Here is a 117,690-nt window from a genome sequence, read left to right as displayed (position 1 = left end):
CCTACATATTCAACGTGTATAGTCCGCCCCGAGAAAAACAAGACCCATTTAACCCTCTGCTGCTTGTCTGCATGACGGTAGACTCCTGTAACCAACCACTACAGACCCACCCAGCCTCCCAGGCCGCCACTCTTGTTTCAAAATCAATTGCGTCCCGGCTACATGCCTCCCCCCCCTCCCCCCCACACACACACGACACGCTCGACCCACCTTTTGGTGGAAAATCCTCGCGCTTGCAAACGTCTGACCCAGAGCACCTACATATTCAACGTGTATAGTCCGCCCCGAGAAAAACAAGACCCATTTAACCCTCTGCTCCTTGTCTGCATGACGGTAGACTCCCTGTAACCAACCACTACAGACCCACCCAGCCACCCAGGCCGCCACTCTTGTTTCAAAATCAATTGCGTCCCGGCTACATGCCTCCCCCCCCCCTCCCCCCCACACACACACGACACGCTCGACCACCTTTTGGTGGAAATCCTCGCGCTTGCAAACGTCTGACCCAGAGCACCTACATATTCAACGTGTATAGTCCGCCCCGAGAAAAACAAGACCCATTTAACCCTCTGCTGCTTGTCTGCATGACGGTAGACTCCTGTAACCAACCACTACAGACCCACCCAGCCACCCAGGGCCGCCACTCTTGTTTCAAAATCAATTGCGTCCCGGCTACATGCCTCCCCCCCCTCCCCCCCACACACACACGACACGCTCGACCACCTTTTGGTGGAAATCCTCGCGCTTGCAAACGTCTGACCCAGAGCACCTACATATTCAACGTGTATAGTCCGCCCCGAGAAAAACAAGACCCATTTAACCCTCTGCTGCTTGTCTGCATGACGGTAGACTCCTGTAACCAACCACTACAGACCCACCCAGCCACCCAGGCCGCCACTCTTGTTTCAAAATCAATTGCGTCCCGGCTACATGCCTCCCCCCCCCCCACACACACACACGACACGCTCGACCACCTTTTGGTGGAAATCCTCGCGCTTGCAAACGTCTGACCCAGAGCACCTACATATTCAACGTGTATAGTCCGCCCCGAGAAAAACAAGACCCATTTAACCCTCTGCTGCTTGTCTGCATGACGGTAGACTCCTGTAACCAACCACTACAGACCCACCCAGCCTCCCAGGCCGCCACTCTTGTTTCAAAATCGATTGCGTCCCGGCTAGATGCCTCCCCCCCCCCACACACACGACACGCTCGACCACCTTTTGGTGGAAATCCTCGCGCTTGCAACGTCTGACCCAGAGCACCTACATATTCAACGTGTATAGTCCGCCCCGAGAAAAACAAGACCCATTTAACCCTCTGCTGCTTGTCTGCATGACGGTAGACTCCTGTAACCAACCACTACAGACCCCACCCAGCCTCTCCAGGCCGCCACTCTTGTTTCAAAATCGATTGCGTCCCGGCTACATGCCGACCCCCCCCCCCCCCACACACACGACACGCTCGACCACCTTTTGGTGGAAATCCTCGCGCTTGCAAACGTCTGACCCAGAGCACCTACATACTCAACGTGTATAGTCCGCCCCGAGAAAAACAAGACCCATTTAACCCTCTGCTGCTTGTCTGCATGACGGTAGACTCCTGTAACCAACCACTACAGACCCACCCAGCCACCCAGGCCGCCACTCTTGTTTCAAAATCGATTGCGTCCCGGCTACATGCCTCCCCCCCCCCCACACACACGACACGCTCGACCACCTTTTGGTGGAAATCCTCGCGCTTGCAAACGTCTGACCCAGAGCACCTACATACTCAACGTGTATAGTCCGCCCCGAGAAAAACAAGACCCATTTAACCCTCTGCTGCTTGTCTGCATGACGGTAGACTCCTGTAACCAACCACTACAGACCCACCCAGCCTCCCAGGCCGCCACTCTTGTTTCAAAATCGATTGCGTCCCGGCTACATGCCGACCCCCCCCCCCACACACACGACACGCTCGACCACCTTTTGGTGGAAATCCTCGCGCTTGCAAACGTCTGACCCAGAGCACCTACATATTCAACGTGTATAGTCCGCCCCGAGAAAAACAAGACCCATTTAACCCTCTGCTGCTTGTCTGCATGACGGTAGACTCCTGTAACCAACCACTACAGACCCACCCAGCCACCCAGGCCGCCACTCTTGTTTCAAAATCGATTGCGTCCCGGCTACATGCCTCCCCCCCCCCCACACACACGACACGCTCGACCACCTTTTGGTGGAAATCCTCGCGCTTGCAAACGTCTGACCCAGAGCACCTACATACTCAACGTGTATAGTCCGCCCCGAGAAAAATAAGACCCATTTAACCCCTCTGCTGCTTGTCTGCATGACGGTAGACCTCCTGTAACCAACCACTACAGACCCACCCAGCCACCCAGGCCGCCACTCTTGTTTCAAAATCAATTGCGTCCCGGCTACATGCCTCCCCCCCCCCCCACCACACACACACACACGACACGCTCGACCACCTTTTGGTGGAAATCCTCGCGCTTGCAAACGTCTGACCCAGAGCACCTACATATTCAACGTGTATAGTCCGCCCCGAGAAAAACAAGACCCATTTAACCCTCTGCTGCTTGTCTGCATGACGGTAGACTCCTGTAACCAACCACTACAGACCCACCCAGCCTCCCAGGCCGCCCACTCTTGTTTCAAAATCGATTGCGTCCCGGCTACATGCCGACCCCCTCCCCCCCCCCCCCACACACACACACACGACACGCTCGACCACCTTTTGGTGGAAATCCTCGCGCTTGCAAACGTCTGACCCAGAGCACCTACATATTCAACGTGTATAGTCCGCCCCGAGAAAAACAAGACCCATTTAACCCTCTGCTGCTTGGTCTGCATGACGGTAGACTCCTGTAACCAACCACTACAGACCCACCCAGCCACCCAGGCCGCCACTCTTGTTTCAAAATCGATTGCGTCCCGGCTACATTGCCTCCCCCCCCCACACACAACGACACGCTCGACCACCTTTTGGTGGAAATCCTCGCGCTTGCAAACGTCTGACCCCAGAGCACCTACTGACTCAACGTGTATAGTCCGCCCCGAGAAAAACAAGACCCATTTAACCCTCTGCTGCTTGTCTGCATGACGGTAGACTCCTGTAACCAACCACTACAGACCCACCCAGCCTCCCAGGCCGCCACTCTTGTTTCAAAATCGATTGCGTCCCGGCTACATGCCGACCCCCCCCCCCACACACACACGACACGCTCGACCACCTTTTGGTGGAAATCCTCGCGCTTGCAAACGTCTGACCCAGAGCACCTACATATTCAACGTGTATAGTCCGCCCCGAGAAAAACAAGACCCATTTAACCCTCTGCTGCTTGTCTGCATGACGGTAGACTCCTGTAACCAACCACTACAGACCCACCCAGCCTCCCAGGCCGCCACTCTTGTTTCAAAATCGATTGCGTCCCGGCTACATGCCGACCCCCTCCCCCCCCACACACACGACACGCTCGACCACCTTTTGGTGGAAATCCTCGCGCTTGCAAACGTCTGACCCAGAGCACCTACATATTCAACGTGTATAGTCCGCCCCGAGAAAAACAAGACCCATTTAACCCTCTGCTGCTTGTCTGCATGACGGTAGACTCCTGTAACCAACCACTACAGACCCACCCAGCCTCCCAGGCCGCCACTCTTGTTTCAAAATCGATTGCGTCCCGGCTACATGCCGACCCCCCCCCCCCCCACACACACACGACACGCTCGACCACCTTTTGGTGGAAATCCTCGCGCTTGCAAACGTCTGACCCAGAGCACCTACATATTCAACGTGTATAGTCCGCCCCGAGAAAAACAAGACCCATTTAACCCTCTGCTGCTTGTCTGCATGACGGTAGACTCCTGTAACCAACCACTACAGACCCACCCAGCCACCCAGGCCGCCACTCTTGTTTCAAAATCAATTGCGTCCCGGCTACATGCCTCCCCCCCCCCCCCACACACACGACACGCCTCGACCACCTTTTGGTGGAAATCCTCGCGCTTGCAAACGTCTGACCCAGAGCACCTACATATTCAACGTGTATAGTCCGCCCCGAGAAAAACAAGACCCATTTAACCCTCTGCTGCTTGTCTGCATGACGGTAGACTCCTGTAAACCAACCACTACAGACCCACCCAGCCACCCAGGCCGCCACTCTTGTTTCAAAATCAATTGCGTCCCGGCTACATGCCTCCCCCCTCCCCCCCCCCCCACACACACGACACGCTCGACCACCTTTTGGTGGAAATCCTCGCGCTTGCAAACGTCTGACCCCAGAGCACCTACATATTCAACGTGTATAGTCCGCCCCGAGAAAAACAAGACCCATTTAACCCTCTGCTGCTTGTCTGCATGACGGTAGACTCCTGTAACCAACCACTACAGACCCCACCCAGCCACCCAGGCCGCCACTCTTGTTTCAAAATCAATTGCGTCCCGGCTACATGCCTCCCCCCTCCCCCCCCCCCCACACACACGACACGCTCGACCACCTTTTGGTGGAAATCCTCGCGCTTGCAAACGTCTGACCCAGAGCACCTACATATTCAACGTGTATAGTCCGCCCCGAGAAAAACAAGACCCATTTAACCCTCTGCTGCTTGTCTGCATGACGGTAGACTCCTGTAACCAACCACTACAGACCCACCCAGCCTCCCAGGCCGCCACTCTTGTTTCAAAATCGATTGCGTCCGGCTACATGCCGACCCCCCCCCCCCCCACACACACACACGACACGCTCGACCACCTTTTGGTGGAAATCCTCGCGCTTGCAAACGTCTGACCCAGAGCACCTACATATTCAACGTGTATAGTCCGCCCCGAGAAAAACAAGACCCATTTAACCCTCTGCTGCTTGTCTGCATGACGGTAGACTCCTGTAACCAACCACTACAGACCCACCCAGCCTCCCAGGCCGCCACTCTTGTTTCAAAATCGATTGCGTCCCGGCTACATGCCGACCCCCCCCCCCCCACACACACGACACCGCTCGACCACCTTTTGGTGGAAATCCTCGCGCTTGCAAACGTCTGACCCAGAGCACCTACATATTCAACGTGTATAGTCCGCCCCGAGAAAAACAAGACCCATTTAACCCTCTGCTGCTTGTCTGCATGACGGTAGACTCCTGTAACCAACCACTACAGACCCACCCAGCCACCCAGGCCGCCACTCTTGTTTCAAAATCAATTGCGTCCCGGCTACATGCCTCCCCCCCCCCCACACACACGACACGCTCGACCACCTTTTGTTGGAAATCCTCGCGCTTGCAAACGTCTGACCCAGAGCACCTACATATTCAACGTGTATAGTCCGCCCCGAGAAAAACAAGACCCATTTAACCCTCTGCTGCTTGTCTGCATGACGGTAGACTCCTGTAACCAACCACTACAGACCCACCCAGCCTCCCAGGCCGCTACTCTTGTTTCAAAATCGATTGCGTCCCGGCTACATGCCGACCCCCCCCCCCCCCCCCCACACACACACACGACACGCTCGACCACCTTTTGGTGGAAATCCTCGCGCTTGCAAACGTCTGACCCAGAGCACCTACATATTCAACGTGTATAGTCCGCCCCGAGAAAAACAAGACCCATTTAACCCTCTGCTGCTTGTCTGCATGACGGTAGACTCCTGTAACCAACCACTACAGACCCACCCAGCCACCCAGGCCGCCACTCTTGTTTCAAAATCAATTGCGTCCCCGGCTACATGCCTCCCCCCCCTCCCCCCCACACACACACGACACGCTCGACCACCTTTTGGTGGAAATCCTCGCGCTTGCAAACGTCTGACCCAGAGCACCTACATATTCAACGTGTATAGTCCGCCCCGAGAAAAACAAGACCCATTTAACCCTCTGCTGCTTGTCTGCATGACCGGTAGCCTCCTGTAACCAACCACTAGTACTTGGCGGCATGAACACACCCTACTCTACATGGGCATACCACTCTAACACACCTAAATTCCTATTCTTTTTCACAGCACTTGATGCTCTCTAACTCAATCTCCTCACAGTCATTGCTGCACTAACCAGAATTGGCAATTGTGTATCAAGGGACACCTTCCCCGACCTCAGCTTAGCTAAAAACATCAAGCGCCCGCTCTAGAAAAACCTTGGGAAACCGTCAGCAACAACCATATCATCCTCTCTATTATTATTCCGTTCCGACCCTCCAGGTGCGTAAGCCACTTGGCGAAATTCGGATGACCAATGGGGACTCTTTCCGAGCCACACTCTCCTCGGCCCATACCATAACAGACATCTTCGAATGGACACAACCACTATGTTTCTAACGCTCTGCTTTTCACCAGTGTACTACAGCAGTCCGAAGACCACTCGGCTGTGGACACCCACCTTCTCCACTTTTGGGAACCCCGCGTCGGTCTCATTAAACGCTAGTGCCGCCAAACTTAAAACCGTAAACTCAAGCTTCGTATTGCCAACATTACAACCCAGGTCCACAACTACGCTTCCCGGCTTTCCGCTAAAAAGTCGCTCTACTGCGACACCTTGAGAGGCACTCTAAGCGTCTCTAAAACGTTTCAATACGTCACCGCTTTCTTATCGAACCACACCGCCACGATCGGCATCGGCTCCACAGGTGCACCCCCTTTTCACCACAACCAGTAAAGACACCCCCAGGGCGCAGTAATCTCCCCTCCCCTTTTCAACATCGCCGTGGCCACGCTGGCCCACAAACTTTCCGCAGTTCGTGACATCAGTTACACACTTCACGCTGATGGCATTACCATCTGGTCCATTCATAGTAGTTCACTAGCCGACAAAGAGGCCGCTCTCCAATCTGCCGTACATACAGTCGAAGACTGTCACCTCAAGTGGCATGCAATGCGTCCCTGAGAAATCGGAAGCCATCCGCATCCATGGCAGCAAGTGCACATCACAGGAACGCACTGCTGACCTCTAAATCCATAGCCGCCCAATCACCGAACGCCCATGCATAAGCGTCCTTGACCTATGGCTCCAACAAGATGGGCGCTCTACTCATACCACTACTACCCTTCGATCTACCTCCCTCAACATCGCCAGCATGATACGACTGATTAAGGGTTATCGAAAGGGCATGCGTGATGAGGACACGCTCCGCCTGTTCACAGCCCTTGCTATAAGCCGCATACAATACGGCCTGCACTGCTTACTCACGCAAACCTAAACAAGATGTAAGTTCTCCTACGCACCCCCTACAAAACTGCCCTCGGTCTGCATATCTACGACTCTACAACACGCCTCTTTGCCCTTGGCATCCACGACCCTTTCGAAGAAATAACGGAAGCTGTCCTCACCTCTCAACGTCCTCGCCTCCTCACTGCTACCGCAGGTAGAGCCATTCTCCACCATATTGGCGGCCCCCAAGCTTCACGCATCCTGACCCTTGCAAGCATCCTCCCATCTCCACCTTGACCACCTCCCATGTCAAATGCTCCACGAAATCCAGGCTGCCCGACGTCAGGCCCGGGTTTGCTATCTCCGCAGACTTTACTGCAAAGATACTACGGTGGTATATATCTGGATGCTGCCTCCTACCCTCTTCTCTCCAAATACGCTTTCGCGGCGGTCGATAATTCCTTCTCCCCCCACCTTGCTGCATTCTTTGAGGGCCCTGATCCAGCTGCGCAGAGGTTATTACCATCGCACTCACCATCTAAGCACAGGGAAATTAAATGCTCAGCTCCCACAGTATCACCGACTCACAAGCTGTGTGTCGGGCCTTCACCAACGCCCGAGTGTGTCGGGCCTTCACCACCCACACTTCCCCTTCGCATTTTTGGCGCCATCCGCCACCAAGATCACGGCATCACCTAGAGCAACGTCATGGCTGACACCATAGCCCGCGATTACATCCCAGAAATGCACCCCTTTTCGACCTACGCGCCTTGAGACATTGCGATTTAATCGACGCTTCAGCACACCTCCTCACAAACACGTTTCTTCACCGAAAGCCTGCACGCTACTCTGAATCCAGACTTTCACTTTCCTCAACCTCCACCATCTACCCTGCCTCCACCCAGCACTATGTATGAATTCATACCTACAGCGCGCGCTATCCCTACCTTAGTCCACATAGCATGGACATGCACCCATAAACCACACCATCTAAAGGCGCCCAATGCGGCCTTGGAGCAGTGGGAAGTGCGGCTGACCACCGCCACCCTGGAAGCCCAGGAGGCGCCCATCGCCATCTCCACTGAGTCGGCTAGAGCCACTGGGGTCCTGGACTGAAGATTCCACCTGCTTTGCTGCAACCACCCTCTTCCTCCCTCTCAATAAATGTTTATTTCTTCCTTTCCATCAGTTTTATTTTGCTTTTCGATAAACCACTGTCATTAATGATTAAAAATTGCAGGACGATTAAGCTCCGCCTTCAAGAGTGGAACGCGACATCGTGTTGGAGCGCTGCCAAGGAGTCCACGGAACGCCATCGCCTTGCCCTTTGGACAAGTAGCTCGGAGTCTCGGAGGCCTCTGAAAACAACACAGACGCTGCTCCACACTAGCACTCGTTAGACGGCTGCGGTTCCACCACGCCTGCTCAGAAACAAGCGACACTACTCCGATCACCTCCATGACTCCGATGCATAAAGGTCGCCTACCTTTCCAGTCTTCTTTGGTGCCACGACGGCGCGACGTTTGAACATGAATAAAGGCGCGTCTAGTTAGAACGTCTATGTTAATGGACGATCTGTCAAAGAGGTACAGACCATGAGAATACTGGGGTTGTATTTACAAACAAATGGAAAAAATACTGACACACTCACTAAGCTAAAACGCACGGTAGAAGCGACGGCGCGATTACTCCGCCGCATAGCTAACCGCAGACAAGGGGTGAGGGAAAGAGATTTATGCCGCCTAGTGCAGGCCTTTGCGCTGAGCAGGATACTCTATGCCACCCCTTACCTGAAATTTTCGAAAGCAGAAAAGGACAAATTGGATAGCATGATACGGCAGGCCTATAAGGCTGCGTTAGGACTCCCACTAAATGCCTCAACCGAAAGGCTTATGAGGTTAGGAATACATAACACCTACAATGAACTGAAAGAAGCCCATTTAATGGCTCAAACAGCGCGATTAGCCAATTCCAGAACTGGCAGGAGTATTCTTACCAGGCTCGGAATTAACTTTCAACCTACGAATAACGATGCTAAAGTAGACTTACCCCGCGCCTATAGGACGGCCCTACTAATTAAACCACTCCCCAAAAACATGCACCCCTTACACCATGAGGGTAGAAGACAAGCACGAGCCAAAGCCTTACATAAGAAATACAGAAAGTGCGCTGCAACACTTTATGTAGATGCGGCAGAATACAAAAATATCAATGCCTTTGCAGTTGTGGTTGTGAACGAGAATGGTGACCACATCGTCTCGGCGACAATCAAAACGAAATCCTCTGAAACGGCAGAAGAGGCGGCTATAGCCCTCGCCCTAGCACATACCCAAGGGAGCATCATCCTCAGCGATTCCAAAATGGGTATCAATAATTTCGCTAAAGGGCGAATTACAAACACCTCCCTTAGAATCCTTAACGCAACCAAATTCTCACCAAATTATTCCGAATTGATATGGGTCCCAGCCCATTCGGGAAATCCGGGGAACGAGGCAGCCCACAATAAAGCCCGAGGTTTCGTCGACCGGGCAGTGGATGAGTCTGGCTCCCTGAATTTCACGAAGGACTCAATGATCACATATCATGATCTCACCAATCATTTTAAACTAGAGAGGAGAATTTTCCCCCCTCCAGACAAAAGACTTACTAAAGAATAAGAGGTTACGTGGCGTCGTCTACAGACGAGATCGATACGCACCCCATCACTCCTCGCGCACATTTATCCAGATCTTTACAACCCAAACTGCAAACACTGTGGCCAACGTGCTACCTACGATCACATCCTGTGGGACTGCAAAATAGAGCCACCTCCGGGTGATCTAGTTACAGCTCCTTCTCTCGAGCGGTGGGAGACCGTGCTGGCTAGCTCTGACCCCAGAACGCAAGTTTTGGCGGTGGAGTGGGCTGACAAAGTCGTCGAGGGCTATGTACTCTCGACCACTTAACGCGACCTCTTGCCAAGCTCTTCCCGGCGAATAAAAAGTTTTACAATCAATTAGAATGCATAGGTTTCTTAGAAACGTATCTTCGAGATCTGTACTGACGTGTGCATGAGTACGCACGTGCATGAGGCGCATGTTCTGTGTCAGATGAGGCCATACATGGAGGCCATGAGGGCTACAGTTGGTACGAAGTTCTGAAAACATAAAAACTGCGCAAAAGACGGCAAACAGGAGAGAAGCGCACGGGGCGAGTGTGCTTCTTTTCTGTCTTCCGCCTTTAGTGCAGTTTTCACGTTCACAGCTTGTCACTTACGCTGCTCGAAGAAGACGAAGTTTTTCTTTAAACTTTTTTTTTACTTTTAAGCTCTTAGCGCTGGGTGAACTTATCTAGAGGCGTTAATGTAGCATTACCTGTATATGGTATGGTTCCTTTTTTTTGCTGCTAAAACACAGGTCACAGAAACGTTGATTTCTGACGTCAACAGATCGGCTCACGGCTAGGGTGCCTCGACACAGAACAATGCATCGAAGCACACTACGCACGGCTCGATCGGTGTTCCCGTCGCGTCGGCCTCTGGATGCCGCCTCAGCTCGCCGCTTTTCGCTGCGTGTCTCACACTGTGCGCTGGCGTCGTGCGAAATATTCATTCTTGGCGCTGTACCCAAGGAAAAGCAGCGGAGCCCAGTCGGGGTTTCTCGTCGAGCTACATGGGCGGTCACCATTTCTACGCAAACAATCAGGTTAATCAGTGACGCTTACCCTGTTTTACATTTATCCCATACTTGACAGTCTAAATTGTGAATTTACCTTTTATGAAGAGCGCACCACACACTCGGTTGTCCGTCTCTGTGTTGAGCGCGACTTCGTTCGCTCGCACAGAGAGGAAGTTGTGTGTTCGTCGGGTGTTTCCTACTGCGGCTACTGCTGCGCTTGGACCACCCAGATATCGCGCGCACTGCCATATACTATAAAACGATGTGGAATGCACACTGCGGGATCTGGTGGTTCATAAACATCGCGGCATATCCCAGGATTCCTTTCACTGACGTCAGTGTAAGCTATGTGTTATTATTCGTTAACCATGCAGCCTGCTATATTCTGATGTCGCCACCACTAACAATGGTAAACCGAAGGAATCACTGACTAGCGCCAACACGATGCAAGCATCGTAATCATTTAACAACTCTAGTCTGCAGTGACGCTCCACCTACATTCAGGGCTGCCACACACATTTCATCCTCGACTAAAAAGTTGTCCGTCATTAAAGTATTTTCCTGTTTCCAAAAAAAAAAGAAGTTAACTGTCCACATTCAAGACAGCCGCACAGAATTCCTCCACGACAAAAAAAATTGTCTCTCGTTAAAACTTTCTTTGTTACGTCCACAAGAAGCTAATCACAAGAAAAGTCACAAGCTGTGGAATTTTGATACCTGACTGGTTTAATAAAGTGAAACATTAAAAAGTTGATTTCATTTACTATTGTGAATGGCCAGCGGAGTAATACTGTACGCCGTTACCCCTTCTAGCCACCATAACTACAGTACAGCCACTGTACTATTACTGTACCATAAGGCTGTGAACAGTGTTAGCAACTGCTGTATTTTTTTAAAGGGGTTGGGACATCAAATTCTGAATCTATAGTAAGCTTGTTATGGGCTTCCTCTGTATGTAAGGTCACCCACAGCAATGTATTGGACGCAACAAGCGCTTAATATATATTTATATTGAGCTCCAAAGAGTCCCTAAGTGCTCTTTCTCACGATCGATGCCCATCGCTAGCGCTATGGGTGGTGACGTAGAGCCTGGGAGCGATATTAGTGAATAGCAGTGACATCACAACACAGTAACGTGACGTACTATGAACGGCGACATCGGCGAGGCGCTGCTTCGGCGACTCAGCGGTCGGTGTGCTGATCGGCATATGCGTCTGCCGTCGCTGACGCACCAGCGGGCACCTCATATCGGCGGCCGAGCGAAACCTTCCCGTCGATGAGACGATGACTGTCTGGTTTGGGCCTTCTCCGTAATACAAATAAGCGAAACGAGCGACTACATTTCATATGTTCACCCTTCGGCTCGCCTGCAATACGAATAAGCCTAGCGAGTCAGCCGGGTTCGTATGTGCAAAGTCGGCGATTGTGGAGAGCGAGTTCATAAGTTTTAGCGAATACAAATGGTCATCGAGAGTAGTTTTGACAACAGTGACCTGAAATCGGTGATTGTTTACGTCTTAGGGCGCAAATATATCAAGCGGGAAGCGCCGCTGCTAGGCGGTGTGACCCAGACTGTCGGTCAATGCTGCAGGCAGCGCCTGCTCTATTTTTAAAATATTTTAAGTATTTTAAAATAGAGGAGGTGCTGCTACAGGTGCCCGCGGCGGCCGCTACAGTCTTCGGCGCGTCGCTTGAGGGCGACAAATTAAGCCATTTTGTTTATCTCAAATGGGTGGTGAACATACCTATAGATAAACCAATTTATAAATTCAAGTACTGGACACATCGAAAAAAGGCAAAAAAGCAGTTACAACGAGTCAAAAACGCCGGTCCTACGCGTTGTCAACAACCTGGCTATGAAACATTCCCCAGGATGGCGCTCGCATTCTTCGGCGATTCTTGCAATGTTATCGCACTGCGCAAACAAGTAAACTCGCAACGGGTGCAAAAGAGATGAGCTTAGTTAACCTAAGTGGAACGCAGCTTGCAATTCTTGTCGAACTAACGCGCAGTTGGTTCCTGTATACAGATGCAGATATATATATATATATATATATATATATATATATATATATATATATATATATATATATATATATATATATATATATATAAACAAAAGTAGCGCCGAGGTGCAGTTGTCGTCATGGGCGTATTCCTGGAGGAGTTACGTACCCGTGCGGTTAATTCTGAACCCTGTACAATTGTCTGGAAGCATTCATTTAGCGAATACATGCACTGTTTGCTAAACTAGCAGCAGATATCCTAATCAGCATCCACGGGACCCTTAGAATGTCTCGCAGCGCGGCTGCGCGGGCGGCGCGAAGTGAAGACAGAGACGGGTATTGGTCGGTAGGAATAGTGAGGCATCGTGTCGCTGTAATGTGCCAGCAACGGGCCACCGACATAGATGTCCGTCGAGCATCGGCGTCGGCGTGGCAAAGCGAAATACAGCGCAAAAACCGCGTTGGTATACGCGGTATGGCGACTGAGATCGGCCGAAACGAGCCGCTTGGTTTCAGGACTCAGTTCCTTGCTCGCTTGGCTTTTCTCAGCACATTGCAGTACCGACCAAGTTTGTCGGCCTATGATTTCGAAAGGTGCTGCTATGTACAGCATGTGTACGAGAGCAGACGACGAAGTAATACGTGCGGCACAACTTTTGGGGACCTTGTGACCGGCAGGGTTGCTCTTCCCTGATCGTGACGTCGCAGCACACCCCGGTGCTCAGAAACCGAAACCGAGATCGCTCAGTATAAATAAAGCAACAATAAATTATTTACCGCACTTATATAATAATAATAATAATTGGTTTTGGGGGGAAAAGGAAATGGCGCAGTATCTGTCTCATATATCGTTGGACACCTGAACCGCGCCGTATGGGAAGGGATAAAGGAGGGAGTGAAAGAAGAAAGGAAGAAATAGGGGCCGTAGTGGAGGGCTCCGGATTAATTTCGACCACCTGGGGATCTTTAACGTGCACTGACATCGCACAGCACACGGGCGCCATAGCGTTTTTCCTCCATAAAAACGCAGCCGCCGCGGTCGGGTTCGAACCCGGGCACTTATATGAATTGCGCACTGTGTATCACGCGTCCTGGGGTAATACGCAACGTTTGAAATAGGGTCACTAAATAAAACTTAGTTTGAAACAAAGAACACGTCAACCAAAAATTTGGTGTGTCCACCCCTTTAAGTAGGTACCGTGAGGCCTGCACGCCTGCACAGCTGAGCTTCAGAACAACGCCCGTCAGCTGTCGAAGACATCCTGAAACTTTCAGCAGCTCTAAGCAGATTATGAGATTATTCTGGGGTCGCAAGTGCACGACATTGTCGGTACATTTCCAGTTTTGAACCAATAAGACAGCTCAATTTTGGAACATTTCTTCAGTGCATGGAGAAAAAATGGCTCAGGAACGAAACCATGAACTACAGTGCTACAGTTCGGTTCTTAAAGCAAATAACATAAGTAATTGTTTGAGGTTGTTGAAAACAAAAACAAATCACCATTCTCTTTGAATTTTGGTGTTTTCTGTCTTTTCGACTCAGTATCAGTTTCTTGAAACACGCGCGCGTCACCAGGCTTTAACCAGGCGCTGCCTTCCTGAAACAACAAAAATGACGTCAATGGTTGATGGAAAATGGCGCTAAGCATGTCGGCCGCTCTGAGGGGATTTTTTGCGAACAAGCAAGCTATTGGACGTAGTTTATGGTATGACCGTTTCTAAACCTTGAACATTCCAAAATTAAGTATGTCTGTAATCGACGCAGTGTAAACAGATCCATGACTGAGTGCTGCAGCGTGGTCTCCAGCGGAATATTTGCTTCATAGAGCAATTCTTAGAATCTCGATTTGCAGTATGATCTTCGATATTCGCTCTGTGCTAAACAACAGTGATGCGCAAGTAATTTTTGTAAATTTGTGCGAACCCTTACCTTCATATATGTGTTATGGGCAGCAATAACTCTGTACTTATCCTCCACCTCTGCTTGAGCTGTGCCCTTTAAAGTATCACATTCTCTTCTGTGGTGTTCCACACATTAGCGGAGCCAGCAGCTGCACCCGGTTACTCCAGGATTCCGCACGAGGATTGGCGACTCAGAAGCATGGCAATACTAGCACCTTTCCACCAGCACCGAAACGACCACCCTCTGGTTTCATCCTCTTCGCAGCGGACGCCAGAAAAGCCGTCCTGAAGGAAAATCCAGGTGTGGAAGGCGTTATGTGGTGCGCAAGTGTCTAACTTAAAGTGCGCAAATGTATAGGGTCGGTAAAAAGAAATAAGAACAAGGCCGAGTGCATATGGGACCTTCAAGGCACAGGTTCGTTATGCTATCCATTGTCTCTTTATAGTCGGTACTCGACATGCTGTGACCTCGACGACGTCAGTGCTTCATTCAAAGGCGACAACTAGGGATGTGCAGAAACGCAGGATTTAGCTGCACTGGTCATAATTTCTTTACGGATTCTTTAGATTATCATCTTGCGTGACGACTTAAGCTGTCCTAGTGAGGCATGAAGACGCTACTCGGAGCCTACCGTGATTGCATCCAGTCTAACGTATGAAAGCTTGTAGTACCAGCATTAGCATTTGTTATTTTCCTACTTTGCCCAAGCCTACTTGACAAGTAGGCTTGGGCAAATATGAAAGGCTTTAAATATATGTTCCTCAGTTCATAGGTATTTAATTATAAAATCTCATATTTTGCATCTTTGAATGTTTTCATTTGTAGTGGAATATTAATGCATAATGCGCTTATTACACTTGAAGTTTTCTTCCCTTAGTGGAGCTCGTTATGTTTCAATCACCGATGTGATGTGTGCACATGGCGTTACGGAATTCTAGCTTATATGCTTTTTGACGGTTGTGAAGAGTCATTTGCACTGTTGCATAATAATTTGAGCTCTCTGCATGCATGCAGTTGTGTGTAGTCTCTTCATTACAGTGTTTTGTGGGGGAAAAAAAAAAAGAACGGGACGGCCTTTCTCTTGATGACGAGTGTGTCCACATGTGCATGTCTTCACCTGCCATATTTTCTAGACTAGATGAGCTGTACCAGCAGCTGTACCTTTCAGTTTTTCCTTCTGTAATTTCAAGGAAACCTTGGTGTGTGTAAATTAACACATTTTAACATCCCTAAGCTGCACATGCAGGGCAAAGAGAGGCATTATAGTGAAGGGCTCTGCACTAATTTTGACCACCTTTGGCTTTTCAGTGTGTACTGGTGTCGCCCAGCACTTAGGCATCTTTGCATTTTGCTTCCATCAAATATCAGTCGCTGTGACTGGGATTCAGTCCCATGATCTTGGCCTCAGTAGGCAAATGCCAAAACTGCTGAGCTACTGTGGTAGGTTATTTGCTCTCAAAATAGGTAAACTTCTTGTACAAAAATTTATGAATATTTAAGGGGGCAGTTTAACATATTCGGAAAATTTATAGCTTGCCAACCAATATAGCAGGTGCATTCATTACGTGAGTGTGTTCATGATGGAAGTACATTTATTGAGAAAATATGTATTCTGTTTTTGGTTTGGTACTCGGGCCAGTTTTTGCTAAATAGTCATGTTCAATTCGATTAGAAAATTGCACAATTCACAATTCAATACCTCATATAACAGCTAAATACACGAGACAGATGCACTGCTGCATGCATTTGCAAGCACTGCATGGATTAAAATTTGATTACTGTATAGATGTGAAGCTTGATGTGTCATGCCACCAATGGGAGCATTCTCATTAAGTTACTAAATTTGTGAATTAGGAACAAGTTTGTAGTCGGTATACCTAATAAGCTAAGCAGTAGTGTAATGAGCTGATTTATTTTGGCAGTGGTCCTAACTAGTCTTACCTAGGTCTTTTAAGAATGAAGTTTTTTTTTTGCTGCTTTGAGTGAAAGGTTTATAGAGTGTTTACCTGCACAATGTGGCAGTTTATTTTTTGCATTCGCTCCATGTTGACAGGTTTCATATGAAGTTTAAAAATACTACCTCACGTGGCTGATAAAAAAAAAATGATCCCAAAACTGAAGTACAGTTCTTTTGCAACATACTGAATGGCATTACTTGTCCAGAAGCGTCCCACATTGCTCAGAATTGGGAACTTTAGACCATGATTTGAATTGAACGATTTGAATAGGCACAGTAAGGAAAGAGTAAATGACCAATTAAAAGAGCATGTCGCATCAGTTAATTCCATCAGTGATATGCACCTGTCAATGCACTGCAAAGCGTGTGGTTTTCACCCATAGCTAAGCAACACAGACGTTCTTGGGTGTGCCAGAGATAAGTTAGCCAGGAAAATTCTTGAGGCTTCACTAATTCACAAGTCGGGAAGCGACATGGGTGTGAGTGTTTCATCTGTCGCTCTTTTTGAGAGAACTTGCCCTCAATTCAAGGTGATTTCTATTGTACTGCTTGAGTTCTTCGATGGTCAGGTCCCTTTAGGGTCAATTGCTCATCACTGGAAATAGGTACATCCTTTTTTTTTTCTTTTCGTAGTTGATCTTGTTAACCCTGATATGCATCCTTTCTCCTGTTGTCGCAAGTCATATCACTGAGCTGTTTTTACAGAAGTGGCTGGGCATGCACAATTGTTTCCTTGAGAATGTTACTTTGAATAAACAAACTTTCAGATGTCAGTTAGTGTTTGTTTTATCCTTTCTTCTCGTCTCATTGTTCTGTGCTATGTGTGTGTTGACAGAAACTAGTATTAGTGCTGCACCCATCGTGGTGGCTCAATGGTTAGGGCGTTCGGCTACTGATTCAGAGTACCCGGGTTTGAACCCGACCACGGCGGCCGCGTTTCGATGCAGGTGAAACGCTGAGGCGCCCGTGTGCTGTGCGATGTCATTGCACGTTAAAGATCGCTAGGTGCTCAAAACTATTCTATAGCTTTCCACTATGGCACCTCTTTCTTCCTTTCTTCTCTTAGCCCCTCTTTTTTCCCTTCCCTTATGGCGTGGTTCAGGTGTCTGCAGATATGTGAGACAGATACTGCGCCATTTCCTTTCCCCAAAAACCAATTTTCAGTATTAGCACTGCAGGATGGCATATAGCAGGGTGACAGGGCAGTGCTACAGCATGGTCATCTTCACACTTTGTGTGATGTCCTGTAGTATTAACACCCTTTTCGGGGTCAAAATAAACAAGCGATCCCAACAAGAAGTTCTACTACAGACACCTTGACTGAGGTACTGCATCGAAACAAGCACCATCTTGGAACCCATTTTGTAGAAACCTCTGCAGTTAATTATTGGTGTTTGTCTTCCTCATTTGACAGCCATTTAACCCTCATTGCTCAAGGCAAGGCCTCATTTTTCAGGCAGGGTTAAATAGTACACCTATTTGAAGCAAGACTGCCCCTGCCGGCCATAAGTACCAAGTATACAGGGTGCATCCTAGCCCTAACCACTTTTGTTGGGTTTAGCTCAGAGCTATCAAGTCACTACTGCCTTCTCCCAGCTAACGCTGCTTATGTCTCGGAGAGCTCAACCATTCCTCCCAACTTCCTTCAGAGACTTCCATGGCCACATTTAGTGCTTATTAGTGACACCTTTGACTGAAAGGTTACCGTTCTTCCAAGGTCATGGCTGAGACCTCAGTTGCTTGAATAATGTATTTCTCTCTTTTTTTTCCTAAACCAGCTGTTCTTTCCAAATGGCAGCTGTGATGTGAAATGCTTTTGCATTATAATGTGATTGTTCAAAAGGACTAGAAAGCTGTATCATCAACAAATGAATTTATTTTCAGTGATTAAAACAAAGCCAGGGAGACCCGATACTTCATGAATAAGTATGTTTTTTCTTCCAAAGAAGGTTATCTGTACCATTAATGTTAACTGTGTGAACTAGTAAAGTAGCTTTTATGGTGTGTCTGCCATTTGTAGGACCCTCTTTTTGTTGCTTGTAAATGTAGTGTGGGCTCTTTGGGCATTTTTTACAACATGCTTGCTTTTTAGTTTTTCTGTTAGAGAGGAATAAAGACGAGACATAAAACTTAGAAAAAAGAGCCGTTATGTGCCCTGTGGATCAGAATTGGTGAATTAACTAACATAATTTTTTCAAATATTGAAGTTTGGCTGCCTTTGGTATTTAAACTGCAGGCTCAAATTTTGGTCATAGTTAAGTTCTTTTTCTGTGGCTCATAGAATGTTAAGTGTCAGGGTAATTCTAACGAAGTTGTGATATTTCAGATTTGTATCTTATTGAATAGTTGGTAGAAGTCTATTCCTAGTCATGAGATTCTTTTAACACATGCACATGCTCTGAAATATCTGTTGCTAAGTTGACATTAAACCCACCTTGTTATGCTACTGAATGGCAAAGCCCGATTTGAGGCCCATTTTAAGTTTGGTGATGTAGCAGTTGGCCGGATTTATTTATTGTAGCCCTCTTTCAAAAAAAAAAATAAATAAATCCGGCCAACTCTTTCGCCCCGCCGCGGTGGCTCAGTGGTTAGGGCGCTCGACTACTGATCCGGAGTTCCCGGGTTCAAACCCGACCGCGGCGGCTGCGTTTTTATGGAGGAAAAACGCTAAGGCGCCCGTGTGCTGTGCGATGTCAGTACACGTTAAAGATCCCCAGGTGGTCGAAATTATTCCGGAGCCCTCCACTACGGCACCTATTCTTCCTTTCTTCTTTCACTCCCTCCTTTATCCCTTCCCTTACGGCGCAGTTCAGGTGTCCAAAGATATATGAGACAGATACTGCGCCATTTCCTTTCCCCAAAAACCAATTATTATTATTATTATTATTATTATTAGCCCTCTTTCAGCTAATCAGCAAAAAATTTATGAGCAACCATGCTTCATGGTATTGCATCTCATGCTGACATTGACATTAAGGTGTCAACCTATCATGTGAGTTGCACTGGCACTAAGGTTGTGTGGAGCGTCTATGTGTGATTAGGTGAATTGGATCACGAAAGTGAAATTCACAAGCTTTACAAATCATATTCTTCCTTCGAAAAAACTAAGTATGTTCCTAATCCTGTGTTTATTTATTTATTTATTTATTTATTTATTTACCCACAGTGCCACAGTGGCATTATCTGCTCTGAGTTGTAAGACGAAAAGCGCAAAAAAAAACCACACAGATGCAAAGAAAGACGAAGGACAAGCGCTAACTTCCAACTGACGTTTATTGGAAACATCGAAAGATATATAGGCACATGAGAGGGGGGAAGACAGAAACTAACAATGACAGCAGCATACAAAAAGTCTTGTCACTCATTCTTGCTCAGATACATCATCTCCTTTTTTTGAAAGGCCGATTGATGGCGTGCTTACGCAACCACTGCCCGTCCTATCAATCTCTAGCGCCTCTAATATCTCCCTTGTGATCTGCGAAGGATACCGGTCGATAGTTACAGATTGTGGGAAGTCCGGAGCACAATGGCCGCCACCCTCATATTCATGGTCACAGCATTGAATTGCCAAAGTTTCCCGCATTTGTTTCACATTGTTGGCATGTTCTCGGAAACGCTCGTTCACTCATCTTCCACTCTGACCTACGTAAAAACAGCCGCATGTCAGTGGTATCTTATAAACGATGCCTTCAGTACAATCGACATACCTGTTGGCATGTCATATCCTGCAGCCTGAACCTTGTTCTCCCAATGGGTTCGTCAGCCTACAGAGCCTGCTTAGTTTTTGGGTGCTGAAAGCACCACATTGATGTTCATTCTCCAGGCAACCTTCTTGAGATTGTGGGACAAAGTGTGAATATACAGCAAGACAACAACGCTCTTTTTATCTGGTTTTTCTTTTGCAACTTTGCCACTGTCATCCTTTTGCTTCTTGAGGATGCCCTCCGCCACAGCACAAAGTAGAAGGGGGGGATAGCCGCTCACCCTTATGCGATCAATCTGCCTCCAGAAACTGTCTCCAACTAAGTGGATGCAGGACTTTTGTAGGGCATTGGACAGGCAGGTTTTCACAATGCCTCGTTTTGCAAGCTTCGTGTGCGCCGAAGCAAAAGGTAGCAGCGCTTTCTTACCTCGCGGCTCGTATACCCAGCACACATGCGAATCCGAACAAGCAAGCCTGAGGTCCAAGAACCTAAGGGACGACCCATCGGGAACCTCGTGGGTTAAAACAAGCGACTTTAGGCCAGCCTCAAAAATGGCTAACGTGCGTGCTACTTCCTCGTCAAAGCCAGGATCGTTCACATTTAAAAGTACTAAAAAGTCACCTACATACCGAAAGGTTCGTAAGACTTTTGAGTCTGTAAGGGAGTCGGCTAAGGCCCTGTCAAGTTGTGCTAAAAATATATCACTCAAAATAGGAGCGATGCTCGACCCTATGCAAATTCCTTCTTTTTGTATGAAGACGTCATCGCACCATGTTACAGCCGTGGACTGTAGATACATAGAAAGCATTTCCACGAACCCGCCTACACTCACACCAGCTGAGTTTTGAAATTTGATAGCCCCAAACTTAACAATGCACTCTTCGACAGACTGCAGTAGGCCTTCGTGCGGTAGAGATAAAACAGGTCTTTTATGTCAATAGAAAAAACTTTGCAGCACATCCCACACTGGCTATGTAAAAACTGAATGACACTTTCCGAATTCCTTATCAAAAAATGATTGTCAACATTTAGGAGGTTCAGCCCCACCTGCAAAAAGGAGGCAATCGCCTTTTGCCACGTCCCCCACTCCGTGACAGTAGCGCGCAAGGACCAGTCAACTTTGTGTGTTTTTACGGAGAAAAATAGTTTGAGGCTATTGGCCTTGCTTTTCTCAATTTGTTTTGCGAGTCTCGTTAGCTCAAACTTATTGCACAACCTTTTTGCTTGGGCTTTTATCTTTGAAAATCTCGTATTCCAAAACGGTTGAAAGACACCTCAATCGCGTGCTTAGCCTTTTCTTTTAACAAAACGGTAGGAATCACAGCGAATCCCCCGTGCTTGTCTGCTGCTAGAACACATAGATCCTATTCCTTCAAATAGCGCTCGACACGCTTCAAAGGCAAACTGACAGATGAAAAATTGCCCCGCATTAGAACACCCACGCCCTCCGAAATACATCAGTCACGTTTGTTGTCCGGCGCTAGCTTAGAAACTTGCCTCACCATGGAAAGGAGCTCTGGTCGAGACTTCTTAGGCTGCACAGCAAACTTTGGTCCCAGTGAAAGTGTCCGGCGTACGAACTCCGGAAGGTGCACGCCTTCAGCAGTGTGAACGTTGCTGGTTGTCGAAGTCCTCTCTTGTTGACTGGAACAAAGGTGGATGAGCATATTCCACCAGAGAAACTCAGATGTTTGGTCGACCAGGCAACTGCATTCCTGCCAACTTCTCATCTTCACCGAAGGTCGAGAATCTCCCCGCTGAACTTGTTGGAAAAGGCAGTCTCTGTAGAAGCGTACCTGCCGCTGCCAGTCCGACCTTCTCGACCTTTGGCCACTTGCTGCAGGAAGTAGTTATCTTAAATAAAATATGAAGGATGGTGTTTATTTGGGAAACCCTTCAATTCTTGTGGCTCGGGCATTGCAACTTATTTTTGTGTATGCACATTCTTTACCAGTATTTTAGTGCCAGGGCAGTTTAGCTCAGGGAAATTAAATTCATAGTTATAAAAAACGGCATTAGAGCTATGATGTAAATTAAGTTGTTAAAAAGCAATATTTTTACCTTTTGTTTTTAATTATTGCAGCCCTTACACCCACTGAAGTCATTAAAAAAGTTGCGGGAAAATGGAGAACAGTGGATGAAGTTACAAAAAGTGTGAGTATTTTTACACCACTGATTTTTGCATGGAGATGGCTCAGCTCAGTTTCTAACTATATTAATGTTTCAATTGTAGAAATATGCTGCCATGTCTCGGGAACGCTTTGAGCAATACGAGAAAGAAAAGGCTGCCTACACTTCTGTACTGACTGACCAGCAGAAAGAGGCCCTTGCAGAAGTCAGGCTCAACAAGAAGTTGAAAGTCAGCAAAAGGAGGTTGAATGATGTGAGTATGTAGATGTGGCTGTTGGGTACCACTGACAGGCTCATTTTGAAAAAAAAAAAAAAATGTAGTTTATAACTGCGGAATACAACTGAATCCTCTTGTTTTTAGCTTGCATATTCTCATGTGTGTGGCTTTTCTCAGGTCACACTTGTGTCCTGGTGCTCTGAGCGTGCTATGGTGCACAGCACAAGAAAAGGCACTGTTGCATGAAAGCTCCTTTGTTATGGCAGCATTGACCCATTCTTGTGACAAATATTAAGTTAAACTCAAAAAGTTGAGTGAACTTTAATGTCAGCAAGCCACCATGCAGCTGTTAAGGGCCACGAGTTGCATGTGCTGCACTTAATTTCAGCTTAAAAATGAACGACGCAGCTATCAAATAGGATTTTCACTGTGTTTAGCATTGTCCTGGGCAAGCAGTAGGTACATCTTGGGAGGTGATCACAATGTGACAAAATATTTTTGTTACAGTTAAACGATAAAAGTTAATTTTAAACCTCATAGTAGCAAATCTTGAAGCAGCCTGTAATACTGCAAAAATTTAATTAGGTGCATTACTTTATACTTTCGTTGCTTTATTTATTTATTTATTTCAATCTGTAATTCATTCTATTTCAATGTCAGCAGAGCTGGCTGCTTTTTATACCATCCATTTCATACTAGTTTACTTTTTGGTGTTTGTTCTGCCTTCAAGCAATGTTCATAGCGTCATTCTTAAAGTACCAAGTAGCTTGGTTCTGTCGTCATCATACAAGGTTAGTGACAGCAGCAGAGTTTGTCTGTGGTGTTTATACATGTTCTAGTTCACTAATGGGAACAAGAGAAAAGGGTTGATCATATTTGAAGACGCACATTATGCAATAAGGAAGCTTATACATGGTCGTGCCTGTGAAAACTGAAGTGCTTATTTTGCTCGCATTGTCACTCAGCTTTTATACGTCTCCAAGCAGCCCCAATTTTCATGGCATTATTTTGGTAAAGACTGGACCAGTGCATTGTCATTTCAGAAAGTTTTCCATCGGGGCTGGTTGGTTGGTATTCATCATGCAAATGACATGAAAGAAGAAAAGAAAACAAAGCAACATACATGTGCTTTTATTACTGTTAAAAAAATGCAGTGTTTATGTTTGCTGCAAAAATCACTGAACTCGGTGGAAGCTGGTGTTTCTGTACTTGTCTATGCTTCTGCAGGGAGCAGAGTTGTGCGACTGTTTCCCCTGCACCGCTCATAACGCCATTTGCAGATTGGCAATCACCTGATCACGCTAATGTTAAATATTCCAATTCGTTACGGCACATCCGACTTCCCAGATTCAGCACTGCTTCTTTGCATGCTCAGATCTCCCTGAGGCACCATGTGCAGGCATCTGGCATCATCTGCCCGTGCACTCTGGTACTGGCACTGTCACTGGCGACGAGTGGTACACGGTAGCAGTGGAGGTACACACTATGCTAAATGTCTCTATTTAGCATAGCACGTACTTGGTTACCGTTACCAGAGCACCGGGCACACAGCTGCACATGTGTGAGATTTAGTGGCGATGATGACAGTACCGAGATGCTCCGTAACAGCCGATGCCTTACGCCTTGGCTGGAGTGGAAATTCACAGGCTACTGCAAGCAGAACTGAATGCTTAATGAAATGCATGGCGATCCCTTTCATGCCATGATGCAGCAAAACACTGTGGAAATCACCGAAGATGTCTGGACAAGTTATGTCACGATCAAGTTTTTGATGTAGCGTTTTTCTTCGAAAGACTGCTGCACTCTTACATCAGTGGCTGCGAATTTGAGAAAGAAAAACGATTTTTCTGGTTCATTGTAACTTGCGGACTATGATAAAGCAAGTGAAATACCGAATACTACCGGCGATGCTGCAATCATGGCTCCTGCCACACGATCGGCTTTCCTGCAGAGCTTAGAACATAATAGCGGGCCTTCACACAGCTCTGCTTCCTGTGGCAGCATATACAGGAACACTAGTGGAAGCTTAAGTCACTGAAAAAAATTTTAGGGTACCGCATTCGTTTTCCCCAGCCGCCGGGCTTGGCTGCCACAGCCCACTGTTGCGAGAATAGGTAGAACGAGCCGTAAGAGGTAAATTACATATAGTGGCGCCATTTCAATGGCTCTGGGCTCTCCTCTAAGGCCTGCATAAGTGCACAAGGTGCTGCTTAAACGAGGTTCAAAAATTCTCGTTTCCTGTTTCTAGTTAGTGTTATTTCACGACATTGTCATTTTGAGCTGGGCTAACTACAGTTGGTTTTAAACTATCTCTTAAAATGGTGAAGTCGCGAGGGCATGGCATTACAAGAGTGATTGTTGCGCTGGAAACAAGAGGTAGCGACTCCCATATACCTTCCAAATCCGGTGGCTTGGAGAGGAGGAATGCGGTACTCTGGGAAAGCTTCCAGTGACTCTAGCGGAAGCTAAAGACAAAGCGCCTTTTGGTATTTATGGTATTAGCAATTCGTAATGTTCATGTCGTAATGTCACTACTGTGCCATTCTTTCAGTAAAGCTTTGTAGGGGGCTAGTTGGTCGTACATACTGAGACTAGGGAGCGCTACAATCAAGACAAGGGGACAACACCACATAAGAACACCACGAGGCACGAGCGCACTTCCCATTTTTTCCACTTCCACCATTTCGCTCCACAAGTGTGGATAAGTTGGCGGCACTCACAGACGCTCACTTAACAGTGGTTTGCTTGCAACTTTATGAAGAGTTTTCTGAAAAAGAAATCATGCCCTCTGCAATAAATGATTAATATATCACTCAAACCTGCTCCAATTTTACACAAAAACGCATGGAATTGGCAAGTGCTGCATAAAACAAGCGTGGTTTGTCAGAAAACAGAGAACTGGTACGCAACCACGCAGCCTCTGTTTCGACATTTGCTCACATAGTTTTCAGTGCATTTACCTTGTGCTGTACTTCCAAGCCTAGTGTTCTTGTTGCATCATTTTTGTCTGATGACATGCTTTGTGCTCGCCTTTCTACTGGTGTACGAGCCACTGCCCAGCTTTCACTGAAGTCATATAGTTACTCACCGAATTCATTTCGCAGTTTCTGCAGTTCTTTTTAAATACGGTTAGGCTTGTGCAAGAAATTTTGAGCAGCGAATATCTAGCACTGCAATTATCAGATAGTGACTTAGCGATATTTCCAAAAAGTGCTTGAAATAAAGGCGTTCGTAATAATTCACTGTCCCAAAACCAATAGATTGTCTTCATACACATGCCACTATTAACACCTATGACTCCTCGTAAAGTTAACATTGCCACGTAAGGCGAGAAGCAAGGTAGTTAGGTGCATAGGATATTCAGTGCTGTGACACCCCACATATACCGACTAGTGTGTGATGCATGTTGCTCATAATCGTCTCTTAATTTTTGCCTGTCAGAAACAATGCACTTGCACAGAGGAGTGAACTTAGCTGAGTGGCGAAGTGTCCTCTTCATTTTACTTGCCTCCGTATATCAAACTGACACGTTTTGGTCTATTTTGAAAAGACGCCTTGTATAATGTGTGCTAAGCCTGATGTGCTCAATGAATTGACCTTCTGTTCCGTCCTACCCTTCCTCATGCACTTTGTGCTTATACCAGGTGTCTTTATTTAATCAGTACAGATTTTTCTTTAAAAAGCTATGAAAGGCATGAAACTGCAGTCTGTGCACGCTGATTGTGCGCGCCATGCAGACAATGTGTCCATGATTATGTTCATGAACTTTTACTGCAAAACCTGTTTAATCTATGGTTTAGCCATATAGCTCTGCCATGGAATCTACAGCAACAGCCATAAGGTCTTAATTATTTAGTGAATTGGATTGGATTGAAGTTAGTTTGATATAGTTCAGTTCAATGGTCACCACCTGCCACAGTTTAACAGCATTGGATTGAAGTTAATTTAATATAGTTCAGTTCAATGGTCGCCACCTGCCAACTGTGGTGTGCCAGATGTGGCAGGTGGCAAAGTGGAGGGAGGTAATTACCCTGCACATTTAGGTGTGAGGAAAAGTGCAAGGGAAGAGGGGCAAAGAGAAGGTGGGAAGGGATGGGTGGCCAGATAAGATTTCACTGATGCGCATTAGCATGCCTATAGTCGGATGCAACTTAAAGGTGCACTAAAGAGGAATCTGAACTCGTCTTTTTACCGCGGGAACTCCATCTACACGTTCCGGGCATTCTTAGAAACTTTGAATTATTGTCCTGTGCGGCCATTCCCCTAATTAAATCGGATTAAACGTCCTGGCTCCCGCCTTTTTTTGAACTCAACGCGGTAGGTAGGCGGAGTCAACCAACGCATGGAGTGCCTTTCAGCCAGTCTAGTGGCGGCTTCGCTTTCACTTTTATTTTATTTTTAGGTTTCTGTGAATGAACAGCTTCAGTCACAGACAATATAGCCGCAAATCAGGCCCACGAAAATAAAAATACAAGTGGACTCTGATTTACGTATCACTCTGCCGATGGCAGAGCGGCAAGCCGCCACAGGACTGGCTAACACGTTGGGTGACTCCTCCTACCTACCGTGTTCAGTTAAAAAAAAAGGGCAGGAGCCGGGGCGTTTAATACGGTTTAATTAGGGCAATCGGCCGCACAGGACAATAATTCAAAGTTTCTAAGAATGCCCGGAACATGTAGATAGAGTTCCCGCGGTAAAAAGATGAGTTCAGATCCCTCTTTAGTGCACCTTTAAGTCTGCAGCGAAGCTCTGCCCACATTCAGGACCGCTGCAAAGAATTTCTCCACGACAAAAAAGTAGTCCATAGTTTTTCTTGTTATCTAACCAAGAAGCTAATTACAATAAAAAAATTATCAGCTCTAGAATTTTGATACCCGGCTTGTTTAATATAATCAAACATTAAAATCTTATTTCATTTACCGTTGAGATTGTCGGGCGGAGTAATACAGGACGCCGCGGCCCTTGGCCCAGTGTTAACAACTGCTGTTTTTTCAAGTTGTATCCTTTTATAGACTTTCTCTTGTGGGTAACAATGTAGATTTCACTTCCAAATGCAGGGCCAAAGTTTTAAGCCAAAGCTATAACAGCTTTCGGTGATTAATGCACTAAGCAGGTAAGCTTAGCTCTACAAATTCAACACCGAGTTTTTAAAACTTCCAAAATTGGCACTATGGTTCGAGATATTGATAGCGCATGCAGGATGACCTGATATTGAAAAACAATACGTGCGATGTGCCAGAAGTAGTATAGCCACACTTCATCCCGGTGGGAGGTGGGGTTAAAGGCGAAAAAATAAAGCAGCATTCGTTGGGCATCGGGCCGACTGGCACCGTTCCTCTCTGCACTGTTGGAGACAAATTATAAACCTAAGGATGGGGCAGGCGACACTTCAAGCACAGAGCCAATACGCCAAAGAAACTGCTGTGCTTCAGCAATGAATTATGGGGCTGATGCAGCATTCAGCGTGGCAGCACAGGGAGAGAAAATGTATTGGCACAGCTGTCTAGGTGAAGCGGCAATTGAGACTGGCAGCCATTACCACCTTCTCCGCTTTACCAAAACCAGGAATGCACTGGAAACCCCATGTAGCATGCATCTGCATTACTGCGCTTTGTCAAGTGGCCAAGTTGGGAGCGCCTAACCGGGAATGCTACAAGTCAGGTGTATATCTCTCATAATTTTATATGTGGGTGAGCTTTTTTTTTTTGTGACCTCCTGGCTTGGAGCTTTTGAGTCTCCTGGCTTGAAGTGGGGTTATGCCACTTCTGGCACATTTCGGCTGTCTGTTTTGGTGTTGGGGCGTTTTGAGTGTATAATTCCATGTTTTATATCTCAAACCACTGATGACTAGAAATTTTATGACCCGGGTATGCCTATGATATTGATTGCCCCTGATCTGCCATATAATATTGTGCCCTAAAGCCAGAAATAAAGATTAATTAGTTAATAAGAGTTAGTGAATAGTCTTTTAACTACCTACTACCATGGACATAATGTTCGCCCTGCTCTAAAATTCACCTGCAAAGGCTGCATTGTCGCATCTTTCACGGCTTTTTAAAGAAAAATCTGTACAGATTAAAACAAGAACACTCTGTAGATGTAGTACATTCGACGATTATTTATATTAAGTATTTTGTGGGTGATGGTTGTTCTCCTTTGTTCTTCTGAAACACCCCAGGACAGTGATTTTGCATGGCTGAACATCTTTTAGTGTTTTTCAAAGTACGTTTAACTGCATAACAAGTTTGTTTTTTGATGCTTATTTTTAGTATTTTCAAAGGTCCTTCCCAAAAGTTTGGGACAGGTGTTGTTGAGAAGCACCACGACTAGGAAAAGCTAATGTACAAGTAAAGTAATTTACTTTTGAGGGAACGAAAGATTGGTGAGCAAACATCTATTGTGAATTTAACTCTTCCCTTACTGTGGAAAGACAGGAAATTTCGGGGTGGTTTGTGTAAGAAATGTATTCACCCAATAATTTAAAGCATTTGCTTAATTGCAGCTTATAGTGTAGTTAATAGAGCTCCCTTTAAAATGAGATAAAGCCAAAAAACAGGACATTGCTTGGTTGCGAAGAAAAAAGGACATTTGGCACAATTTGAAAGACTTGCACAAAAATTCACAAATATATCAGATATGGTCACTCAGAAAATAGGACAATAAAAATGTAGGATATACAATTTTATGCATTACTATGTCAGAAACTAGTATTAAAAGTTACAGAACTCTTCATGCTAAGCAACTATCCAGTCAGTAAAAAAAAATAATAGCTCATGCAAGGCACTTTGGGCTTCTCCACAGTGCAGTGCCAAGGTCAACGCCGGGCTGTATTGGAAAAAACTCGATCTGCTACACTGTTGGTAGCACCGAACTGTTCAGACCGGGTACCTTCAGAGAGGCTCGGAAAGGAGCTAATCTCCTCTGCAGCTGTGAAAAAAAAGGCTACAGTCAGGCACCTGTTGACAGTATGGACTGGGCAGAGCCGTCATTTCTGTCCGAACTAAAGTCAGGCGAATAGACGTCATCTTTTCACACAGAACTGCGGCTTGCATCTACAGTCAAGTGGTGATGCTGCGGAACAGGGATAACACAGCTGTTGCTGAGCGGCGTCATTATGAGACAAGGACGCCATACTCGCCATGATTGCTCTACGTTAACAGGTTTCTAGGCAAGTTTAAAAATACTCAGTCATGAAACTCGTACAAAAAAAAAAACGAATTCGAAACTGAAGTACAGTTTTCCAACATACTGGATGGTGTTACTTGTGCAGAAGCTGCCCAGGTCATGCAGAATGGGCCATTTTGCACCATCATTCAAATTGGATTATTCGAATAGACAAATATTTAAGTTTGACAAGCACTTGTCATTTAAATTTTGTGACTCCTACTTCTGCTATTGCACATGAGCTGGTTGTTCGGGCAAGTACCTAATGGTTGCTTTGATCCACAACTGCCTCTTGTACATCATATTGTGTAGTGCATGATAAGAAGCATTTGAATTAAGCTGCTCGGTGCTACTGCACCATGGTAGTTATACAGTGTGATGTGTGAAAGGTTGCAAAACCTGTTATGCTTATGTGGCATTCTAAATGTGGCAAATTTGCTAGTGTCTCACAGCTCTTAAGGGAAGTACTACAATGAAATTTAGGCATTCATTATTTTAATTTGTGCATTTGAAGCTTACAACCTTGACTACTTTCATTTTGCATTTTTGCAAATGTTGCTAATTTTAAAAAAGAAAAATTCGATATCATGCACATTTAGGTGCAGCAAAAAAAGAAAAGGCTTGGATATTGGTGCAACTTCAAGGAAAAAAGGCTAATGTTTGGTAGGGCAAATCCAGTAAATGCCCACTGAGAAAAAGAGTCCTGAGGCACAGTGCCATATTAGCTATTGGGCCATACGGCAGGATTTGTGCCAAGTCAACGGATCAGATAGATACACCAACACAGCAGCGGTGGCCAAGTGGTTGAGCATCCGCCTCGCATGCGGGAGCTGCAGGGTTCGATCCTCAGTGCCGCCGGGTACCCGCCGGTTATACAGTGGGTACAAGCTTTCTCCTGGTCTGGTGCTCGGCTTATTTAGGGTGAAACGCTTGGGAGATGGGTCTTTGACCCTGCCTCGAGAAGTCGAAAAATATCTTGTGCCATGGCGCTCCTTGGCCATAGATGCCTTTGCGTCATAAAAATCCGCAATCATCATCATCAGATAGATAGATCTGCAGGCATTTTATTTTTTATTCTCACTGCAGAAACATATAATAGTTGGCCTAAATTTCATTATAATAGTATGTACTGTCACAAGCAGCAGTAGAAAAAAAATCCACAAGTTAAAGGACATGCAAATGTAAGTGAACATGGCACTTGTTAGTAATTGTAACATATGTTTTTATTGTATAAAAATAACCCTTCAAGTCTGTTGAATCAAATAATTAGCAACAAGAGGATGAATGTCTGAAGAAGTTAATATGAGTGATAAGCTTTTATAAGTGAGCAGTGTCTTGTGTTCTGCAGGTTTTTTTTTATTTTAGTCAGCGTTTTTGAACATGTTCTCTGTTAAAATCTTTATGGTGTCAAATTAGCGTTTAGCATTCATTTTGGTAAGTATTGTACAATAAAACTCCGTAAATATTGATATGTTATCTTTGTTCATGCCTGAAGCTAAAGCACATTTTTCTAGAAAAGCTTGATGTAAGCAGGGTATATTGTACCCTTATCCGAATTGCGTTGAGTAGTTACTTCTTTTACAGAATTTCTTTTTGTGCAAAGCTGCAAAATACTTTTCACCCCAGTTGGCTATCGACTGAATTTTTTATTTTTCCCTAGAAACTGAAAGAGCTGGACAGACCCAAAGGGGCCAGGTCAGCCTATGTGCTATTCTCCACCGAAATGAGGAAGAAGCTGCAAGACAAACCTGCTAAGGTGTGCTTTTATTCCTTCTACACTCAGTGCCACTGCTGGCTTCTAAGCAGTTTTCCTGCAGTGCACATATGGGACTGCAAACAAAAAAATCAATTTTTGTCTTGAGAAAAAAAGACAGCTAAACTTTATGAAGGTGTCCAACATTTTGGGTGGCACAGTCGTGGTGCTGCTCGTTACATTGGTGAAAATGCAAGAGCTTGCATAGTAGCTTGGTAGGAATTTGCTGTGTTCTGACAATTTAGCAGTGTTTGGTCATGCCTCTCGTCGAAAGTCTTAGTGCAAATGCTACTGCGTAAGTTGATGGTGCCAGTTTTTGTTTATGTGCAAAGTGTGTATCAGAAAGCGCAGTGAAGCTTTCAGTAATAGGCAGCAAATGTCAGTGGATGGCCTGGCTGCCCATTTTTAGATGGTGAGCCATAAAGTGCTAAACTTAGGAGCAATATGAAGTATTAAAATGTAAGGTAAACTACTCTTTACAAATTAGGTCAATGTTCCAGGTGGCATAGCTTCACTGGGTTGCATTCCACAGCTGTTGTCAACATACTAACAGCAACTGGTGTTGTAGTAAAATACCTTGATAAGATCTTGCAAGCAATGTTACTCAACTTGTAGCTGCGAAATATCACTTGCGGGGGAAAGGTGTAAGTAAAATTTAATTATTTCTGTTAGGTGGGCTGGAAAGGGTTGTTTTTGCATCATGCAGAGTGTTGGCCTTGTTATGTTCATTGAGAACTGTTTTGCATTGAAGACCTAAGTGATACGAAAATGGTGCAAAACTGCTCAATTTCTATGTGCATCTAGAGAGGCTTTTTCTGACAATTGGTCAATGATAAAATGTGAATTTCCTTTTTTTGTTGTTGTGCATTCCTCTAGAACTTAGTTGTACACCAAGCCGTAAATTGTAATTCTCAGTGCCAAGCTGTCTTAATAGATTGCTAGAAAGTGGTTCAGATTCTGCTTGAAACTAGTTCTTAGGACATGAAACCACCTCGTAAAATTTTAATTAATCACAGCTGGCACAAAGACCACAATTGAAGTTGGCTGTGGGTTAACCAGGCCACACACTTCCTTGAACATCTTGATTTTCATTTAGTGGAGGAATTTGAAGTAATTTTGGCTGTAGCTGTTTTGAGACATTCTATCATATTTCTTAGTCTGTAGTACAGGTGCATAATAACGTAATCTCACCCTCCACCCATATACTGTTCCTTCTCTTTGAAAACCTCGGAGATTAGTATCCCCTTCCTATACGGTCAGCGTGGCGAAACAGCATATTGATAAAAGTGCACAGTGTATTGTCATTGCCAAAGAAGCCAGTTTTTCTTATTTTCTGGCACATAGCCACTGCTGATTACCTGAAAGAAATTTCAGCAGACAGCTGGTAAAAAATAAAGAGCTAGGGGCCAATCGTTTCCACTTGTTCATTAAGGTTACTTTTTGCATCTGCTGACCCAGTTTATTCAGGCAATGCTGTTCTCTTTAGAGTCTGTTGCAAATGGCTGGTCTGTTTTGGGTGCCAGTTTAAGCTTCCTTCAACATCCTTGGAATCATTGCCGAACTCTGTGTTATAATACTTGCATACATGTATAATGCAGTGAGTGCTGCTCATCTGAAACCTGTGGTTGTAGATGCAGTGAATTCTGAAAACCACACTTTGCTGAGCCATCTGGCCAGCTTACCAAATGAGCTGGCCAATTGGGGTATTATAACAGTTGTGCTTTTGTAGTAGTCTATGTGATAGGCTTACTGCAAAGCATGGAAAAAGTCCTTCATGAAGTCTGTGGGAATAGTTCAGTTAATGCTCAGTCATTTACATAGTGTACAAGTTGCAAAATATACACTGCAAAAATATAAGCTATCATAGTTGGAAAACCAGTATTGAAATTTACCTAAGGTGCCTGTCTTACATGCCCTGTTGACACAAATAGTGTGCACTAAATGATAAAGACGATGCAGTATAATTAAATTAATGCAGTATTGTGTATCTTTTGAGATTTAAGTATGGCCTACAGAGCTCTTCAATAAACATTTTGCATTTTTGATAGTCATTAAGAGGCTGTGTTTGAAAGCCGCACATTCTTCAACCATCAATATATGGGCAGCCTAGGAGGCATCACCATTGAAGAATATATCTCAGAGCAGGTTACTTGGCTTGCAGTGGGGGTGCGCAAACATTTGAAATTTCAAATGTTTGCGAATGCTATTTGGTATTCTATTTGCACCACAGGTATTGTTTGAAGTATTCAAACCTCGTAAATGTTCAGAAACGACAAAGCTTCCTGTTTACCTGAGCTCTTGTCTAAATTACAGCACCTCCAAGTTACAGCACTTGTAACATCAGTTAACCTGTTCTTCCCTTATGAAATTGACTGCCAGTTCACAGCAAAAGCTTACATGTTGTAACGCTACACCTTGCATGAAGCCACTGTGTTGATTGCCATTGGGAGCACTTGTACAAGACAGGCAGCATAACACGTCATTGTGTTGATAGCAAATGGCCGCCAGTGCTTATCACTAGGAGTGTGCGAATAGTGCTTTTTCGAAACCAAATTGAATACGAATAGTGCACTTAAAAACCAAATCGAATACAAATCAAATATTTTAGTGAATATTAGCTATATATTATATTAGCTATATGTATGTTCGTGCAAGATGGATATTCATGCAATAAGCGCTGGCGGCACTGTTAGTTACGGAATTAAAGCTGTAGCTATCGAAAGGTGCAACACTGATTTTCACTAGTTGACATGCAACACAAAATCAGTACATTAATCCTGTGAGTGTCATGCTGTGCACATGGGAAATTTCCCTTTTGGTACTGATACGACAGTGTATCCTTACTCCAAATTTCATATGATGAGAGGGACAAGAGTCTGAGCTGTGGCCTCGGATATCGGGCATGAAGATTGCTAAACCTGGCTGAACTCTGTCATGCCACCAAATATTGAAGGCCATAGGTATGATCAATACGAACACCGCCACACAAATGGACTGGGTCGAGGCGCTGAACCGTCCTTCCTGCACACACTGATTGCAGCAACATGTTGTGCGGCATCAGAGTAGTCCCTGTTTTTGAAACAGTCGTCAACGAAAACTACTTCAGCCTTACTTACCTCTAGCATATTTGGAAACTTCAAAATTTTAAGAGATCATTTTAAATCATTTCAAACGTGCTATATTTTCTTCATTCAGCAAATTGAATAGAAGGATATTTGATTGCCGTTCGAAAATTTCGATTATTCGTGTACCATCACTTTTCACTACAATAAGAGACGTGGCTTGCATTGAAATGGAGATAGAAAAATTTGCACAACGGGCAAGGCTGCTACCTGCGCACATTTTTTAATGGCGACCACTGCCGCCCCGCGCTGTTTTTGCCCATTAGGACCTGGAAACTGCGTAATTTGCGCCACAGAGGACAACGAAAAAATGAATGACAGTAACAACAGCCTTCAAGCCAGCCTATGCAACTGCATCTCATACAGTGTGGCCCACCCGCTGTCCCTTGTGGCGTAGTTACGTTTTAGCTCCTTCGGTTTGCATTGGCATTTAACTTCATCACAGGGCTTGTAGCATGGCGAAACCTATACAGGATGGCTAAGCGGCCTCTGTCTCGTTAAGAATGAAGCTTTTGCTGTGGCATTTCACAGCCAGCATTATCCTTTTCCTTCGCAACACCTGAAAACGTCACGGGGGAGTGTGGAAGGGTTGGTGCCACTTACATTGTAATCTGATAAGCTGCCACTGTTGCATTTTGCCAGCAGTGTAGTGCACTGTACCTCTCTTTAGCATCCTCTGATTGCACTCCCCCAGTAAAATAGATATCTGGCCACCTTACAATGCTTCATTACACCATGCAGTAGTATTTGACAGCAGTTCAGTATATTTTTTTGCCCTGTTAGCATGAACTCAAATTACATTATTAGACATTTTTCGCTGAAAATAGTTATGATTATAGATTGAATTGCATCCAAGTTATTAGTCTTCAGAATAGAGTTTATTACAATTATATACTATGCGACTCCTCCTCTCGCTCCTTTATTTAATGCCTGCTAGGCCTTAAGGCTGAAACAATTTGTATTGATTAAAATTAAATTTGTATGCAATACATTTATTTCTTTTCATAGTTGTGTTTTATGGTAAAGAATTTTTTTTAGTTTAAACTTCTTGTATTGATATTTAAAATTCTTCAAATCAATACATAATGAGTTTTTTATTCATCACAACCAAAGATTTGATATACTCACACAGTTCAGGTTAATAAGCTACCTGTGACCGTAACTCTGGCGCCAATGGGGGGGCCTCTCGGAGCAGGGAGCGCACCTACTGCAGGATAAGCTCGCCGCCGCGCGAGCTGCAATGGCTGCAACCCGATCGTGGCGGCAGGTGCTGCTGCTGCATCCTTAGTTTGCTGAGACTGCCCATTTTAAACATAAATAGTTGCGTTGTCCACTCTTTAGGCATACACGTGTAATATTTGAGCAGGAACTCGTTTTGACAGCTCCAGGCGCTTGATTGTGCTTGTCCTGTGGCAAATGTTGCATCACACACTCTAGTGTTTGTTGGTAACTGGAGTATGAATGCTGTGAATGCAGCTCGCATGCAGCATCATAAACGTCACTCTAGAATATGGAGTAAGCATTTTGTGTTGTGGAAGCAAATAAAGAGAGCCACCAGGCTTAATACCGCTCGGCTGTGGTGTAAAATCAGAAGACACTCTGACAGCCTTCTAGGGGGGGATCGCTATATTAGTACAAACTTTTATGGAAGCAACGATTCCTTTGGAGCTGATTTGTTTTTGAACACAGACTCTCACAACTCCTTTGGACCTGCCACAGTTACTGCCCGATTCGAAAACCAATATATATGCTGATTTTAGAAAACGGTCCACGAGGAAGGTGCTTCTGCTGCAGAAACTTTTAGTGTGTAGCACTTTTAGCCGCAATTATCGATTTTGTCCGAGGCCGCTCTCTACCTCTCTTTGTCCGTGAACTTCAAGCACGAAAGAGAATGTGGCAACGTGTGCGTCACGCGGCACAGTGAGGAGGCGGAGCGGCCGCACAGCTCCAGCCAATGAGAGAGTGGTGCGTATCACAGTTGTCACTGGGCAGTGTTGTACCGCCGTCAGCACACTTGACACGAACGTTCGATTGCACATCCTGCACTGATATTACAGCCCCTGAGCGCTGGGAGCTGAGTCCGAGGTCATGCTGCACGGTGTACTTGCGGCAGTTGGAGACAACTAATGCCCTGCTTCCAACCTAATATTGTCTCAGACCCAGCGGCGCTAATGTCAGTGGAAGATGCGCTCGAGCATTCGTGTTAAGTGTGCTGACGGCGGTACAAGCACATGTTATCAGGACTAAGCTAGTCGCTCGCACGCCCTCAACTTCGGCTTCTCCTCCCCTCGCGTTAGTCACCCCTCAGCCTTCACAGACAGCAGATGTGTGCGCGGGGCTCCATAGACCTCGGCTCTGCGCCGCTCACCACATCATAAAGCAGCTTGTGCTCACCTCCACGCCTTAACGGGTGCTCGCCTTCGAGCGCACTTCCTTGCTATTCGATTTCCTTTCTTCGCCCTGGGGACCTTCTTTCACTGCTCTAGATGTGGCGATGTCGAAACTGTAGAGCATCGGCCTTGCTCATGCCTTGCATTCTCCTCACATATTTCTCTTTCTGTCCACTGTACTCATTCTTTCTCTTCCCCTTATAATCCCACCTTTAATACCAAAGCAAAATGAAGCTTAACAAATTGTAAAAATGCATAGAAAAGTATAGCGGGGTAAGCAGTGCTAGCACACCTACTTTGCATTTGATTGGCTATGCAAATTGGCTGTAATTTTTTTCTACATAAAGCATGCTAGTCAGTCTGCAGTGCCTTAGGAAACTGTAGGCTTTAGGCACACATGCTAGAAAATTACTTAGGGAAATAAAAATAGCTTTAGGGGATTTGCTCATCATGCCAGAACAGTTTCTTATGCCTTGCTTGGAAGAGCATCTTCATCTTACTGCTAAATCAGTATAGGTAGTTTGCTGCACGGATATATCAATGCTCTCCACCCAGGTGAAATATCTTCGGTGGAAAACTGGTTTAAGGAAGTTTATTCCGGCCGGTTTCAGTTGGAATGAACTGTTTGACCACTTAGGATGTTTCACCTGAGCCAGGTGTTAATTATTAATTACTCTCTTCATGCACTCCTCTCCTCCTTATGTCTACCAACTCCCAATTGCTTTGAGTACTGTTTGCTTTGAGCCAACCATAATTATGTAAATATCTCACTGGTAGGATGCACTGAATGGTATTCTAGTGGTTTTTCAGTAATCAGTTCTAACATAAAATACACATCCGTTCATGTAGGCTCATAAAATTTCAGGCGTATAAACATTCTGTGCAAATGTTGCAGGATCAGTTGATATCTTGCATTTTTATACACACTTTCTGTCAACTCCGAAGTGGTGTGGTCTTTCTAGCTTACATTGCTTTTATTTTTTGTGTCGCTCTATAACATCCACCTTCTTGCAGATTATGTAGCTGGACATAAACCTTAATGCATTTGCTGCGTTTTCGCCATTAGCTGATGCCGTATAGAAAGGCCGTCATGACCTTTGGGTAATATGATGCGTGACAGTGTGTGCATTACTGTGGAGAAATGGCCCTGAATTTTCAGGTTTTGCCTTGTGGCCATTATTTCCTACCCTCATGCTTCATTCTGTAGATGTACCTCTTTGCCAAAAGTAACTTTATCAGCCATTTAGTGGAGTCTGTATGGCATCCCTATAGACAAAAAGTTCTTGAAAGGTGTGCTCAAGGATCTTCTTTATCTTACATGGAGCTGTAGCTGAAGGGGTGCCGTAAGTTCTCCATTACACAGCTAGAAACAAACCCAGCTGCTGGTTACTTTTGGCAAAGACAGTAACAAGTCATTCTTGGTCAATGCTGCAGGCCGTTTTTTCAGGCTTATATTGGGTGTTTTGTGTAGTCATAGGCCTGGATGATGCTCTGCAGCCAAACTTTTATCTCTGTCCTTCAAGACAGTACTTTTATGGCTAGCATGTGTGCTCATCAACTTTCAATGCTTGTCAGCAAATGCAACGGATTGTCAGGTCCTGGGGTCAGTGCATTTGTTGTACACCCGAGGTCTACAGTACTTGTGCTGAGACCGGCTATGCATGCACTGAATTGATCACTTTGATACAAGAAAAAGGAAAGATAGACATTTTGCATCTAGTAGATAATTATGAGGCAGCTAAACTGCAAAGTAAGGGGGTAACATGTGTACTTGACAGTTTCAAGCTCAGCCTTTCCCAATTTTTTTAATGTAGCAAGATTATTGACTACATTTTCACTGCAGACACTGTGCGAGTTTAAACAAGTTATGCTGCTATTCAGAATTTCTTGCCTAGAGTAAGCTGTTTAAAAGAAGACCTTTTTGTATACAAAAAAACTTAGAGTATATCTGCCATTGCTCCATCTTTCCTCCAGAGTGCAGCTGGCAGCAGGGTATCTGCGTGGTTCCTAGGAAAGCTGCTTAGTAAAAGTGAGGTACCATCCCCTCAGGTAGGCGTCCATTCTACATAAAAATAAGGTAGTTTCAGACAGCTGGTAGGCCTCCATAGCAACAAGTAATTTCACGATCTTGTTATTGTGGCCATTGTTTCATTCTTATTTCACTTATTTCATTATGCTCATTCTGTTAGAACAGATTTTTTTTTAATGTATTTTATCACTAACGAGCTGTCTATTCTCTGAAAATAAATTGTTTAAAATTCCCTATTTTGCTATAAATAAAGAAGTAAAAGTAGTTGGTTCTAATGTCATGTACAAAAGCACAGTTTACAGACTGAATGGTTGCAGAGAATTCATTTTGTTGGCCCTTAGAACACATGGAGGCTTGCATGTTTGACCCTACAATTCTTCAAAAAATTCTTTCACTAAACTCTTCGTTCATCCACACCCGAACCTCGCAGAGATGTGGTTTGTAGTCTGATCTTCAGTCTGCTGCTTGGCATTACTGGTGTATTGCATTAGATTCTTGATCTCTTGGGGCTCATTTCATGCAAAGATCACAATATTTTTACTTGTTTCAGAGTGATAGTGCTTCTGCAGTCTTGTCAGCACTTGCCTGAGCTTGAAATTAATGAAAACCAACTGCTTTCCGCTAGTACAGTGAGCCAAGCCAGCCATATAGCGGTTCTGTTGCTTTCGCAGTCTTCTGCAGGCACTAGGTGTTGCAGAGCAGAAATTTTCTTTGCACTCCTAGTAGATTTTCATACTTCTGGGCGAGCCCAACAGCTGTAAGCAAAGTAGACTGTTTTGCATATTTTGCACAAGTAAAATAGATTGTGAACTTCAATTTCGATGCAAGATTTTGGTGTGAAAAATGGGTATATGTGAAGCAAGTACCATACTTGGCCAAATTACCCTGCAGATGTAGCATTGGACAAGTGCATATTGTACTTACTCATGGACTGTTGTGGTTTTAAACTCATGCACATACTGAGGGACTAAAATCACTATCAAGAATAAAAATAGCGGTGGTTCAGCCCTCTAGATGAGAGCCCGCTTTAGTAAGATTATTTCAAGGGTGATCACATCTGGACCATCATTCACTGAGTTCTTGTTGAGACTCCACTCCGTTGGCGTCTTTTTTTTTTTTTTACCATAGTGTCCATTACAACAGTTCTTGAGATTTATGGTCAGCTAGCTTCTACCATTTCCAGGTCTCTTCCATTTTAATTCTTTCCTAACCGTGGGGAAAATTATGTGTGATTTTTGAGTTTCAGTTCTATTTTTATTGTGTAAGAACATTTGGAGTCAAAATAGTATGCAGTACAGGAAACAAAAGCTAAATGAATGCGCTTTTGAGGCATAGAAGTTTTATCAAGGAATTCTGCTTTGCAACATAAAATTTTAATTTCCGAAAACAAGATTTTGGAAAAAAAATTGAACAAAATTGTCAAAAATACACTTGTACCTAAAGAGAAAAAAATGCAAAAAAAAAAACTTCGAAATATATAAAGTATTGCACCATCCAGTAGCCAATATCTGTGAACAAATCAGTTATATCTTGAATAGTACTTCTCTTACAAAAAAAAACAGCTGGAAGACCTATAGTTCCAGCAAGACTTTGGCACCCATTCTGTCTACTTTTCATCTCTGTTTTCTCGTACCTTTGCATTTCATCTGCATTTCATCCCTATAATTGGGCATGCCATGAGGCAAAGCAGTTCCTGGACGTGAAGCTTAAAGGACATTCCTAGTCTTGCTGTAGACTTTTGTTTTCTTCTGAGTCTTGCTTTCTCAGTAGCATTGTTTGCAGTTTCGGCATGTGAGCATTTTTGCTGGCTGGTGATGAACAGCTTGATCTCGTGGAGGATTCCAAACTTGTTGTGAGTCTTCAAGTTCAAGGAGCTGCTATATTAGTTCAGTCCTGAAGCCAGCTGGTCATAGTGGGCACTTCTTTTCAGCTCCGCAATCTTGGGATGCAGCCTTCAGTGTTCCTAAAAAATAATGCAGTCATTGACAGGGGCAGTGTCAATGCTGTAGAAAGATAGGGTCTTCCACCACTGCTCACACTTTCGAAGGGCATCATATGAACCAATCAGCTGGCCTGAGCTGTCAACACCAAGCATGCCTGGGTTATGCTCGTTGACAAGCTGAGGTTTCCTGATCAAGACTCGCTTCCATTTACTGCCTTTCTTTTCCCTTCATTTTGCGAGCATGTGCTTGTTTCCTGTGTGTGCAATGGAGACCATTTGCACAACACATCGGTTATTCCACTAGAGGTAGAGTACACCATTTTTGCAGAGCCAGTGCACACATCCTTGCTTGGCCTTCCTTTCCCAATTCATGTATTTCAGCACCTTTGGAAATCCACGGCATTCTTTCTTTGTCGTACTGCAAGCCAACATCATGCATTCAAGCAAGTGCAAAGTAGGGAAGTGGGCGTGTAGAAGTTATCAATATAGTATACAGTAGCCCTGGTCCCAGATAGTTGTTGCACAAGCAGGTGACTACGTCGTAAGCACAGCCATTTGCAGTAGGTGTCTGTGTACACAATGAATTGAATTATGTCCCTTCGAGGGTCCCCAAGAACCCACAGTTTGACGCCCCATTTGTTAACCTTATCTCAGATGTATTGTCGAATACCAGACCGCGCGTTTGATTTCTGCATTCTTTCATCAGCAGAAAGATTCAGGTGCGGCTGAAAAAAATTAATTGAATGTTCGTTCATGTGCTGTAGCAGCCGTGAAACTTTGTCCAACTTTGATCCGCTACCTTGTATTTCATTGTCCAGTTCAGACACATGCAGCATGCCCAACAGAGCATAGGAACATTTTCTGGGCATTATTTTTGGGAAAACTAGTCGTGAAAACAGGCTCAACATATTCCAGTACAGATGCAGCCAAGATAGCTCCACAATCTCTATGTACAGGCCGATGAAAGTCACCATCTCCACTGGGTTGACTTCTTTCCAGAATCCGTCAGCTTTGCTACAGTTTGGTCTCTCGACAATCATCATCCAGGCGTATTTGTTGGCATTCGCACAGATCTTGCTAATGAGATCTGCTCTGAAGAATCGGTGGAAAACATTGTTCACCCAGAACAATCGACGACAACCGCTGCATAGCGCCATGCCAAAATGGATGCCCAGTTTTCTCAGACAGAAAACCACCCTCCACTGTGCAGGCAGCAGAGTCCTGCCCAAATGATGTGGACACCCCGGCAATGAAACAAATAACATCGGGAACACAAATAAAACACCTGAAATGACCGCAGAGGCATGCAAAACAGGGCCTACCAAGAAAGCACAACTGAGGTGCAGCCACCGGTGTCCCGGGCTGGTTTCTGTCATTGTCACTCTCAACATTCTCAGACGCACTGCTGCTCGGATCGTTGAGAAAAAAAACAACCACAAATGCAGCATAATTGCAAGATTTGAAACGTTTTGAAGCGTGTGCCACGCTCGCGGAGGGCGGGCAATCTTGCTAGCAACTTTGACATTCCTGCATCTTCAGAACCCACTCAAAAATCACCGCCGCATGGAAAAAAGGTAAACGATACCAAAACCAAAACTAGACTTCTCTGACGACAGGCTAGATGGCGCGACGTTCCTGTAAAAGATTCAAAAGGTTTCAAAATCGGCACGTGAAGTCATCGGGCCAATGATGCCCAACAGGTGCAGTAAGGGAAGAGTTCAGCGAACTACAATTAATGCAATATTTTTTTTTTCTGCTAAACTGAACCTTTGTCAGAATTGTGGTCCTTCGTGACTATGCATGCTTTTCAATTCAAGAGATTCATTAGTGACTACAGTAATTTGCCAAAACAGTATCAGGTAATCTTTGACATTTTGTGTGTTGGGGAATTTTGTGCCTGCTGAGCACATGCATTTTCTTTTTATTGGCACCATTGGTGCGGACACCAATATTGAGGTAGGCATTTAATATTTTAATTACGTCGATTCCAGCACTGAGAGCATCACCACACAGTAGCAGCTTTCACCAGAAGAAATGATACGCTTTATGTAGTGTGCTGGCACCAGCTGATAGGGCAAATGCTGTATGTATAGCAGATTATCTCGGGTAGTAAAAGTATGGTGAATTATGTCATAATCTTTTACCATAGCTGAACGGAATGAGCATGTAGGCCACAAAAAGAAAACACTAAAACAAATGTTACTATTAAAATACTATAAAAGGGGCTGTTTATCCGTCTACTTCAGATGTTTGCTCGGCTTATTTGTACATACTTGAGGACCTTGTTAACTGCACCTGTAACTGCCAGCTGTTGGTAATTTTCATGAAATTAATGCCACACTGGGGTAGTGCCGTGAACTACTCTACAAAAGATGGATGTGCGTGGAACCGTGTCATCTACACCATTGCTTAAGTGGTTCACCGACGCATTGAGATGTTGTCAGTGTTCTGCTGTAAAATATATCTTACATGCACTGCTACGTGGACATTTCCAAGGTAATTAGATTGAAGAGCTTCTGAGTGCCATTGCGTGAGCTTTCTGGTGCTAGCAGCACGCAAAGAACATCAGAACAGGAAAGTACCACACTGTATAGTGAAATTCTAACAGGACCATGACAGTGCAGTTCTTACCAGACACCGAGCCTATGTTTCTGAATAGTTGATTACGGTATGCGCTCCATGTGCTACATGTCGTCTCGCTAGATGAGTGCCACAAAGTGTGTGCGTATAGGCTCCTCTAACCCAGACCACTCCAAGCAATTCACTGTATTATGACATCATCATCCTCCATTCGCACCCTCACTCTCCTTTTACTTTCCTTTTCTCCTATTCCCCAGTGTGGAGTAGCAGGCGAGGTTCACCTTACCGCTGGCCAACCTCTCTACATTTCTTTTCATTAAATTACTTTCTATCTCTCTCTCTACGGTTCTTGATTAGCCTGCTCTACAGCGGCTTATATAAATGCAAGGTGCTATTCGTTAACGAACGTTGCTATGCACACATGATGAAGGTGTACATTGCAAGCGCACAAGAGTTTTGCACATTACTGTTAATGGCAGGCCTTATTACAGCAGACATGTATGATGATATGGTGCTTTGTTATCGAGAACGGGTGGCGTTATGATTTGATTCAAATTCTAGCTCATTTTTTTTTTACCCTTCGTTATAGCCCCATGCCCTCACTGTCACTGGAATCAGTCAGACAAGTGGATTGCAAGAAAATATATATATTGCAACAGCCTTACATTCATTTTGTGCATTCCATTCACTGCTTGTGAACAGAGCACAAGGCCCGGTTAATTGCCCTGAGAAAACAGAGTGCAAAAAAGACAACCTCATTGCTCTCGCTTTTCACCTCACGCATGATTCGACGATATAAATTTATATTTAAAGTTGCGTATGGCTAATAAAATTTTTTACCACAAAAAAAGGCGTAAGGGTGCAGGTTTATCAGTTTAAACTTAAGGGGCAGCTTTGGAACTTGTCTAGCTTGTTTTCTTGTGCAAGCAGCATTACATTCGCTGGGTCATGCTCACGTGTAATGCTAAAAGCAAATAACTGTGCATATAGTTTTGTCGTTTGCCTGTTGTACAAGAGTCTGCGCTGTTGTCATTTATTTTATATTCTTTCCAAAGCACCCGTCGATAGTCTAGTGCTCTGCTTTCATGCAAACCATTTTCAAACGCCACACAAAGACTTCCTTTTCTTTTCTATTCCTTTCTACCCTCGAGAAACGAGACCACTTCACTCACACGAGGCTGCCAGCGTCCACGAGCAAGCGCAAGTTTATCATGAAATTTAAGAATAAACGAAATTTGATGCCGCCATGTTGGATGAAGGTAGTTACACGCAGTGACTGAATGCTCCGCGTGTGCTACCTTGGACGATTAACAACTGGACGCCCCACTCCAGTTGTAGTCAACATAGTGCTGTGCGCGTTTTTATTGCTCCATCATGAACTAATCACGCGCACAACCTGTACATGTTTCTTGTTGTGTAAATAGTTTGTGTATATTACCTCACCCCTATCCTCACTTCCTGTCCCCTCACCTAATTCATTTAATTTCTCCATTCTGCTGCCTGCTATACTTTATTTCCGCTGCCCCAGCTCAGGTGCTTCAGTAATGAAGGCAGATGTCGGGGCTAGCAAAAATCTTTTCCTTTTCCTCCCTTTTTGTTATTATTTTTTTTAATAGGACCACTTACTACTGTAGGTCGTGAAAGTAGCCAATGCATTATATTCTGTTTCGGCACTCGGCAGTTGGAAATAACAACAGCTTTGATTCGACACTGTGCCATGAAGCTGCACTCTTTCACCTGCCCATGCCAGATGCAGTGACTGGACATATGTTTCATCGTTACACGAAGAATTATATGCTAATTCATTAGAATTCGGATTGTGACCAAGCGCAATCTTGGTTTTCTTTGTTGCATTTCTCGCTTTCTCCTTCCACCACCTTTGAAAATCATGTGCAGGGTGTTGCTTCTTTGTAGAATTCATAGAATCACTGTGAACGAAATGGAAAAGTTTGATGGGACAGCCCATGTGGTGGTTGTAATCATGGAAATGACACTGTCAGTTCACATAAGAAATTCAGCAGACAGGCAGTCTTCTGCTGTGTGTGCAATTAGAATTAGGCTGTTTTAATTTGCTGTGCACAACAGGGAAAGTGAAATGGGAACTGAAAACTTTGTGAAAATCAAATTGAGGGCAACATTTGGTTTGCTTGTATATTTTTAAGTTTTATTAATTGAAAAACTTAAATTTGCACCAATTTCTGTAGCTCTCTTTCTGTCTGAATCCACTCAACATTACGATTTCGCCCGAGACATAACCAGCATCATTTTTAAAGGTGTTGCAGGGCACCTGTAATGGTCTCTCTTAAAAATTTATTACCCGTATGCAATGTCGCATTTTCACTGTCTTTTGAGTAGCAGCGTTACAAATCATATCTGTATAGCATTCTATTGACAAGCGTCATGTTTATAAACAAAGGTGGCGCTGCGGTCGGCAGCGACGCTGGGTGTAGGCAAAACGCAGCACGCCTCCACTGCGCCAAGCGATGCTGCCTTCGAAACCAACTTGTGTATGCGAATGTTTCAAAGCGTGCGTGTTGCTTGTGGTTAGAAACATTTTTGGTGATGCTCGGATGAATAGTTCTGCGCTTCTTCAGCCTGTTTGCCAGACGGAATTAGTAGACGGAGCGCTGCATCGGGTGCTTCTCCGCTCCTAGTTGGCGACAAGTAACAGTGCAGCGCTACGGCGGGTGAAAGCACGAGGTATGGGGAGGAACTAATCGTCCACAGTTTTCAACTTATGGGCCGATAAGGCATATCCGATTGCTAATGCAAGACAGGACGACGTGATGCACGACGCTAGTCAGCTTTCTCACACGACCAGCCTTGTAATGTGCTTCCTATTTTCACAGAGCCGCTTCACTCCGGAGACCTAAATTAATGAACATTATAGCTACTAATTTTTGAATAAGTCAAATGCGATCCGAGAGCTCCACGAGCGCATGCATAGACGTTTTCCTCGAGCTCCAAATGAAATTCACGCTCACTCTGCTAAGCTATAAAATTTTGCTTCTTATTTTGTACAGAGTTTCATGGCTGCATAGGTTGCAGAAAATATTGTACTATTTAGCATTATCTTGCATTAAAACCTCTGTCCTCTCTATGTCTGAACTTCAGGAAATCATGGCACAGATCGGTGCTATGTGGAAGCAGCTGCCTGAAGAGAAGAAACAGGTCAGCCATTTTAAAAAGTTTGTTTTGCATGTAAATGATGATGCTTTCGCATGCATTACACTCTTGGCTGCTTACTATTACCCTGAGTAGCCTGCTACTTAGTTTTTGTGCACAGCTGATGCAACTTTTTTCACTGTCACAGTCTGCTACAGACTTTGATGGGCTAGTTTAAAGAGTGCAAATTTGAATAAAATTTGGTGCATCTGAAAATGGAAGTTCCAACAACTGACAGAGGGAATGTTGATGCACTAATATTGATGTTTTGCTAAGGTATGCTAAACAATACAAATTTTAAATGTATAAAAGGCCAGTGTGGCAGGAAAGTACTGTGAAATGGTAAGAAAATATGTTAATACCTTTAATAAATGTACAGGTACCTAATGTCCTTTTTAAACATGCTTAATTGTTGATAGTTATATTGGAATTCTGGAGTCAGTTTGTACAGTTTATCTCTCTCAAAAGTTCTGTCCAAACCATTGCGGTTACAGCTGTGTGACAGTGCATGTACAATGGTGGTCAAAAGTTCGCAGGCCGCTGTGACCGAGCCAGGAGCGGCTGCTCTCCGCTCTCGCGGCGCTGCTATCGCTCGTGCGGCTCGGCGTGCACCGGCTGTGAGGGTATGCGCTGAGAGGGTGTGCATTCCCCTCCCTTTTGCTCTCGTTGATAACAAAGCCTGAAAAATGCTAGTGCACCGTTCGCCTTCACTGTTCGTTCTTCACATTCCGCTGCGGCGCTTCGCATGGAACTGCAGAGGAGAGTTTTCCACCAATTGACATGCCAGACTAGCGGCTATATTTAGTTAGACTATGTGTGCTTCCCGTACTTTTCGGCTTCCTGCCGTACGAAATAACGCGTTTACCTACACATGAGCTGTGTTCCGGCTCTCTCAGCCATTTGCGTGATTTCCCACGTGCCATTTCGGTGCGGAGCACTCATACGTTCTGCGGCACCCATCAAGAATCTTCTCCAATCTTGTTTGTGCCGGTATACGCCATGTCGAGTTTAAAAAAAGCATAATACGTAGTAACCTTTAAATTCGACCCGGCCAAGCCCTAATCGACTGTGCCAAATACGTTGGTGACCTCCAATTTTGCATTTCTTCTCTTCTTTTTTCACACCCTCCTTCATCCCTTCTCTTACAGCATGGTTCGGGTGTCCGCCGAGATATGCAAAACAGTTGTACGGCAGGAAGGCGAAAAGTACGGGAAGCACACATAGTCTAACTGAATGTGACCGCTAGTATGGCGTGTCACTTGGTGGAAAACTCTCCTCTGCAATGCGAGGCGAAGCGCCGCCGCGGAATGTGAAGAGCGAACAGTGAAGGCAAACGGTGCAGTAGCATTTTTCAGGCTTTGTTATCAACGAGAGGAATAGGGAGGGGAATGCACACCCTCTCAGCGCATACCCTCGCAGCCAGCGTGCGCTGAGCCGCGCGAGCGATAGCAGCGCCGCGATAGCGGAGAGCAGCCGCTCCTGGCTCAGTCAGAGCGGCCTGCGAACTTTTGACCACCCCTGTACACTGTCTTCCCAGGTATACATGCATTCAAATTAGGGTTGAGGGCAGGACTAAAGCCTTGTCTGAGAAAGGCTTTGCAAGATTGCACTCGGTCAGAATTTGGAATGTGTTAATTCAGGGTGGATGCCTGTTGAATAATAATTATATTAATTGTATTGTTTTATCAACAGAGTAAACTTTCCTTGTTTAAGGCCCAAAGGCATTACATACAAAATGGAAGAAGAAGAGGGAGGGGGTCGCTAGAGCAGTAGTTATGTGTGTACATAAACACTGCTCTAGCCAATGACATAGTTTCATTTTACTGCGAAAGCCGTCGACCAAGTTGCCACATTTGTAGTAAGCAACCACTAACGTTGCTATTCCAGTAAGGAGGTATCTGGCCACCTTATAATGCTTCATAACAACATTCAGTAAGCTCCATTGTCATCTGAGGTTATTTAGTCAAACTGTCATATTAAAATTTTTCTTTGAACAGAGTTATGTTACTGAAAGAATTGTACCCTAGGTATTTGTGTACAAAATAAAGTTTATTACTATTGCTACTGCATATTTAATGCCTGGTACATACAAATGTAGTAAATTATGCTGATGATAGGTAAAAATAAGGTTTGTTTGCAATACCTTTTTTTTCATAGCTGCATATTGTAGAAAAGTGTTTGTTTTTAATTTAAACTACCTGTAGTCATATTCATAATTATTTGAAAATATTTTATTCAGTTTGAACCTACCTGTATTATTCATTTTCACTTTGCAACCAAAAATTGGGTATGTGTGCACAACTAATATATATATATATATATATATATTTATATATATCCTGGGTGTCCCAGCTTATAGTAACCAAGGTTTTAAAATAAGACAGTGTCCTAGCTGAGTGAAACTGACCGAGTGCTGTTGAGTGTCACAGGTCCTAGTCTGCTCTATTTTTCGTTCTCCAAAATTAATTAGTCGATACTAATTAGCTAACTTTACACATTGGCTTCAGGAATAAACTGCCTGCACTCGTCCTATGTGCTTCTTCTCTTTTTGTGTCCCATCCCTTGCACAGTTTTTAAATTTACAGTTCAGAAGCTGTAGGCTATCTTGAAAATCAACTGACTGAAATGTTTGAACCAAGGTGCCATTTATGCAGCTTTATTTACCGGCCTTAAAAGAAGCTTGAGAAATATAAAAGCTACCACACGACAGCTGCTTGCGCATATCTTTTGCCCTGTGTGCATGCAAACCCCATCGGGGACAGCGCTCTGAAGAAAGGCAGATTTTGCTCTTTGAGACGCATGTTGGGAACTGTGAAGTAGCAGTGCTGTCACATGGTAGCTTTTGTGTTTTGTGGGTTTCCTTTCAAGGTCAGTAAATAAAGCTGTGTAAATGGTACCTTGATGCAAACATTTCAGCTGGCTGTTTTTCGAGGCGATCTACAACTTCCACATTGATACTTTATTCCTGAGGCCGAGAGAAATGTTTAAAATGTTCACTAATTAGTATTTACTAATTAAGTTTCTGGACTGAAAAAAAAAATACTGCTGACCAGGCCATGTGACTCTCAACAGCTTTCAGCTCTCAGTTGGTTTCATTCGCCTCGGCACTCCGTCTTTTCTAAAATCTTTGGTACTTTCAGCTGGGACACCTGGTATGCACTAAAAGCTTACACATTTCAGACCTTCTGATACATGAAATTCATAGCTCAGTTTTTATCTTTCAGCCATATTTGCACCAGGCTGACCAGGACAAGCTTCGATATGAACAGGAGATGAAAGCCTGGTCACAGCGTTTGGAAAAGGAAGGTCAAAGTGGTGTGCTAAATGATCTCCGACAAGACATTCGTGAAATTCGCAAGAGCAAGCAGGGCTCTGCCCGCAAGAACATCACTTAGGACAGTGGTGTAAAAGTAAATATCAAAGTGTTCTCCTTTTATTGTTTCTCTTCTTATTGTGTTTAATCACTCCAGGATGTTTGGAGCAACAGTAGAACATTTTAGTATACCCACTACTGCTACATGTTAAAGCATAGAAAGAGGAGGTGGGGGCAGTGCATGGTGAGCACGCGGCAACAGTCATAGTATACAGCAGTGTGCTGGTGTGTTCCAAAGTATACTTTTTGTTCAGCCTTAAAGGATGCCCATGTGCTTTCCAGTTGTTTCCAATTGTTTTTTTTGAGTCGTCATGGTGGTACAGTGGTTATGGCGCCCGTCTGCTGACCCGAAAGACGTGGGTTCGATCCCGGCCGCGGCGGTCGAATTTCGCCTAGAGGCCTGTGTAGTGTGCGATGTCAGTGCACGTTAAAGAACCCTGGGTGGTCGAAATTTCTGGAGCCCTTCACTGCAGTGTCCCTCATAGCCGGAGTCTCTTTGGGACGTTAAACCCCATAAACGAAACCGACCAATTGTTATTGCAGAAATCAATGTTCTGGCTTTTCACAGCTCCAAGACTGAAGGAATTGCTTGGTCTTGGTCAATATCTGTGCTGATTGAAACAGCTTCTGTAAATTTCTGCTTCACATACGTACAGTTATGGACAAAATTTTGCGAGATGCCGGAGCCACGTTTTCAAGCTGCCGTTGCACCACTAGGCGGCGCAGTGGCTGCGTAGAGGGTGCGCTGGCTGATGACTATGCACATGCATGTCCTATATTCGATCGCTTGTCTGTCTGATAGCTCAATTCACGTGAGCACCTGCTTTTTCTGAGTTTGGCCATGGGCGGCCGCTTTTCGCCGCTTCCGCTCGTCAGCCGCCATATGGCCGCCGCACTCAGCGCACGGCCCGTCGACTGCGATGACGCCGCGCATTCACGGCGGCCGTCACATTTATGGCGCGTTTTTTTTAGGAGAAACAAAAAAAGTCCAGGCGGCACTGGAAAATACCACTTTCTAATACTTGGAGAATCCTCCATTACCAGCAACCGCGCTTAGCCCCATAAAAAACGTGCGGGGCATTATGAAAGCCAAATTCATGAGGCCCCACATTGGGAATTCCAACGCAGACATCTTGTGGGCAGCCATCAAGACCAAGTGGGACAGGCTTTGAGATGATACAGTTGTCATCCGTTCCCTCTGTGAGTCTATGCCACGCCGTTTGGCAAGTGCGGTTGCTGCTAATGGAGGATTCTCCAAGTATTAGAAATAGGACTTTTCCAGCGCTGCCTGGACTGTTTTTGTTTTTTCATTGGTTTTATGTTTCACTGCAATAAATTTGTTGCTTAAGAATTCCTTCGTTTCTTTACACTTTACGGTGGCACAATATTTACGACGTGGTTTTGACAGGCAGCGGGCAGCAGCACACAGCCGTCCTCCACCATAGGCCAGAAGTTACAAATGATTGGCGAAAGGAAAAAAGATGGCACTTCATTTCACCTAAAAAACGCGCATAAATGCGACGGCTGCCGTGAATGCACGCCGCCATCACAGTCGCCGGGCCGCGCAACGAGTACGGCAGCCATATGGCGGGTGACGAGCGCAAGCGGCGAAAAGGGGCCGCCAACGGCCAAGTCCAGAAAAAGCAGCTGCTCGCGCGAAACAAGCTATCAGACAGGCGAGCGGACCAATATAGGACGCGTACGCGATAGTCATCGGCTAGCGCAGCCTCGACGCGGCCACTGCACCACCTAACGGCGCAAAGGTAGCTTGAAAACGCCGCTCCGGCATCTCGCAACATTCTGTCCATGACTGTACATAGTTTCAGTGTAAGCAAACTTTTCTGCTTAAATACATCCCAAGGGTTTTACTTACTTTTTTGTTACACGTGATATTCACAGTTGCCAAAGACAGTGCACTATGCAAGGTAAAAGATTTCACGTTTGAAAACAGATGGTTGCATTAAATATATATCACTCTACACTGTGTCAATGTATCATTTAATTTTACTGATGTTCGGAAGCATGGAGCACTTGTTCTGTTCAGGTAAAGCTGTTTGATTCATTGCTGTTTTTTCAGGCACCGTGCACCCGTGGTCAAGTTCTGAGTTGTAATGCTGTTTTGTAGGAACAACAGTGGTAGTAAAGTTTATTCACTGTCGGAGACAAAAGCTTCCAGGACGCATGGAAAGCAATCTTGACGCATAGGTGCCACATTCGTCGGCGATCACCATATTTCACTACCGCATGCGGGTCGAACTTTCAGCTTCATAAGTGAGTTCTCAAAATGCAGACTAATGACAGAGCTACTGGTTTCAGTCGCAGCTTGCAACTCCTGGAGACTTTTGCCCCCAGCAGCACCTGAAATTGACAGACCACAAAAATGGCAGCTTTTTACACGGGAAAACAACTTTCAGCAAGTCATTTGCTTCACCTTTTATGTGTTTGTGGTCACTAAAACCTCCACTCACTGATTTCGGCGATGTTTGTCTATCTGAAGCCTGCTTGTGGAAGGTAGTGTACATGAATGCATATGTGTGTCTGTGGAGGGGGTAGGGGGATATGGCGGGTGATGACGTCACAATGTCACATGACCAAGGTGGCAGGTGGGCCACCTGCCTTTCCGCTTACAACGCCACCAACGATGCCAGCCGTAACAGACGCATGGATAGAACGACTGTTTCATGTATCTACTGTGCTTCATTCATGCCATTCAAACACAGTGTCCACTTGATATACCACTTTGATCACATAGCAGTATTCCGAATAACAAAGCATAACCATGGTATACAATGCAAAACCATGGCCACACAGTGCTAGCACACCTAATTTGCATCTGGCCTAACTACGCAAATTGACCGTCATATTTTCCTTTCCAAATATATTGGCCGGGTTTAACATTTGTAGTGCCGATTTACAGCTTTTGCCCACCATGCCAGAGTTTTGTGTCTGAAGAAGGCTACATTTCCATGGCAGAAAGTATATGAGGCACATTTGACACTTGCAACTACTTGCATTTTTGTGCTTTCATTATTTTCTCTGATCACTATAGTCGGACACAACTCAAGAAGATTGAAGCGGCTTTTCCCCATCAAAGGACCCCCGTCCACCCAGTGGCGTCGGCCGATACTCATGAACCTGTTAGCATCACAATGCAGGGAGGGGACTATCCTCTTTCATCTGCCACTCCCTGTATTGTCGCACTAGCAGGCTCATGAGTGTTGGCCTACGCCATTGGCTGGAAGGGAGTCCTTTGACAGGGAAAAGCCGCTTCGTTCTTGAATTGTATTTGTAAAATAAAAGCTCTGTTAAAAGAAGCTGTGTAAAAAAAAATAGGAGGTACCTTATTAAGCACCTCAATCTACCTTTAGCACAGATGTGATGTATGCTGGGCAGTGATGCATGCCAAAAATTTGGCTGTGGTTTAGCTCTGGTTAAACCTGGAGTGACGCAATAGCTACAGGTGGCCGAGTGGAACTTCCTCACTCAAATTGCAGTCAGTCTTTCGCCACTCAGTTTCACTGGGCATTCCTCTTCATCTTCGTCCCTGGACGTGGATTCACTATCGGCGGCTAGACGCACTGCGCCACCGGCACCTGCTCCGCACCACGTGACCAGCCACGGCGCCACCACGGAGCTCAAGGGGTGCCACGCTGAAGGCTCGAAATGCTAGCATAATGTAGCTATCACTACAAAAGTGGACAGTAAAGAAAAATTTAGCAGTGGCAATTCATGACAGAAGAAAAGCAGCTGGCTTTCAGATTTTCTTTTTTTTTTTTTAGCAGCCCAACTTGTCACTCTTATGTCAAGTTTTCATGTGGAAATTCATATGTCAAAATGCTTTTAGAAAGCTTTGTCAGATTACTGCCCGTTTTTAGAGAAAATCAAGAAGGTATAACGGGTTACCTGCCCCAAGAGACTCTCGGGACGGCTGCCACTGTGTAACGTGAGGTTCAGCAACAGCTGTTGTGAATATAAATCGTTTGTTATTATATCTTCTTCTCTGGCAGAGTGTGCTTGATGTCTCTGTGCAGGGGCCTCACTGTGGCACCTTTCAGCAACATTCTGTGCGGTACCATTGCATGCTGGCCAATCGGCATGGGGCAGTTACGCAGACACCGCAGAACCTGCAAAAATGCCCTCAACAGCTGTTGGTGAAAAAATTAATGCAACTGCAATACTTCATGCATAAAACTTAATTGTTATCCTGTCATCTTGGTCGCAGACTAGCTGGTGCTTTCTTTTTATGCCAATGGTGGCTTGTGCACAACACAAACGAGAAATCCAAAAAGCTTCCATTGCATAGCAAGGTGATCAAGCTAGATGCCAACTCTGTTCTGTTAACGATTCAACCACCTAGCTTTGCTGTACTTCACACAGGAACGTCTGAAAAAAAATTGGTTGGGGTTTAGCTTTGGTTAAACCTGGAGTGACGCAATAGCTACAGGTGGCCGAGTGGAACTTGCACAGTCGAATTGCGAAATCATTCTTTAGCCACTCCGTTTCACTGGGCGTTCCTTCTTCATCTTCATCTTCGGCCCTGGACGTCGACACCTGCTCCGCACCATGTGACCAACCACGTGACCAGCCACGGCGCTGCCACGGAGCTCAAGGGGTGCCACGCTGAAGGCTCGAAATGCAAACGTAATGTAGCTATCGCTACAAAAGAGCGTACCATTTTCAGCTTACAGTTGCATTTTACAAAGTGTTAGTGTGGACATTAGAACTTATTGGTTTGGCATTTCAAGTGAGCACTGCAAGTGCATTGGACTGTAGAGAGAATGAAATGCACTGTGTGTATTTTGTGTTTGGGCAAGGTTCGTAAAGCAAACTGTCCATAGCCACAGTGCTATTCAAAAAATTGCCCTGCACGTTGCTGAACCAGAGGCTATTACATGACATTGTTCCTATACTGTGCCAGTAATGCTGCAAAGGAATGCGTCAGGTGCTGTAGACAGCTGCTCTCCATGTTCACAACACACGACTCCCACGGGCCATGCACTACTTCATTTTGAGTTAGGAAATCTTGGTGAGAAACTTGCATTTCTTCAATATGCAAGCTTTTTACTGGAAGCTGGTAGATTAAATATATTAGTGACCAGTATAACTGGAACATGCCTGTGCCAGACCATAGACGACATTGTTCTTTTAGCGCATGAAATGCACCGACACAGTCGCTCTTCATGTACGAGAGTGGTGCTGACTTGAGATGACATTGGAGCCATGTTGGCCATGTGGCCCTGAGCAGGCTGTTCTGTAGCTCTGCCAAATGGCAGCCACTAAAAGAGCAATGCAGACTACAGGTGTCAACCAAATGAGTGACTGTTAATACGAATATATACTGATCAGCAAGCTGCATGCAAACCCTTTTAACATGCCTGTGTTGGTATGATGGCATGTGGCACACTAAAACTACACTGAGCACCACATCCAACGTTCTCCATATCTCAATGCCCACTGCACAGTGGCTTTGGCATTTTGCTGTTCATTCCAAGTTCGCAGGATTGAACCCAGCTGCATTTTTATGAAAATAACCCCAGGAAGTCTAACTTAATCCAGAGCCCTCCTCTACGCTGTCCCTCATAGCCCAGTGGTTACTTTGGAACATAAAGCCCCACATACCTTTCAAATTTGAATGTGCAGTTCAGCAAGTTGCTACTCGTCACAACTTTCGAATCAAATTAATGATGAAAACCATATCATTTTGGTATATAGACCCATAAAATTTAATAAATCACAAGATGATACAATGCAATCCTGATCATGCCTGCACTTATGTACAGGTAAGTCTTCGGAACACCGAAGTCATGAAAAAGATGAATTTTCTCGCTATCTAGAGGCATGGCCAAGCACTGAGGGGTGCATTGAACAGGCCGCACAGGGAAGTGTAAAACAACAGGTACCACTTCGTGGCTGCACGCTTTAGAGTGCTAAGCATATAAGCTTTTCTGTGACCTCTGTTTCGAAAACTTTTGTGGGTGCCTGTGCCTTATAAATTAAGTGCACGTTCTTTTTAAGCAATCATGCACACTATCGTACACAAGCCATTAGGAGTTTCTGTATGGAAAACAAAGAGACTTGCTGAAATAGGTTTTTTTGCACAACCTAAAGTATGGAGTATGCAGGTTTCATGTTTCCTCACACTGTGATGACTCGTCAACATGTGCTATCTCCTCCTGCCAGTGTACTGCGACTTCCTTCCTTGTATACATGCGTTAATGCACCTGTGTGTAGAATAGAGCAGATATAAAAGTTGTACAAATGAAAGCATAAGTGCAACCCAACATATCTGAGTTGGGGGGCCTGCTGACAGCAGGATTTTAAAAGTACAGTCTGGTGCATTAGCAAAAAAATTCTGGCCAGTAGCTTGGCAACTGAAGCTTGAAATTCTTGAAACATCAGAGTACATACGTCAAGTAGCATTAGCTGCTGCTTGACGTAAAACCACCTTGAAATGGAGCCACAAAGACATGCCACAAGCTTTCCAATCATACCACCATGCAAATTACCTAGAGGGATCTTAGATCACCCATTGCAAAGGGACTGCCCCATATATAATCACCATGAAGCCCAGTTTCCTAAGAAATGTAAGCACTTCGGCAAGTTGGTCAGACATTCTTTGCAACTGGCACAATGGGAAACAACACATGCATGAGCAGGACATGTGCAAATGCCTTGTCATCACAGAGCTTGTGTTTGGTTTGTACTTCTTAAGCTGCTGTGCACGGCAGCCTCATTAATGCTCCCTAGCCCTAAAGCAATTCATGTTCTTGGCCTTGTGAAACAAGTGACAATATTTCAACAGCCCTCGCCGCACTGCTAACCTATTTCGAAAGTACTTTCTGTTGCAGCAGTGTTGCACTTGAAAGCGATTAGCCAATTGTGACTTCAAAGAATTCATCTGACCAGGTGCATTTACTGGAATGTGCAAGGGGCATTGCTGGTTTTGCTTTACATAATTTTCTGGCACACCCAAACTATTTTCTTTGTAAAAATTACATATTTTCAATTTTGACACTAATCTGAACCTAGCTGGACTTGGTATTCCCTTTTAATGTCCCTTTAAAAGACTACGCTTTCTATCACAAGGTACGTTTCACTTAGTTTTTTCATCACATTATGACTCGCACCATGGCATGTACAAATTCAAGAAGCAAGCTGCTAACCATGTTTCATCTTTCAAGCCATTGTTGAATCCACGCATTGGGTGTACGCAACTTGCATTGAAGAGATGGTGAGATTTTAGATATGTAGACGATTTTTTAATCCTTTTAAAAGCCACTAATGACTCCGCATTCGCAGCCTCCATACAACAGGTCCTAAGAACGTTTAAAAAGCATGGTAAACGCCTGGTTTTTACCCATGAAACTCCCAAAAACAATGAAATACGTTTCTTAGACCCGAGGCTGAGTTTGTGCAAAGAACATACCTGTTGGGCTTATTTCCCACGTGCAAGCAAAGAGCTCTTGCCCTACGACTCAACCCATTCAAAGACTGTAAAAAGAGCTATTGCTTCGCTCTGTCTGGAATCTGCGCTTCACAAGTTGTGTCCACACCAAATGCATGCTAGCTTTGATAATCAGGTCAACCGCCTTTAGGCTGCAGGCTCCCCTTGCTCAATCTCAATGGCTATTGCTGAAACCCTCTGAAAGAAGTTTGGTGCCCAACAAAAAAATGGCTCGTACAGACCGCGCGAAGACGATGCCTGAGGTGGTGCCTTATGTTCATAACGTGTCGCATAACCTAAAAAAAAAAAAGTGGCCTGTACTCTGCGCCAAATAAGCTGGCGAAGCTGTGGCCCCGCATCTACGGCGATCATGAGCGTGGTTGCAAAACGCAACATGAAGTAGCCTACATCGGATGTTTGTTAGGAGTGTATATGATTACCCTTTCCTGCGGAAGGTGCTATGTCAGGCAGATGCGGCTTTGCCTTGACGATCGTTTAAGGGAGCATGCGATTCAAGCTTGCTAATTTAGTTTCGCGTGTTTTAGAGTGCGAATGTGTGCCACGGTTTAAAGAAGCTAAGGTTCTAGGCAGAAGTGCAAGTAGAAAATCCAGTTTTGCTGGAGGCCTTCCACATAAATAAAAAGAACAGTGTGTACGCGATGCTTCAATAACGTTCTACTCTGCGAAGCAGGCATTTCTAGAGTTGCGTTTAAGAAAGCACTGAGCACATTTTTTTCTTCCTTATCCTTTTCACTGATTCATAGTGTCTATTACTGGTGTTTTTTCATTCCTTGTTGCTTGCCGTGCCATAAACTCAAGATTAGCGAGCGATGCATCAAAACTTTTGATATGAAAAAATGTTGACGCCCCCTGGTTGTCCACATGTGATGTGATAAGCCTTTAAATGTGTACTCTGGAGCGAAAAATAAAACCAGTTGTTAGTAGTGCTCTTCTGAGTCGCGTCGTCGTTCTCTCGCCTTGTGTGTCTCTTCTGGCGCTAACCTATTTCACAGAATGTCTTACCAACTAGCCCAGCACCAAGTTTTACTAATGCAAGGAATACACTTGGTATGTTCACTCTGTTGTTTGCACAGACAAAAACGGATGTTCTGAGGAAATGTTGACAATTTTTAATTCAACTGAACATGTCGTCGTCGTCTGGGGGTCTTGCAAGATGGTCCGGGTTGGGCCTGCAAGAAATCGGCAGAATATGAGAGCAGCTATTCATGTTTATTATAGCTGAATAAGCATTACTGGTTCATACAAAATTTTTCTGCATTCACAGCATAACAGACTGATTTGTGGACTAAATTCTGTGAGCACTAGACGAGTATCTGTTCAGATCTTGTGCAAAGAAATGCTAATTGACATTTTTATGAAGTGAAATTGTCAATAAATGTCTTTGTACCTCATTAAACAGTTACATTTCTCAAAATTAGTTGGTTTGGATCAGATGTTTCCCCGGATAATACGTTTTTTCTGCAATTTTCTAAAAAACTTATTAGTGAGGTTTTACTGAAATAAGAAATCGTGACCAGCAAATGTTACAGGAATTTTAAAATGCAATTTTTGCAAGTGTTACTGAAAGGTGGAAAAACCTAGTTACCCTGCAAATCTGAAGTCAGCAGGATGATCAGGATGTGGAGGTCCAAATGGATCAAACCTTGCGCCAGGAGGAACTGCTCCCCTGCAGAAAAGCAGCATTCTGTAAGGCATTACGTCTATAAAGTATAAATACTAATGGATTTATGGCTAAGGACAGCTAGCAGCCAGAAGAACCTTTTATGCAGAGCATGACCCTAACAACATTAACTTGACATGCTCTTTAGTTTTAATAATGTTACATTTCCTTGGATACAAGCAGACATACTGCAATGTAGCTAAGGAAGCTACATTATGGCTAAGGACAGCTAGCAGCCAGAAGAACCTTTTATGCAGAGCATGACCCTAACAACATTAACTTGACATGCTCTTTAGTTTTAATAATGTTACATTTCCTTGGATACAAGCAGACATACTGCAATGTAGCTAAGGAAGCTTGTTTCCATGAATGCAACCCAGCTGTAGCAAATAACTTGCAATTTGGCAAGAAATGCCAGCTTTTCTGTGGCATCAGTTTTTAGTTATCTCGTCGTCCTGCTTCCAATAGAGATGAGAGAAATGCAAGTTTGCCCACTATGGTGGCTCAATGGTTTTAGTGTTTGGCTGCTGAGCATGATCACAGGTCCAATTCCAGCTACAGCAGCTGCACTCTGATGAAGATGAAATGCAAAAAATATCTGTCTGGTTGAAAGTAAACAGCAGCCCTCTAATGCGGCATGCTTCATAGCTTACACTGTAGCTTTGGTGAGTAAACAGCCATTAATATGTTAAGCAAGAGGGGCACCTTGGTAGCCCAGGAGCTGTTGCCCTCAGGTCCGGACGTGGGGGCCTTGGCAAGTGTCTTTGGTCCATGATCATCCCACCCCCAAGACCACCACCAAAGAATGGGTTCAGGTCTCGCTGGCCCAGGGGGACATACTGTGGTGTCTGGGGCCTACAAATGGCAGAAAAAGCAATGAAAACAGTGAAGCCCAGAGGGATGTGCTGTGATGTTTGGGGTCAACAAACGGCAGAAAAAACAATGGAAACAGTGAAGAAGATGATCCTGCTGTTGCAAGGAAACCAATCTGAAATTGTACTACCATTATGGCACAAAATGTCAGCCTGGTTTCTAAATTGGGGATGTCAGGTTTTCACACTCGGCACTTAAAGAAATATACACAGTTCGCAAACCTTAGCAGAAAGCGCATAACTCTGCACTTATCACTGTGCCCGCTACAGGCGCATCACACCACTTGCCCCTTGTCATACTGCATTAAATGTCGCACTGTTTGCACAAAGTGCCCACAGTGGGAACTATGCAGAGAGTAGAACAAAATCTAGAAGACTGCAATGATGAGCTAGTTCATACAACATTATAAGAGAATGTAAGACTGGCCTTCGGCTTTTGTGAGTGTCTGCCCGGCCTAAGCGCCAACGTATTTGTCAAAGCCAGGCTTGCACTGAGTGAGTACTGTGCCGAGGCCGACGCCGCTGGCATCGGTGTGGATTTCCGTGGGAGAATGAGGCTCGAAATGACGTAGAATTGGCGGAGTGGTCAGAAGGCGACGGAGTGTCATAAAGGCTTCATCACAGGCTGGCGACCAGGCCGAAAGGTCGTGGCCGGAAAGGGAGCTTGGTCAGGGAGTCGATGACAGTGGCGAAATTGCGGAAAAAGCGGCAGAAGTAAGAGCTAGAGGTCTTTTACAGAAATGGGCTTCAAAAATTCTGCCACAGCTCGCAGCTTTGCTGGGTCCGGGAGAATCCCATCCTTTGACGCGACATATCCAAGAATGGTGAGCTGCCGAGCTCCGAAGTGGCATTATTTAAATTAAATTGGAGGCCAGCATCGGCCAGGCAACGAAAAACAGTCTCAAGGCGCTGAAGGTGAGACGAAAAATCCAGGGAAAAGATCACAACGTTGTCTAGGTAACAAAGGCATGTATGACATTCGAGCCCTCAGAGTAGGTTGTCCATCATGCGCTCGAATGTGGCGAGTGCATTGCAGAGGCTGAAGAGCATGACATTAAATTCATAGAGCCCATCGGGTGTGACGAATGCAGGTTTTGGAGAATCGGCACCTGCCAGTAACTGGAGCACAAGTCCAATGAAGAAAACTCTGTGCCCTGCAGGCAGTGAAGGGTGTTGTCGATACGAGGGAGAGGGTAAAGTCCTTGCATGTAAGCTTGTTCAGATGACGGTAGTCGACGCAGAACCAGACGGAACCATCTTTTTTCTCGACCAGGACCACCGGCGATGCCCACGGGCTGTGCGACGACTGTATCACGTGGCACTTGAGCATGCCAGTCACCAGTTCGTCAATGATGCGGTGCTCAGCAACTGACACGCGGTACAGACGTTGGCGCAAAGGGGTATGGGTGCCAGTGTCAATACAGTGGGTAACGGCGGTTGTGTGGCCCACGGAAGATTGCTGGTAGTCAAACGAAGCTTCAAAACTGTGCAGGACAGCGACAAGTTGGACTTGTTGGGTAAGCGTCAGTGCGGCGTCGACGGAACGGTGAAAAATATCGAGAGAAGACGGATTGGCGACTGGAACAGGCGTAACGGCGCTGACGTGAAGACCAGCCGTGCTATCGACGAGGAGGTATGCTGAAGCAGGATCGAGCAAGGCAATGCTACCAAGCGATTGGCCATGGAGTAAAGTGGTAAGGCAGGAGAATGGGTAGGACACATGAATAGCGCTTGAGCCACGAATAATTGTCAGCATGGCATGAGGCAGCAAAACAGATTTCTGGTCAGCGCATCGTAAAGAGGGGGTATAAGTGACAGTTGCATCTGAGAGAGCAGCACAAGAAAGAGGCACCAGCACTGAGGAGAAAGGCGGAACATCTGTGTCCTCTGAGACTACCACAGTAACGGCTGCAGCACCGGGTACGTCCAAGGGAGCATCACTGAAGGGCGATAAGTCAAGATGAGCACGGACGCAGTCAATAACGGCGTGATGTGTAGAGAGCAAGTCCCAACCAACGATGTCGTCGTGAGATGGGCGGGTGAGGACGATGAACTCTATTGTGTAGGGAACGTCCGGGATAAGCAGGCGGCTAATGGTCGAATGTCCCGAGCGCTGGCGGTGCGGACAGAAATGGCAGGAGCAATACAAGAACAATAAATAACTGCACAAAAAGGACGGGACAAGAGAGAAGAAAATGCGCTCGTTTCGCGTGCTTAGGGATGACATAGCGGCGGCTTTCCCAATGTATTCACACCTCTTTAATGTGGAAACTCTCTGCCCGGACAAGGGACAGAGTGAAAATGCATGAACTCTATTGGGACCCACCTATTATTGTCCCGTTAATACGGACAGCAATGAACAAAATCCCGACTGCCTCGACCAGAGAGAGAGAATGTGTGTGCGTGCACTCGCGTGCGTGTGTTGACTTTAATGGCCCAAAAGCAACTGAGGCTATGATCCACCAAACACAAGGTTAGAGTTGTTGTTAAAGGTGAAGCTTTTTATACCTAGAGTTGCCTTCTTTGAGAAACTTCAAAATACTTGAAAAATCAACTAGAACCCGATCATCTAAAAGCAACATGGGGTGTAACGGGATGCATTCATTGTAAAATGGTGCGAAATATTCCTTTCTTAGTTCATTTTATACATGAAATTAAAATGTGGTTTAGAGTTCAGCAAGTGTGCGTGCATGTGTGTTTGTGTGTGGGGGGTTCATTTTCATGCTTTGCAGTGGTAACGTGTCCATCCGATGCGACTTATTGTTTGCCGGCTTTGTATGAATGGCTGCAAAAAAAAATTCCCTGTGCAACACTGAACACCACATACAGGAGCTGTCAGTCTAGTGAGTACAGAGTTCTTGAGATCTGAACAATCGTAGTAGGAGATAGTTCACCACACCAAGAGGAGCCATCGTGCGTCTCATGGACTAGTAACTGCTTCAAACGTGCTTCAACCTACACCATATGATATTAAAGATAATGCCGAGCAGAATAATGCACCTCAATCTTACAAGATTGCCCACTTTCCACTTCACTGTCTGCCACTATGCAAAGGAGCAGTCCATAATAATAAAGCGGTTTTTTAAATATTTCTTAGTTTTTCTTTACAATTCTTACTATGTGCGCCTCACTTTATGGATGCTTTTGCTCAGGAACCGAAGTATCCATATTAACGAGGCACGACTGTATAGTCGTGCCCCGTTAATATGGGCAGCTCAAATTATGGACACTTTTTCTAGGACCTAACTTCTTCAATGTATTTACACCTCACTAATATTGAAACTTGCTGTCTGCACAATGGAATTTTTGTCACGTTAATATGGACAACAATGAGAACAAAATCTCGACTGCCCCAACCAGATCATTCCCTTTCTGCATTCTGAGTGCAGGACACAAGTGGAACGCAGTCGATGCAAATGCTTGAGTGATGGCTTTTTTTCTCGTGGTTTCAGGCTTTACAGTTTCAAGATGCCTTGCCATTACACGCCTAGCCATTTGCCGCATCGCATGAAAAGTTGTGAAGAAAGCTCTCTCTGTAGCTTGTGCTATGTTGAAAGCCACATTTAGCAGCTGCCTGTCGACTGAGCACATCCATGTATTACTCGTCGTGGGATTTGAACAGTTGCAGTAGGAAATACGTCCTCACAAGTCTCATAAAATAATGAACAGCCCCACATTGTTTAAAAGACAATGGCGACTAGAATAATGCATTTGAAGCTCCCCAGATTTTGTCTAATTGCCATTGCAGTGTTCACCATTCTGCACATAAGCAGGCCTAACTGGATCATAAATTTAATTCCTGAGCATTTTTTTTTCACAATTCGTTATTAGGGATGACTCACTTTATGTGGGAATCAAAGTGCCAATATTAAAAGGACACTGAGGAGAAATTGAAGTTGGCTTGTAGCGTTAGAATACCAGCTCCTGATCACAAAAACGCCACTCTTACTGAAAGCAAAGCTCTTGTAAGGTAGACAATTGCAAGAACCAAAATACAGGTATCGCCGCCACAGGCCAATTTCGCAAGTACAGGTGTGATTACATCATAGGACTAGAGACGCCACCTTGGAGGAATTTTCCTTACTCCATGGAAGCCACTAATCTCTGAGGCTGACAAAGGGAGGTTGCGCGGTTCAATACTGAAGTAAGCTTTGTTTTAAAAACAATAGTGCACTTTTGTCACACAAGGAAGACAGACAAAAGACAGCCTGAATGTTGGAAGCAAAGAAAACGGATGCTTGGTGGCGCCACAGGCGGCCAGGAGAGTTTCGGTTTGTTATGGCGCTTCGCGTCTATGAGTTTTGCGTGCCCCGTGGTTTTGTTTTTGACGCACCTCGATTTACAACGCCGAACAGCAGAGGAACTGCAAGTGCCGCTTCAAGTGCTAGTTAACCTTTGAAGGAGCATGTTAAGGTTGGTCAGATCATCGCCACGGTCGATGAAAAACTATGATGGCACTATGGTTGGTGATCGTACAAGGCAGTTAGCAGTATAAAGAGCACTTGTGTCTTCGTACGCTTGCCCGGCGAAACGTTCCCGGCTGTGCCAGTCAACTTCGAACTACTTAACGGAAATCGTTTATTAGGGAAGGGAGACAAGATACAAGGCAGTTAAGAAAAAAAAAATTGCTGATCGCCTAGCTCTGTTAGGCCAGGATATGCGAAAGCGCGGAGACTTCTGCATCAGAAGAGTGCATTCACTAGATGCACCTTTATTCACGGTCAATGCTTGAGCCGTCGTGGCGGGGTGGTAACATCTATGCCTCAAATGCCAAAGGCCCTGGTTCAATTCCAAGCCTCAGCGCAGGTTTTTTTTTTTTTTATTCAGTGAGCGTGCGGGGGGTTTCAGTGGCTCCCATAGATGCCGCCACCGAATATGTTGGTTAGCGGTTTAGCGCAAGCTCTGTTAAGGCGTGTTTACACTCCGGCGTAACGCACACGCGCGCGCTGCATGGTACGTCACGTTGGCCAAAGCGAGACCCTCTATACTCCAACCACGCTTTACCGCCGACGCGTTTGGCGGCTTCAGCACACTCTGAGTGCACTGTCGGAGACTTGAAGCATGTCTCTATTTCGCGCCGAGTGCGCCAGCCGCTGCCGGCCCGGTCAGACCGGCTCGGCTGCGCGGCGAGGCGCGCGTTGTGACCTCACGTGCCTCCTCGGAGCATCGTCATGGCGAAATCGCAAATTTGCGGCCAGTAAAGCTGTCACTTTGAAGGGGCTGTGAAGGGGGCTGCCTGGGATATTGAAGCACGCCGCTTCACGAATAGTGTCCAGCAAGGATTTTTAAATGCGCTTTGTAGAAGCTGAGTTATCTGTAGTTAAAATTTGAATCTCAGCGCCTTCGCGCCTTTCCCTCTCCTCTCGTCACTTTTTGCACGCTGGAAGGTAGGCGCTGCTTTGCCGACCTCCCTCTGGGAGCGGAGCTTCCCGACCCGCCGGAGCAAACAGGCTTATTGGGCACGGCCACAGTAGCTGCCCGACGTCTGAAAGAATCTAACCAATGGCCTCCTCTCACCTTGTCTACACAGATGCGGGTGCGAGCATGAAAAAGTCGCCGGGAGGGGCTCGCCAATTTTGACGCGTGATTGTGGGTCGTCTGCTGCGTGTAGAAGAGTATTATTTGGCTCTGGTTTTCATAACAACACAGTGCAGTGATTAAGTGAGTTAATGTGCTCTCCTGGAAAGGCGTTTCAGAGCCCCTTTAAAAGAGATTTGGAACCTGACTCCGCTCTCCTCCAACTCGTTTGTTTACGGCTCCGTTCAAAAGCTTCGACAGTTGGGCGGAGCTGTTCTCTTCGAGCTCTTGGCTAATTTAATCCATTCACAGTACACATCTGAACGTACATGCAAGTGGGCGAGAGAACCCGATCCAGTGGACCCCGTACCTCCGGAAACACGCGGAACCCGTTGAAGCGTCGTGCATCGGTTTCACTTTCAAGCCGCCAACTTTAAAAGCAAGCGCCCTTGAGCACAGAGTTTTTTGTGGCAAAAAAAAAATAAATAAACAACCTGGCCCTTGCAACCGTGAGAAACCTCCTCAACGCCGCTGACTGCACCGTGCAACAGCGCCTTTCAAGGAATCACAATCCATTGGCCCCAAAGCCTCGGCCAGCCTCCGATGGGCACGACGTGCCGACCGTGTCCTCGCCCCTCGCGACTCCCCGCACTGGAGTTAAGATATTTAATTAGCAATGGCTGCTCACTGGGGAAGGGGGAAACGACCCGCCGGCACCTAACCTAACCGTGCTCCCTCAAAAGCATCGCACGCTCTGTGGGGCTGAGGTCACTGAAATGCAGGCCGGAGTTTTTGCGTGAACTGCGTTGGCGGTTTGGGAACGGGATCCATCGTAAGACGCCGGTGCAAACGTAAACGAAGCAACGGTAGCGACCCCCGATAGCTGCCTTCAACGTGCGGCGGCGGTAGCTTTCGTTTCGGCTGCTGCTAGACCGCACTGCTAGCTGCAAGAAATCACAGTCTGTGTTTACGTCACGTTTCACGTCACTCTGTCCTGTGACGTTTGAATGCGAGGGCTGGAAAAACTTTTTCAACTTCGAATCCAAATTTCTTTGAAATAAATGCATCTTTCGCTCCCGGACAAGTGGCAACAAAGCCATGAAATGCCAAACTATCAGATTCTGGTAAAAAAAATTGATAGAGTTCTCTACACTGTCCCTTTAACAAAGCATGCCTGTACATCATTCAGATGACATGCTTGCCTTATAAAACCTGATTTGGGTAGATTTCACCTTAAAAGGCACTGCAGGCCTTATACAACTTAAGCCAAAAGCGCACATGCGTGTGTGGCTTGCATTAAGCTCCTATAGATTATAATCATTCATAGAGTTAATGCCTGCACACAAGGCACAGGCTGCCATGTCTAAGATGGGCCATTGGTGTAAATAAGTGTAATGGCCCAGAACAGATCTTTGAGCCATGCCTGGAACTTGCTGCTACAGCACTCAGTTGCTACAATGCCAGCAATGATCTTTAGCACTGGCATTGGTATGGGACAGACACATTTATTTCAATAAGGATTAATAAGCTTTGTACACCGTCAGAAACAACAGGCAGCTATGAAGTGTTTCCATTTTTTGTTTCCACAAATGCAGTTCAGCTACAGCAAACAATTTGCTAGTTGGAAACGAATACCATCTTTTCTTCACTATCAGTTGGTAGTTACCTTTTGATTCTGTCTCAGAAAGAGACGAGAGACAAATACAACAAATTGCATTAAAAAAAAATATGCTTACCACTTCAATGTATGCTGAGAACTTTTCAATGAAGACTTACAATGCCATTATAGTATGCCTTTTTTGTTAATGGACATTCAAAAAATCTCTATTGTCAAATTCATGTAAATACTATGCTGATGTAGTAACACTGAGGCACTGTTGATATGCTGCAACTAACTTTTACTCTATTAAGAGTACACCTACTCAATTTCTCTTGTCCATATCACAGCACATTGCTTCTACCCAAACATTAAGGTTTTAAAAATTTGATATTGCGATTTAGAACTGCCTGCGAGTGCAACCATGAGTAAATAGAAAGCCTAATGCACTAAGAACAAATTAATGTTTAGATGGTGTTGCTCACCATGCTAGCCACATGTCTTGAAAATTGGTCATAAAGAAAATACTTGTTGGTAAAAGATGCCTAATTTAGAGGATGAAAGCACAGAAAGAAGACTCACATAATCAATGGCTGCTCTGCTTACTAGCAGCCAGTTTTGTAAAGCTTTTGATATCCCCACTAAAATAAATGCGCTCACCATTCTATGCCAACCCGTGTACGGGGCATGTGCAGGAGACTCTCTTGGGATGCAGTTGGTGAAGCATCACGAACACCAATAATCTCGCTGCCACTGTCGCAGCACTCCATGACACTAATCAACTCACGGTTCAGTTTGTCAACCACAGCATTCAAGTCCTTGAATGCCCTGCGCAGCAACAAACATAAGCAATCCACACATTGTTTGCATATGTTTTTACTGGGGACAGTACTCACCTGGAACAGTCCTTGTATTCCTCAGACACATACTTGTCAACATTCAGATTGGTTGATGCTGTCCTTTCTTTCTGAACATTCTGAAGAGAAGCACACAGCAGGCTTGTTATCATATGTGCACTCATTGTCAAAAATATGCAGGCCAATTTGCAACTGGCTTATGCAGTCCTTGGGCCATGCTTTTGGACCTCTGCTGTACTCTTGACACCCTGATGCCGAGGCTACACAGTGAGGAAAGCTATCCACCTCACTTTCTAAAACCTTGACAGAACCCTGGCGGCGGCACAAAAGGCAAGGAAACAATTTGGAAAACCACAGATTGGCCTGCACATTTTTTACAAAACCTACACCTATACCATTACAGCAGCAGCAATAATAAAACCAGGCGTATTATAATTACCACACTGTTGTGTGTTGTGTTGTGTTGTGTTGGGTTTTATGGCACATAGGCAGCTAAGGCCATCATGCGCCAAGCTCAAGGTATAGAAATGGTTTTCTGTAGAATGTTTAGGAATATAAAAAGTCGTCGATGGTGTAGATGGCCTAAAAATATTGAACTGCCTGGTAAAAAACAGATGGAAATAGCTAATGGTAAAAACAGCAGAGAACGTAAGGTAGCCTCAGCGGCTATCCTTGGCTGGGCAAGGATCCTGAATCTCCCAAGTGATCAAATAAAAAGCCTCAGCCTTCTTCTCAGGAATGAGAAAGTGGCTGAGGTGTACCATGCAATAAAGCGAACAAGTGGTTCAGAATTTACAGTTTTTCAAGTACCCCTGCTTCTTTTAAAAAGCTAAAAACGGAAGGTATGTTAACAATGGCATTATCATCTAAGAGCAGTGCTGGATGAAAAGGAATGCATTCATTATAAAATTAAGTAATATACTTTTTTCTTAGTGTTTCAAGTTTCACACATGAAAATAAAGTGTGATTAACAGTAAGATCATCGCCACATTCGCAAAGAGGTTTGTCTTGCCTTTGTAGCAGGAAGTTGTGCGTAAGGTGTGTGTGGCCTATCCTGAGACGCCATAAAATCACTTCCTTAAAACGTTCCTGGTGAACACATGATTTAAATTCACCTAAAACCGGTTTTACCAAGTGTAGTTTATTATTCACTTCACCGTTCCATGCGGGCTGCCATTTTTCTCTTAATTTACGCTGTACTAAGTTCATGCAATCCCCAAAAGGTATATTTACTTTTTTTATTTCCTTGCCACGAGCTCTAGCAGCGCAGAAATCCGCCCTCTCATTGCCTCTTATCCTGACATGACTGGGAACCCAGCAGAGTTTTATGTTTTGCCCTCGAGCTGTCGCTGTTACTATCTTGTGTATGATGTCACCAAGAATCGGAGTGACTGCATTTCTAGAGTGCAGAGCTGTAAGTATACTGAGGGAGTCTTACCACACTGTTCAATACCACTACACAACTTATCAGTTTCAGCATGAAGTCTGAACAATGTAAAATCTGCACTGCTTGCACAGCCCTGCATTAACCCTATTACTGACTGTCTCTCAAAGGGACACTGAATAAGTTGGTCTGTATTAATAGACTATGGCATTCTAACAACAAAAAGATCACTGTAATCGAAAACGGAGCTTTTACAGGGTAGAAAAAGGAAAAACAAAAATGCAGGACAGGTGTCGCCATCACCGGCCGATTTCGCAAGTAAACTGTGTGCGTCAGCACCAAATTTTGGACACAGATCCCGAGGTCTATGCTACACCACCATTCATTTCAAAGCAGCAGCGACCAGTCCTCCTTGGTGTGAACACCACAAATTTGAATTGTGGCAAAAAAATTGTTACATTCACTTTCTTGAGTCATAAATGAATTTTCTTATGCCAGATAAATGTTAAAGTACCTAGAAAGAGCAAAAGAAACAATTTTAACTGAGAACAATAATTTGATGGAGTAGTCCTCAGTGCCCCTTTAATACATCATGACTCTACATTCCAGCCACTGATTGCAAATATCAATGCAAGGCCTGCATTGAGATAATTAGTGAAAAAAAAAAAAAATGAAAGTGTGGAAGCAGAAACAAGACTGTACCAATCTTAATCACATAACTTTAAGAATTCTAGGGATCAAGCAAAACCACAACCACTGCTCTACCTAAGAAGAAAGTAACTGCAGGGCTTTGACTGCATAGACTCCAGAGTAGTACCAGCATGAAGGATCATGCTGCATACCAGAGCACAAATGAATAGTCAGAAATGCTGGGGCTGCATGTTTTCACTGGCTGTCATGTTGCAAACAAGTGGTACGCAAGTGCAGAACTCAGCACACCCGTATGCATCAGCAACATTTTTTTACCACAAGTACTCAAAATTTCATAAATGAAAGGACCTTACCTTCTGAAAGAAAAAATTGAACTCAAATAAAAAAAAAGGACACTTGTCAGTTTCTATGCTGACACCTAAAACAAATTTTCTTGATTAATACAAAAACCAAACAAACACACATATGCAACAAAGCAATAAAGTGTGCGATGCTGTGATCCGCTGAAATCTGTGTACAAAAAACCAAAGATGTACTTGGTTTATAAGCTTGCGAACTTCATAATATCACAATTCAGAAATAGCACGGACTAGCATACATATAAACAAAAACATGAATATATGCAATTTCTGAAGGCTCTGCAAAATACATAACTAGGAGCACCTGTCATTAAAATGAGGTAAAATGCTTCACCCTCAGCAAAAGCAATGAAATAACTGCTGCAAAGAAACACCCCTTTTCTGCCCTATTGTAATGTGCCCTAATTCACCCTAGTTACTCTACTTCACCCTACCTTGAACAGTCACTAATACAAAGCATGAATTATTCACATCTCTGCGTACCAACACACCGCTAACTAAGGCTCATATAATCTATAAAAACAGCATCTTCAGTCATTTCTTAGCCCATAAACCATTATTTACAGGAGCAATTTCTAATACACTCTGCCGTCAGTCCCATCCATCTGGCCTTTCCACAGCAGTGAATAAAGATATCCGAACCGGAATGTTGCCACCTATTGTGTCAATTACTATCAGCATCTGCTGTATGTAGTAGCGATGTTAGGACATCTCAGGGACTTGAGTCCATGAATAACGCTATATCCGGTAGCTGAATTTGCACTTTTCATTTGGTAGCGAGAAGAGCATTGTCACCACCGTTAGAGAAGGCAACAACATGGTGTGTTGCAAAGTTTTCAAACACGAGCAGGAGCTTTTATTTTTTTTTTTTTGCTACATCATGGTTGAACTCAACAAGCCACTAGAGAAAATTGTGAAGCACCCTTATGAAACTTATGCCTGGTTGCAAGCTCTCGAATAACAAAAAGTGACATATTATGCAGGCCTTCGTGTTCAGACAGCGTATGAAAGCATACCGTCCGAAGTATCGCAGTTTGCTAGACCTCTCGATGATAAAAGACAGCCAGCGATCGCAGCCGTTCATCCTCATACACAGAAGCATGTTAATGGGAAAGTTTGTGGTGCTTTCCACCAGCACAGGCCTAGACTTTAAAGGCATTCATTTTTGATGGCACCATTTGGTAAAGCAGTGCCATTTTGTCGGCAGTGTCTCACCTTTCCAACTGCATTTTTAGGTCCCACAGACTTTCCAAGGGCGGGTATCACAGGGGCTCGAAGGTGCTCCTCAAACTCCATGCTTACTGGATGCATGGGTTTTTCGACTGCGGGACCGAATTTACAGTGCCTCTTCATTCTAACTTAGTTACACTGCCAAGGTTGTTCATTATATCTGCCTATTTTGACGGTAGCACCGCCCTCTTTCATAATAAGAGACCGTTCATTATAACTTCGACCATTACAAGTGGAGTCGACTGTACTGGCAGTGCTAATTACCTTAATACCCAACCGAATCCCACAAAAATGTCCCTTAAATTAGTCTATGCCACTGTACCAAAGTTACTGCCCCAAGCAACGCATCTGGAACAAAACCTCTCAGCCTATGACATGACAGATAAAATAAATAGGTTTTGAGCAATACTAGAACAATGCAAAAAACATATATAGCTAGTCAACCCGAGAAAAGTATGCCTGAAGTCAGCCAACTAGTAATATCTTTAAACTTCCACAACACAGAAGCAATGTGCATTGTTTTTGTGCTGTGCATTGTTTCTTCACACCAACCACCTGGGGTGTTGGCATGCAAAGTAAATATGACAGATAAAGGAGAGTTCATTGTACAAGAGATGTAAAAATTGCAAAAAAAAAAAAGAATCCTTCCGCTGTATACAGCAAATAATAAAAAATCCCGAGGACAAGCACTTTGTATGATGGGTACATCATGTTCTTCTCGATAGAAAGCTTGGTGGATCTCAGATGTACTCTGAAAAATGCTCGACAGATGCTCTGGCAATGCAAATACAGTGAATTTAACAAAGAAAATTATGACTGGCGAAAGCTGAATTGTGATTCAATGTCACCAAAATCAAAAATTAAAATGAGTGTACACTTCCTAGTCTTTCTGCAAGCAGATATTTTAAGTGTAAACTACCACGGGGCATAAAATAGGAAGGCTTACGTATTGCATTATTAATAAAACAATAAGAACAAAAATTTTAAGACTTTTCAATACTGGCATAATGACTTGACAGAACAAAATTAATATTAGCCACAAATTGACACCTAAGTTTTGCTGTGCAAAACAAGGATATAATGCTGGTATTCAAAACTTCATAACTTAAATTTTATGCTCTGCAAAGGTCTTTGTTCAGTGAATTGTTTTATTTTGACAGCAAAATGAGCAATCTTGCACCAATTACTAGAATTTCACCTGCTTTTGCAAAGAACAAATTTCAATTAAATCATCATAGCAGCTGCTGAACCAAACTATATATCTAATACTATGACATCAAATCAGCATATGAAAGATCTGAAACTAAAAGCCACTTGCAACAACACCTTTAAGCTTTTCCAGGTACTTACCAATATGCAAATCAGAAGTGAGTTGTCCACTCGAACTGCTGTAAGCAAGTACTGCTCATTATTTTGTGGAGATATGTACCGAATCGTGTACAAATCCTGGTTTTCATTCCAGCCCGCAGGTAGCAACTCTGTGGTGTTCTGCTGAGGGTCTGCCCACTGAAAGCAAAAAAAAAAGTTTAGCAGAATAATGTAGCATCAGCTAGAACAAGGAGACAGCTTTTATAATATGGCATAACAAATGGTGTTTAAAATCCCAAAGCTTCTAATGGGCTACAGCTTAATTTCGGCCACCCAGGGGTCTTTAACTTGCTCTTATACTTACAACATTTAATTTCATAGGCACCCCATCAGTATTTATTTATTCACATTTCCTGCAGCGCTGTGAAGGCATAATTGCAGGGGGGATACAATCATATAATTTTCAAAGATACATCTTACAGCATGCGACATGGGCTCAACCTCTGGTACAAAAAAAAGTTTTGTAAAATGAAAAGGATCGTCAGTGTGAAATCACATCAGTCAAAGTAAGGAAATGGAGAAAGTGAAATATGAAGAGTGGGAAAGAGTATCCAAGTACATAAAGCACATCAGAGGTCCGACAACATTGCACGAAACTTTGCCTCGGACTGGCATTCGATCACAGAGTGAGGCAGCTTGTTCCATTTATTGATAGCATGTGGGAAAAAAGAGCGTTTGTAGGCATCAGTACAACACGTCATTTCACGTATCTTCCATTGGTGGTCGCATCTTCTTGATACAAAATGTGGTGGGAGCAAATAAGTTTGAGTTAATGGCAGTTTTATTGCAGTAAACCCGGTAGAGAAGTTCTAACTTAATTCGCAAACAGCACTTTTCCAGTGAGTCCCAGTTCAACCCCTGCTTGATGCAGCTACTACGGACATTAAAAGAATATATGTTTGTGAAAAATCGCGCTGCACGATTCTGTACACGCTCCAGCATAGCACAATGGGTCCCGATTTGAGGATCCCAGACTGCGCAGGCGTACTCCATAATAGGTCTGATGTTTGTGAAATACAAAATTTACTTAACCTTCAGAGGTGCATCTCGGAAATTCCTCTTTAAGAACTTCAACATTCTTGCTGCCTTTGATGATATATATTCGGTTTGTTTTTTCCAAGTCAGGTCAGCAGAAAAATAAACACCAAGATATTTATAATCGGTTATTTTAGTTAAAGGTTCATTGTTTAAAAGGTAGTGAGACAAAATTGGAGTGCGCCTGCGTGTAAAAGAAATAGAGTAACATTTTCCAGTATTCAAAGACATCTTCCACTTATCGCACCAGAGTTGAATGCGGTCCAAGTTTTGCTGAAGATTATCTGAGTCACAGAACGATACAAAACACAGTCGTCCGCGTAGGCGCAATAGCAAAGCAGCTATCAACTACTAAGCTAAGCTATCAACTCAGTGTTGCCTGTGTTCTTAAAAATTTTAGAGCGTTTCTTGAAAATTCGTTTAACGAGCTTTCTTGAAGAGAAGAAAGCCTTCACCGATGAGCAATATGGTTTTCGTGAAAATAAGTCTACAGAAATGGCATTACTGAATGCTAAAGAAACACTGTTGAGTAATTTCAAGAATAAACTCCTTACTATTGGATTGTTCTTAGATTTCAGGAAGGCTTTCGACGCCTACAAGATACATGCTAGTGCATGCAGATCTGTTGGCATGCTGTACAAAATTAGGTACCTGCTTCCTGCCTGGCTTAAGTGCCGGTTATACTACGCCCTTGTTCAATCTCATTTCAATTACTGCTTACTAGCCTGGGGCTCTACTACCAAGTCTAACCTTGACAAATTGATCCTTCTTCAAAAACGAGCTATGCGATGTATCGAAAACCTTGAGCAGCTGTAACATACGGCCCCGGTGTTCCTAAGACATAACGTCCTAAAAATAAACCAGTTATATGAGCTGAAACTTGCTGCTCATATTAGGAACGAAATCATGCGAAATCCTTCAGTGTTAACTAACTTGAGCCAGCCTAGTACTACACGGTATAACTTTCGAAAGAAGTTCTTTAGACTACCCGCCATAAGAACGAGCTATGGTACACAAACACTGTCATATTTAATCCCCAACTTTATAAATACACACCCACCTCTTCCTGACATATCACAGCAATGTAGAGCCCTCAAAACGTTCAAAAATGCCTTCAAAACGCACATACTGTCCAACTCAAAGCTTTAAACATACATGTTTTGAAAACCAACTAAACTTTATGTTGGATGTTATTTTTTGTTATTGCATTAGCACTTGTATAATGTTGTAATAATTTGTACATTTCTGTGCACTTTACGGGTGACAGGGCCCTCGTCAGGCAGAGAGCATTTGCCTTTTGCTATGTCATCCTAGACCGTCTGTGTCTGAAAGAATGTTACAAAATAAAATAAAATAAATAAAATAATGGTTACTACAATTATAAGAGGTGCACAAGCTTTTGAAAATGTGCATGCACATTAGCAGCAGTTTTCAAATCTCCATGTTTTCCAAATGCAATGATAAAATAACTGGCTTTTAGAAGATGCAGAGGTCTTACAATGCAAATTTTTATTATTAGAGATATTGTAAAATTATGCGTGCATATGAATTTCTTCCTGTTTTCAAAAATATAATTAGTCTGATATACCTTAATTAGTTATCATGTTATGTAAAAATAACTAAAGACTAATTAGGTATTTCTTACGGGTTTAACTTAAGACACCATCCCTCAATATTTTTTGGTTCCAATTTAAGTGGAGGTGTAGCCAAAGACCCACCATGCACTGGCTACGCTATTTATACTGTTGTAGAGAAACATCATCATATTAAAATGCTCAATTACGTCGAAGCTCCATAATTACCAAATATAGTTAAGTGACATCATTTTTCAGAAAATTTGTTATATTCAAACTCAGCCATAGACAAATAGCACAGCTCCACAGTTCAGTTGTTTCTTAATTCAACAGTATAAGATAACTGAAATGGCACCATAAAAATGCAACAAAAACTTCCATAAGGCTAATCATGCTGGCAAAAAATGTGAACCTTAGAAAATAGCATTTGAAGTGTGCATGCCAATCATTAGGAGGTCATTGCAGAGGCCTCAGAAAACAACGAAATGCAGACGTTCCAAGAGGATTTCACAATAGTGAGTAATACTAGAATGTACGGAAGGGTGCCAGCTTTTGAATAAGACCCAGATGGTGGCCACTGGGGACGTGGTCGCGGGAAACGAAAGGCGCAATGTGCTGCCGCATTTTGCTCCAAACTCGCCATTTCAGCGGTTCAGAGGACCCAAGTACGTCGTCCATTTTTTAGCAGTTGGAGGTTGAATAAGACGTTGACACTTTGTAGGCAGGTGTCTTCAGAGTATACTTAATGCAAATATGCCATTCTTAAAAAATCACAATTTTTGCTTTTTTTATCATTTTAAGACCAGCGTCTCCCCTTAAACCTTTGCAGTCATCAGACGGGCCCTATCTTACATCAGGGAATGGCTGTCTCAACATATATATTGAAGAGGCGTTAAGAGATGACGCAACTTGCGACCCAAGAGCTCAACTTCAAAAATTCTTTTCTCGCTTTAAACAAAAATTACTTCGATAAAAGTTTCAGAAATTAAAGGCAATAAACCGTTCTACGTAACCCGTTATTGTTAGTATTTTTACTTGGACCACCTCAGGGTGAAATTAAAGCGTTTTTGGCTCAAAACGCACTTTTTGCAACTTTAGTATACTATTTTTTTACATTGGTGCACGGAGTTTCATCCCCTGTAACATTTATTATAGGTACTAGACATCTAGGGGAACAAAATGGCTATTTCCGAATTTCCGAGAGCAAGTCGATATTTAAAACAAAAAATGACAAAAATGATACATTTTCATCATTTTTTCAATTTTTTAAAAATCATTAAGCCATGTAAAGCTTCATCCTCCAAATTATATCGAAAGGCAGAATCTGTGCAAATGTCAATGCAAAATTTTTGAAGTGTTTTCCAAAAATTTGAACTTGTTATTAATTATTGATAATAATTGATTTTTGGTGGAATGGAAATGGCGCAGTATCTGTCTCATATATCGTTGGACACCTGAACCGCGCCGTAAGGGAAGGGATAAAGGAGGGAGTGAAAGAAGATAGGAACGAATAGGTCCGTAGTGGAGGGCTCCGGAATAATTTCGACCACCTGGGGATCTTTAACGTCCACTGACATCGCACAGCACACGGGCGCCTTAGCGTTTTTCCTCCATAAAAACGCAGCCGCCGCGGTCGGGTTCGAACCCGGGAACTCCGGATCAGTAGTCGAGCGCCCTAACCACTGAGCCACCGCGGCGGGGCAGTAATTAATTATTGAGCAGTGCCTGGTTTCTCGCCTTTTCTAAGTATTCAAGCTGCCCTCACCTGACGAATAAATTTTTTCGGCAAAAATATTTCAGGCTTTCATTACGCACATTACGGTAAGTTTCCATGAATTTTTTTGAACAAATTAGAGATGGTCGAGCGCAACGTCTGGGACGTTTGGCATGGAATGACCCCATAACATCCAGCAGCGAAAATTGATTCACAATTCAGCAGTCTTCCCCATTTTTCTTGTACTGCAGCACTCCCGACATATTTACTTCATTTTGAGATATCTGTGTAAAATTCTACGTAGCTTGCATATTTTTCTTTAAGAGCCAGATATTCCTGTAGTATGTGTTCATGTGGTATTTGTTTTTTACGAAGGTGTGTTAATGTGAAGTCAAACACTGAGGGTATAGGCTGTACCTGGGTAGCAGTGGATTTTGTCTTGGGGCAATTTCAGGTACGGCATCTAGCAATCCTAATTCTTGACATTTATCTTCGAAGCATAATAATAGGTGTCTTATGAGTGGGACTCATTACTGAATATCTTTTGAAGTGCACTTTGTGTCTATGGGATAACAGAGGTGTTTCGGTAAGGACCTTATTTTTAATATGTATGCGCACAGAAGCATTGTTTTCCTATCTGTGAAGGGTGGTTCATCTGTTTTGACATATATGCTATTTGCGGAGGATGTTCTGTACATGCCAGATGAAAGCTGCAAACCTAGGTTTTTGTACCAGATCCAGTCATTTAAGGTAGGATGGTCTCGCTGACCCATACACAACACATCCATAATCTAAGCAGTAGATTTGTAAAAGGCATGTTTTCTTGGATCCCCACTGTTTTCTCGAAAGTACTTCGAGTATGTTCAGGGACTATGAGGCTTTCTTTTTGAGAGCATCTATGTGAAGTAGAAACGAGAATTTTTGCCAAATATAATACCTAGAAATTTGTGTTCACTTTTTACAGGCAATTCATAAATGATATTGTTCTTCACGTGGTAAGCCAAGAAGTTCACAGCTTCCTTTCGGGCATCCTCTACAGTAAGGTCGCGGTTCTTTAGCAGGCGCTGGTATGATAGGATGCCATACATGAGAAATGAAAGAGAGTGCCGGGTGTCCTCATTCCTTGATGACTTCAGGGAGAAGTTTGGGCCCACAGTATCTGAGGCCGATCATCGATTTTGCATTTGAGGCATGTTACTATAGTTAGGTTTGTTTGTTCGTTCATTCCAATGCACTGAGGGTGCTGTGATGACGTGAACAACTGATGAATCTGGTTTTGCTTGAGAAACTGCTTAAATTTTCCAGCTATAAAACCAGGTCCTAGATATGAAAGGAACTTCTGGGGCTTGCCAGTAGCTAAGATGTGCTGCAAGCATGAAATATAGGTGTTGATTGTCACCTTCTTGTGAGCAAATGCCCAGACGTAGCAGGTAGTGTGGTCGATGGCTAGGCGGATGAATTTCTTGGTTGAACTGTACCCAGCAAAGCTGCCAATCGTATCCACGGCTAAAAGGTCGAAAGGTTGTTCAGCCGGAAGTGGGGACTGAAGAGAGCCTTTCTTTTTGATTTTTGGTTTCTAGCATTTTTGGCAAGTATCACAGTAGTGAAGACTGCAACATCATTGATTATGCCAGGCCAGTAGTATGGGGGAGAAAGTATGCTCAGCATCTTCTTTGTACCAATGTGTCCAAAATGCTCATGAGCTCTCTTTAGAACGTTCAGTCTAAGTGCTCTGGGAACATACACTTTCCTTGTCCCTTTTTTTGGTAACGATAGCAATACTGTTCTCTACTGCATATGCCCCTTCAGGAAGGTCAGCACAATGTGCTTGAAGCTCTTCCATTTCGAAAAGTTGGATCATTGGAGCTTGGAACAGTGTGTCTTCTTCGGTGTTGCTACTACCTATCACGCGTTTAATATTGATGTCACACATAGACAATTTCATTGCCCATTGAAAAAGGCAGCCTTGAGCATTTTTTAAGGTCTTCAACCATTGAAGTGCAGCATGGTCTGTGATTACTGTGAAAGGCCTGCCATGTAGGTAGCAATGCCACCGATCAACAGTGTCAACAATTGCAAGACAGTCTTATTCTGTGATGGCATAGTTAGTTTCATGCTTCAGAAGTTTGCGAGAGTGGTACACAACAGGATGTTCCCAGCCATCATCGCCTGGCTGTTTGAGGACAGTGTCAATTCCTTCATTTGATGCATCACAGTAGATAATGCATGGCTTGCTGGGATCAAAAATGTGTAGCATGGGCTCTTTCGTGAGTCATTTCTTCAGTTCTGCAAATTCGTATTTGCAGTCAGCCAACCTCGACCATTTCCTGTCCTTTTGAAGCAACTTCGTGAGCAGAAGACAAATGGTGCTGAAATGGGGAATATACTGCCTGTATAGGTTGACAGCGCCCAAAAATTGTTAAAGGTCCTTTTGTCTCCAAGGGGTGGGAAAACGCAGCACGGCATCGATGTTGCTTGGTTTGGGTGTCATGACGCCCACAGAAATTTTATGGCCTGGGCATTGAACAGTAGACTGAGCAAAAGGGCACTTCTTGAAATTGAGCTTGATGTGCCTGGCGCGAAAGGCTTCCAACACTGATGTGATCTGCGAACGTGTCCGTATAAATAATGACGTCATCAAAGGAGGTCGCTACATGCTTGGGACAGTGCTTCCTGCTTTCAATGCTCTTTCAAATGTCACTGGAGCATTCCTTAGGCCAAACGGCATTACAACCCATTCGGCCGCTAGGCATGAAAAGCAGTTTTGTGCACATCACCAGGATGCATTCGGATGCACCAATACCTTGACATGCTATCCAGTGCAGTGAAGCACTTGGACTGCCCTAGGTGGTCTAAAACATAGTTTATTCAAGGAATGGGTTGATAGTCACGTACGGTGATGGCATTCAGCCAATGACAATCAATACACAAACATGTGCGTCCTTCACCTTTCTTTTCTGGCAGGATGACTGGAACAATGTTAAGGGGATAAAGAAGGTCACAAAAAAAATTGCGTAAGAAAGGCATTCACCTGCTTGTCAGTTTCTGCTCGATCTGCATGCAAACTTCTGTACGGAAGTCGATGCATCATAGTATGATCGGTAGCAGTAACTGTCTGCTCAGTCACTGCGCACCCAAAGTCAGTCTGTGATTGGGAAAAAATGGCTACTATTTTGTCAGAAGTTGTTCAAGGAGGACCAGTTGATTTTGCATCAGTTCACCACAGAACGATTTATCAGTACTTGAGGCCATGCTGAGGGGATAGAATTCTCCTGCTTGTGAAATAGAACCAAGAAATGCTCTCTTCGAGTGAGACTCATGTCGTTCAAATTCACAGCTATATTGGAGCAGAACACTGTATCCAGGCCAAGTAAATCAGCCTCCATATGCTGCAGCGCATGCACTTGAACATTTCCTCATTTTGTTGCCTATCTGTAGCTCAACATCAATGTAGTGCAATGCAGATGGTGGATGTAACTTTCAGAACACTAATGGATGAGTCCCTTATCAAATGCAGCTGTAATATATTGTAAACAGCCTCATTGATTGTTGCTCCAAGACTTGCAGTAACAGGCTACAAGCTGTGAAGAGTATTAATGAAACTATGGGTCGCCCAGCACGTTTCCCTAATCGGTGTCAAGACCAGATACATAGCATGGCATGGCCACTCATTGTGCCAATGCATCTGGCTTGGAAAGCCAACAGCTGAGCAATGCCAGCACTCTGAGCTCGGCAAGGATCGTTCCCTAGCAAAGGGCACTGGCTGTGACAGAGGGACTCGGGTGTTCTGCCTCATTGCTGCGCTCCAGGCCAAAAAAGAAAATCAGCTCACCCGACTCAGATATCTCGACTCACTGCGCCATGGTCAGCCACTGCGACAGAGTGGTGATGGTCATTCCCATGAGGACGAGGTCCATGTAAAGGGGACACCTTCAGTGAGGCCAGATAAGAGTCGCATGCTAGATCGTTTTGCTGCAACTGGCAAAGACTACTTCCTCTTGTTCATCCAATTACTGCTTGTCTAAGTGCCAGACCATCAGGAGTTACTACGACGAAAAAAAGGCGACTCGGCTTGCTTGATCAAGCCGAGTCGCCTTTTTTTCGTCGTAGTAACTCCTGATGGTCTGGCGCTTAGACAAGCAGTAATTGGATGAACAAGAGGAAGTAGTCTTTGCCAGTTGCAGCAAAACGATCTAGCATGCGACTCTTGAGGTCATTCCACGACTCCACGTTTTTGAAAATGTCTGATGTACCAGTGGAATGTGGACCTGTCGAAGTACCCACTGATGCAGGCCAGCATGTAACATTCTGCCCACGAACCAGCCGCTGTCTTCATTTCACAAAGGCGACACCAATACTCGACCGGCACGTCGTCTGACATTGTGGAGTACTTGTTAATGCTGAGTGGTTTCTTTGAAATGGACATGACGCGATCTTATCCTGTCGACTCGTCTCGTGTGACGTGGAACCAAGGCAATGCTATACGAATGCCATGTTTATTGTCATTGACACTTTGTCTACCTCTTCTACTGTTAGTGGGTCACATATATATGGCAAAGCTGACCTGAGTATTTATTTTAATTTGCATTGCTATTGCTGTGGCTATGCTTTGTACTTGACCTGCCATGCAGTTATAAGCAGAAAGCCTTCACTGCCAGTAACAAGAATACAACATGTGGCTAGTAACAAGAATACAACATGTGCCCCAACCAAAAATTGGGATGTGTCACATCAGTGTGAAATTCTCCATCTGTTAACCAACAATCAAAAGATCCTTGCTAAAGTTAGGAGCTGCTAATGTGTTCAAACAACTGACAGAAGCTTTTTCAAGACCATCATGATAGATAAGACAGATTTTAGCTACAATGTGTAAATTAATCATAACAGAAAAGAGTTAAAGGGTCCCCTGACTAAAATACGGCTAAGATGAGTCATACACTAATGAAAGTAAAGCTCGCTGTATTTTTACTGCAAGTAATTGCAGATTTGCACACAGTGGTGAGAGTTACCAAACAGTTGAACCAGCAAGCTTTAATGAGACGCCTTGGTGTGAAAAAGACCTGAACACTGGAAAAGCCAAACCTGCATCACACCATGGTCTCTGCAGAGTGAAAAAAAAATAAATAAAGACTACTGGAAACAATCTGATTTCCAAATCGAATACAACTGTTTCAATAAGAATTGCTGTTCTAATTGATAACCCAAATAGACTCCCAGCTGGACAAATTGGGCTTCCCACTTGTTCCAAAGCAGTAGTCCAGGTTGGATACATTCCAACTGGACACCCAGCTGGATCAGTCTTTGCTGAACCTCAGTTAAACACCAGTTCCAATTAGACCATATTTTTTACTATGGCGTCCAGTGGACATTACCAACTGAATGAAATTCATCTGTCCTACTGAACCCATCGTATCCAGTGAACATTTGAAACTGACACAAATTTCTAATTCTAGACTGCTGGCCACGATCACAGCGATACAGACTCTATAGTATACATCTCCAAAGTCTTGTAAGCAATGCTTATTACTGAAAAAAAACAAGTCACATGAGTGGGACACCAAAACCCCTCTCCAGTACACTTGTTACCACCTAGCATATATTCGACAAACATGGCAGAACTTGGCAGGAGTTTGATCTGTTAAATTGTGGTGGAATTTGAATGAAACAACTGCGCTAAATGAGCAAGTAGCACTGACTTCAGCACAAGACTATGTTCTGTGGATTTCTATTAATCCACAAAAGGACACACCTTTTTCAAAGATGGTACTAAAATGGTCATTTGGTACCTATGCTACCATCTGTAAGCAAACAAAAAAAAAATTGCCAGAAATGCTTAAAACTGCGTACTTGTCGCCGTCCCTGGGTGCACTGACCTCCCCCAACACACATACACATACAGGCATGCGTGTGCACATGACACCACCCAGAACGCTGTAAGACAAACGGTTACCTCACAATTTTGATACGATATTAGTTTTTGAGGGAAGGAAATGGCGCAGTGCAATAACTGTCTCACATCTCATTGGACACCTCAATTAAAGTAGTATAGACACCTAACTGTTGGGTGCAGGTTTTCTTGTTTGTAATGATGCGTAAAGCATTAGTATACATTGATTACCACATGGTACTCTAATACGACCACTAAATAATTTATAATCAAATTTCTTTCTCGTGCTGCCTCGGTTTCGGTTTCAACAGCTAAGCAATGACTGTGACGTCAAAGTGTGGTTACAGTGTGAAAAAACTGCATATAATCACTGCTTCTATGTTTGTTGTCATTCCTGCTCTTGAGGAAGGCTGGCTTCAGCACTGCAGTACATTAAAACGATGAAGCGGCGATTTTATGGATGTTTTTCCATGCCTCTCGTGACACAAATGCACACTCTGATGTCACAGCCATCATTCGACTGTTGAAACCAAAACCAAAACAGCGTGACAAAAAATTCGATTATAAGTTAATTAGCGGTTGTAGGCGAATACCACATATTAATTCATGCATATTAGTGTCTTCCACATCACTGCAGAGAAGAAAACATGCCACCAAAATTAGGTGTCCATACTCCTTTAAGGGAAGAGGTAGAGTCTGGGAAAGCACACAACTGAAGGCGCATATGTTATCAGTTCAAATCCCTCTCGCAAGCTAGCCTCCAACTTGACAAGCACATGTAAGCTATATGCAACGAGAAATCGCATGATGCCACCTGGAACGCTGTATGCCAAACGGTTGCGTCCCAATGTAGTCACAGTGTGGTGTATATATAAGAACGACATGCATATGATTGTCTGAAATGGCGGTGCTCGGCTTTTTGTGTGCGTCCTGCGACCACTTGATGATGTCACCTTATTTTTCTTGCCATCGCTTGGATTTTATGTTGCGCACAATAACACACGCTGCTGTCTTTTCTCGTAATGGGACTAGTAATGCTTTCACACTAAACTGCTTTGGACGGGCTCTACTCGCCTTAAACAAGACACAGTATGCCAAAAAACACACGACAGGCTATAGACTTGTCACAAGCCAGATATTACAGTCTGCTTATGATGAGACTGGCTCGTCCAAGTCCGCTGTGGGGTTAAGTACATGTTGGTGGCGCCTCCTCCTCTTTTAATGCAGTTGACAGAAGCAAATAAACTTCCTTGTCCAGCAGCCTTTTAGTCCTCGATATGCCCAGCAACAAAAGGCAACATGGCTTTGTATTCCAGTGGCAGGGCTCACCATCGTCGTCAATCTATGGCGCGTAGCGACAGCGAAGTGCACACTGTAGATCGCTAGCAGAACAGACGTGAAAAATTCAGTTTCAACACCTCGACATCAATATACTCACATTGATCAAGTCTGAATATCGCCCCTGCTTTGCGACACTCATGCTCTGTTCAAATTCCCCCTAATATCAAATTTCATGACGTCTCTACTGGTCCCTTAAAGCGATAAGTTTCACTACATTACTCCAGAACACTAATATCGCTACAAAGGCCTCTACGTCCGCCTCAGGCCGGTTCAAAACACGTTGCTACAATCTAGTGAACTACTACACACATGACCATGGTGCGCTATTACAGATTCCTCACAAACCAAGTATGCAAATCACAGCGACTTAATGTATCATGGAGCAAGAACCGCAATGTACTTCAATTAAAAACGCAGTGACACTTACCACTTCGCCGCTCCCTGCGCAGCGTTTACCACTTCTAACTAGCAGATAGTGGGCAAGAACAACTAGCGCATCATGTTTAGACTGAAAGCTCTCATTACACGACTTAAAAAGCAACTCAAAAGCAAAGTATTTTTCGTACGCTGGCAGGCTAGTAGTTTCTCCTGTAGAGCTCATTACTAACGCTGCTGACGCGCCCACACGAAAACGTTCGAACACTGGCGCGCGCCGTCAGCGTCGTCGTCGGCTGTCAGTTCGGAAAGACTGCCGGTATCCAAGATGCAAGTCCAAGCCATATCCAACGTAGCAAACGCCTCTGCAACTGCGTTTGATGTGCCGTGTTTTAACGGGAAGAAGAAGAAGAACAAGTCGACCATGCCAGCTCACTGATCGCGCTTTCGCTAGTGTTGGACCAAGCCTTCCGAGCATATTGACTGCTAATGCTCAGAGTGTGGTTTTCCTTTCGTAAGCTTTCCTCCAAAGCTGATACCCGCTGTTTGCCTACCCCTCCGAAACGGCTGTCAGGTTACAGCTTATTTTTGAAAACTGTCTGGCCTTCACTGAGTCAACAACACCCAGGTAAGTTTTGATAACTGAGGTACGCATGTTCATGTTGCTTCTTGGTGGCTTGTTGGTATCCGTAATCTGTGCGCAAGAGGCTACTGTGGTGTGGTTTGTCTTTTGCAGGAGAAAAATTTTCACAACTGGTGTCCATTGCCGCTAAAAAGTGGAAGGCAGCGGATTCTCAGACAAAACAGGCAAAAGCAATACTTACTTCATGCGCGCATTCTGCATTTAACGCAAATGCTTTTAGCGTTTCTACTGTGCACACCTTACATGTGATTTAACCGTTCTTGCTTTTCAGTTGTACGGAGAGAAAGCACGGGATATTTCAGCACGATATGAGAAGGAGTACAGTGAATATTTGTCCAGCCTGAATTTTGAACACATTTTGGCTACTGGTGGAAAGACTAAAGCGCATCTGAAGACCAAGAGCAGACGGCTAGAAAACGTGAGGTCGTTTGTAAACAATCACGGACGCAGCCGAACGGTAATCGGTCTGCTACGGCACACTTACCATTGCCATTTAATTTTCATCTAAAGAGAGCTCGGATTGCGTCATTACCTTCCTTAAAATTTACCGAACTTTTTACTCCTTGAATTTCACTGCAAGTTATGACATTCATTGGCTTCTTGTTTTCCCATGACTTAGACGTTACGGCGGCTAAAGAAGCCAAGGTCTCCGCGGTCAGCATATGCCTTTTTCTGCATCGAAGCAAGAAAGCCCAACTTAAAGTTGTCCGTAAGTAGGCAGAGAGAATGATGTGCTGCAGGCAATTTCATTTTTCCTTCTGACCTCCTGCTGCAGGAGGAAGCAAAACAGCTTGCCGAGAAGTGGAGCGCACTGTCAGACTCAGAAAAGCAGGTATGGTATTATCATAAGTGCTGAAGTGAATATATGTTTTGCCTAGCTGCATTGCATCAGGGATGGTGTGGTGGTACATTACAGGTAACAGTCAACATAGTCGAATTTGCAGTGTTCTGGTTCACGGATATGGCACCCAAAGTCACTCGCATGTCACATGACATTTGTGCTGAATGTTGGAAAATTGCAGTTTTTCTGTTAACAGTGCATTTTTTTTCTGCCACCCTAGGGGGCGACTGTTGTGCAGAAACAGCTGTGCAGCACTGGTGAGACACAGACATGAGAAAGGTAAAGATTGCACATTGCACTACCTTTTGATACCTGCGTCTCATCAGCACTGCAAGCCATTTCTTAGCACGTACCGACACACTCAGGAAGCCATTGTGTTGCGCTTGTGCCGTCATAAACAAACACTCGTCTGTCAGGTCTACTTTATAAATGCTTCTTTAAAGTGCTACTCAGTGACAGTGTCCTGTAATTTTTTGGCCCTCATGCAACCAGCTTGCACACTGCCACGAAGCAGATGAAACTGGTGGTACTTTGGCAATGACAGCTTGGGCTTTAAATCATTGCACTGACATTACCTCACGGAATTTTGCCCAGTACCATTATTTGAGTAGTCAGTACTGTGAGTGTTCTGCCTGTCTCTTAGGTCTACCAGCAAAGAGCTGAAGAGGACAAGAGGCGCTACCATGATGCCATGATCGACTGGGAAATGTGTATGCAGCAGACAGGGAACTCAAAAATCCTCCAAGAATATTTTGAAAATAATGTTGATGTAGCAAAAAAGCACCTGGCCAAGCAGCTGACACACTGTGAAGAGAGCTTGGGAGGATGAGTTTTCAGAAATACGTGCTGCAGATATCTGCTGTGTGACTGGCAATAAAGTGTTAATATAGATGCAAGTTCATAGTAGCACAATATTGCTTCATCAATGGCATTCGGGCTGCTACAGGTACCAGTCAATACCCGTTGCGGTGGCTCATTGGTTAGGGCACTTGACTACCGAGCTGGAGCACCCAGGTTCAAACCCAGGCACTGTGGCCGTGTTTCTCTGGAGCCGAAACGCAAAGGGTGCTTGTGTGCTGTGCGGTGTTATTGCACATTAAAGAGCCCTAGGTAGTTTGAACTAATCCAAAGCCCTCCACTACGGCGCGAGCCGCCGCTCAGTAGTTATGGCGCTCGGCAGCTCTACCGGAAAACGGCCGCGGCAGTCGAATTTCAATGGAGGCGAAATTCTAGAGGCCCGTGTACTGTGCGTTGTCAGTGCACGTTAACGAACGCCAGATGGTCGAAATTTCCGGAGCCCTCCACTACAGCGTCTCTCATAGCCCGAGTCGCTTTTGGACGTTAAACCCTCACAAATCAAACAAATCAAATCCACTACGGCACCCTTCGTAGCCCAGGTATTGCTTGGGGATGTTAAACCCCACAGTTTAAAGTTTAGTGCCAGTGAATGTAGGTTCTTTATTGGATTTGAGTTTTACCAGAAAACCCTGTAAGAAGGTTTGGTAAAATGTGAGGGAAAAAAAAAATTTTTTTCCAATCCAAGTCTCACTTTATATTGCACCCCATTTACGGGCAAGTAAAATTCCTGTGGAAACAGTTAGCCAGTCAAATTTAGTTAATGATCATGGAGAGGTTGCAGTGTTGAAAGCAGTGTGGTGAAAGGGCTTATGACATTTAAATGTGGAAACTTCTATGCTGCACTACATTCAGGTTTTGCAACAATGTTTGCATAGCTTTCTAAACAAAACTGGAGGAAAAAAGCATTCCATGACTGAATACATTGACAAAGTAATATTTTGCTGTGGATTGCTAGTGTATCCTATAGTTGCAGCACTGAAATGACTTCTATGCTATATAAATCATTAGTATCCATGCTGTCAAAGAAGAAGCCTTGTGATAAAGGGAGCATTCAGTAATGGAGCAATACGTAACTTGGCACAGCCTTTGCAAGGCCACAGTCTGGCAGCAAGCACAAAAAGTGCTCAGTGTTTCATCTGCCACAGGAAAAGGGAAACGTGGCATTCTGCACAAGCACGTTTGTTGAATCAAACTTGCTGCAATACTGGCGTAGGAACATGGAGATACTAGGCTTCAAGTCTGATGTTCTTGTAGATGGACTGTATTGCCGGTAGAACATATACAAGTGAACATGACCAAATATATGTATTGCATGTCGCAGGGAGAGTGGCCTTGGAGGTATGCAGTTCTGGAGGGCCCTGGATTAAATTGGTAGTTGGGGAAAGGAAATGGCATAGTATCTGTCCCACATCTCAGCGGACACCTGAACTGTGCCGCAAGGGAAGGGATAAAGGAGGGACAGAGAAGGAAGAAAGAATGTGCCATAGTGGAGGGCTTCGGAATAATTTCGACCACCTGGGGATCTTTAACGCGCACTGAAATCGCACAGCACACGGGCGCATTTGCGTTTCGCCTCCATCGAAACTCGGCAGTCGCGGTCTGGTTCAAACCCGGGTAGTCCGGATCAGTAGCCGAGCGCCCTAACCACTGAGCCACCGCGGCAGGTATAGGGTTAATTTTCTCCTCTTAGGGTCCCTCAGTGTGCACAGAAATCTTGGCACATAACTGTTTTTGTACCTACAACTGGAGTAAAGACTACGACCTTATGTTTAGCAACAGAAAGCCATAGCCACTGCACCACTGCAGCAGCTTTAAGCAAGTACACACTTGAGAATCTCTATTTCTGCCATGTAGAAGATAATTTCATGGGTTCAAAAGGACATCCATTCACAGCAATAATGAAAAGCTGGGTGGAGTGTGTGTGTGTGTGTGTGTGTGGGGCATCAGCTAATTAATGAAAGGGGACAATTTTTCTTGATTGAAGCAGATGCAGAATGGTAGGCAAGTATTGTAATGTGGTAGCAGTGATCATCAGTCAACTGCTGATCATGTGCCTCTCCCAGCAATCATGCTTACCGCCAACAACTAACCCCTTAAAAAGACTGCACGCTCGGTTTGTTCTGGGCCAAAAGTGCTTCTTTGGCTTTATCGAATGTGCCTTGTCAAGTATATGACGGAGCTGTTGAAAAGGGCTCTAAAATAAGTTCATAGAACAATTTTGTAGTTACAATTAGGTGCAGCAGATGGCAGTACTGTTTCTGGCAAGTGCCCATACCCTTTGAACTTGGGACTGCCCCAGAGAAACCAGCGAGCTTAGAGGCCTGAAGCTCCAAGACCGTTTTGGCACAATTCTGGTCATAAGAGCTGGCCGTTGAGGGGTTAATCTCAATATTTTGCTCTTCCCAATTACATTTGCTTCCAGCCAAGAAAAAAATGTCTGCAAGCCTTCATCATTTTACAATATGTAATAAGCATGCTGTGAAACTGGCAAAGGTGACCAACACTGAGGTCAACGATATGAATTTTTTTTTTTAAAAGGCCAGGTATTTCAGTGCCACCATTTCCGAAGCCAGTGTAATGAATGCATAAATAGTAGCAACTGCCACAAGCAAATATATGGCTAATATTTAAAAACTACTGGGAATTTATGCAAGCACTGTGAACATCTTGTTTAGGACCGCGGATTAGGATGACCAGAACATAATTCTGCACCAGCCTCACGTGAGAAGTTTTGCATTGCATCAAAAATTGACATTTTTTTCTTGTGCATCAGAGTAGTATGTTAGAGATGTTTAGGGGTTTATGAATTGGTATAAGATATCCATGTGGCACCACTCAGATGGAATTGTCATTTAAGCCACCAGTGCGTAACTTCAGTAATAGTCTCTGTGGCACAGGTATAAATGGCATTTTGTTAAGCATGAATTTTCGGGTCAAACTGAATTCAAAGCGAATTCTTGGTATCCGCTAAATAATTTTGAATGTCTGAGCACAATATGTTTCGCTTGAACTAAGAAAAATGCTTACTATTTCCGGTACATATTTATCAGGGCTTCATACAAGTGCAGAAAGCATATGAAACATTCGGATGTTCTCAAACAAAAACAGGTTCATACTTTCTCCAGCACTATCCACTGCGTTTACAGGCGGTATTCAAATAGGACTGAAGGAGAGTTGGGGATAAAAGTTAATGGAGAATAACTTGGTAATTTTCAATTTGCTGATGACGTTGCCTTGTTAAGTAACTTTGGGGACAAACTGCAAAGCACAGACGAGGACCTAGACAAGCAATGCAGAAAACCAAAGTAATGAACAGTCTCTGAAGGAAACAGCAGTTTACTGCAACCTGCAGCAAATGCTGGCAGTGCTGAGGGAATAAGTCTCCTTATGGGAGGTAGTGACCGCAGATCTGGATCACGAGAGTGAAATAACTAAACGATAAAGAATGGGGTAGCATGCACTTACCAGGTTCTCATATCATGGATGGCAGTTTCCCAGTATGCCTAAAAACGAATAAAGTATATAACAGCTGTATTTTACTATAATAGTACCTATGGGGAAGAAATGGAGGCTCACTTAAATTGTGGACTTATTTAGTTTTGGGGGAAAGGAAATGCCGCAGTATCTGTCTCGTATATCGTTAGACACCTGAACGACATTGAGAGGCTAGAGGAGGGCAGAATGGGTTAGGGAACAAATGCAAGCTAATAATATCCTAGTATAAATTGGGCATGGGCAGGGCATGTAATGCGAAGGCGGTATAGTAGACTGGCAGAAAGTCTGGCAAGGGGACAAGATTAGGGAGCTTGCAGGAAAAAAGTGGCTGCAGCTAGCACAGGACAGGGTTAATTGGAGACAGGTGGGAGAGGCCTTTGTCCTGCCGTGGGCGTGGTTAGTTGGAGTTTTCGGTTTAAACTGAAAAACACAGATAAAAGTATGCAGAGTTCAGTTTTTGAAATTTGGCTTTAACCGAAAAAGGTCAGTGTTTTCTGGGATGCATGTCACAACTAGCTGGCTATTCACTACCAGTTAGAGTAGGTCGCTGGGAAAAATGATGTATAAGTGCTGTAACCAGGAATGTGGTGAGACAATGGTATATTTGAAATTTAGTGCCATGATTCAGTGTTTGTGAGTTTTAAGGCATTGGTCCGTGAACTCAGCCACTGCATTGCAGATCGGAAGGCTTCTCGTCTTGGCTAATTAAATGCTGTCGGCTAGCGTATACGCAATGTAATAAGACATAGGCTTAGGGCCGTCACTTGATCGAAGTGGGTTTTCCACTGCTGACAACTTTTGAGCTGTAACCAGTGTTAAAGTGAAACTATGCATAAACGGCGAGAAATTTCATAGCTTCCTGGATGGTAAAGCGGCGGTTCCATCGCTGCTGTCAGCACGTTGACCACGATACTGGCCCACTTACGTTTAACACCGACATTTTTGCCTTTTATTGTTACCCTACAAGTTCTTTGTGCAAGGATATAACTCTTAATATGACTATTTGTCTGTTAATTAATGCTAAAGGTTTAAAATAAAGTCTAACTTTCAACCACCGCACAATGACATCATATACTTCACCGAAAAAAATGAAAATTTGTACACAGAAAATTATATTTTCCGAAAAAAAACCAAAGCTGCGTCCTGAAAAAAAAAAAACACTAAAAAAAGACCGCCAAATTTCTAAGAAATAAAATCTGAAAAGTCCAACCTCTATAACTAATAGATGCAAGTGGCTACCAAGAAGCCTCCAACAGCCCATTTGTTCTCAGAATGAGGAGACTGAAAACGTAGCCAGCCAGTTTACGTTGGAAAAAAAACCACGCTCTACTAGTTGCATTCTGCACTGGGCCTTTACTAGTGAATTGTGCTTGACCATATCTTTGTGTGGTAGCATATGATATCCCCTTGAATCACCTTCTCATTTATGCTGTCTTCAGCGCTCAACGCCATTTCGGCACTCCTTTAGGCGCCGGGATCAGTGAATTGGACTTTTTTACAATTGAGCGATAGCAATGGCAATAATGGCGATGTTATTATGGACGGATGAATAAATAGGCTTGCACTGCCTTTGCACTGCAGCAGGGCTTGACCTGTGGCTTTGTAGTATTTGTGGACATCACGTAATTGGATTTGGTCGAATGCTTAAATTCGGATTGAAGCAAATGTCTAATAGGGAACAGTTCGACTGAGGTGTAGAATAATTCGAATATTTGCCCATCACTACATTTTGTCTATCGGATACCCTGTGAAAGCACATACCATGTTTCACCTCAGATGCTCTTTTTAAACATAAGTTTTTTGAGTTAGAAGAGCGCTTTTTTCGGAATAGCATAGTCAGTGGGTTAGTGCATCAGAACACACCTAAGACGTGCTAATCAGTAGGCTGGTTAACTAGTATTGAACACTTCACTTGGTTTAAACAATGCCAGCTATTATGGTATATAGAAGCTATTTGAATTCAAATTCACTGTCGATAAAAACATGCAAAGTAGAAAGCTACATGCTGAACCAGAGTATTGAATTCGCTACTTGAATAATGGAGTGGTCTGCTGTTGGCTTCCATGATTCATTGCTCACATGAGAGCCCTCTCTATGGTTTAATCTTCTCGTACTGTCTAGGCAAGCTTAGCTGCCTAGCTTCGTGCAAGAGAAGGGCTCACAACCACAAATTCATTCAATGGTTCACCATATTACTTTTACTGATTAATAGAATAAGTGTTAAGAATTTAGGCTGATTAATTTAAATCACCATTCCAGCTATTGCTTCAAGTTTGCTCCCAATATATGAATAAAATACCTTTGTATAAGCAGTTAGTCTTTGTTGAACAACACTCGGAAGTTAATCGTGCTTCCTCATCAAAAGAACACTGCATTTCTTTCAGTTTCCACCAGTCTGTGCAGTTTAAGGCATGCGAGCAAGCCAAAACAAACTGGTAGCACAAAAATGCACTATTTGCACCACTGCCGAAGCTGTATCACAGCTTCTCAGTTCATGTTTTCACTTGGACAGATTACTTCATTGTACCTCTGCATTAGGCTATGAACATCAAATAGCATCAACTAAACAAATAAATATCTAACAATTACAAAGAATGGTGTGTTATGTGCTGCTAAATGACCACTCGACTGTTGTGCTTGTGTGCCAGAAAACAAGGAGGGGCAATGTGAGAATTCTGCACATTTGCGACAGTACAAAAAGTATATGCATTCTAACTGCATTCTCACATGAATAGTGGAGAGGCGTGAAATGTGAACCCACTGTCATTTAAAGTTCAAAATATCTGTTTGGAATCACCAAGTAACTGGACTGGAGTTGCTATGTTAATTTCATGCCATCTTTCACACAACAAGCAACATACAAAAAAAAAGTGCATGAAGGAAGTTAAGCTACTAATGCATTGCTGTTGTTCAAACTTTCTGAATGGACCCAATACAGGATTCTAGCAAGTCTAAATAAGATGGACTTCACGTTCAGCACAACCAAAAAATTTATGCTGCTGTCACTAACAGTAGTCATCCTCAATTTCCTAAAGTACTTGTACCAGAAGTAATCTTCATGTTAAGTGCAAGAAAATTTTCTGTCTTTCAGAGCATGCGCAAATAAAATTGGCTTTATTACACCACAACTAGACATCAGTCTATGAAAAATCATAGCATCATAACACAGGTGCACACACTGACAAGAAAACTGATGTTCAAGTAACCAGGAAGCTTTTACTTTCTTACAAGGATGCACGCAACTCAAATGTTTCATTCCACTATAGCTGTACAGAAAAACATCACTAAACTGACCTCGTATGTGCTACGTGCAAAAAACCATGACATACACAAACAGGAGCACCGATGAATGCCCTGTCTTTTAAATGCCAACACATGGCCCACAACAACGAAAACAGCACATTTTTTTTTTGGTGCTAAAAAATAGCATCCAACATTGATTGCATGGTGCCTTGCCACAATGGACACTACGCTTGGCACAATGGGAAACAAAAGGTACAGTTGAAATATATTTAGGCTAGTTCACTACCACTACTTCAATAAATATCAATGCTAGCAGACACCATTCTACATAACAAATTTCTTCACCTTGAGTGATATGTGGAAAAAGCCTAGCACTTATTTCTGATTCACACTGGTGTAACAAAGCCTAATTTAATGCTAACAAATTATGAAACTTGTTTAGAACCCAGGCAAACATTTTTTGGGAAGCAATTGTATTCATTCCAAAAACCACACTGTATCCAGTAACAGAAAAAGGACAAAGGCCAGAAATGCATCAATGTGTGCATGCATATAAGCTTACATTCTAATGCTACTTAAACTAATTACAAAAAATTTCTGAAGACATTCAGCTTGCTAAGGCAGATTTCAGAATGATGTGACAATTAAGACACTAATTATGCTTCCTGCCTAAAGCAAGATGTATGCCCTGTACAGCTTGTTACAAAAAAAAAATTGTATCAATTCCATGACTTCCAGATTGCAATTCTATTGCAAACTCCATGACTATCTTAACTCAAGGAGGCATAACATAAATTGCAGCAGTAACTAATATTAATCTTTGGAGCCATTTCCACATTAATCTGGTGCACAAATTAGCTAAGCATCGGAAAAGAAAAACATTAGAAAAAATTTTAGACCAAACATTTACTTTGACCTAAAAATGAATTCCAAATTCTAAACCTGAGTGTTTGGCTTAAGGGCACTGAAAGCATCTTATTTCTCATGAAGCTTAGCCATTTCAAAAAGCAACAAAATTACATGTTCACAGCTTTAGAATTTTTACTTTCTGTACAGATTCTAGTCATGCACTCAGAGCCAGGTAAAAATTTATGGCATTTTTTGTAGCGAAAGCTACACTGGCCAAGAACTTGCGATTTCGCTGTGGCAGCGCTCCAAGGAGGCACAGAGACAAACCTTGAGCCGTTGCCTAGCAACCGCCGCAGCTGGGCGGACGCCGCACCGTCCGGCATGACGACACACCGCGCGCCTCGCCACGGAGTCGCCTTTACCCGCCCTTACGCGCTAAACCGCTAACCAACGTATTCGGTGGCGGCACCTATGAGAGCTACTGAAACCCCCGCACACTTACTGAATAAAAAAAAAAACCTGTGTCGAGGCTGGGATCGAACCAGGGCATTTGGTGTTTTGAGGCGGAGAGGCTACCACTCTGCCACGACGGCTCGTTTAATCATGAATAAAGGCGCATCTATGCATCTATGCTACGGGTTTCATATATTAACTCTTCCGATCCAGAAGTCACCGCGCTTTCGCTACGTATATCCTGGCCGAACAGAGCTAGGCCATCAGCAATTTTTGTTTTTTTCTACTGCAGTTATTCCATCAAAGTGACTCATGGGCCAGCATATTATGGGATAATCTCAGTAATCACTTACAGCTGGGCGAAAATTACAGTAGCGCACTCACACGTGTGCCATCTCTTGTGCAGTTACAGGTTCTTCATTCACAAAGTCCTCAACCAGAATTTTAGCATTAGCTCAACCTTAAGCTCACACAAGGGTGTATTCCATATGTACACCCATGCATACATTCGGTTGTTTGTGTATTCTCCCAAACGAACTCAAATTACACCCGAACTCAAATTTAAGATTTTGTCACAATGCAGTTTGAGTCTGGTATATGTCGCTATTCATTTGGTCCCACGTCACAGCGTTGACCATGGTGTCAGTTAGTGTGTGGCAATGCTAGTGGAACAAAGCTCCGAACCACACAACTCATCTTGCTTGCTTTGACTGATATCACACCACAAGTAATAGTGCAGTCTCTGATTCAGTGTTCATAACAAAAGGTAACACTGAAGCACGGCAGCAGGTCGGTTGTTTTCAAGAGGACATAGCTAAGAGTCCATTTAGTACTCTTGTTCACAGCCCATTCATTCATGCACACAAGCTTGCTCACTTAGAATCGTACTCTTTCACAAACATTTTGACACACTCATGAAATTACTCAAAATATTCTATCAATTCTCAAAACCCACTTAGAGTTGGACCATGGCCGAGCTGTGAGTGTGTGTATGCAAGTGGATAAACTCATAAATAAATACTGCCAAGCCACAGTCGTATTGGTTCGTCACTGCCATGCCTGTACTGAGTGAACTTTTAAGGGATGCACTGAGGTGCATTAAAGACAAGTCACAACATACATGAAGAGAGGTGTCCGTGGAGAAATGTTAATAGCACGCTTGCTTCACACTTTACTGTTGCTAGAATGAAAGAGCACATGGAAAGCTGCCCTTATCGAAAAGCAATCTTCTGAGTTACTTTACAGAATAGGAAACTGCACTTAGCTGTAAAACAACACACACCAGGTGTGACTGCTTTGAGCTTCTAATATTTTTGTTTTTCCAAGGAAGAATGACTATACCTGCACAGAAAATAAAAATTGCCAAGAACTGAACCACTACACTGGACAAAATACATGCAGCAAGCATGGCAACAGCCCAGTCCACAATGTCACCTTACTACCAATGCCATGGGATGCAAACCTACTTCTCAAAAACCTCCATACAGGCAACACTCGCGCTCCTGCAAATCTTTGGGCACTGCAGTGGTGACAAACAGAAGAAAGCAAGCAAAATTTTTCAGAATGCAATGAGAAATCGCACTGCACAATGCACCACACATACACACACAGGACCATCACTAGTAGCCACTGGCTTTGTTGGGATACACGACGTTAGTGTCTTTTTTCGGCACTTTACAAGTGGCTCACAGCAATCCTCATGGCAAAGCAGCAGTGTAAACGACCAGTTCCTATTCCCTCCAGCAGGCACACAAAGACTGGTGGCCATAACATACACTGAGACATACACAAACACTTGTGGCTGCCACGAGCAACATTTTTGGGGCTTTGCCCCATGGATGCCTCCTTGGCCTGTGGCGGCCATCCACCCAGCAGGTGTCCAGCAATCACACTGATGCAGTTTGTTCCTTGGCCTCCACAACGAGCTGCACAGTTTATACACATTTCTTGATTTCTTGGCACCTCCCAGCTGCACTGCTCAGCCAACCCAATCATCCCAAATTACATGAAAAACAACGAAGGAAAATGTATATACTGCCAGGTCCACCATCACATCGGCGACAAGCTGTAGGCAAGCTGTGGTTCGAGATGAAACTTTTGGGGAGACACCACAGAGCACCAAAGCTGTGGCCAGAAAAGCTAAAGGAGCAGGTGTGGACCGCAGAGGCCGTTGGGAAAGGCTGGGCTGCACGCATGTAATGAACCACACAATAAGTGCATCACAAGAAGAACTCATTTGAATCATGTACAAGCTAGAAGCTACACAAAGCATTTTATTCTAAGCTATACAGCTCTACACAGGCACAAAAGCTAGCCTGTAATTTGTGCTGCCTATGTGAAAAGTGCACACTCTGCATTACAACCTTGCAGTAAAAAAAAAAACAGCACAGTTTTTGTTTTTCAAAATATGGAGAGCATTAAAATTTGATAGAACACACAGAGACACAAAAAAAAATCCTTACTGCTGCATCCACTGCCACAACAGTAATTTATTCAGCTGGAGGGTACCCAAGCCATGATGAGAAAAAAGAAAGCCTGTCCAGCGAGTAATTAAGTGCACAAATACTTAAAGCTAACGGAAACTGCTCACACACACAGAAAAAGTGCCGCAATGTTGTGTTCACAAAGAATCAGTTTACAGTAGCGTGTGCAGCTCCATCCAACATGCATGCCACTAGCCAGAAATGGACATGAAACCAGAATTATGCAGGCTATTTACAGATACATTTTTCCAGAAAAAAAAAAACGAAAGGATGAGCAGCAACATTCTCATTATAATAATCCCACAAGTCAAGAGACTGCAGGTACCACAGTAAAGGTTAAGTAGAAACAGAATATTTCTTCACTCTTCCAACTTTCAAGCAACTCACATGAGAATTGTGCAGCTGCAGGCTTAAAAGCAACATTAATAAGGCAACCACACAAAAGGAATCAACAGTGCAGCTCTCTCTCTTCTTTCTTTTTACCCCCCACAGGTTCTCTTCACGTCCACAACAGCAGCTTTTGACATGACACAAGCATGAACTGTTGAGTGAATTGTTTCTGCATGATGCACATGAAGCAGCGCAACGGCGCACAGCGTAAGAAGAGAGCAGAGAGAAGAGTAGAAACAGACACAACATAGCACTGAACTAACAACTAGGCATTTATTTGGCATACCGTGCATATAAACATACATAAAGCAACCAAAAAAATGAATGAAAACCACCGCAATGACCACACTTATGCACCAAGAACCCTGCAGGACCACAATGGCTAAGCCACACAGTTCAAGAAACGGAATTCCTTTCCCGAAGGTCAAGAAAAGGGATGATGGCTATGTAAGTGCTCTATCGATAGCTTCATCGGGAAAAGAATTCTGTTTCTTGAGCCGTATGACTTGGCCGTTGTTGTCTTGCAGGGTTCTTGGTGCATGAGTATGCTCATTACAGTGGTTTTCATTCATTTTTTGGTTGCCTTACGTGTATTTATACGTGCAGCGTGCCAAATAAATTCCAGTTGTTAGTTCAGCGCTGTGTTGTGCCTGTTTCCATTATTCCCTCTGCCCTCTTCTTAGGGCATGTACTGTCATGCTGCTTCACATTCATATGGCACATGAAGAGAGTTTAGTGAAACATGCACAAAAACTTCTGGTATGTAATAAAACAGAAACCATTGTGTGCATGTGCATTAGTCTGGATTCCCACAACGGTCATAAGTGCTAAAACCACTCTGAAATGTGACGTCTAAGTGCATGTTGGCCAACAGAAACCCATCTAATGGCATTTGTTACAACAGTTTTATGAAGTGCACCTGTTTAGCCATTAGGAGCCTTGCAGCTCGCAGCTGTACAGGTTGATGCAAATTAACGTGCTTCTGTATTGTTTTCTTGCTGTTATATCCCTTTGAAAAAAGCAAGGCTGCCATACACTCAGCATTGTTAGCAGTAAGTGCAAAAAATGTCTTTTCTTTAGTGCGCTAGGACTAAAATCCCCAACCTCAGATTTTGCCGATGTTTGTTTGTCCGAACCCTGTGGCAGGTGGCCCACCCGTTTATGGCCAACTATGCCGCAACATTGCCGCAAATGGGTTTCGGACCCGCGCCAACGCAAACAAATCAGCTTCGCTGGCCCACCGCATTAGACCACTAAGTCATCGCCGCAGCCGAACATCCCAAGTATTCAACTACCAGTCTCTCACGCTGTGCTTTGGATGTCGTCGTCTTCAACTCCCATCAGTGTGCAATGGGTCCCCCCCCCCCCCCCCCCCCAGAACACACTTCTACTGCACTATCGCACTGCCCAAGCCTCGAACCGAAACCAGAACGGCAATCGAAGTAAAAACTGAAGTGCGAGCGCACCTAATTCGCATTTGGCCTAACCACGCTAAATCGGTCATCATTTTTTCTCATCAGTACTTCAAGCACACATTCAGTGTTGCGCATCGCCTCATTATGGCACTGACACACATGACGACATTAGCTCTCCATGCATGTGCCTATCCTCGCAATACTGCTCCTCTGCATCGTGATAACGTGCTGAAAGAAAATCTAGGCCTGCAATCGTGCTTACTGCCTGTGAAATCTTCTTTCACACATTTAAAGAGCTCGACACAATGCAGGTGTTGTGTGCAGGAGTTCACCAGTAAACATATGAATGACATTATCTAATTTAAGAGAACTATCACAAGTGCTTTTAATGGAGCATGCGATAGGTACCTGAGAGTTAGAGTATATGGCGTATCATGTAAAAAAATTGGCCAGATGTAATTACAGTCATTCATATTGGATGACCCGACAGAGTTTTGCATTTCTTGAACAGAGCAGACCACAATAGCGTTTCACACAGATATGCAAATGGCCGCTATGTTATACTAAAACAGTCTAAAATAAAAAAAAATCAAGCTTTTGTAGCAGAATATGGCTGGATTCACACTTTAGCACAATTCAGTACAAATGGCACAGCAGTTCCACCACCGAATCAGCTGAAAAGTACTTCACACAGAAAATGCTGCACCAGAAAACACTGGGCCATTTCTACCCAACTGGTTGTATGTCTCATTAATCAAAAAACCTATTTCAACTTACTGTTGGTTAAAATTCCCCTCGCTTTGCAAGATGTGAAAAAAAAAAAAGACAGAAAGAACACGCACAGACATCAGGATTTATATTATAACTAAAGTCCCAAAGTGTGGCCCATATTATTCTGTCCTCGACTGTACACTGCAACGATCATCATACCATCGAAAGAAATGAGTGCTTATTATAACTGAACTTAGCCTCAACTGTACTTTAACAACATTAACACCAGAAAAATTCTGATGCATTAACTATTTTCAGGAAATTGGAAGGGAGGGACTCACTTTTGAGCTGAATTTGTGGTAGCTATACATTGCTGTTTCCAAAAGGCAGAAAGGAAGCAGTATTGTCTGCAAGCAAAAAGAATGACGGCAAAATCAGCTAATATCAGAGGCTTGTACCACAATGATGCAGGAAAAGGAAGGCAACTGTGTAAGTGCATCATATGAGGATCTTTCATGAAAAATTAAAAGAGACAAACCAAATTAATATTATCACACATCTTTCATCAAAAATTAAAAGACAAACCAAATTAATATTATCACACATTCGCAATCAAACTGCGAAACTACATTTTGCCCCCCAAACAAGACGCAGCCTGGTTAAGACTCCACAGTCTCACTTTAAGCAAAGTGGTATTGCAGCTATGATGAGGCTCACCTGCAGGCCACCCAAGGCAGCAGCACCCACAGCCAGCCAAATCCGTGTGCATGTGGCTGCCATGCCTAGCAGCCAAGCCCGCACCAGGCTGGGGCCACAGGGGCCCAGCAGCTCAAACAGCCAACTCAGTGTCCCTTCATCTGTGCCACGTGTGTCCGAACGGCAACGGGCATAGGACCGCGACTCAGCATCCGACACTTTCTTGGGGAATGAGTAGGAGGCTGAACGCTGTGAGCATGCTAACCGGGGTGCTCCATTTGCTGCTGCAGTCTCGTCTAACGACCGTGTGCGCGTCTCTGACAGCCGGGAGCCACTCACAGTGCTGCCAGCTACTGTCCCCGAGATGTCTTCAGATATAAACTGGGATGCTGCCTGCATACATAGCATACTGTTAGGACATCATCGCAAGTGGCAAGTTCAAAAATATGTTCCAAATTTCTAGCGCAAAAGGACGAGGACACAGGAAACAAAGTGAACTGCATCCTCGCCCTTTTGCGGTAGAAATTCGGAAAGTATGTGCCAACTAGCCTGCAAGAATGTTCTCGCTCAAATATACGTATGAGGAATTACCAACACTGCTACAGACACCCCTCTGGCCTTTCCCACATTAAAGATAGCAGCCACATAACATAGCAAAGAAAGCCTCAGATCAGAGAAAAGTTCCTGTCAGCTTCTTCACAAAACAAACAGCCTTTGTCAAAAATATACAGCCCATCGAGTCTGCTTCTCGGCCATGCACTGTTGCTTGTTTTGATTTGCCAGCATTCCAAATCTTGCAAAGGTGGTAGAGACTCTTGGAACCACTGTATTACTTAGAAGCAATACTCATGGGCCATATATTTCAATCTGATTTCTATTTGAGATAGGCTGTAGGAAATTTGTCCCTGAAGCACACACAGATGTAAGAGTGCACTACAGGGGCACAGATGTGGCGGGTGTTTTGATAATTTCAGTGCCCTCATAAGAGTCGTAGGTGGCAGCTGCTTCGACTTGACCGAAAACCAGATAGCATTGCAATTTAAAACAGCAATCCCCGATAGCAATGCTGCACCCAGCCTCTCCCAGTAACAGTGCATGTGCAATTTTGGATTGGATTTGGCAGAAAGTGGAGGCGTCTTAATGCATATGTTAACAGGTTGTACAGTGAAATTGCAGTGTGTACTACAGAAAGTTGCTTTCTCCAAACAGTAGCCCATGAGTAATGGCATGTCTGTCAGTGTGAAAGGCTTCAACACAGGTTCTAAAATAAACTTGCATTAGGCGTAACAAATCAGTAGTGTTATGTTTGAATTAACAAGGGTAGCATTCTTCCCACCAAACATTCCCAAAGAGGCACTGTTATGCACTGTGATTAATGCGCAGCATAATAAGGGCATTTCTTGATAAAGAGTGTCCCCTCACACAGAGGTCGCTGAAACAAATGTTTCTAATAGGCACTTCCCAGCAGCAAATGAATGGGTGCCATTTCTTGAGAATGTCTGCAGAAGCCATGCCAGTTAACTACTCACAGTAATTAACCCTAATCTAGGCATGTGACAACCGATATATCATGCCAGCCAACCTATTACATTAAGATAAACAAAAAACACTGCAAGCAAGGAGGAAATAAAACCTAACAATTTGTAAAAAGCGAAGTGACATTTGGTGTGCCAAAGATATAAGTAGGGGTGGGTGAATAGTGACTTCACAGGAAGACATCAAATTTTTGGTGGCGCAACATATCTGATTAGTGAGTACCATCATGCATAGGTCGACTTTTTTCGTAAAAACAACCATGCGATATGCCTGAGGTAGTTGCAGACGAGCGATGGGAGTACGCACCCTGTCGGCGTCCGTTTACGGCAGGATGCATGGAGCTCCAGGCATCAAAAAAAGGTAGTTAATTTGAATACAAATCGGTTCTGCTAAAGAAAATTAGAATTGCACCCCGTTTACCTGTTTTGTTAGCGCTGGCAGTCGCTTCCTCAGACGAGAGATCGGTAGCGCGAGCACAAACTGCCGATAATCTGCGAGGAGTGCGTTGCGCCAGAATCCGAAACTAGAAAACTGTTTGCAGTTCGGTTTGCCACTATAGTAAGCTGGGCTGCATGCGAATGAAGGACAGTATGGAGCGCCACTTTTCTGCTCTTTTTCTCCATTGGTTTATGGTTAATGAGGGCTTAACGTCCCAAAGCGGCTCGTTTCAGATTGATGCCCTAGTGATCGCATCCTTAAGCGCTTATAGTATTGAGTTTCGTACACGCCACGATTCCATCCTGTGGGAAACTACAAAACAAGGTGCCAAATTAATGAGGTTTTACTGTAATGAAACAATTTCTTGAGGGGAGACTTTCTTGCTGGTGTGGGTATAGCAGAGCACCTTCACTCTTGCCTGCACGTGGCACACAGATCTGGTACGGCCAGACCTCGAAATAGCACACGTGTCATGTGACGCAGGTTGCCTCTCGCAGACTAAAGGGCACATAGATGCAGAGTGCATCTGCTCAGTAACTTGGGCTTAAGTTTAGAGATAAAATTTCAAATGACATGGCATCACAACAGCATTATCACAGCGCAGAGATGGCCAGATATCAGCACAATGTGTGCATTGCCACCAACGAATAGAAAGGCACATGGCACACCTGCTAATAGAGTTGGTAACTGCCAGTTACTGTGAAAGAAGCGGGATAAGAGAGCTGCATGGCTGTGCAGCTAGGCACCTTCACAGTGCCTAGAGCTGGAGAAGCAACCAAAAATTTAAAGAACGCAAGTATTAGTCACTGCAAAAGAGGGAAAAATTATCGGGATACTTAAGTCGCCTTAAATGTGGAATGCGACTGAGTTGGAAGCAACGTCGCTGCGACATGCTTATGTGTCTTTGTCAGTTCTTACACTACACACACAAAGTTCTCCCCGTCATCGAATCTTTATTTGCACACACATAATCATGTGCTGAGTGAGTCCATCAAGAACCTGTTGTAACCTACTTGTATCGCCCAATCCCGGTTGCGCACTCCTCCCTTGTTTTTCAGTTCTTAATTTTCATGCCAAGAACACATGACCTTATGATGTCATTGCCCTCTCGACCAATCACAGACTTTTGTGAGTAGCGTAGGACGTGAAATCACATGTGAAGTGCCATGGTGGGCAGTTCGCAATCTGAATAAATTTAGTTGAATTAGTTCAATTTTCCCCTGCCACAGTGGACAAGTTGTGATGATATCACAAGACCATGTGATTTCTCTCCACCAATCAGCAACTTTTGTGACAGACACAGGACACAAAATCACATGATGTGAAGGCTAATGCAATCACATTAAACAGACTATGAAAAGAGAAAACTAAACGAATCCCATTGTCAAGCAGGATAATGTAAGCTTGTTTAATGCCTTTGCTCTTCAGCTCACTTCATGCATAGTGCCGTAAAATGTGCTATATGCAATTATACTCTCACTGCAAGGCCATTTTATTCGCAGTTTTTAAGTAACATAGGTTTGGTCACATCTAGCATGCTCATGTATCTTTTTGGGGCACTTCCTTAAGGTGAACTTCTAACAAGGTAGAACAAATTTAAACAACCCATTCAAATGTCTTAAAGAGAGCCTAATCTACTTCATGAGGTAGAAGTTGCAAGTTGCACTACAATACAAGCTAAAGATAAATTAGGATAAAATAGCCGACAGTGAAAAAGCAAAGTGGGATGAAGGACAAAAACAAAATGTGCTGCCGTGAAATTTGTCAAGCAATGGTTTGTTGCATCAAGGTCTGAATATACCACTGTAATGTTATCCTGATTTTCAGCCTGATTACATAATAAAATACCTGCACAAAAGTGTGACACTTTGCATGATAACACTTACATCACCCAAGGAATATGACACTCTTGTTGGCTCTCCAAGACTTGGACACCTAGTTTCAGGTGGCACCGCAGGCAGCGGCAGTTCCTGCTTTGTAGTTTGTGCCTGTGCGCAGTTGGAAACCTCCTTTGACACATCTACAAACGATAAACAAAACACGAAGTTGCACATTTAGTGACAACTACCGACACCACCGACAGAAAATTCAAGTTCTAGGTGCCTGCATTCATTCGGTATGCAGCAGACAGCATGGCTACTGTTCCTTCCAGCCATTTTCAGACAGCTTTTAGCTTGACAAATTTAACATGAATGCTGAACCACTCTACAGAAGGATCAAAATTATACACTGCAAGCAGCAACGCTGTAGTCAGGCAAATAAAAGCCTTGAATGCCACACTGCTCAGTTTCCCCGTGCGTTTCAAACTGCCCAAAGGCCCAAGCATCCGAGATAAGCTGTGCCAAGTGGTAGCCCTCCAAACAAGTTGTACATTTAGCTAAAAGCTACCAGATTTAGAACATACATGCAAAGTTTGGAAGAAAATATTTTGTGCAATGTTTTTCAGGATGATAAGACAAGACAGATGCAGATATCTGCATGGTGCTGATTAGAACAGAAGAGAGGTACACAAATGCATCTTTACATGTAGCATTTGTCAAAACAGTGCTGGACCAAACATGAAGTCATAGCAAGGTAGGCCCCACAAATGCTACACATCTACTGAAAGCTGGAGAACTCACACTATTAGAAAAAAAACGAGATTTCAGTTTTCAGAAGACAGTCAGCATTTAGAGCAATACGACGTCAATCCAAAGAAAAAAAGAATGTAAATGGCAAACTTTGTGCATGTAAGAAAAGTTTCAGATGATGTATTAGAAATAACCTAATAAAATTACAGATATTTTTGTGCTACAACACTGCAGGCTAAAAGGAGGGCTCCACGTTAAATTTCAACCACCCGGGGCTCTTTATTGTGTTGTGAAATCTCAGTACAAAGACATTTTTTCATTTTGAGTCCACCAAAGTGGCATCGCTATGGTTGCAATAATAATGCAAACTTGTGCTCAGCAACTCAATGCCATGGCCATCAAGTCACTGGCAGATATTGGAAATAACCTACAAATTACTAGATTCGGCTCAAAAGGGTCTATAATCCATAATGCCTATTCTGCAACCAGAGAAAGAAATGATAGAAGAACATTAAACCAATAGTAGTATCAGTGCGCCGCAGCGGTGGCTGAATGGTTATGGCGCTTGGCTGCTGGCCCGAAACACGCAAGTTCAATCCCAGCCGTGGCGGTCGAATTTCGATGGAGGCGAAATTTTAGAGGCCCGTGTACTGTGCGATGTCAGTGCACGTTAAAGAACCCCAGGTGGTCGAAATTTCCGGAGCCCTTCATTACGGCGTCCCTCATAGCCTGAGTCGCTTTGGGACGTTAAACCCCCATACACTAAACTAAACTAGTATCAGTGCGAACTATGCTAATGGGATGCTGATATGAATTTCATTAATGGCTGCTTGCGGTAGACTAAGCTGTACAAGACACTGCAAAGCCTTTTGGCAGTACTCAAGGTAGAATCTGTCTATAATACAAAGCTAGAAAAAGTCTGTGTCTACGTCATACGTCATCAGCACTTACGAGGACTACTGACAAGGCGCAACAGTAGATGACATGTCAGTTTTATGACATTGGGTTAAGTACCATATTTATTCAAACAAAAGTTAGCTTTTTAGAGCAACCTTTCTTTCCCCCCCTTTTTAGAGCAATCAGCTTTTCTCACCAAGACAGCTGTTGCTGAAAATCGCATTACCATGAAGGCAAACATCCAGTAATTTTTTCTTTTTTGGTAACACTATAGTCTTAGCACACCCACAGTGCCACAGGAAAATATGGTAACTCAGTGCTGTTGCTACCGTTGCCAGGCTTGCTTAGCCACATTTGCCGCACGGTCGCATTTACTGTGTTTGCCATACAGTGGTGCCAAAATTCTCTCCTGTCAAAACCTACAAACTGTATACAAACCATGTTGACCCATTAAGGCGCTATGCACACAACTGCGTTAAAAATGAACTCACAGCTTTTTCCAGAGATAGCGCTACACCTAGCAGCCATTTCTTTGTTTCAGGTGCATTCATCATCATTCAGCATCCTTCATGTCACAAAATGCTTTTTTTCCTCTTCTAACACAGTAAATAATATTTCACGAAACAATGAGCACGGTAACATATGCTCCACAATTTGCATGCAGACATATTTAGCTACCAGTAATAATATAATTTTTGTTTTTCTGAATTTCTAGTGGCACGTGGATGTTTGAAACAGAAGGCAATTCCTCCTTTATGAAAGACAATTTTCAACTGTTGCAGCACTTGGCATGAAATTTTGTACATGCCTGTAAGAAATTAACCATTGATCTTTGTGTTGAATGAATTGGCTTTCTTGAGGCCTGGATATGCAATTTAGGCGATACAATGTTTGTCAAAATATAAAGTTATACTTTGATAGGCTAACACCCACAACAGTTATTCACCTGTAAAGCTGCAAGTGAACAATAACTGGGTAGGGTAGGTAGGCTACAAGCATAGGTGCATGCTTGAGATTCGAAATGCCACAATGGTTACACAGTCACTCAGAATAAAATGAAAACAAGCAGCACATCACAGGGCTCGGCAGCAAAAATCACCAGCATGCAAATATGGCTCCTTGCGTTCTGAACATAAAAAGAGCATCTCGGCCTCCTTCAATATTTTTTTTTTCCACTTGTGAACAGTAACCATAATTGACTAAATTCTTTTAACCTTGACAGAGCCCCAAACCTGGGAGGATGGACTTCGGTTTTTGGTTCACCTATTTTTTCTAAACATAGGATGTTGGCTAATCCAGTGCTTCCAAGTTGAGCCAAGCATACAGTTTCTACCTTTGTCAATAAGACACAAAATTCCCTTCAAAAGACAAAATTCCCTTATCAAGTCATTTACAATGACATCACAAATGCTGTCAATGGCCACATCCGAAGATCAAGAAATACTAATGACAAAATTTTCTCATAGTACGGGCATCTAAACGCAGCTGAAACATAGTGAATATGATTTAGAAACAGTAAGATCGTTTTACAAGCAAACAGACAACATAAGAAACCTTTCTGATACAAGTCAGCTTTTAAACTCTGACACTTCCTTTATCAAATCCAATTTTCTGCAAAAGCTGCCGCTTAAGTGATAACAGATCTCAAATCAGCCAATGCACAGTTTTTTGAAATCCTTGAAGTGGTGAATCCTGTTCATAGCAATACATGGCCAACAAGTTTTAAAAAAAACCTATACTTTATTTTGGCATAGCATCACTGCTACTGTACATGGTGAATACTGCACATAGTGAACAGTTGCGACTCATTAATATGGACATTTTGGTTCTCGAACAAAACTGCCCATAAAGTGGGTCACCTATAGTCACAAAGTGGGAAGAAAAAATATTCAGGAAAAAAGAAAACGCTTCATTATCAAGGTCTCCTTTCTTGCATTGGGGTGGGAGTGAAGTGGAAATTAAAGAAAATTTTCGGTACCTCAAGTGCATTATCCAGCAACACCGCATCATTAAAATAATGCGGCACCGCTTGAACCTCCTAGTCACCCATGACGCATGATGACACCTTGTGGCATAATGACATACCCACTACTACAACTGTTCACATGCCATGAACCACTAGTATATATCTGTACAGAGTCGGCTGACAGATACTCAATGCGGCTTTCAACATAGCACAAGCTGCAGAAAAAGTTTTCTTCACAGCCATTCATGCATTATGGCATATGGTAAGGCGTGTTGTAAATAATGACAACCGGGCACCTTTGCACGGTAAAGAATGAAACCACACACACACACAAACAAAAAGGCCATCATTCAGGCTGCTGCATACACTGCCTCCCACTGGTGTCCAGCAGTCAAAATACAGGAAAGGAAACATTTGGATAGGGCAATCGGAAGTGCTCTAGCACTAAAACCCTCAATCTCAGATTTTGATGATGTTTGTCTCTCCGAAGCCTCGCTCCCTGACCTTGAAGTTGCTCGGTAAGCGCAATCTAGGTCTCACAAGCCCCACCGATTAACCGCTGCGCCTCTGCACCAGTAGTACGAGGACTCCCAGCGATCTATAAATGTAAAGTATAGAATGACCAATTCCCTCAAATATGGGCATTAACCCATTAATGCTATTGCATGATACCCTGAAGGCTGAGCTTAAGTCTGATTTCGCTCGTCAATTTTTGTCTGAAGCCTGCTCGACCTTGAAAACCAAGCCCCGAACCGAAACTGAAGTGAAACCCAAAGTGCTAGCACACCAATTTCTTATTTGGCCTAACCACAATAAATCATCCACCATTTCTTTTTCTCTGTCCATGTTAACGCGACAAAAATATAGGGGTCCCACCAAGGGGCTTAATGGATTTTCACTATGTCCATTGCCCAGACAATGTATTTCCATATTAACATGGTGTAAATACACTAAGAAAGTTTGGATCCCAGAAAATTGTCCATAATTCAATCACAATGATGATGAATTTTTATGGCACAAGGGCAGCTTTGGCCAAAGAGTGCCATGGCACAAGGCATTTATCACCTACAAAAGGAGGCGTCAAAAACATATTTCCCAAGCATTTCACTCTAAAGAAGCCGAGCAGCAGGCTAGGAAAAAGCTATTTTCACTTCCAATGCCCAGACAGCAAATTTCCATATTAAAAGGGGACGTGGTTTCCAAGTCACGAAAATCTACAAAAAAAATCTAATTTTATGGTTTGTGGAGGTTTAACGTCCCAAAGCAACTCAGGCTATGAGGGACGCCATAGTGAAGGGCTCTGGAAATTTCGACCACCTGGGGTTCTTTAACGTGCACTGACATCACACAGTACATGAGCCTCTAACATTTCGCCTCCACCGAAATTCGACCGCTGCGGCCGAGATCGCACCTGCGTCTCTTTCAGGTCAGCAGCCGAGTGCCATAACCACTAAGCCACCGCACAGCAAATCTAATTTTAGAAAAACGCCACATTTTGTACCTATAAGGTCTTTCTAATTATATCCCAAAGATTTTCCCCGAAAACAGCTCAGAAGTGACTTTCAGATAGCGAAAAACTGGCCGAGATCTCCGTGAAAATGACGCTTTTCTCAAAAGTGTTTTTTGACCTCACTGCCCTGCTTGCAGAAAGCATAGCATAACAATTGCTTCGTACATTTTCGTGCGATTTGATGCATTGTGTTCCTTAACAAATTCTTTATGCAGTGGCGTTCCTATATTTCTGGATTAATTTTTCATTTTTTCACTCTGTCATTAATTTGGCATGACGGTAATGAGTGCATTATGCAATCACGAATATAATGTTCTGCGTAGAAAAAACTCAGGTTGATAAAAGTATTTGGGGAATATCACTGCATGAACCATTCCTCTGGCTAAACTCTAGGCTCCTACCAAGTTTTGTTGTCATGACAGGCTTTCTGCAAGCTTGGCATAGCAAAGAAGCACATAAAAATTTGTCAAAACTACTTATGAAATATGAGTGAAAATTTTTATTCATTTAGTGCACTTCCCAACGTGTGTGCCAAATTTCATCGCTCTACAACAAAAAGTAAAAAATTCCACATCTGAAAGATGAATCCTCCCTTAACGTGGTGTAATATATTAATGCTCATGCCACAGGACCAAATTTAATGCCATTAAATCCTTACTGCCTAACGTTTTAATGCTATTCACACGGTGCTGCACGCATGAATTTAATGGCATTAACCTTACTGCCATTCGCAATCTACAGAGTTCGCCACAACGATTTCGCCCGAGCAATGCGTACTCTCGTCCCCATTCCACATGCAGAAAAGCGTGCAACTTTGTTAGTAACAACTTCCTAATGAGTAGCAAACGGTTAATCCATAACTTTCAGTTAGATGAGGCATCTATACTGCATTTTTGATGCGAAGGGCTTCATTTTTACCAGTATTTCAGACAGACACTATCAGCTTGTGTGTAGACACACGAGTTTATGGCTACTTTTTCGACTTGTCAAGTGAGAACAGCAGTATTTTCTGCAAAATAATTTTTATACTACACTAGAACATTCCCGAGATATTGTGCTTATCAGCGCCGTTTATACTTAGGTAAAATTTTTTACTGCCTTGCAAGCGTTATCCATCATCGTGACTTTCATACGATAGCAAATGTAGATATGTAGCACCAACTCCGAAAATAATGGCATTAAAGAAACTTAAAGCCTTGAGTATTTACTGGCATTTCTTGTATGCATATGGCACGGGTATAAGAAAGTATGGAGCCCAGAAAAAGTTCCATAATTCGATTACCATGACTATTTTTTTTATGACGCTAGGGCAGCTTTGGCCAAAGAGTGCCATGGCACATGATATTTTCGTGTACAGAAGGTGGGGTCAAAGGCCCATTTCTCAGGCATTTAATCCCAACCAAGCCAAGCACCAGGCTGGGAAAAAGCTTGTACCTATTGTATCACCAGTGAGTGCTCAGTAGCACTAGGAATCGAACTCGGCACCTACCGTATGCGAGGCAAATGCTGAAAGAGTCCATAATTAGAGTCGCCAATATCAATAGGGGTCATATTAACGGGACATGCTTGTATTCCGACTTTCCTCTGAGCTAGAATTTGATTCAAACCTTCACTAATTCTTTTATTTAATGCAGCCCCGCATAAGACTGTGGCAGCTACTGCAGTAAGCAGGAATGTAGCAGCTGGGTATCATGAAACTGTATTAAAAATGACTGCGAGGTCTCAAATTCCTGGCCCCAGCGGCATGCATGAATGCGAGAAAACAAACAAAAAAAAGCTCTATCCCTACACTTACACTACACTATTGCAATGTCCACATGCTAAAAGCAAAATTTCAACCATGCAGTGAAATTCCACATGTCATAGCAACATCACAGGCTATGGAAGATTTGACAGAACATGACTCTGGTTTATTTCAACCATTCCAGGTCTTTCAGCATGCACCAGAATCTCAGTACAGGGGCAACTAAGCATTTTATCCTATTGAAATGTATGACTACCACAACCAACCATTACATTGAAGAGGAGTAAGTCAGTAAAATGCTGATAGTGGCCTTGTGCCAAAAATTTGGTAACAAGGGTTAGCCTTATTTTTAACGAGACTCAATAAAATTTTTTGGGAGTGTCATAACACGAGTGGCAAATGTAGCAGTTTAAAAGATCACGGTACGCCAGCGCGTAATGCCCTAGACACAAAAGCATGTTCAGTGCTCAATATAGTGGATTCTTGGAATTTTCAGCAAAATCATCAAGCACTACTATGACACTGTTCAGTTCAGTTAAATGCTCAGACAACAGCTTGGTGGCAAAACATTTACACAGCTTGAGAAACCCAATGACTGATGAAACTTTGCAAAGTAAAACTGCATTGGCTTCAAATGCAATTAAGCAGCAACCAAGCAAGGAGTTCAATGCTCACTTATTTAAAAAAAGTGCAAGTGCGCGATAGGATTACATAATGCAGAAACTAATTAGCATGTTGAACAATGCTGTGCAGCCTGAAGTGATGTGAAGATGATCACCATATTAGGCTAAGTGCTCAATAAATCATGCCAGCAAAACTTTCAGCAAGAAAAGAGGTAATTATATGTTTCACTCATGTTCCTTACCATTCCATGCAGCACCATCACTTTCACAGAAAAGCAAGCCACAATATCCACATTAAAATTAGTCAATCCGGTTAATTTCCACTTGAAAATGAAAACATGTTATAAAGAAAGAAAAGGGGTGCAGTAACTATCCCACTTTAGGAGGACGCCTCAATTGCACGGGCAATGAAGGAGGGACTGGAAGAAGAGAGAGAAAGATGCACTGCAGTGGAGGTCTCCAGAAATATTTCAACCACCAGGAGCTCATTAACCCGCACTGACATCGCACAGCACATAGGCGTGTTCTGCATTTCAGCTCCATCAAAATATGGCTGCTGGGGCCAGGATTTGATCCAGAGTCCTCCAGCTCAGCAGCGAACACCACTACCTGATCACCTTTGCAATCATTTCAGATTGTCATAACATTCATCTTCAAACAGAAGTTCACTTCACCATAATTTGAACCTCACAGAAGTTTAATGAAAAGCTGTCGGAGCAAGAATGCAACCTTTTCTCTAACTGTATTGACAAAATGTGTCCACATCCAAGGGAAAAATTTAAAACACTGCTACATTAGCAAAATTTGGCAAGTTCTAAGCACTTAGAACTTGCCACTAGAGACAGTAACCCCTGGCTGCAAATGAAATCAGCAGCGAACAGCGACACGCACAACAAGAAACAAATCAGCACACGCTCAAAAATAAGCAGCCTTCTCCGATGCATTATGACGCATACCTCTCCATCACTCTAGGCAAATGTGTACACACGTCTCTATCATTCTAGGCAACTGCACAGGTGTCTGCATGAATGCACATACTGTGGCAGCCCATTTAATGAAGCATTCAGCTGTTTGAAGAAAATAAGCGTAAAATGTTCATGTCTGCCATCTGCTGTGACCGTTGCATTTACAGGTGACATTTGTATAATTCACATACACTGTAACTAGATCTGTAATATCTATCCTTGCAGATACAAGTATAACGACTGTGCATTTAGCAAATCATATTCTGAAGTGTACACCCGTTCTCAAAACTGTTCTCACCCCAGGGTTTGCTTTTAGCCCTGTAGTGGAGCATTTAAGGCACCCGTCAAGTAAGGCGAGAAGAGCCCCCGTTCCAGCCTGTTAAGGCCCTTTGGTCTTCATACGTGCTGCGAGTGCTATACTTCGGGGCTCAAAACTGGTTGTGGGGGGCCGAAGACTTTTTACCGAGACTGTACATGCATGCTTATACAGGGTGTTTCATTTAAGACTTTACACAATTTTTTTAAATAGGCTTTTTGAGTTAGCGCTTTTTTCGGCACAGCATAGTTAGTGGTGTAATGCATTAGAATACAGTTAAAACGTGCTAACAGGCTGGTCAACTAATATTGTATTGGCAACTTTTCAGCTATTACTGTTAGGTTCCTTAATTACTAAGAGGCATGTAGCCCACCGTAAGTAAAAATCCTTATCAGTTTTTAGAATTTCGAAAACGCAGTTGACCTTGGCGCTGTGGCCCAACAAATTTTGGCTATTTTGAAGAGTTACGTGCATTGGAGGGGTTGCTTTGCCTGCAAACTTCTCGGAAGTACATGTATTTTGGCACAATGCAGCCAAAATTTGTTGGGCCGCAGTGCCCAACAGCTTAACAGTAATAGTGAAAAAGTTAACTATTCAATATTAGTTAACTAGCCTGCTAGTTAGCACGTGTTAGTTGTATTCTGATGTACTGCACCGCTGACAACGCTATGCTGAAAAAAGCGCTCTTCTAACTCAAAAAGCCTATTTTTTAAAATTGTATAATGTCTTTGGTGAAACACCCTGTATACTCACCCCATTATGAGCCTGAAAAAAGGCTCACAGTATTAACAGATAATAAGTTTGCTGTTTTAATTCCGGAATGTGACACCACCATTTTAATGGCAACTGCCATAATACACTTGCACATACAGTAAACCTTATATGCTCATCCTTATTTGAGCACATGACAAACCTTTTTCTCTTTTCTTATGCCGCTGGTTTGCCCTCGAATTTTCCATAAAGACTGCACTTCAAGGTCTGCTATGTGCAACTAATTTGACATTAGTACTTATCTGGTTCATGAAGTAATAAATGGCAGCCATCAATTACAAAGCCACCCACAGAACAGCTGGCTCAGCTGGCCAAGAAGACCAGTGCCACTGCCCTCTGGGAAAGGACAGAACCAGCAGCACATTTCCTTTTTCTATTTCCACTACAGAGTACAACTAGCCCACTCTGCTTTCTGAACTCGCTATTCTGAGGGCTTGAAGTTTGGTTTAGTTTAGGGGGGTTTAACGTCCCAAAGCGACTCAGGCTATGAGAGATGCCGTAGTGAAAGGCTCCAGAAATTTTGACCACCTGGGGTTCTTTAACGTGCACTGACATCGCACAGTACACGGGCCTCAAGAATTTCGCCTCCATCGAAATTCAACCACCGCGGCCGGAATGGAACCCGCGTCTTTCGGGCCAGCAGCCGAGCGCCATAACCACTCAGCCACCGCTACGGCTGAGGGCTTGAAGTGATCTACCATTTTTACCACATGCACCTAGCAAGTACGTCCGTCAAATTAATTATCATGTAACACAGACCTCAAAGTGCAATTTTCTTGTGAAATCTGAGCGCAAACATGGAACACTACAGAAAACAAAATTTTCAAGTGGTGTCAAGGTAAATATGTAGGTTACTGCATACGCTGCACTGAAGGTAACATGACATACAACACAGTGGTAAGAACGGGCAAAAGTTTGAGGACCACAGATGTCATTAAAATGCCAAATTTCTTGGTGGAGTATATGCTTAGCCTCAAACAGAGCAATGTAGTCAGTCTCAACAGCTGCACGCATACAGCAAAATTCCCCCCAAAAATTTCAGGTTTAGCACCTTGGCCACAATAAAGCTGAACTTTTCCAGAGCATCTATAGCCTGAAGTCTGTTGCATGCATGTGTACAAAGACTACAACAGAACTACACGAAGACTGAATAAAAGTGGAACATTATACCACATAAGCTAACTCTACCTAGGTGTCCAATAATGAAAAAAAGCTAACATTATATTATATACACGGAAGTCATTTTAGCTCTTCTCATCTATCTCAAAAATCTGCACCACACTGCACCACACTTTCTGCACACAGCAATGCAAATCATAAACTGCAACATAGGTCAGCACCATTTGAAAGCTGGCAGCAAGGGAAGAAAGCACATTTCATGCCTACATAAATGAAGTACTAAGAGCAGCTTTGCTGAAGGTTGCAAGAGTATGCCAGTATTCTACCACACAAAGTGCAAAGCAAAATGCTCCTTTGCATTAACACAACCTCCAACAGCTTTGCCTTTTTTCGCAGGAATTGAAATACTGAATGCAACTGCTCAAAAACATGAAAAATAAAGTCAAAATGAATTTTTTTCCGCTTGCGACATTTTTAACTGTTTTCGTAAATCCTTAAACCATAATAAAATTAAGTAATAGAATTAAGGCATAATAAAAAAGCTGTATTAGCAATTGCCAGTTTTTAAAATGCAATCCTAAAAACTCAATCACATGCGTGCACATTTAAGGCAAGTGTTTGAGTGCTTTCACCTGCAAAACATGCGAGAACGCACACAAACTGCACAAAACGGAATCATGATAAACATACAAAAAAATTGCCTAAGGATTGAAGGCCCTTTCCATTCCTCGAATAACTTAATGCCAGCAAAATAAAATGCCAGGACGATGGGACTGAGCACGAAACAAACATTTGCTAACATTTCCAATACTCTACAGGCAATGCTAGCGCACAGCACAAGCTATGTACTACGTGTCGACGTCACTGCAGCATAAAAACACTACTATGATATCCATGGAGCGTATCGAGACATGTAAAACAAATACTCAGCCAAAACAAACACTAATTCATAACAGCTGGAGGATTGCAGACGAAAAGCAAGAAAACCTCGCAATACTCTATCATTGTACGGAAGCGCCGAACTGAAGGACTATAGCGCAGCGTCAAACTGCATAGCGTCAAACTAAAATGCTATAAACAACAGTGCAGTGCTCATGTCCTGCAATTGTTCATACGACAGCACCAAAGTGGCTCCTGCGCGAAAGCAGCAGCTATAGGACGTGTAAAAACATCCACACCGAGTAAAATGTATTAACAGTTCAGAATGAGATCGGGACAAGACGTTATGTGTTCCGTTTGATTGTCGACGCTGTAATTCATTGCATCCCCTCTTAGGCTTACATGACCTCAAAAACCGAATCATTCCATCAAACAGCAGCGCATCAAAGAGCACCACAAAACAGATAATAACCTTCACTACGGCGGTTCTCTTGGCCCATAATTTTCATCCATCGAGCATCAGAGTTTTCCAATATCTTCTTTCTTCTAATTTCTCTCCTGCGCACAACTTGCTCGGCAGCGTCCTCCATTTTGCGAACGCTTATGGCTTCAATAGCGCCATCTCACAGAATGGAATCGCAGATCTTTTCGAATAGAAGGTGCAACCCTGGCATCCCGCGGTTACCGCGGTTGTTATGTGCGTACAGAGGAGGCGCTGGTGGCGCTGGTTCGTAGCGGTGGGCTAGGAAAGTTTTCAGATACCTGTATATAAAGAATGTTGACACGAAATGGAGAAAGCGAACTAGAAAATTGACAAGCAAATATCCGGACAGCAGTAAGGGGGCAAATCAGCAATTATCGGTTAAGAAAAAGGTTAAAGAAACAGAGAGAGCTCTGTGGAAAACAGGGATGCTGACGAAATCGGCACTGAGAACATACCGGACCTTTAAACAGGAAATGTCAAAGAAAATATCTATGATAATTGTAGGGGAAGCTCTTTGTTGTTTGAGGCCAGGACTGGAGTTTTGCGGACTAAGAGTCAGGTACCACGAGATAGACACGTTGTGCATTGCATGTGGAGTGGAGGAGGAAACGGCTGAACACTTTATACTTTCCTGTAAAGGGCTTCACCCTACAGTGGAAAGCAGCGGGGCTGATTTACCCAAG

At 43.8% G+C, this 117,690-nt stretch overlaps 4 protein-coding genes across 9 annotated transcripts; 2 read left to right on the top strand and 2 right to left on the bottom strand.

The window, feature by feature from the left end:
* Nucleotides 1-14,370: 14,370 nt before the first annotated feature.
* Nucleotides 14,371-52,697, top strand: LOC144114956 (transcription factor A, mitochondrial-like). 3 transcript variants are annotated; one of them, XM_077649023.1, is made up of 9 exons: nt 14,371-14,503; nt 14,837-15,000; nt 22,445-22,515; nt 22,595-22,744; nt 31,533-31,628; nt 39,112-39,186; nt 46,803-46,859; nt 50,078-50,263; nt 52,304-52,697. In XM_077649023.1, exons 1-8 carry the CDS (start codon nt 14,433-14,435, stop codon nt 50,246-50,248), a joined length of 855 nt encoding a protein of 284 aa, XP_077505149.1. In that variant the 5' UTR covers nt 14,371-14,432; the 3' UTR covers nt 50,249-50,263; nt 52,304-52,697. The 3 variants fall into 3 exon arrangements, with proteins under 3 accessions (XP_077505149.1, XP_077505148.1, XP_077505150.1); XM_077649022.1 differs by lacking the exon at nt 52,304-52,697 and having other exon boundaries at nt 50,078-50,289; XM_077649024.1 differs by lacking the exons at nt 39,112-39,186; nt 52,304-52,697 and having other exon boundaries at nt 50,078-50,289.
* A 1,281-nt stretch (nt 52,698-53,978) lies between these two features.
* Nucleotides 53,979-81,373, bottom strand: LOC144114959 (proteasome inhibitor PI31 subunit-like). The gene is made up of 7 exons (XM_077649029.1): nt 81,342-81,373; nt 73,169-73,324; nt 68,234-68,313; nt 67,998-68,165; nt 60,057-60,206; nt 59,277-59,357; nt 53,979-58,860 (listed from the first exon to the last, which is right to left on the bottom strand). The coding sequence occupies exons 4-7, from the start codon at nt 68,105-68,107 to the stop codon at nt 58,806-58,808; spliced, it is 396 nt and encodes a 131-aa protein (XP_077505155.1). The 5' UTR covers nt 68,108-68,165; nt 68,234-68,313; nt 73,169-73,324; nt 81,342-81,373; the 3' UTR covers nt 53,979-58,805.
* Nucleotides 81,374-85,361: 3,988 nt separating this feature from the next.
* On the top strand, nt 85,362-87,497 carry LOC144114957 (transcription factor A, mitochondrial-like). 4 transcript variants are annotated; one of them, XM_077649027.1, is made up of 7 exons: nt 85,362-85,740; nt 85,849-85,919; nt 86,027-86,212; nt 86,375-86,464; nt 86,531-86,587; nt 86,817-86,875; nt 87,240-87,377. In XM_077649027.1, the coding sequence occupies exons 1-6, from the start codon at nt 85,602-85,604 to the stop codon at nt 86,868-86,870; spliced, it is 597 nt and encodes a 198-aa protein (XP_077505153.1). In that variant the 5' UTR covers nt 85,362-85,601; the 3' UTR covers nt 86,871-86,875; nt 87,240-87,377. The 4 variants fall into 4 exon arrangements, with proteins under 4 accessions (XP_077505153.1, XP_077505151.1, XP_077505154.1 ...); XM_077649028.1 differs by having other exon boundaries at nt 85,373-85,740; nt 86,027-86,173; XM_077649025.1 differs by lacking the exon at nt 86,817-86,875 and having other exon boundaries at nt 85,365-85,740; nt 87,240-87,497.
* Nucleotides 87,498-94,044: 6,547 nt separating this feature from the next.
* Nucleotides 94,045-117,154, bottom strand: LOC144114955 (uncharacterized). Its single transcript, XM_077649021.1, has 5 exons — nt 116,996-117,154; nt 105,050-105,183; nt 101,211-101,582; nt 100,835-100,900; nt 94,045-97,679 (listed from the first exon to the last, which is right to left on the bottom strand). Exons 1-5 carry the CDS (start codon nt 117,111-117,113, stop codon nt 97,473-97,475), a joined length of 897 nt encoding a protein of 298 aa, XP_077505147.1. The 5' UTR covers nt 117,114-117,154; the 3' UTR covers nt 94,045-97,472.
* Nucleotides 117,155-117,690: the final 536 nt, after the last annotated feature.

The sequence above is a fragment of the Amblyomma americanum genome, chromosome 1 (assembly GCF_052857255.1).
Source record: "Amblyomma americanum isolate KBUSLIRL-KWMA chromosome 1, ASM5285725v1, whole genome shotgun sequence".
Classification (NCBI taxonomy): Eukaryota; Metazoa; Arthropoda; class Arachnida; order Ixodida; family Ixodidae; genus Amblyomma; species Amblyomma americanum.
The sequence above is the reverse complement of the archived record's forward strand: the minus strand, read 5'-3'. Positions and strand labels throughout refer to the sequence as shown.

Bases quoted from the DNA above. Each gene is read 5' to 3' on its own strand.
- LOC144114956 (XM_077649023.1), top strand. From the start codon at position 14,433: ATGGCGCTAAGCATGTCGGCCGCTCTGAGGGGATTTTTTGCGAACAAG. The intron at 31,629-39,111 runs GTGTGCTTTTAT...TCTTTCCTCCAG, and splicing joins TGCAAGACAAACCTGCTAAG to AGTGCAGCTGGCAGCAGGGT. The intron at 46,860-50,077 runs GTCAGCCATTTT...TTTATCTTTCAG, and splicing joins TGCCTGAAGAGAAGAAACAG to CCATATTTGCACCAGGCTGA.
- LOC144114959 (XM_077649029.1), bottom strand. From the start codon at position 68,107: ATGGAGTGCTGCGACAGTGGCAGCGAGATTATTGGTGTTCGTGATGCT. The intron at 59,358-60,056 runs GTGCCCCTCTTG...GCTTTTCTGCAG, and splicing joins ACAGCTCCTGGGCTACCAAG to GGGAGCAGTTCCTCCTGGCG. The intron at 58,861-59,276 runs GTAACTAGGTTT...GATTTCTTGCAG, and splicing joins GCTGACTTCAGATTTGCAGG to GCCCAACCCGGACCATCTTG.
- LOC144114957 (XM_077649025.1), top strand. From the start codon at position 85,602: ATGCTCAGAGTGTGGTTTTCCTTTCGTAAGCTTTCCTCCAAAGCTGAT. The intron at 85,920-86,026 runs GCAAAAGCAATA...CTTGCTTTTCAG, and splicing joins CGGATTCTCAGACAAAACAG to TTGTACGGAGAGAAAGCACG. The intron at 86,465-86,530 runs GTAAGTAGGCAG...CTCCTGCTGCAG, and splicing joins AGCCCAACTTAAAGTTGTCC to GAGGAAGCAAAACAGCTTGC.
- LOC144114955 (XM_077649021.1), bottom strand. From the start codon at position 117,113: ATGGAGGACGCTGCCGAGCAAGTTGTGCGCAGGAGAGAAATTAGAAGA. The intron at 101,583-105,049 runs GTAAGTGTTATC...CTATGTATGCAG, and splicing joins TGTCATATTCCTTGGGTGAT to GCAGCATCCCAGTTTATATC. The intron at 97,680-100,834 runs GTGAGTCCCTCC...ACATGCGTGCAG, and splicing joins ACCACAAATTCAGCTCAAAA to CCCAGCCTTTCCCAACGGCC.